General features: G+C 43.4%; 2 protein-coding genes across 2 annotated transcripts; one reads left to right on the top strand and one right to left on the bottom strand.

Moving 5' to 3' along the window:
- Window positions 1–60,590: 60,590 nt before the first annotated feature.
- On the bottom strand, window positions 60,591–129,996 carry vrk1 (VRK serine/threonine kinase 1). Its single transcript, XM_060933703.1, has 13 exons — window positions 129,909–129,996; window positions 112,910–113,075; window positions 111,428–111,483; window positions 107,762–107,831; window positions 107,130–107,217; window positions 106,944–107,052; window positions 100,219–100,311; window positions 93,378–93,510; window positions 93,075–93,195; window positions 88,468–88,526; window positions 69,935–70,107; window positions 65,785–65,869; window positions 60,591–60,869 (listed from the first exon to the last, which is right to left on the bottom strand). Exons 2-13 carry the CDS (start codon window positions 113,067–113,069, stop codon window positions 60,757–60,759), a joined length of 1,260 nt encoding a protein of 419 aa, XP_060789686.1. The 5' UTR covers window positions 113,070–113,075; window positions 129,909–129,996; the 3' UTR covers window positions 60,591–60,756.
- Window positions 126,650–129,071, top strand: LOC132893638 (zinc finger BED domain-containing protein 4-like). The gene is made up of 2 exons (XM_060932785.1): window positions 126,650–127,968; window positions 128,170–129,071. The coding sequence occupies exons 1-2, from the start codon at window positions 126,650–126,652 to the stop codon at window positions 128,681–128,683; spliced, it is 1,833 nt and encodes a 610-aa protein (XP_060788768.1). The 3' UTR covers window positions 128,684–129,071.
- Window positions 129,997–144,179: the final 14,183 nt, after the last annotated feature.

Here is a 144,179-nt window from a genome sequence, read left to right as displayed (position 1 = left end):
TTTCGTGATACAATCTGGCCACAGAGATAAACCATGGACTAGCCCGAGCTCCATACGTGAGAAATGAAGAGCCAGTTGTGATGGAGCTTCTTTTTCCTCACAGCTTTTCATGTTTCGCTGCTGTATATGACAATCACGCTTTCGTCAACTACAGTATACGAGTTCAACCAGCATCAAGAGAGGAAAAAACACTAGTGATATAATAATGGTTTATATTATATGGTCACGAGTGTTTTACTGGAAAATACGGCACTCTTTTTTTTTTTATACTTGATACATCCAGGACATGGAGAACCAAAACCATGACAAATCTCAAGGTCAAGGCTCTTTATTGTCATTTGCATGTTTCATATGTAAACGGAATTTGTGTCTCAGGGCCAGCAATGTATATAAATAGAAGAATTAAAATTAAAAATAAATAGAAAAATAGAATAGGAAAAAAATAGTGAAACCATGATTAAAAAGTGTTCAGGTGAACAGTAAAAACTTCAATATGTGCAAAAATGCAAAATGAGGGGAGTAGGGGGGCAGCATCAGAGCTTAGGCTTAGTGTTCATTAGTCTCACAGTTTCTGGGAAGAAGCTGCGCTGGAGCCTTGATGTTTTGGCCCTGATCCTGCAGAGTCGTTTTCCTGAGGGGAGGAGGCTGAATAGTCTGTGTGCTGGGTGAGTGGAGTTACCCATGATGCGGAACACTCTTTTCCTGCACCGGCTGTTGTAGATGTCTTCTATGGACGGCAGGCTGCAACAGGTGAGCTTCTGTGCTGTGCACACCACCCTCTGCAGAGCCTTCCTGTCCACAGCCGAGCAGTTTCCATACCAGGAGGTGATGGAGGAGGTCAGTGTGCTCTCCACCACACACCTGTAGAAGGCTCCCAGGACCGCAGGGCTCAGTCTGGCCTGCCTTAGCCTCCTCAAAAATTAGAGGCGTTGGTGGGCCTTCTTGACCACGCTGGCTGTGTTCGTGGTTCACTTCAAGTTGCTAGAGATGTAGACCCCCAGGTACTTAATACTCTGGACCATCTCTACAGCTTCTCCTCCGATGTAGAGGGGGGAGGGGGCATGGTCACCTCTCCTGAAGTCCACAACCATCTCCTTTGTTTTCTCCACACTGATGCAGAGATTGTTGTCCCTGCACCAGTCCACCAGGTCCTCCACCTCCTGTCTGTATGCTGACTCGTCGCCGTGGGATATCTGTCCCACCACCGCCGTGTCTTCCGCGAACTTCACAATACAACTGCCTGGATGTTTAGTGGAGCAGTCATATGTGAGTAGAGTGTAGAGCAGGGGGCTAAGGACGCAACTAAGGGGAGCTAAGGGGAGCCGGTGTTGAGGATGATGGTAGAAGAAGAGACACCATGGATTTTCACTGTCTGTGGCCTGTGTGTCAGGAAATTCAGTACCCAGTTGCAGAGGGATGGTGGTAATCCAAGCAGCAGCAGTTTGGTGACTAAAGTCTGCGGGTCGATCGTGTTGAACGCCGAGCTAAAGTTCAGGAAGAGCAGCCTCATGTAGGTGTCTCTGCTCTCCAGGTGGGTGAGAGCAGAGTGGATGACGGATGAGATGGCATCCTCTACAGACCTGTTCCTTCTGTACACGTACTGGTCTGGGTCCACATTTATGTCCACCTTCTCCTTAATGTGGTCTATGACCAGGTGTTCAAAGCATTTCATGACTATCGGGGTGAGAGCCACCAGTCGATAATTGTTCATGCTCCTCCCTGCTGCACACTTGGGCACTGGAACGATGGAAGATGTCTTCAGACACACTGGCACCACAGCCTGGGAGAGGGAGGTGTTAAAGATGTCTGCCCACACCTCAGTGAGCTCATGTGTGCAGGCCTTCAGGACCCTCCCCGGGATGTTTTCTGGTCCTGCTGCCTTGCAGGGGTTGACGCACTGCAGAGTCCTCATCACGTCGTCTGCTGACACGCTGAATGATGGTAGCTCACCCTCTGGGATAGTGAGCCTGGTGTAGGTAGGGGGCTCGGCGGGTTCAAAATGGGCATAGAAGGTGTTGAGGGCATCTGGCAGGGATGGGTCCCAAGGACACTCAGCATTCTTCCTGTTGCAGCCTGTGATTGCCTTTATGCCCTGCCACATGCTCCAAGGGTCGTTGGATGCAAAGTGGCCCTGGATTTTGTCAGCATGTGCTCTTTTTGCCCATGTCACACCCACTTGAAGGTCCCTCCTCACCGCTCTCAGTGCAAGTGCATCTCCAGACCTGAAAGCTGTGTCACGTGCTCTCAGGAGATGCTGAACCTCACCATTCATCCACGGCTTCTGGTTGGGACATATGGCGATGTTCTTGGAGGTGGTGACATCATTGATGCATTTCTGGATGAAGCAGCAGACGGCCGAGATGTACTCCTCCAGATCTACACCTTCACCAGTGGTAGAAGCTTCCCTGAAGACCTGCCAGTCCATCCGCTCAAAGCAGCCCTGCAGTGCAGGGATTGCTGTGCTGGGCCACACAGTGATGGTCTTCCATGTTGGCTGGTTGTTTTTCAGCACAGGTTGATGGGCAGGGACCAGCAGGATGGAGATGTGATCAAAGAAGCCCAGGTGGGGCTGTAGCACCACAGCATACACACCCCGCTTGCTGGTGTAGACCTGGTCCAGAGTATTGCCTCCCCTTGTTGCAATGTCTATGTTCTTGTACAACCGGGGCAGGCAGTCTGTCAGGCAGGCATGATTAAAATCCCCAGCAATCACAAAAAATGCTTCTGGGTGTTGATCCGGCAGCTCGCTGATGTGCGCGTGCAGCTCCACCAGCGCCGTGCGCGCTCAGAGGAATGTAAACAATCACCAGCAGCACTACCGTAAACTCCCGAGGCAGGTAATGCGGGCGGCACTTTAGCAACATAAACTCCACAGATTCAGAGCAATGCTGGCTTACCAGGATGCAGTTTGTGCACCAGTTCTTGTTGATATAAGCACAGAGTCCTCCACCATGGCTTTTCCCCGACAGCTGATCGCAGTCGGCACGGAAGAAAAGTAGTCCGTCCAGGCGGTATACGGAGTCCAGCATGTTGTCAGTCAGCCAGGTCTTGGTGAGCAGGAAAGCACAGCAATTCTTCATCCCCTTGTGGAAGTTCAGTCTCAGCCTAAACAGGTCGATTTTGTTGTCCAGAGAGTGGACGTTAGACAGGAACAGAGTTGGAAGAGCGGGTCTGTTGTTAGCCCTTAGCCTAGCTAGCAAGACGACTCTCTTCCCCCTCTTCTGCCTCCGGGTGCACCGTTGTCTCCTTGCACACTGCTGCTTTGTTTTCCTTCGTCCATTCTCCTCTAGCAGCCCAAAACGTCCTAATGCTGCCTTGACGTCTGGTTTCAGTCCCACATTCAGGTTCCCCACAATAAATAGATCTTGTGCACTGTATTTCAGCCTCAGTTTGTTGCACGAGTTAATAGAAAAGATAGGAAGGGGTCGTATGCTAACCAGGAGCCGAGAAGCCGCTGCACCACTGCGCGCCGCCATCTTACCAGTCACTAGCTGTAAAATCTCTATGTCTATGTGTCACTTGCAAGGAAATCAATGAACTGTTTTGGGTACTTTTTGTTTGTGAATGTGTCTATATAATAAAAAGAAAATCACATGTTGGCTTGAAGATATGAAGTTTATCTTCTCGTGATGAAAACCTTGCATTTTTCATACGAACTATATCATGGATCTGAGTGACATATTTAAATAATATTGGCTAGCATTGAGTGGTATATCAGATATATTCCATTCAGCTAGCATGATATTGAATGAGTTGAAGATGAGTTAGCTGAATGGAATATATCTGATAGACCATGAAAAAGAGCCAGCCATTATTATTATTATACATACATACACATGCTCTTCATATCAGCCTTCTCGAAGCCCAGTGCTAGCTTACCCGCGAGTCGGTGCCGTCAGCGCAGCAGTGAAGTCACTTTCCAGCCGGTGTAGCATTCATCAGTAATGTTAGTGAATGGTAATAAAGCAGTCAAGCCAGTGCTATTGAGAATAAGTAGCACAGGCTAACAACCGAGAAACTAAGATTTCTGTCTCCAGACTCTTCTTCCACGCAGCTCGCTACAGTATTTTTCACTCAGACTTAAAGGAGATACGCAGAACCTTTATTTTTAAATACATTTCTGAGTGGATAGTATCTCCATCCTTGACTCTTGTATGCTCCATAAATGATTATTTTTTAAAATATACTGTATTTTTGAGAGTTAAACTCGACTGCAAAGTTGGCATTCGAGCTGCCAGCCAGCCATGAGCACGTGACGTCACAGCGGTAACCGGTTTTAAGGCCGAGGCCTTTGACAGCTATAGACCAAAGTCATATAAATAAAAATTTATGGTGAAAGTAAGAAATACCATTACCGACTTGCTCAACTAAGGCTGATTTGACTTCATTGATTGTGGGTTGACTCTTATTAAAACAGGACGGGTGTTATAACTGATGCAACATACATGTACATGCATGCATTTTCACTGATAAAATGTAAAAGGCTAATTAAATAATCAGATGAACTGAGACAATCACATTCTGAAGCAAACTAAATAATCTTATACTGGTAAGTTAAACACACAATACAAGTTACATGTATTAATCTAAATACAGGTAAACAATGTCTGTCTTTTTTGTTGTTTTATATCCAAATGAGAGTCGGAGCTTATCCGTCTGTGTTCTCGCTTCTTGAAGGCCGAGTTTGGGCTGATTGTTTTGAAACAATCTGACTTTCAGTTGTTCATTCAGTTTTCCGTTCATTCGCTTCTTCCGTGTAAGGGTGAGATGGCAACAATATCCAGTGGAGAAAATAAGATGGCTGCTACACTCATTCTCTCCATACTGTGTACTCCGCCATTACTGCTCGGCTCAGGCAATTACTAAAACCCGGGACAGAACGGGATGTCACTGGTCTTAGCAACAACCGCAGGGAGGTCACTTCCCGAGCGATATGTCCTGTCCCGTTCCATCCCAGGTTTTACCAACAACCCTCGGGTCACACTCCAGAAGGACTGGTGCAACTGAACTCACTTTAAAAAATGTAATAAAATAAATACTTTCCTTTTCTTGTTTTCTTTTTCTTTAATTGTTGGTACTGCACCCTCTTTCAATATGGGCTTATAGCCAACACTCCTCAACAGATCAAAGGTTTCATATGAATCTTCAGTAAAATATGCAGAGCAGAGGAGAGACCACTTCGTAGGCACTCAATGTGCCTGTGAACTTCTCGCAAAATGCGTCCAAATCTTTGCAGTTTGAACATTCTTGGGCCATGAATGCAACATAAATCCACCTTCTGTCATGTTGCTGCACCCGCCAGCAACACATCTACATGGCATGGCAATAAATTAGCTCAAAACGGAGGATCGGAGTTGTAGTCAGCTCTGTGTTTTAGTATAGCGGAAATGGCGATGAGACCAATAGACTTCCTGCTGTGACATTACGGACATCAAGGTCATTCACTCAGACCGTTACCTATATAAATCACTTTAATCGTAAAAATTACTATATTAGATTTATTGTTAATGCTTAAAACTATTCCTGTGCCATTCTTGAGGTCTCAAGGCATTTATAAACGAAAGTGAGGCCATGGCTCTGCGTATATGCTTTAAGTATTAATTTCCCTATATAATTTACTTAGTTACTTTTAAAATCAACATCAACAACTACACACAACAGAGTGACCTGGCACCCTGCCGCTGATCCCTTACAAAATCCTTTGCCCTGTTGCTTTTTTGGTGTCTCTGGCGAAGTTTTGGCTGAGCTCAAGTCCCATCTCTAATAGTAACAGTTCACCACTGCTTGTAAACATGTGTAAAGAATATCTAATGAAGTTTTGGTCACCTTTCAGGTGTTCAACACATCTTTCTCTTTCCTGGAGAACAAAGAAAAGTTTCTGTGCCTGCACAGCAGAAAACTCTCTCATTGAATATTTGCATCAGCTCCGATGTGTGACATCATGTTGTCTTGACAACCATGCAATATCGTCAACCATATTCAACGCTCATTCTCCATTGGGTAGAGTGACATAATAAACAAAGGATAAGCAATACGCGAACAATATTGCATGCTATCAAAACAAAGGAATGAAGCCCGCTAGAAGGGAATAGAACACATTTTTATTCCATTGAAAAAGTCTCCTGTATGTATAATAATTCCTGATATTTCACTCCGATGACGTCACTCCCAGTGTTTTCCCACTGACTAGATGTGTGTTGCCAAAATGGCGAACCGGTTCAAAATTAAAATTCTTTTTATTAACTTGCATATTTTGTTTGTGGACGTGTCCATGTAATATCAAGAAAATTACAACGTGGCACAAAAATATGAACTTTATCTTCTTGTGTTGAAAATATTTTCACTCATTCACTTCACTCACTCATGAATATGTTCATCATTTGAAAATAAACTGACACAACCCATGTAACGTCCTATTATATATATATATATATGCTTCAGGACAAGTGTGTATACATGTACACTTTTGTTTTGTTTAGTCTCATTGTAAAATATGGTTCGCTTTTTACCTTAACCTTCAACCTCATTAACAAGTTTTGGAAATGGTTATTAATAATTAAAGTTAAAGAAAGGATTCTGAGGAAAAGTTGATCAAAATTTGTCCATGTCCCAGCTTTTCCTACACATCTGAATAAATTACAAATGCATTTACATTCATATATTTTAAAAAAAAATGAATGAACATGCTGTAGCCTTTGACAAACCACAGATCAAGGTCGAACTTCCAGCTTCCGATGTCCCAAGTTCTCAGCGTCTCCGAACCCGGATCTCCAAATCCTATCCATGGATTAAAACTAAACTGTCGTTGATGTGCTTCAGCTGGAAATGGGCCACGACAGAGAGCTGTTAAGCATTTCTGTTTGATCTACAGTAATGATTATACGCCATATGGAAAATCAGTGGGGTTTTTCTGAATCCTGTCAAGAAACGACTTAAAATAAAACACACTCCCAATAAAACCCACTCAAACACACAATTGGTGGATTTGATGGGTGTGGAGTGCTGAAGCAATAACGCAGCTTTAACAATTGGAAAGCTTAAAAAGGAAAGTTTTCCCAACCCTCATATTATGCTTAAATTTTTTCATGTTCAGTGGCTTTTTTAAGCTAATTTTGTAAATAATAATGCTTGCAGTTTGCTCATTTTTGTACATTTTTGTCAGTTAAATCTAAGTATTTCTTTAATTTTCTTTATGTTCCTAAAGAACAAATGCATTCATTTCCAAAATATAATTTAGATCATAACCTTTGAACTTTGTCATCGCCAACTTCCCAAAAGCAGCTTTTCTCTGCCTGTAACGTGCAAACATTTTATACCACAGTGCTCTTGAAATCTCAATTCTGATTGGTTAGAAGGCGTTGATTAATTTCTGAATGCAAATCACAAGTTTCTTATCTATAATCATTTCTATAGTAACAACTAATCCACATAATTTAATCACAGAGTTTAAAAAAATGTGCTGTTATTTAACAAAGAAAAACGATTATACAATGAAGCTTTCTGAACAGAGAAGTTTATGACATTATTACACTGATGGAAGGAGTCTTCAGTTTCAGCACTTTGTAACAAGTCATAAGTTTTCCTCCATGGAAAAGTCTTCAGGACAGATTTTACGTATTACAGTTTCTCAGTAACATGACAAGCTGTGGATTTTTTTTTCCCTATGAACTTGAAGAGAGAGAAAATAACTGCTGTTGAAGGAATGACTGTTTACATCTGCTATAATGTAAGTGAGAACAGGAACTCATTTCTTTCACAAACATTAAATGTAAATATACATAGATAAAACATATATGTTCTTTAATAAACAAAAATGATAACTGTTGTCTAATCTCTGTCGTAGAAAAGGTATAAAGCACTTCAGGATGTGCTGTTGGAGCAAAATAATCAAATTAAACATTGGAACAGTAATCAGGGATGATAATTGTAGCTTGCCAGCATTATTTTAACCTAAAAAGACAAAGACGGAGTTTGACTCAAAGTTTTTACAAAGACAATACATTAATGCTAGCATAGTTACACAGATCAACACAGGAGCAATAATCTCTCCCACAGCTTACACTCATATACATTATAAGTAAGAACTAACACAACAGAGTGTTATTCCACTTTTAACACAGCAAATTAACATTGTGGAACATCGTCAAGACAAGCTAGTTCCTGATATCACCAGTGTTATGATACCGATTAACAGTCATAGCCTCACCAGCATAGACACACACACATAAAAAATATATATATATATATATATATATATATATGGGCGGCACGGTGGTGTAGTGGTTAGCGCTGTCGCCTCACAGCAAGAAGGTCCGGGTTCGAGCCCCGTGGCCGGCGAGGGCCTTTCTGTGCGGAGCTTGCATGTTCTCCCCGTGTCCGCGTGGGTTTCCTCCGGGTGCTCCGGTTTCCCCCACAGTCCAAAGACATGCAGGTTAAGTTAACTGGTGACTCTAAATTGACCGTAGGTGTGAATGGTTGTCTGTGTCTATGTGTCAGCCCTGTGATGACCTGGCGACTTGTCCAGGGTGTACCCCGCTTTTCGCCCGTAGTCAGCTGGGATAGGCTCCAGTTTGCCAGCGACCCTGTAGAAGGATAAAGTGGCTAGAGATAATGAGATGAATGATATATATATATACACACACACATACGTGAGTGTGAATGGTTGTCTGTGTCTATGTGTCAGCCCTATGATGACCTGGTGACTTGTCCAGGGTGTACCCCGCCTTTCGCCCGTAGTCAGCTGGGATAGGCTCCAGCTTGCCTGCGACCCTGTAGAGGTAATGAGATGAGATGACACACACACACACACACACATATATACATACATACATACACACACACACACACACACACACACACAGTGGTGCTTGAAAGTTTGTGAACCCTTTAGAATTTTCTATATTTCTGCATAAATATGACCAAAAACATCAGATTTTCACACAAGTCCTAAAAGTAGATAAAGAGAACCCAGTTAAACAAATGAGACAAAAATATTATACTTGGTCATTTATTTATTGAGGAAAATGATCCAATATTACATATCTGTGAGTGGCAAAAGTATGTGAACCTCCAGGATTAGCAGTTAATTTGAAGGTGAAATTAGAGTCAGGTGTTTTCAATCAATATATATACAATGTGTGTGTGTATATATATATATATATATATATATATATATATATATATATATATATATATATATATATATATGATATTACATGGTTGGGTGAAGATATGAAGTTTATCTTTGAGTGGTACGCACATTCATGAGTGAGCGACGTGAACAACTGAATATATTTTCAGCAAGTAAAGAAAAACTTCATATCTTCACACCACAGTGTAATGTTCTTTATATTATATGGACACATCCACACACAAAAAAATACATAAGTTCATCAAAAGAATTTTAATTTTCAACCGGTTCACCATTTTGACAACATGCATCTAGTCAGCGGGAAAACACTGGGAGTGATGTCATCAGATTGAAATATCAGGAATTATGTCACTCAGATCCATGATGTATTTTGTATGAAAAATACAAGTTTTTAAACACGAGAAGATAAACTTCATACCTCCAAGTCAATGTGTGATTTTCTTTTTATTATATAGACACATTCACAAACAAAAAGTACCCAAATTCATCAAAACAATTCATCGATTTCCTCACGAGTGAAGAAATTGAAAAATATGTCACTCAATGTCCCGGATGTAGTTCGTATGAAAAATATGAGTGGTGTATTTCCCAGTTAAACAAATAAAATGTAATATATGGCTTTGTTGAATCCTCAAATCAGATTGGTCAATTACGCTATTCTACGTTCTATTATTTCTATTTCTGTATAACAAAAAAACGGAAATACATTGCTATGGACCTCATCATTAGAGGTCAAATGATCAATTTCTTTACTAAATAGCTACATAATTAGTGGAATAATGTGCAGTGAACCTTTAATTATCACAAAATAAACCCTTTCAGGATGATTCAAGATCCTTTCGTTTCATGTTGAGGTCCTGCAGTGTGATACTGACGAGCTCGCTGAACATTATCCCTGACATATATCACGTACAGTGGTTTGCAAAGTGAAAGCACTAAGTGATCAACAATTTAACACTGAAATTGCAAAAAATATCCAAAACAAAGTACACAAGTTTTGACCAATTCGCTTTGTTAAATCTGCACTCTGAAAAGATTGCACAGAGCAAACAACTTGTCGGAACTTGTACATTAGCACATAGCCCTTTGTGAGAGCAGACAGGATTCCATCACTTGTCCTTGTCCACTGATCTCTCATTCTCTTTGAGAGTCTTTTCTCCCCCACCAGTCCAGCTATCTGCCTCACTGCCCAGTGTGTCCTCACACCTACGCTCCCCACACACCACCACCTCGATCTACCCCCTCCCTCACTTTTTGCACGGGAGAAAAACAGCACGGGCGAGGCTTTTAATTCAAATTTCATCTGCAGCTCGGCGGCCCGTAAGCTCACTCAGCAGTCACTGGAGTCTAAAGTGGCTCTGGGGAGTGCTCTCACAGTTCTATATGCAAATAGAGCTGCACCTGGCCAGTGGAGCAGGCCTGCTGAGAGCTTACTTATGCAAATCTGATTGAGTGAGAGCATATTGCCACGGCACACACAGGCCTTGCAGACCACGAGTTATATTTCACCCATGCCACAGCCACCATGTTCTGAGAGAGCAATAAAAAAGGGAAGGAAAAGATGGGAAAAAAGGCGAAAGAATGCGCCATTTCCAGAATAGTAGACAGCCGTTGTGATGAACTTCCTCGTTTTGCTCTCTAGTATTCCCGCTCGAATTCCACCACACACCCTGCTTGGTTTTACGGCGTCATGAGGCAGATGGAGAATAAATGACACAGGACCTCTGTAATTTCTTACGCACACTTTGCAAATGGGTTGAAATCTCTGTATGCTCAACATACCACTCTGTGTCTGAGTGTGGCATCAACCCTGTGATTAAGTGGTGAAGGTTTGCTGCAGTTTACTCTCCCAACTCATACAAGAAGCTGATGTAGAAAATCAGAGGACCAGAATCAAACAAATGGCATGAGGCTTAACAGTAATCTAACAAAACCTGTTTATATACAGATATAATATGACTGACAAAAGGGAATAAAGCTATTACATGTATGTATTTCCAAAACAGGAAGCAGGATTTGCATAGTGTGTCATTAAGTCACTAAAAATAATAATAATAATAATAATAATAATAATTAATTAATTATTCAATTTACATGCCACAAAGCTTACAGCTGATTTTCTCAAAACTTCATTTTCTATTAAGATTATGATATCTTAAAAATTTTCACCAATTTGTCTGGATTGGCTTCAACAATTTTAACAAATGACCCCTTATTTGAAAGATAATTAGCTGTAGACGTTGAATAGCCAATGGAACAACTGTTCCCTTTTTTATCATTTGGACTTATTTTGCAGTGACATGCCATATCTTGAATATAGTCAAATATATCTTGCATTTACTATTATAAGATTACAACCCCAAATCAGAAAAAGTCAGGATGGTATGTTGAAATTGAAATTAAAACTGAAAACAATGATTTCTAAATAATCTTTGACCTTTATCCATCCATTTTCTGCTGCTTATCCAGGTCCAGGTCATGGGGGTAGCAGCCTCAGCAGAGCAGCCCAGACTTCCCTCTCCCCGGCCACCTCCACCATCTCTTCCAGGGGAATACCGAGGCATTCCCAGACCAGCCGAGAGATGTAATCTCTCCAGCGTGTCCTGGGTCTGCCCTGGGGTCTCCTCCCAGTGGGGCATGCCCAGAGAATCCACCCTGGGAGGCGTCCAGGGGGCATCCTAACAAGGTGCTCAAACCACCTCAACTGACTCCTTTCGATGTGGAGGAGCAGCGGTTCTACTCTGAGTCTCTCCCGAATTACCAAGATTCTCACTCTGCCTCTAAGGGAGAGCCCAGCCACCCTGCAAAGAAAACTCATTTTGACCACTTGTATCCGCAATCTCATTCTTTCGGTCACTACCCTCAGCTCGTGACCATAGGTGAGGGTAGAAACATAGATGGACCAGTAAATTGAGAGCTTTGTCTTTTGGCTCAGCTCTCTCTTCACCACAACAGACCGGTTTAGTGTCCGCATCACTGCTGATGCTGCCCTGATCTGTCTGTCCAACTCCTGTTGTCCCCTACCCTCACTCGTGAACAAGACCCCAAGAACTTAAACTACTCCACTTGAGGTAACAACTCCTTCCGACCTGAAGTAGGCACCCCACCCATTTCCAGCTGAGTGTCATTGCCACAGAGTTGAAGGTGCTGATCCTCATCCCAGCTGCTTCACACTCTGCTGCAAACCATCCCAATGCATGCTGTAGGTCACAGATTAGTGAAGCCAACAGGACCACATCTGCAAAAAGCAGAAATGCGATCCTGATGCCACCAAACTGGACACCCTCCGCCCCTTGTCTGCACCTAGAAATTCTGTCCATAAAAGTTATGAACAGAACCGGTGACAAAGGGCAGCCCTGGTGGAGTCCCACATGCACCGGGAACAAGTCTGACTTACTGCCGGCAATGCAAACCAAACTCCTGCTCTGGTCATACAGGGTCCGAATGGCCTGCAGCAGTGGGCCCCGAACCTCATACTCCCAAAGCACCCCCCAAAGGGCACCCCAAGGGACACAGTCATAAGCCTTCTCCAGGTCCACAAAACACATGTAGACTGGTTGGGCAAACTTCCATGAACCCTCCAGTACCCTTGCAAGGGTAAAGAGTTGGTCCAGTGTTCCAGTGACTAGAATGAAAACCACATTGTTCCTCCTGAATCCGGGGCTCAACTATTGACCAGACTCTCCTCTCCAGCACCCCAGCATACAGTAGGCTTTCCCAGGGAGGCTGAGAAGTGTGATCCCCCTATGGTTGGAACACAATCTCTGGTCCAGACCACCACCCCAGTCTGCCAATCCAGAGGCACTGTTCTCAATTTCCATGCAATGTTGAAGAGGCATGTCAGCCAAGACAGCCCAACAACATTCTGTGCCTTCAGGACCTCAGGACGAATCTCATCCACCCCCAGAGCCCAGCCACCAAGGAGCTTTTTAACCACATCAGCAACCTCAGCTCCTGTGATGGGCAAGTCCTCCCAAGCACCCTCAGACTCTGCATCCTCCTTGGATGACATGAAGGTGAGCTTGAGGAGATCCTCGAAGTATTCCTTCCACCACCAGACGATGTCCCCAATTGAGGTCAACAGCACTCCATCCCCACTGTAAACAGTCAGGACAGCTGCTTCCCCTTCCTGAGCTGTCAGACAGTTTGCCAGAATCTCTTCGAGGCTGACCAAAAGTCACTTTCCATGGCCTCACTGAACTCCTCCCACACCTGAGTTTTTGCTTCAGCAACTGCCAGAGCCGCATTCCACTTGGCCTGTCAGTATCTGTCAGCTGATCCCTGATGGACAAAACTAGTTTTGGGACATGGAATGTCACCTCTCTGGTGGGGAAGGAGCCTGAGCTTGTGCGTGAGGTTGAGAGGTACCAACTAGATATAGTTGGGCTCACCTTAATGCATAGCTTGGGTTCTGGAACCAATTTCCTGGAGAGGGGCTGGACTCTTTTCCATGCTGGAGTTGCCAAGGGTGAGCAGCACCAGGCAGGGGTGGGGCTATTGGTGGCCCCCCAGTTTGGCTCGCTAACATCGGAGTTCTCCCCAGAAAACAAGAGGGTCATTTCCCTGCACCTTTGGGTCAGGGAATGGTCTCTGACTATCATTTGCGCTTATGCACCAAATGGTAGTTCAGATTACCCAGCCTTCTTGGAGTCCTTGAGTGGCGTACTACACAGTGCACCATGAGGGGACTCAAATGTTTTACTGGGGGACTTCAACACTCATGTGGGCAATGACCGTGAAACCTGGAGGGGTGTGATTGGGAGGAATGGCCTGCCCGATCTGAATCCAAGTGGTGTTCCATTGTTGGACTTCTGTGCCATGCACAGTTTGGCCATAACAAACACCATGTTTGAGCATAAGAGTGTCCATAAGTGCACATGGCACTAGGACACCCTAGGCCATAGATTGATGATTGACTTTGTAGTCGTTTCACCTGATCTGCGACTGTATATCTTGGACACTCAGGTGAAGAGAGGAGAAGAACTGTCAACTGATCACTACCTGATGGCAAGCTGGATCAGATGGTGGGGGAGGAGGCCGGACAGATCTGGTAGGCCCAAATGTGTAGTGAGGGTATGCTGGGAATGTCTGGCAGAGGCTCCAGTCCATCGGATCTTCAACTGTTACCTCCAGCAGAGCTTCAACTGCATACCCAGGGAGGATGGGGACATTGAGTCCGAGTGGACCATGTTCCATACCTCCATTACTGAGGAGGCCGTGTGGAGCTCCGGCTGCAAGGTTGTTGGTGCCTGAAGTGGCGGTAATCCCCGAACCTGGTGGTGGACACCTGCGGTGAGGGGAGCCATCAAGCTGAAGAAGGAGTCCTATTGGGCTTGGTTAGCCTGTGGGTCTTTGACCTGTATTGCACTCAAAACAATACAACAGCACATTGTGTGATATTTTATCTCATTAATTTTATTTATTTATTTATTTTATTTTTTATTTTTTTAAATAAAACACATTTTAATTTTGATTATTGAACACATTTCAAAAAAAGTTGGGACAGTAAAGCACTTCCCACTTTATAATGTTGCCATTCCTTCTCACAGCACTTTAAAGATGTTTAGAGACTGAAGACACCAAGTGATGAAGTGTTTCAGGTGTTATTTTGTCCCATTCTTCCTGAAAACAGGTCTGAAGGTGTGCAAAAGTACGGCGTCATCGTCATATTTTTCATTTCAAACTTCACCACACATTCACTATTGGGGACAGAGGGGACAGGCACCCTTTTCTTCCACAGCCATGCCTTTGTAATGTGAGCAGAATGTGGTTTTGCATTGTTTTGTTAGATTAGATTAGATTAGATTAGATTAGATTAGATTAGATTAGATTAGATTAGATTAGATTAGATTCACTTTATTCATCCCACATCGGGGAAATTCACATGTTACAGTAGCAAGAAAATGTCAAACAGATAAATAAAACTGAAATAAAAATTAGACAAACGAAGGATTAAATACAGAGGGCTATTTGCATTATCTACCGTGAAAAAGTATAGAAAAATTGCCTTATTGAGAGGCTTGGAAAAATTGCACATTACAGGTAATTCTGTATATATATACACAAATATATACATAAATTAGATAGATAGATAGATAGATAGATAGATAGATAGATAGATAGATAGATAGATAGATAGATAGATAGATAGATAGATAGATAGATATACGTATGCATAAAAATAGTTTAAGGCCTATATTATTGCACATAATAATTGCATCGATGAGAGATGGCAGAGGTAGTAGTGGTGAAGTAGTGCAAATATAATGACAAACAGGTTATTGGTGCTACGTTACAAGTTGTGGGTGTTATACAGTCTTACAGCAGTAGGTATGAATGACCTGCGGTATCTTTCCTTCTTACACTGTGAGTGTAGCAGTCTACTACTAAAAGAGCTGCTTAAAGCCCCCACAGCCTCATGTAGGGGGTGAGAGGGGTTATCCATGATTGAGGTCAGCTTGGCTAACATCCTCCTCTCACCCACCACCTCAATGGAGTCCAGAGGACAGTCCAAGACTGAGCCAGCTCTTCTGACCAGTTTATTAAGTTTCTTCCTATCCCTCTCTGAACTTCCACAGCCCCAGCAGACCACAGCGTAGAAAATCGCTGATGCTACCGCAGTCATAAAAAGTCCTAAGCAGTGTCCTGCACACACCAAAAGACCTCAGTCTTCTCAAGAGGTGGAGATGACTTTGGCCCTTCTTGTACAGGACATCTGTGTTGTTAGTCCAGTCCAGTTTGTTGTTAAGGTGAACACCCAGGTAGTTGTACTCCTCCATGATCTCAATGTCCAAACCCTGGATGCTCACTGGTGCAATTTGAGGAACCGTCCTTCTGAAATCGATCACCACCTCCTTTGTCTTGCTGGCATTGATGCGCAGGTGGTTCAGTTTGCACCAGGCAACAAAGTTGGTGATGACCTCTCTGTACTCCAGATCATCCCCCTCTGACACACTTCCAACAATGGCTGTACCATCTGAGAACTTCTGGAGGTGGCAGCTGTCCGTGTTGTAGCTGAAGTCAGATGTGTAAAGTGTAAAGAGGAAGGGAGAGAGCACTGTACCCTGTGGAGCCCCTGTGCTGCAGACTACCACATCAGACACACAGTCGCGGAGCCTCACATACTGCGGTCTGTTAATGAGGTAGCCGATAATCCATGTAGCCAGGTGGCAGTCGACACCAGCTCCCTCCAGCTTCCCCCTAAGCAGTGATGGCTGGATTGTGTTGAAAGCACTGGAGAAGTCAATGAACATGATTCTCACAGTGCTCCCAGTGCCCTCCAGATGCAAAAGTGACCGGTGTAGCAGGTAAATGACAGCGTCATCCACACCAATGCCCAGTCGATATGTGAACTGCAGGGGGTCCATCTCGCTGTTCACCAGGTGTCGGAGGTGGGAGAGAACAATCCTCTCCATGATCTTCATTAGGTGAGATGTTAAAGCTACTGGCCAAAAGTGGTTGAGCTCCCTGGGGTGCACAGTCTTGGGAACTGGAACCACACATGATGTTTTCCACAGAAGTGGAACTTTCTCCAGACTGAGGCTCAGGTTGAAAATGTACAGAAGAATCCCACAGAGCTGATCTGCACAGTCCTTAAGCAGTCTGGAGTTGATACCATCAGGGCCAGCAGCTTTCCTTGTCTTGATCCTCCTCAGCTCCTTCAACACCTGATCAGCTGTTGTGGAGAGGCGAGGGGTGTAGCCGAGGTGTGAGTCCTGTAGAGTGAGGTCGGGGTGGAGTGTGTGGATTGGTCTGGCAGGGATCGGAAGGGGGTGATGTGGTGTGAGGAGGGAGCTGTTGGTGTCAGAGGTACCGGTATTATGAGGGGAGGGGGGATGGTGGAGTGATATCACAGACTGGTCAGGACTATGGTGAGTGGGGGAGGGTGGGGTGGCACAGTCAAATCTGTTGAAAAAGAGATTCAACTCATTTGCCCAGTCTTGGCCCCCAGATACAGGGCCCCTCCCACTGTCCTTTGTGTGGCCAGAGATGGTTTTCAGGCCTCTCCATACCTCTCCGTTGTTGCTCCCCTTGAGGTGCTCCTCCAGCTTCCTCCTGTAGCTGTCCTTGCCTCTCCTTATCCCCCTCTTCAGCTCCCTCTGCACTCTCCTCATCTCCTCCTTGTTGCAAGATTTAAAAACCCTCTTCTCGTTTAATAGGGCTTTTAGTTCAGAGGTCACCCAGGGTTTATTGTTGGGAAAACATCGTACCTTCCTGACTGGCACAGTGTTTTCAACACAGAAATTAATGTAATCCGTGATGCAGGTTGTCAGGCTATCAATGTCATCCCCGTGAGGTTCACACAACATATCCCAGTCTGTGGTGTCAAAGCAGTCCCTCAGTGCCATACTGGTCTCCTCAGACCAGCTCCTTACATACCTCTTGGTGGGTGGTTGTTTATTCACCATAGGTATGTATGTAGGGGACAAGTGAACCAGATTGTGGTCAGAATGACCCAGCGGGGAGAGGGGTGATGAACTATATGCATCCTTGGTGTTCACATGCATTAAATCCAAAGTCCTCTTGTCTCTGGTGTGGCATTTCACATACTGAGTGAAGGTTGGGAGAGTGGAGGACAGGGAAGCATGGTTGAAGTCACTGGAGATTAGTAGCAGGGACTGGGGGTGTGATGTCTGAAGCTTTGACACTGTAGTGTGTAAGAGCTCACAGGCTGCAGCAGCATCGGCTGCTGGGGGGATGTACACAGTTATCGCAGTAACGTGCGAGAATTCCTTCGGGAGGTAATATGGCTGAATGCTAACCGCTAGCAGTTCAATGTTTTTACTGCAATACTGCTCCTTTACCCTGATGTGCCCCGGGTTACATCATTTGTCATTCACAAACATCGCTATACCCCCTCCTTTCCTCTTGCCACTCTCCTTGGCTTTCCTGTCCACTCTCACAAGTTGAAATCCGTCCAGAGTGACATTTGAGTCTGGTGAGAGTTCATTCAGCCAAGTCTCTGTGAAGCACATAAGGCTACACTCCCGGTACTCCCTCTGTAGCCTGGTTAGTGCCGTTAGCTCATCCATCTTATTAGGGAGAGATCTTATGTTTCCCATGACGACAGATGGTATACATGGTTTATACCGTCTTTTCTTCTCCCAGCACTTCATTCCAGCTCTGCGTCCCCTTCTCCTTCTCCTTACTTCCGTGGGGATCACCGGTCTTTCCAAGGGGAATACCTTGGTGTTGCGCAGTGCTAACAGCTGCTCCCGAGTGTAAATAATGGAGCCGTGGCTGAAAGGGTCTGTTGATGCCAATTTAACTAGCCCCAGAAAGAAAAAGAGAAAAATACAAATGCACAGTCTCACGAGTAGTACATCCCGAGGTGCACACTTCCGACTGAGACTAGTGCAGAAATAAACACGAAAAAAGTACAAAAACATACCAAAACACATAAACACACTCAGAGCTACTGCAACTAGCTGCCACTCTTGTGGCGCCATCTTAATTGCCAGGGATATTGTTGAAATATCCCTGGAAAAGATGTCATCTTGAAGGCAACATATTTTGCTCCAAAATCTCAATTTACTTTTCTGCATTAATGCTCCATCACAGAAGTGTAAGTTACCTTTGCTAAGGGCACCAGCACAACCCCATACCATGACAGACCCTGGCTTTTGGACTTGTTCTTAGTAAAAGTCTGAATAGTCCTTTTTGTCTTTGGTCCAGAGCACACGCCATTTGTTTTTTTACAAAAAAGACCTGGAATACTGATTCGCCTGACCAGGGGCGATTCTAGCATCTGATCTTTGGGGGTGCTTAGCCCCCAGAGCTGACAGAGGCACCTGGCTTGAATGACAGTGTTTCCACGTTTATTCCGCATTTAGACTAGACTTAACTAGACAAGAAGACTAGACTAGACAAGACTAGACTTATGCAATGTTTTAACAGAAGCTGACCCAATAAACTATGATATCTACACATTTACAACCACAAAGTATCTCGATATGGATAATAAATGTCGTTTTTATCATTCTGTTCATAGACCAGGGAACATCAATATTGCATTATGCATATTATTGTGTTGTGTTTAACAATTGTAACTCCAGTCTGTACCTTCACATCTCGCTATGCCAGTAATACTCAGGTGCTACTTCGAGTTCCTCATCGGCGTGGAATCCAGTTTAAAAAAAACACCATGTCATAGCAAGCACTCGCGCGGACAGGCAACCCAATCAGAGGGGACGCAAGGAGGAGAGGTATTTTACTGGTCATAGAACTATCACGTAACAGGTGAATTCAAGAACACACACACGCCCGCGCACACATTCATTGCGCAGTGCGCAAGGGCACTTATTTCTGAAAATTACGTCCAAAAGCAGTGTTTTTGAGGGTGCTGAGCTAGGGGGTGCTTGAGCACCCCCAAAAATAGGCTACACACGCCCCTGCGCCTGACCACAATACATGTTTCCACTGTGTGATGGTCCATCCCAGACACCTCTGAGCCCAGACAAGTCAACGGTGCTTCTGGATACAGTTTATATCAGGCTTCCTTTTTGCACAGTAAAGTTTTAACTGGTATTTGTGGATGTAACTCTGTATTGTAGTGCTGGACAAAGGTTTGCCAAAGTAATCCTGAGCCCATGTGGTTATATCAGCTATAGATGAATGACTGTTCTTGATGCAGTGCCACCTGAGGGATTGGAGATCACGGGTGTTCAGATTAGGCTTGTGCCTTTGCCGTTTACACACCAAAATTACTCCAGATTCCTTCAATTGTTTAATGGTATTATGCACCAAAGAGGGTGAAATATCCAAATCCCTTCATATCTTTCTTTGAGGAACATTGTTTTTAAACATTTCAATAATTTTCTCAGGCATTTATTGACAAACCGGAGATCCTTGGCTTATCTTTGCTCCTCAAAGATTAGGCCTTTCTTGGATACTGATTTTGTTCCAAATCATGATTACAGTCCCCTGTTGATATCACCTGTTTCAAATCACATCATTATTTCATTGTTTTATCTCATTACAAGCCCTAAATTTCCCTCATCCCAACTTTTTTAGGCCTGAAATGCAGAAATGGATGTATATTAACAAATGAATTTATGTTGACCAGACAAAACATGAACTACCTTGGGTTCATTCTATCTGCAATGAAATACATAAAGTATATTTATAAATCACTGCTTTCTTTTTTTAATTTGCATTTTCCATATTGTCACAACTTTGTCTGATTTGGGGTTTTACAATAAGCCAAATTTACAATTATTAAACATATTTCAAGGCATTTTTACTGATTTTAAGCTTTACATTTTGTTTCATTTATTTCTTTCATTTGATTGACAGCTAATTCAGTTTCTCGAATTGAAAGCTTAAAATGATCTGCCAACAAACAATTAACAAGACTAGTTTATGCTTGAAATTAATACAAAAATCATCTAGAAATAAGTTTAATAATATTATTTTCACTTGCTAAGCTGTCTTTTTTTGCAGTGCTTCAAAAGAGAACTTGTAAACATAACTATAAACTGATAAAAAGTAAGATGTATCATTCTTTAATGAATAAAAATTGTAATTTTTTGGCAAGTTGACATCATATAAGAGAAATAGAATGCTTTGCAATTTGCCATTATGGAAAATAATTATCAGGAGAGTAAGGAGTCTTCAGTGTCAGTGGTGCTTCACAGTCAGAAGAAAAGCTGTAAGTTTTCCACCAGAGGAAAAGTGGTACCTGGTCTTCTCCTGGTGTAGCCCAGCCAAGATTCTGCATTTTGAGATGCTTTTCTCCTCACCACGGTTGAAAAGAGTGCCTATTTGACTTACTGTAGCCTTCCAGTCAGCACTGAGATCTCATTTGGATCATATAATGACGTGAATATTAACTGAAGCTCTTGACCTGTATAAATGTATGCATTATGCTGTTGACAAATGACTGATTGACTGATAATTGAATGAATGTTCGGGTGTATAGGTTTTCCTAATAAAGTAGGTGGTGTGTGTATTTATTCATTTCTTTCTTTCTTTCTTTCTTTCTTTCTTTCTTTTTTTTTTCTATTTTTCTATCCACCATCCCAGTCCTGCTGTATACAATAATATAAGCACAGGTGAAGAGAGAGTGTTTATTCTCTAACATCATTAAGCATGTCATTATATACTCCTACACATTATACCTTATTCTCCCTTCAACGCATCAATATGTATATTTTCCAAAGGCAGCCGTAAATCAGGGCACAGTGCCTTAGTGAATGTCTGCATGCTAATCCAGTGTTGTCACACGGTTGCACCGACTCGCTCGTGCTCGAGTTAATTCAAGTAGCTCATGTCATTATGTAAGGCATCAGAGTGTAATTGCACTAAAACGTAGTGGTGTGAAGCTGTCCGCTAAATCAACACACACGCTAACATGTCATTCTGCTCTTTAGAACCGTACGTCATGTCGGATCAGACATGGAAGTCGGACGAAATTATTCAATTTGTGAGAGCGTAATTATTTGAGAAGCGACTCAAGGCCTGGTGCTCTTATTATGACTGATATGATGAATTGAATTATTGTAGAACTGGACCTGGGAGAGTCTAGAGTTCTCGAGAAGTGAGTGTGGAAGGGATGATTGCAGGCCATCTACTGGTCTGTGGGTCTCATCGTTACAGGAATGTCCTTATAATTCTAATAGACAGACAGATTCCTAAATGTCCCCTTCAGAGATTAGTAAAATACATCTGTCTGTCTATCTAATAAAAAAATAAAAGGTAAATACATCAGCAAAGAAACAATCAGGAGAAAATAAATCGGTGAAAAAAACAGGTAAACAAAAATATGAATGAAAGATTGAATGAATGCCCAAATTTACCCTCAGGGTAATCCAGCCATCTATCCATCCATCAACCAATCATTCAGCCAAATATCCATTCACCCAATCAACTATCCTCCATCCAACTGCCCATTCATGGAACCATTCATTTGTCTAATGAACTATCCATCCATCCATGCAACCAACCAATCGTTCAGACAAACATCCATTCACCCAATCAACTATCCACCATCCAACTGCCTATTCATGTAACCATTAAACTGTCTAATGAACTATCCATCCATCCATCCATCCAAGCAACCAACCAATCCATCAACCAATCATTCAGCCAAACATTGTCACCCAAACAACTATCCACCATCCAACTGCTCATTCATGTAACCATACATTTGTCTAATGAACTATCCATCCATTCATCCCATCAACCTGTCCATCCATCCATCCATCCATCCAAGCAACCAACCAATCATTCAGCCAAACATCCATTCACCCAATCAACTATCCATCATCCAACTACCTATTCATGTAACCATACATTTGTCTAATGAACTATCCATCCATTCATCCTTTCAACCTGTCCTTCCATCCATCCATTCATCCAATTCTCTTTGTATCTCTTCTTCTCTTTCTTTCTGTTCTTCAATCTTTGTCTGTGCATCTCTCTCAAAAACAAACAAAAAACAAACAAGAAAACAAGTACACGGAAAAAAACAAATTCCCAAATTTCCTCTTGAGGGATCAATAAAGCACATCTGTGTCTGTAAAATAAATAAATAAAAATAAAAACAATAAAAAAGCAAACACTCTAGAAAATAATGAAATAAAGAAACAAACAAACATCGATAAATAAACAAACAAAAATAAACAAAAAGCAAAAGAACCTTGGTGAAAAAACAAGCCCACAAATGTGGGCAGCATGGTGATGTAGTGGTTAGCACTGTCGTCTCACAGCAAGAAGGTTCTGGGTTCGAGAACCGATGGGGGCCTTTCTGTGTGGAGTTTGCATGTTCTCCTTGTGTCTGTGTGGGTTTCCGGTTTCTCCCACAATCCAAAGACATGCAGGTTAGGCTAATAGCACTTTCCCCTCCCTTTGTATCATGGCTGAAGTGCCCCTGAGCAAGGCACCTAACCCTCAACTGCTCCCCGGGTGCTGTAGCATAGCTGCCCACTGCTCTGGATATATGTGTGTGCTCATCGCTGACTAGTGTGTGTGTGTGTGTGTGTGTGTGTGTGTTCACTGCTTGAGATGGGTTAAATGCAGAGGACAAATTTCACTGTGCTTGAGTGTGCATGTGACAAATAAAGGCTTCTTCTTCTTCCAATTAAATACTCTCATCATTTATCTCTGCGCTTCTAATAACCCAGCTAAATAGGGAAAGCACTTATTTTCATAAGGCGTGTCAGAAATTGATGATCTCTCCATGAGCAGAAGCTCAAAGTTTACCAGCACTAAGCTGAACCCAAGCTTTACCTCACACCGTTAAGGACTCTCGAACCCAGATGACTCTAAGAATTGAATGCTTTCATTCACACTTGTTTAGCTTTTAAAGTGCTCATGCAAAATATAACGCAAGACCAAGAGGTGGCAATGGGAGGAGGTAGGGGAGGTGGAAGGGGCGGGGCTGAGCTCAGTTATGGAGAATATCTAAGCCATTCGTTTTAATAAGGCCACTCATGTCACCCACAACAGCCAGTAGTTTGGAGGATGGTGTTCACGCTCGGTCGTGCCCCTGACAGCCCTGCCTGAGCTTTAATCTCACTTCAGACAGATTAGCAGATTTGTCTCTCACCACTGAGTGATGACATAACAGCCAGACGCAGGCAACTAATGATGAGGTCATGACACCACTGATCAGGGACAAGGAGTAAGAGAAAGGGTCACACCAGTGGATACTAAGGTCATTCGTAACCCCACCTCACTCCACCCACCGTACGTCCCGCCATCTCGACAGCTGAGTAGCAAAAAGAGCTGCGTGGCTCTCTGACTGACACTTTTCCTAATTGTATCCACTCATTCATGACAATTTGATTAAAATATTACGCCAAAGTCTCGCCCCCTGTTTGTTCCATGCCTCTGAATCTAATCCTGATTTTTTTTCCAAGAGCGATTACTTTCACAGGCATGACTGAGGATGATATTAACTTCTACTTAATCTTTATTAATGCTCCAATTTTAACATATGTATAGCCTTCGTCTCGCTCCCTTTGTTTTAATTCCAGGTTTCGTCACTGATATGTTAGCTGAGATTTCAGATTTGGGTTAAAACACTACTATCACTATTATTACTACTACCACAATTATGTCTACTCGTACTGCTATCAGTAATAGCAATAATATTAAAAAGAAGATATTTTGTGGGGTTAAATTTTTCATTGGTCCTCCGGTGTAAGTATACCTGGATTGTTATCGTATACTCTTTGGAGAAAAAAAGGGGGGGGGGGTTTACATTTTTAATAAGAAAACAATGTTATTCTTTTTATCCATTTCTAGTTACTTTTATACATTGGATATAAAAGGTCTGCATTCCCTGTTAAAATATTTGAGAAGTAAAAAAAAAACTTAAAAAAAATAAATAAAATTAATCACGTCAGAACTTTTCCCATTTTTTTTTATTTAAGCAAATAAACATGAAAAATGATCAGAAAAATGTAGGGGGGAAAAAGAACAATTTTTAAAAAATACTATAACTGAGTTGCATAAGTGTGCACACCCCCAAATTACTACTGCCCCTTTTCCACCAAAGCAGTTCCAGGGCTGGTTCGGGGCCAGTGCTTAATTTGGAACCGGGTTTTCTGTTTCCACTGACAAAGAACTGGCTCTGGGGCCAGAAAAACTGGTTCCAGGCTAGCACCAACTCTCTGCTTGGCCAGAGGAAAGAACCGCTTATGTCAGCGGGGGGGGCGGAGTTGTTAAGACCAACAACAATAACAAGACCGCGAAAGATTGCCATTTTTAAGCAACGAGAAGCAGCAGCTTTACAAATGCGAAGTCATCCATTATTATTCTTGTTGTTGTTGCTTCTGCTTCTTCCGTATTGTTTTTGCTTTGATATTCGCGCCAAGGTTTATGTAAACGTAGCGCCGTAACTGACGTATACAGAGACGTAATGACGTGGCTCCGCTTAGCACTGCGAGCTATGGAAAAGCAAACTGGTTCTCAGCTGGCTCGCAAGTTGAACGAGTTGTGAACCAGCCCTGGAACTGATTTGGTGGAAAAGGGGCATACTAGGTTGAACCACCTTTTGATTTTATTCCACCACTCAATCTTTTTGAGTAAGAGTCCATCAACATGGCACATCTTGACTTAGCAATATTTTCCCACTCTTTCTTTCAAAAACATTCTTGAGCCATCAAACTGTAAGGGCATCTCCTGAGCACAGCCACAGATTTTTACTTGGATTCAGGTTTGAGCTCTGGCTAGGCCATTCAAAAGCTTCGATCTTTCGGTTAAGCCATTCCTCTGTCATTTTGGGTCACTGCCGTGCTGAAAGGTGAAATTCCTTTTCATCTTCTGCTCACTAGCAGACGCCTGAATGTTTTGCACTAAAATCAACTGGCACTTGTAGCTATTTATGATTCCCTTCACCTTGATGAAAGTCCCAGTCTTGGCTGAAGAAAAACAGCCGGAAAGCATGATGCTGCCACCACCATGCTTCACTGTGGGAATGGTGTTCTTTTAGTGATGTGCAAACCTATCTCTGGGAAGTATGGGATTATTATATCTTTTGGAAATGTTCTTATCAGACCAGAATACAGTTTCCCACATGGTTTAAAGTGATTTAGTTGCACTTGTTTTTTTTTTTTTTGTGAGAAAGGGCTTCCATCTAGCTCCTTTAATGTTCCTGTAGGCATTTTGGGAAGATCATTTCTTGTCTTTTTGTATATTTGAGGGATTTCCTGTTCTTTAGTAATGTCACTGTGGTGCTCCATTTTCTCCAGGAGTTGATGGTGCCCTTCACGGTGTTCCATGGTACAGCTCACATTTTTGAAATTCTTTTACACTACTCCCCTGATTGATATCTTTCAACAAGTGAGATACATTGCTGATGTCTATTTGCGGTCAATCAGAATAATTTCACTGATGACAGCTGTATGAGAATTGCTTTTAAATATGACATGGATGTGACTGGTTTGTTCTGAAAATGGCCCCATCCCCAATTATAAAAGGGTGTGTGCATTTATGCAACCACGTTATTAACTTTATTTCTTTTTTCTGTTTGTTTTTCACTTATATGGTGTAGTTTCACATCGAGGATGGAAAAAGTTGACATGATTTATCTTAGTTTCATTTTTTACTTCACAAAAATTTTAACACAGGTGTGTCGACTTTTTATATCCACTGTATAAATGTAACTATAAATGGATAAAAAGAACATTGTTGTTTTCTTATTAGGGCCCGAGCGCAGGAGGTGCACGACCTCTGGTGTCCACCAGAGGGCACTGCACCAAGGTGCAAGGCTCCATCATTTTCCTAAGGGTTCTTTATTATTATTATTTTTTCTTCATGACATGGCCATTTTTCGGCATGGTGGTGTAGTGGTTAGCGCTGTCGCCTCACAGCAAGAAGGTCCGGGGTCAAGCCCCGTGGCCGGCGTGGGCCTTTCTGTGTGGAGTTTCATGTTCTCCCCATGTCTGCGTGGGTTTCCTCCAGGTGCTCCGGTTTCCCCCACAGTCCAAAGACATGCAGGTTAGGTTAACTGGTGACTCTAAATTGACCGTAGGTGTGAATGTGAGTGTGAATGGTTGTCTGTGTCTATGTGTCAGCCCTGTGATGACCTGGCAACTTGTCCAGGGTGTACCCCGCCTTTCACCTGTGGTCAGCTGGGATAGGCTCCAGCTTGCCTGCGACCCTGTAGAACAGGATAAAGCGGCTAGAGATAATGAGATGAGATGGCCTTTTTTGAGGTGGTACCCATGGGCAAAAACTCATGAAATTTGGTACACACATCAGTCCTGGCCACCGCTACTCAGAGATAGAGGCTTGGTCCTGGGTGTGTCTGGGGGACTCCATAGCGCCCCCACATGTCATTGAGACTTTTGCCCCATATATAATTTCACCTATCCGTGTCAAATTTGGTAGGTGTGTGGGGTGCCCCAAGATGAACAAAATTGTAATGTACATTGTATTAGCCATACTCAACAGGAAGTAAGTCATATTTGATTTTGTGCATTTTGATGTTCTCCTCCTAGGCAGTTTGTTGGATTCATGCCAGATTTGGTATACCACAGGTGCTCAGGCCCTTCATCACTGCTTGTGGCTATATTTAGCAATTGAAATCTCATGTCATCTCATTATCTCTAGCTGCTTTATCCTGTTTTACAGGGTCGCAGGCAAGCTGGAGCCTATCCCAGCTGACTATGGGCGAAAGGCGGGGTACACCCTGGACAAGTCGTCAGGTCATCACAGGGCTGACACATAGACACAGACAACCATTCACACTCTCATTCACACCCACGGTCAATTTAGAGCCACCAGTTAACCTAACCTGCATGTCTTTGGACTGTGGGGGAAACCGGAGCACCCAGAGGAAACCCACGCGGACACGGGGAGAACATGCAAACTCCACACAGAAAGGCCCTCACCAGCCATGGGGCTCGAACCCGGACCTTCTTGCTGTGAGGCGACAGCGCTAACCACTACACCACCGTGCCGCCCCCGCAATTGAAATCAATGGCTATAATTGCTGTAGTATATGAGGAGGAAACTAAGAACCTTTAACTAACAAACCCTTGGTTTTTTGTTTCAAAGAGTGTATGATCACAATCCAGGTTAACAGAGGCATGTAGACTTTATATCCACTGTAGTTGTGGAAAGTCTATGAAACAAGTCAGTTCCTGTTATCACTTACTGTACTTTCTACCACCTATAAACAGTCGTGCCCTCACCAGCAAGTTTACTGACTACTTTCACGTTACCCATAATGCTTTGCGCCTTGGGGGGGGTAACCAAAATATAAACAAACTAAAACAACATGGCGTCACACATTGACAGTAATCTTTCAAATTTAAATATCCCAAAAACCTTCAAAGACGTGTCAAAACTAACTAAACCAAAGCTTAAAGAAATCTGCAAAGCCTTTTCGATGGGCTTCGAGAAATCAATCAGTTAAAAAAAGCACTCGTAAATATCATATTGAACACTTTGAACGTCACTGCTTCGGGTGACAGTGAGTCAGCAGTCTTCTTTGTCTGTCAACATGGGTGTTCCAACAATTACTACCTGCAGAAGTTAAAAGGTTGGCAGAAGAGCTGAGAAAGATCAACACTGATCATAGAAGGATCCACAGTGAAATCGTTTTTGTCGGGTGCTGGTTACGACGAGAAAGCTGTAAAAAAATACAAAACACTTCGTGCATGGGAACACAAGCAAGGACTTCATTCAGTCAAGTAAATACTGTAAACACAGCAGAACTGTCACATTTATTTTTTAAGTTGATTTTGAGGGGCAGCACGGCGGTGTAGTGGTTAGCGCTGTCGCCTCACAGCAAGAAGGTCCGGGTTTGAGCCCCGTGGCCGGCGAGGGCCTTTCTGTGTGGAGTTTGCATGTTGTCCGCGTGGGTTTCCTCCGGGTGCTCCGGTTTCCCCCACAGTCCAAAGACATGCAGGTTAGGTTAACTGGTGACTCTAAATTGACCGTAGGTGTGAATGTGAGTGTGAATGGTTGTCTGTGTCCATGTGTCAGCCCTGTGATGACCTGGCGACTTGTCCAGGGTGTACCCCGCCTTTCGCCCGTAGTCAGCTGGGATAGGCTCCAGCTTGCCTGCGACCCTGTAGTAGGATAAAGCGGCTACAGATAATGAGATGAGATGGGTTGATTTTGATTTCCTTCACTCTGATTTTCCTCGAGCTCATATGTTACCGGATTACGACAATCTTTGGGATGTTAGAGGAAGCTGTTAGGACTACAGGGTCAAATAATACATTCAATCTACCTACATAAACACTAAAAGGGGACGGACATGTAAGCTTACTGACACTGCATCGTCTGCACTTTATTTTGGGAGTTGATCCTTCAATAGTCGTCCTTTTCAGTTCTTTGACTTATCCTTCCTTGTTTTGGGGTTTTTGCACTTTTTATGACTAAGCACAAAGACAGAGGGGTTGTAGGCTTCATGACTTGGATCATCAGACTTGGCTCCGCCACTGAAGTGTGTAGAACACAGTCGTGTGTTGTCTGTCGGTGTAAAATTTTGACGCCAAATTCTGTCTAACCCACGCTTTCAACGCTTTAGGTATTCTATAAAACTTTAAATCAGGAAAAGTCGTTTTTCCCCATGTGAACTCGAAGAAATGACTGAGGTTATCTGACAGTAAAAAATATAGCGCCTGGTTACCCCCCAAGGCGCAAGGCATTATGGGTATGTGAAAGTACAGTAGTCAATATTTCCTCTCTCGACGTTACGCAGCTCATCATTCAGTCAAGAAATCAGAAAGCACGAACTCCTCCATCAGAAAACTGATGTTACATCAGCAAACATTTTCTTATTAAATAACATCTTCAAAATTGATTTATTTTATTCGCCTTAAATTATACAGAGCATCCGCCGTGTACGGGTGTCCCTGTGAATGAGCCGTTACCATAGAAACAATAACATACTAAACATCGCATGAACCTGCGATTTGGCTCGAAGCTGGAATAGAGAATTAATCAATAATCAATCAATACTTTTATCTGACCAGTCAAAATCAAGAACTTGACAGCTGTTTACATACTCATGAGGTGATGTAACAGTAATGAAACGTTCCTCTAGTTTTATGACAAACCAAAGATATCATCCGTCCTTGTTTCAGGTCATCGATTCAATTAGTCCACACACCTCGAGAAGGAGGAAAAATTAACCTTGTCATGAAAAGGGGCGGGAAAAACGGTGTAAGATGATATCAGTGAGCGTGGTAGGGTGAAGCATGAGGGTGAGGTGGAGGTCTAAGAGGCAGAGGATTTGAAAAAAATACATGTAATCATTCACCTGATTTGAATTGGAGCTAGTTTTTTTTTTTTTTTGAACTTCTGCCAATTCATTTTGTACATTAAAAATTGGTCAGGGTTGATAAGATTCCATTTTCACGGTTGGCAATGCGGAACTGGCGAAAGAATACAATTACAGACCCCAGAGTAAACTCTCCGAATGTCAACTTGATGTAAATGATGGAGAGCAGGAACACAAAGGAACAGGCTTCAACATCTTCCCTTTGCATGCTCTGACCTTCCATCTCTCTATCTCTCCTTCTCTCGCTTTCTCTCTCCTTCAGGGAGGTGTTCACCTCCGAAGTCCTTTTCTAACAAGTCTCTTATGTAAAACAAAACTTCGGTTAAGTCTGAGGCGGAAATATGATTGAAATGTTTTCCTCTTTTTTTAATTATTAAATATATTTTACAACTAACATTTAATCAACGATGTTACTGAGAGTTCCTGTTATGATTATATTGAAGATGATTATTTTCCAATAAAGACACAGCCTGGAGTGTTCTTAACTACTTATTAACCTTGCTTGCTTGGTCTTTACGGGAAAATATCAGACCAAGGTCTTGACAGTACAGACCGGGCCGTAGGCTCTAGGTCATTAAACTAGATGGTCATTATAATGAGGCGTGACGCTGTTTTCAGTCACATAATATTTTTAACGTAGTTGAGTCACGCATGCAGAAGAAACAGCTAGCGGTTTCAAAACTGAATTTCTGTTAGCGGTTTCCGAATGCTCATTTCTTGAATAACTCTGTGACTCTTATTTGTCTTTCAGCTGTTTTTGATTGTTTTGATTTCCAATTAATCTTTTTTGTTGTTTTGTTTTTAGCAACATCGAAAGCCAGCGCCTTGGAAAGAAAGTCCATAATCACTTCCAGGCATTATGGAAAAATACTGCCTGCCAAGGAACCAATCAGAGCACACGATTTTACCACCAGTAGCTCATGCACTATAATAAATTCCTCTTACACCACAGCAGTTTGCCAACAATTCCATCTCATTATCATGATCTCATTATCTGTAGCCGCTTTATCCTTCTACAGGGTCGCAGGCAAGCTGGAGCCTATCCCAGCTGACTACGGGCGAAAGGCGGGGTACACCCTGGACAAGTCGCCAGGTCATCACAGGGCTGACACATAGACACAGACAACCATTCACACTCACACCTACGGTCAATTTAGAGTCACCAGTTAACCTAACCTGCATGTCTTTGGACTGTGGGGGAAACCGGAGCACCCGGAGGAAACCCATGCGGACACGGGGAGAACATGCAAACTCCACACAGAAAGGCCCTCGCCGGCCCCGGGGCTCGAACCCAGGACCTTCTTGCTGTGAGGCGACAGCGCTAACCACTACACCACCATGCCGCCCCCAACAATTCCATATTTTTTTTAAAATAATACCTCATTCTTTTTATCTGTTTGTAGTTACATTTAACGTAAATGGAGCATCCATTTAAAAATAAAAAAAAATTGTGTTCCCCCATTATCACTTCCATTTTAACTGCTCGAATCGGTCATTTTCCATTTCTGTTTCCGGTTGAGAGTACACCGTGTGCGCTTTGGCTGCCACTTGTCTCCAGAGCTTTTCATTTTTTTCCCCTTTTTTGTGTTCGTATATTTTGATGTTTGTTTTTTGTTTGGGTGTTTTGTCCACCAGTTGTGGTGTAGCTCCGGACCCAGTTTTGGGTGTTGGTTCCCTTCAGGCCTTGGTGCACCATGGGTAATGCCTGTGCTCCTCGTTATGGGCTGTCGTGAGCTCGTTGCTCTTTTTAACATCGGGGTTGTCCAGTGCTCTGTGCGGCGGTGCTTTTGTGCTTGGTGCAGTGTTCTGAGCGATGTTGCCCTGCCGCGGCATGGTGGCTGTGCAGGCGGTGTGAGATTTATCTTCGTTCACCTGGTGGGACTGTGGTAGCTATGTCATTGGAATTACATCCTGAGCCTCTTTTGGTGGACTCTCTTTTTTCCCCTAATTGTAAAGTGAGCTTGGATGTGCGAAAGGCACTATATATGGTAAATTGAACTGATTTATTATTATTACCCTCAGCAGCCTCTCGTGTTTGCTCTCTAAGTTAATAAGGGAAAAAAAGGGTAAACAAAACGCAGCTTGTCATGTTACGTCATCTCATCTCATCGCTCGTTTTTCAGAATATTCAGCATAGCAGGAGTTGAAATCGATTCAGCTGAATCGTTATACTTGCTAAATTGCGAAGCAGTTGGATAGAGACTGGGTGGGGTGGGGGGGGTTGGCTCAAGTTCATATGCATAACATTCTCATCATGTTTAGCATTAAAGAATGAAAAAGGCACGCAACCATATGTAAATAAATCAAATGTCAGGGCCTTTGACATGCAAAGGGACCTGGGAGCAGATTTCAGTGATTGGCGTCATGTCGCGATCGCAGCCAGCTGTGGGTTTCCTAATCAGGATGCCGTGATGGAGCCACATGATCAGGCAATATCTCCTCTCTATGCGCTTTGGTTTGGTTAGAGGAGCCTGTTTTCCTTCTTTGCACCAAAGAATATGCATGAAAACAATGGAAGAGTGGAATAGTGAGGGTGTAAGGTCAGAAGTGTCACAGCAAGGCTGGGCGATACAGCATTCTGATCCGTTTTCCTGTCATGAGGTTAATCTGATGAGGTTTGTTTTTAACATCGTAACACATTCGAGTGCGCCTTTTCAATGAAGGTTTTCTGGAGCTACAGAAAGCGTTTGCCATCGGATGTTTCCATTTTCACTTATTTGTATTGCAATTAGCTATTTACCCTTTAAGAGCTAACTAATTAACCAGCTCAGGCAGCACAACGCGAGAGAAGCAGATTTGCCCAATTTGCATTTAGGCAAGCTATGTGGACACAAACAGTACATTAGGCTGAAAACAGGGCTGAGCATCCCCCTGCGGACAGACTATCAAAGGCGCGTGGAAACAAGATTACAGCGAGTAGATTCTGTATCTGAGTGCAGCGCACACACACACAAACAAACGTAGAGGGAGATACACAGGCAGAAAATGGGAAAGATGCACAGGGCAGAGAGAGATGAGGAGCAGAGTGTAAACACCAGCCTCACTCTGAGGACCCATTTTCCTTTTACAGCGGTATCATCGCATCGCGTTGATTCAGACGCCTCGCTCATCTGTTGCCCTGCAGCCAAAACGGAAAACACCGCAACAGAAGATAAATCTTGTTGCTTGACAGGGGGTTTGACAGAGTGGAAAGTGTTCAGAGATTTCCGCTCGTGCAGAGCACAGCCACAGAGGCTAATGGTCAAACTGAGCAATTTGGAGCTGCAGGAATTCTTGGGATTTTTTTTTTTTTTGAGCAATTCAGACAAAAAAAAAAAATCAAACAAACATCTGTTATGTACAGCACAAGGTGGTGTGCTGCTTTTCTATGAAAATAATCAACGATGCAAAGCAGAGCACATCCCGATTTAGTTTTTTTTCACAGCAATTTTCCAACATCTTACTTTTTATCCATTTCTAGTTACATTTCATGTTGTCATAGCAGCTGTAAACAGTCAAACCCTCACCGCCAAGCCTGGAGACTCCTTCCATAAATGTTAAAAGATGTCTCCTGTCTATTTAGTGAGCATTCCTTTCTGTTAAGTTTACATTATACATTAAATATCAGCATCTCTCATTTTTCTCAGGTTTACTAGAGTTGATGAGGGTGATGTGATTTAGGAATTGGAGTAATTCAGGTTCCAGACATGCAGGTTAGGTTAACTGGTGACTCTAAATTGACTGTAGGTGTGAATGCGAGTGTGTATGGTTGTTTGTGTCTATGCCCAGTCCTGCAATGATCTGGAGACTTGTCCAGGGTGTACCCCGCCTCTTGCCCATAGTCAGCTGGGATAGGCCCAGCTTGCCCGCAACCCTGAACAGGATAAAGCGGTTACAGATAATGGATGGATGGAGTAATTCAGGTTCTATTTTAAACCTAAAAGAAAAAAACCTCTGGAAGACGGAATGCTTGAAATCTTTCCTTTGAAACCCACTGGCTATGTTTTCAATCAAACTACTAATTTTGTCACGTATCATAAATCACATGGTCTGTAAACCCTCTCAGAAATGAAGGTACTTGTTGCACCCTTTAGTGTACCTTTACTGTGTATGTTTTACCCAAGAAGGTACATGTGGTGTACACCTTTAAACCAATCCACTGTCTACAACTTTCCCGAACTCTGATCTTTCCCATGATTCAATACTGAGTCATAGTGGAAGCCGGGATCTTGCCTTCGCTCCACTGTGTTGACATTTGTAGCGAACACTAACTGCTAGGTAGGCAAGATGACTAAAAGGTGGTTACATGGATCCAATTTTCTGATGTGCTCCGGGGATAACATGATCAAAGTGCCCCCTCTGTCTACCCGCATGGAATGGATAGATGACATGGAGTTATGGCCCAACATCAGCTACTCTGGCATTGTCAATTATTTTATTCTTAGTGAGTGCATTGATGACGAGGGGCTAAGGAACTACAAAAGCACAGAGGTGTACAATTATCTGGCTTGCTTGACTCATCCGATGCCTTGAGGCAATGGTGAAACAATGAAGTTGGAGCATCAAAAATTATCATCAGTCATTGCAGTTTTCAGTTCTTCACAATCAAGATTTGTTTCCATTGCTATGATTTTCTTCAACGTCACATAAGGACGACCAATTCGCCTTCGTGTATCTGGTTCCCAGAGAAGAAGTTTGCCAGCAGGTTCATTGCTATGGATGACGTGTCCAGCTAATGCCAATCGTCGCTTTTGTATGATGGTGAACCATATAACACTTTGTTCAAAATATGATCTCTCCAAGAGATGCCATAAATGAAACACAGCATCTGTGTGTACATACCGTCTAACTTCTTTCTACGAGTAGCATTCAGTATCCAGGACTCAGAACCATATAAGAGTATAGTTTCAACACATGCTTGAAATACTTTGGTCTTTGTGTTGTTTTTGATGGGAGCTTTCCAGATTTTTTGTAGCGAGTGGAGTGTCCTCCATGCCTGGCCAATTCAGACATCCATGTCATGTTGAGTGTTGGTGTAGCCACCTAGATACTTAAAGTCATCAGTGCATTTGATTGTGGAGCCATCTGAAGAAAGCAACAGATCATGTGAAGAAGGATTCAGGTGCATATATTTCATCTTTGGGGCATTGAGGTACAGACCGATATCTTGACAAGCATTCTCCACCCTGATAAGTAGGTCCTGTGCTGCTTTGATGGAGTCTCAAGAAGCGCTATGTCACCTACATAGCCAAGGTCAGACAGAACTTCCGCAGGACGGCGACAACTATGATGGCGGCGAAAAGCAAGTCCATCTAGATTGCTGATTGAAGATCTTAAGGCACAGTCAAAACACATGATAAACAAAAATGGTGCAAGGTGGATCACCTTGTAGGATGCCTGTATCTAGACTGAAGGGGTCCGTCGTTCCATCTGGTGTGATGACTTTAGCAGATGTGTCTTGATACATAATTTTGATGGCACTCACAACTTCAGGTGGTATTCCGTATGCCTCCAGTATTAGAAACATCTTGTCCCAGTTAATTGAGTCAAAAGCTTTTCAGAAATCAATGAAAATGATGACTGACTCTATCAAATTTCTTCAGTTCTTCAACAATGTGATGGAGAGCCAGAATATGCACAGTAGTAGAGCGACCTTCAAGGAATACGTTCTGATTTAGCTTTAACAGGTCGAATTCTGTTCAGAAGACAGCGGTTGTAGACTTTTGATGCGATCTGTGATAAGGAAATGCCTCTGTAATTGTCAGGTAATCATAGGTCTCCTTTTTGGGGGGATTGGGACAAGTGCTGATATTCACCATTCATCAGGTTGGTTGCCGTAATATGTTTCATTGCAAAACTTATCAAGATATTTCTTCACTTTTGGCAACTTCCAAAATTCTGGAGGAAGTCCATCTAAATCCAGGGCTTTTCCATCTTTTATCATTTTCACTACTAAGTCAACTTCTGCTTGAAAAAGTGGGCCAGTTGGAATTTCGGTAAAAACATCAAATATTTTCTCAGCGGGGTTTTCTTCAACTGATAATCTGTGCTGGTCACCATTAAGTAAGTTTTTTAAGTGATTTTAAAGGTTATCTACACAGTAATAAAATTGGCAAAATTATGTGTAAAACAGAGGGCGAGTGTGTTTGCTTAAAGGCTGAGGTTGAGTCTAGCCAGAGTAAAAAAAAAAAGAAAAAGAAATCTTGCAGTCATGCAGCAGCTATCATCCGGAAGGTAGGCTGCGTCAGAGTAGAGCGACTGTATTATTGCATTGGTTTACTAATAATGTAGTGTTTATATATTGTAAGTTACTTTGGATGAAAGAACAACAACAACAACTTTATTCATCACATGTACACTTGTGAAATTACTCTCTGCATTTAACCCATTTGAAGCAGTGAACACACACAAGCACATGCCCATACCCAGGGCGGTGGGCAGCTATGCTACAGCGCCTGGGAAGCAGTTGGGGGTTAGATGCCTTGCTCAAGGGCACCTCAGCCTAAGGCTGCCCCATGTTAACCTAACCGCATGTCTTTGGACGGTGGGGGAAACTGGAGCACCCAGAGGAAACCCACACAGACATGGGGAGAACATGCAGACTCTACACAGAAAGAGTTGCCAGCCGCTGAACTCGAACCCAGAAGCTTCTTGCTGTGAGGCAACAGTGCTCACCACTACACCATTGTGTTGCAAAAGCATCTGACAAATACTATATAGGCTTGGCGGCATGGTGGTGTAGTGGTTAGCGCTGTTGCCTCACAGCAAGAAGGTCTGGGTTCGAGCCCCGTGGCCGGCGAGGGCCTTTCTGTGTGGAATTTGCATGTTCTCCCCGTGTCCGCGTGGGTTTCCTCCGGGTGCTCCGGTTTCCCCCACAGTCCAAAGACATGCAGGTTAGGTTAACTGGTGACTCTAAATTGACCATAGGTGTGAATGTGAGTGTGAATGGTTGTCTGTGTCTATGTGTCAGCCCTGTGATGACTTGGCAACTTGTCCAGGGTGTACCCCGCCTTTCACCCATAGTCAGCTGGGATAGGCTCCAGCTTGCCTGCGACCCTGTAGAAGGATAAAGTGGCTAGAGATGACATGAGATGTATAGGCTCAAGAATCAAAAGCTGTCAAACTTTGGAAACAAGAAAACATACCATACTTAAATAATTCCTTGTCTATGTATTTGTCCAAGCTTCTTCAACTTCTTAACTACCCTGATCATTCCAGATGTTGGATGGTATTTGTAGGCTATTTGTTTACACTAGTGACCACAAGCTGGCCTAGTGGTTAGCGTGTCTGCCTCTCGATTGGGAGATCGTGAGTTCTACTCACGGTTGGGTCATACCAAAGACCATCATAAAAATGGTACCTACTGCCATCTGGCAAGGCATGCTGCAATACAGATGTGAGTGGGGAGTTAAACTCTTGCGGTTACCAGAGGACTAGCCCTCCACTGTAACCCTAGCTATGTGAGAGGCCGAGGGCTACAGAAACAGAGATTGGCGCCGCCCTATGCGCCACATGGTGTGGGAAGGATTTGATTTTGTTTACACTAGTACTTCAGCACTGGTCACTCTTGGATTCCCTTGGCTACCAAGGCTACATGCACTTATTGTTAGTCACTTTGGATAAAACAATCAGCTCAATAACTAATGTAGTGTCATGCTTGAATAATGTAAAATATCTCAACAACAATTACATGGAATTAATGTTGTTGATTCAGGTCCAAAATGCAGTGGTTAGTGGAAAGACAGGAATCACATGTACAGATGAGCAGCGTATGCTGCTGGACAACACATCTTGCGAGTCAGTTTGTGCTCAAAACAGATTTCATTCATCAAATCTTTAAGCTTTCACAAGTTGTTTGTGTATCCAATGATGACACGTTGAACCAGAAAAAGACAATTTAAAAAGACGCTATCCCCTGATTTAAACATGGTTGTCGTAGCTAGCTCTGCTCAGATATGTTCAGCTCCCTCAGCCTCAGCTACTTGGATAAACCGGAAATCAAAGACTGGTATCCAGGAGATGCAATTGTCATGGTGACCCCCATTGTCTCTCGCAGGAAAATCATAGATATTTACACCATACAGCCAAAATAGTGATTGTTGAACATTCCATTCCAGATTTATTCTCCTTTTTGTTATAATAAGCTCCACTCTTCTGCGAAGTCTTTCCACTAGATCTGTGCTCATTGAGATACAAGAGCATAAATGAGATCGGGCTCTGATTTCAGGTGAGGAGGTCTGGGGTGCCATTGGTGTTCCAGTTTATTCCAAAGGTGTTCGATGGGGTTGAGATCACGGATCTGTACAAGACACTTAAGTTCTTCCAGTTCAAACTTGGCTAACCATGTGTTCATGGAATGTGCTTTGTGCACAGTGGCATTGTCATGATGAAACAGGTTTGGGATTAGGTCTTTCTTCCAGTTAAAGGAAATTGTAATCCTCCAGCATGCAAAGACATTCTAGACAATTGTACGCTTCCAACTTTGTGGCAACAGCTTGGAGAACCACCACATATGGCTGTCAAGAGTTCTTTTTTTTTTTTTGGCCACATCATGGGTCTTAAATTTCTAAAAGGTACGCATGTTTATACAATGGAGCATCAATAGCCAATCAGATTACTGCTCTGTAGGCGGAGCATCTGAGACTAAAGCTAAAGTCTTCACACTAATGTTGTACTAGTTAGAGGACAGCAGTGGCGATGTTTTCATCCACTGAGCACATGTAGCTACACAGCCACAATCACGTTCATGCTGGACATGTCTTCCTCCTCATGGCATCAGGGAGGCATCATGGAAATGCGAGCTGACACCATTTGCAGAGTGGAAATGAGGTTGGGACTGGAGAGAGGCCTATCTATCTCTCACTCCGAATGGAGGCAGAGCCCCCGATGCCCGCATGGCACTGCCCTCCCTAATGACCACATGGCCGCTTCAGAGAGCTAAAGAAACGCTTCCCGGCAGCCATCTGATGCAGAGAAGAGAGGAAATGGATCGGATGGGGGTTACTTCATTATGCAGCAAATTAGAAAAATTCATAATTTATCATTACAGCCAACCGAAATGCCACCCAACTGAGCCTCACCCTGTGAAAAACATCACGCGGAAAGGGGGAGAAAAAATAAAAAAAAGAAGCAGTACTGTCAGAGGCCTGCTGCAGCCAACGGGCAAAATTAATATGCAAATGTATGCAAGAAATTAAAAAGCAGAATTACACAGGCAAATGAGGTAGCTACACTTGAATTGTTAGGATTATGAATAATTACTGCGAATTTCCTGCTCCTAATATAACTTGTTTTTTGATAAACAAAGACTTAATTATCGAGATGCGCTGGAGAATTTCCGCGGCACTCATTAATCTTGCAGAAAAAACAAGTCCCCGGTGGCCGGCGGTAATGAAGAGAGCGTGCCCTGAATCGGCAGAAAGATCAGAGGCAGCGGTGGAGGGAGGGAGGGAGCGTACCAGGGTGGAGGGAGCGAGGCGGCAGTGCCACTGTCCCTCACGCACACCCAAGAGTGTCATAACTTCTTCCGTTAACAATCAAAGAGACTTATTTATGCTGGCAACGGAGCCATAAGTCCAATTTTTACGAGGCCTGGAGCGCTCTGAGGGATGACGCACTGATGCGCTCTGGAAATGCCACTCTCGTCATCTCTGCCCCAGCTCTGATAGTGAGCGCTAATGGAGCTGAAGATGCCTGGCAGAGGCAAGTGCAAGGTTTGGCGCACCACAGTGACAGCCTTAAGGGGAGCGAGAAGCTCGGCACCTCAGGGAGCTCTACCATAGGTCCTGTGAAGCAGCCGCAGTCCAGTGATGCTGTGTGTGTGCGCGCGCGTGTGTGAGAGAGAGTGAGAGAGACCGAGAGAGAGACTCCCGATGGAGCAGCGAGCAGATAAACAAGGACACATGCTACAGATGGCTTTAATGGGGCCTGCAGGTACCGTTAGTTCTACAGGGAAATCAGTAATCGTCCAACCTTTCCACCAGGCAGCCAGAGACAGACAGGACATCCACACCGAGCAGAGCCTGGAGATGATAAACAATACTGAGAGAGAGATAGAGAGAGACACTAAAGAGACAGAGAACAAGGGTATGTGTGTGTGTGTGTGTGTGTGTGTGTGTGTGTGTGTGTGTGTGTGTGTGTGTGAGAGAGAGAGAAATAAACTAAAGAGACAGAGAACAAGGGTGTGTGTGTGAGAGAGAGAGAAATAAACTAAAGAGACAGAGAACAAGGGTGAGAAAGATAGAGAGAAACTAAAGAGACCGAGAACGTGTGTGTGTGTGTGTGAGTGAGAGAGAGAGAGAGAGAGAGAGAGAGAGAGAGAGAGAGAGAGAGAGAACAAGCATGGGGGGGGGGGGAATACAAAAGATACACAGACAGCCAGACAAAGAAAATGACAGAGAGAGAGAGATTTTGGCTCTGAAGATGTCATTTGATCAACCATAATATTTGCAAAAGTCAAAGGGGAAGGGGGGGGAAAAAAGCCCTGAAAAGGTACCAAACCCTGAACTAGGCCAAAAGTGACCAAGAATTAAGTCACTTTTGTAACACACACACACACACCTCTTTATATTTCTATACACTCTGAGCAGCTTGTCTACACTTCAGAGCAAAATCAATATCATCAACCATCGTACGTCTTCAGACGCTTTTAATAAACTGGACTAGCAGCAAGATTTCCTGATGAGGTAAAGCAGGGCCTACAGCTGCTCTCTCTCTCTCTCTCTCTCTCCTCAACCTCCAGCAGCATAAAGAGCAGAAAATCATCCCATCACTCCAGCCAGAGTGAGACAGAAGGGAAGAGTAGCGATGTGGCTCCGATGCTAACAGTGCGCTGTACTGCTTCCCTTGTTTGCAGTTTTCCAGAGAATGGGACAGTGTACGGGTCGATGCCCATGGGTCTACTGTGACCTGAACATTCTGCCTGCAGCACAAGTCGAACTCGAGCGGTCCAGTTCACTCATTCAACATCAAACAGCACTGAAACCTCTGGAAACTGCACCCCATTAACAGAGCTTTAAACAAGGCTAACAAACAGCTGTCTGTCTGTTGTTCCTCATCTTTCTCCCTCTGTACGTCTCTTGATCTGTCTGTATTTCTCTAGCTCCCTCCCTCTCTGTGTACATCTGTATTTCTCCCTCTCTCTATTCATCCATCACCACATCTCACGTCCACTAGCATACAGACAGAAGGCTAGAGAGAGCGCACGAGAGAGAAACATAAATAAAGGAGTACAGATATAGAGATAGACAGATGGAGAAAAAGATACAAAGTGAGAGCAAGAGAAATAGAGTTAGAGGCTGACCGATCGATAATAGAGATGACATACAGACAGAGAGGAGTACAGATAGACAGACCAAGAGAAATAAAGTGAGAAAATTAGAGACAGATGAACAGAGAGGCACAGAAAGAGAGATGGACAGAAAGAGAGAGACATATCCAGAGATAGTGCTAGAGAAATACAAACAGATCGACAGACACATACAGAGAGACAGACAGAGAAATAGACGGATCAATATAGAGCTAGAGAAATACAAACAGATTGACAGACATACCGTACAGAGAAAGAGACAGAGATCAACAGACAAAGAGAAAAAGAGATAGCTTGACAGACACAGAGAAAAAGAGAGACAGATAGACCAACAGACACAGAGAGAGAAAAAGAGTCTCAGATCGACAGACACAAAGAAAAAGAGAGCTACAGATCAACAGACATACAGAGAGAGAGAGACAGAAAGAAAAAGAAATAGCTTGACAGACACAGAGAAAAAGAGACTGAGACATATCAGCAGAATGAGACAAATCAACAGAGACCAAGAGACAGATCGACACACATACAGAGAAAAAGAGACAGAGACTGACAGATGTACAGAGAGAAAAGAGAGAGAGACAGATTGACAGAGAGAGACAGCTCAGAGACAGAGAGGAAGACAGATCGACACACATACAGAGAAAAAGAGACAGATTGACAGATGTACAGAGAAAGAGAGAGTGACAGACAGACCAACAGACACATACACAGAGAAAAAGAGAGATCAACAGACATGCAGAGAGAGAGAGACAGACAGCTCAACAGACACATACAAAGATTGACAGACAGACTGATAGACAGAGAGAGAGAGAAATGCAAACAGATCGACAGACACAGACAGATTAACAGACAGTGTGAGAGAGACAGAGACAGACAGATTGACAGACAGATGAAGAAATATAGACAGTTCAACAGACACATTGGATAGACAGACAGATACAGACAAATTGACACAGAGTGATAGAAAAACACAAACAGATTGACAAAGAGACATAGATTGACAAAGAGAGATAGACACAGACAGAAATACAGACAGATGAACGGACACAGGCAGAGAGATAAAGATGTAGATGTCATTTAAAATGTACAGTGCAGTTTTCCTGCAGGGTCCTGACTGCATCTACATTACTACACAGTAATGTCCATGGTGCGCGTACACACACACACACACAGGCCCTGATGCACACTGCAGCGAGGCCGAGCAGGTCCCTGTTGTTTTGTGCAGCCCAGTGTACCACACCAGTTTAGTGCCTGCAAAGTGGCTGCAAAGTGGCCACAGGAGGTCGAGGAGCCAACGCCATTAATACGCTACTCAGGCCCAATTAAAGGCAGGTGACCCAAAGGAACCAGGTCCTCTCCTTCCATCTGCCCTCTATGGGGCTTCATTAAAGAGAAAGATGCAGGAGACACATCTCCAAGGATGTCATGGACACAGCGGCAACCCCCTTATAGCAAACATACACTTGCACAAACACAACAATTACGCCACATCCAGAACACAAACAGCGACAGAGGGCCAGACCGGAGAAAAGATGAGCACACACACACAATTAAGCCAACTGAGAGGAGAAAGAAAAAAAAAAATCACGATGTGCTGAATGAAGATGCTGCGACCTGGTCATGCTCAGACACCCCCCCCCCACACACACACACACACGTGTGATTACATCAGCACTGATGAACAAAACACCAGCAGGTGTGTTAATGAACTCATTAGGGGTGTGCAAAAAATCAAAATCTACCTTTATTTAAAAAAAAAAAAATCTGCAATAGGCTCCGTTTGTGTCATCTAGTGTTTCTTTTGCTCTGGAGCTACAATGCTAATGTTGCAAACATTCACTTCAAAAGAGAGTCTGGAGAGAGCTGTTGGAATGCGAGTGAGAAAAGAAATAGCATTAAACGTAACTCAACTCATCTCATCATCTCTAACCGCTTTATCCTGTTCTACAGGGTCGCAGGCAAGCTGGAGCCTATCCCAGCTGACTACGGGTGAAAGGCGGGGTACACCCTGGACAAGTCGCCAGATCATCACAGGACTGACACAGACACAGACAACCATTCACACTCACATTCACACCTACGGTCAATTTAGAGTCACCAGTTAACCTAACCTGCATGTCTTTGGACTGTGGGGGAAACCGGAGCACCTGGAGGAAACCCACGCGGACACAGGGAGAACATGCAAACTCCGCACAGAAAGGCCCTCGCCGGCCACGGGGCTCGAACCCGGACCTTCTTGCTGTGAGATGACAGCGCTAACCACTACACCACCGTGCCGCCCCTAAACGCAACTATAAATGGATAAAACAAAATACGATGTGTCATTTTGTAATAAAGTGAAAATGGTAATCGTCGTCACATTGCTGTAGGAATAAAACACTTTGAGAGGTTCTGCTGTTGGAAAATAAACAACCACTTGGTTGATTTTTTTCCGAAAACAGCACGCTGCTAAGTGTGTTAGTCCTTACTTCTTGGAAGAACTTCTCACCGCGTTTCCTTCAGCAGCCATTGGACTGGCAGTTTATGGACATTCATGTGTTCGAACTAAAACTTGGTGTCTTGTGTAACTGGGTTTTAATTAGAGCTCGATTCTAAGAGCTTAGAAAGTTTTTGATGGATATATATAGCAGAGAGATATCAACCAGACATGTATAATTTCTTTAATGGTTGTTGATGATACTAGCCTGTGACTGGTTCCTATTTTTTTTCCTCTCTCTATGCAGAAAGCAGATTTGGTTGGGTCTGAGCCAGGGCTCGGGCTGCCTGGAGAGACGCACGCGGCTATTACAGCGGATGTGATTGCGCTGCCAGTCAAGCCGCACTCCCGCATGTGTGAAAAGGTGATTAACAGACGTGGGAGATCACACATATACGTGTCATCAAGCAGAGCTGTTGATGTTAGCCTGGGGACCAAAAGGAGTGGTTTTGGAGCACATACGTCGAAATGCATGCAGGTGTGTTTGCATGTTCGCAGCAGGACGAACAAAAAAGGAAGATGAAGCAAGAACAGGTTGTAGGGGTGAAACTGGGAGGGGAAAAAAAGAAGCAGCCATTGATGTGAAGCCTTGAATAAAATAAAAGGAGGAGTGTGTGAGTGGACAGTCAGGTGTGGTGAAACACGGACACATCATTAGTTTCATGTGGATAAACACCCTGTTAGCCACAGCTAATAACCCAATTAATGACATATTTATAGCACCATTAAAGCTTCTCAGCCGCTCACTTTCTCTCCTTCACACTGACTAACAACAACGTGAATGCCATCTTTCAGTTCCGAACAGCTCCACTAAAAATGGTGTGCTTAACTTGGTTAGCTGTTTGACTCAACAGTTTAGGTAGCTGTTCATATATATTTCATCTTGTCATGATGGAAAGAAACCTGGAAATCCTTGGAACAAAGTGCCGACACTGGAGACTCCTTCCTTAAATGTTGGATTAGTGCATCTCAAACAATTAGAATATCATGAAAAAGTTCTTCTTTTTCATAATTAATTCAAAAAGGTACACTTTCATATAGTCTATATTTCTTGAATGCAAAGTCAAGACTTTTTTGTTGTTTTAATTTTGATGATTATATCCTATAGCTCATGAAGATCAGAAATCCAGTATATCAAATTATTGGAATATTTCCTAAAATCAATCTACAATAGAGAAATGTCCAACTTCTGAAAAGTACGTTCATTTATATACTCAATACTTGGTTGGGCTCCTTTACCATGAATTACTGTGTCAATGCGGCATGACATGGACGTGATCAGCCTGTGGCATTGCTGAGGTGTTATTGAATCCCAGGTTGCTTTGATAGTGGCCTTCAGCTCGTCTGTATTTTTGGGTCGGGTGTTTCTCATCTTCCTCTTGACAATACTGCATAGATTCTCTCTGGGGTTCAGGTCAGGCGAGTTGACTGGCCAATCAAGCACAGTAATATGGTCAGCAAACCATTTGGGAGTAGTGCTGACACTGTGGGTAGGTGCTAAGTCCTGCTGGAAAAGGAAGTCAGAGTCTCCATAAAGCTTGTCATCAGATGGAAGCATGAAGTGCTCTAAAATCTCCTGGTAGATGGCTGCATTGACTTTGGACTTGATAAAACACAGTGGACCAATACCAGCAGATGACATGGCACCCCAAATCATCACAGACTATGGAAATTTCACACTGGACTTCAAACACCTTGGATTCTGTGCCTCTCCACTCTTCCTCCAGACTCTAGGACCTTGATTTCCAAATGAAATGAAAAATTTTCTTTCATCTGAAAAGAGGACTTTGGATCACTGAGCAACAGCCCAGTTCTTTCTCTCCTTAGCCCAGGTAAGACACTTCTGATGTCGACTCTGGATCAGGAGTGGCTTGATATTAGGAATGTGACAGCTGTAGCCCTTTTCCTGAAGACATCTGTGTGTGGTGGCTCTTGATGCTCTGACACCAGCCTCAGTCCCCTCTCTGTGAAGCTCTCCCAAGTTCTTGAATTGACTTTTCTTGACAATCCTCTCAAGGCTGCGGTCATCACTGTTGCTTGTGCACCTTTTCCAGCCAACCTTTTCAGCAATGACCTTCTGTGGCTTACCCTTCTTGTGGAGGGTGTCAATGATAGTCTTCTGGACAACTGTCAAGTCAACAGTCTTGCCCATGATTGTGGCTGCGTGTACTGAACTAGACTGAGAGACACACAGTATTTATACTGTTTCATTCAAACTCAAAATGAAATATTGTAATATTTTGAGGGTTGTTGTTTTTTTTTTGCACTGTAGGCCATAATTATCAAAATTAAAATTGAAAAATGCTCAAAACCTTTTAGTTTGTGTGTAATGAGTCTAGGATATATTGCATTTTTACTTTCTTAAATAAATGATGGAAAAATATTGAACTTTTTCTTGATATTCTAATGGCTTGAGATTCACTCGTGTATATACTGTAAATGTCTTTGTTAAACAACTTTTTCAATCTCTATTGTTGCTTGTAGTGTACATCAAGCAGCCACCACGTGAACGAGTTGTTACTATAGAAAGGATACCGCATTAGAATGACGCCTTATTGTGATTCGTCTTGGAGAAGGAACGAGAAATGTAACTTTCTGAACATTCAGATTTCAGAATCCAGTAAACAGAGCTGCCATGTAAGACATATTTGCATATTTTTCGTATATGAGACAGATTTATGTGCGAACTCCATGCTTGTCCTTCACACTGTTGGCTTTTGGGGGGGGAGGCGGGTCGAAAGCCATGAGTGCCAGGAGCCACATTTCCATCCGCAGAGGGTAAATATAACATGCTTTTAACTGTACAACATCCAGCCGCCACAGCTCTGTATGCATGTCATATGAGTTGAAATGCATATTGATTTGACTAATTAATTCCAAATATTTCACAAGAGTGAAGGAAGGAGGGGAAAAAAAAACAAAACAAAACACACACACAGTGTGTAATTAACTTCTCTGTGCTTTAACTGTCCCTATGCTGCAGCACTCTGACACTGGGCCTTTGTGTGTGTGTGTGTGTGTGTGTGTTTTGCTGTCCTCCCTCCCTGAGGAAACCGACGCTCTAGCCGCTTTAATGAAGTCCCACAGAAGGGAAACGAAACCTGCCTTGTTTTTTCGAGCTCATCTTTTGGGCCAAGAGCATAATTGGGGACTGAGTATCCAATTAATGCTGAACAACCGAGGGGGCTCGTGTGGAGAGCATAAGGTGACTCGACTAATATTGTTTGTAGGCACTTTGTAATGGTAGGAAGGAAGGATGAGGCGGAGCTTTGGGACATGGTCGCACTTTGAAGATGGTCTACTAAATGGAACCATCGTTTAGCCCAGTGGCCGGAGGGACACGCAATACCGAGGGACGCTGATTACTTCCTCGTTCTCTAGTGCCATCCGACTGCGTGTGAAAAAGACATTAGGGTCCTTATGAGCGAGGAGGAGGGCACTTTCGGCTGGATGTCCTTCGCCTCGACCAGCAACTAGGTCACAAACAAACGTGGGGAGGAAAAGCGGTGGCGTCTACCGAGAACGAAATCACATTAATGCCACAGGGACAGGGGAGTCCCTCAATCCCTTCTTCATTAAAACTAAATAAAAAAAGCCAGGTCATTTATCTCCTTCCCTCTAAAGCCATAAACACAAACAGTTTCACTCGGCTATTTTTCTTTCACTCAGTGCCACGGCATAGATCATTGACAATAAAAGTCTCGTCCTGATGATTTGCTGGGTTAAATTGGAATGTAAAGGAAGAGGAGTGTAATTGGAAGAAATATGATGTAAATAATGACACTGGGGTTACTCTCTTGGAAGAAAGACACAAAGGCAAAGACAAAGCCGTGGGAAATTATAAGGAGGCCTCAATGCTCAGCTTGAAGGTTTTCCTTTGGTAACGGCTACCTTTGCGCGCAAAAAAAAACCTCATTAAAGGAACAATAGAATGGCGTGGTGGAGGGGGTGGAGGGGTGACGAGGCTTTACAGCTGGGTCCTCCGAAAAGCAAGCAGGCGGTACATCATTGTGTCTGTTATTAATTGGATTACAATTAGCCAGATTTAACCCTTATTAATGACGTCCCTGTTAGGATGATGCTGCGTTCTCAGGCGTCCATCCATAGAGCCACAGTGCACTCTGTGGAAAGAGCAGGAACCAACAGGAAGATGGGGGTAAAATTATAATCATCTCTCATGCACAAGTGTACGATGAACTGTGAGCGGTTTCAAAGTGTGCTTATTAACGTCGCAATGTATCCAACAACCATGGGGGGAAGAAAAAAGATCCGCAAAAAATGCTACGGTGAAATTAAAGTGTAAAAAAAAAAAATTGTGGACGTGAATAAATTAAAAATAGATATGCAGCAGGCCAGGCTGGAAGCGTAATTGTTTTCAATTATAAAGTGCTTACTAACACGTTTAAAATGGTGCTAGCCTACAAGCCTAGAGGGGATGGAGCTCCTAATTTGGGTAATTCAGGCTCTGACAGAATCCGAACACTTACAGCAAGGGTTTTAAAGTGTATTTAAAGCTCTCCGAATGTGAACGTTACCAAGGGGACTGTAACCAGGCCTGGGTCACGGTGAGGGAGAGGGAGAGGGGAATATTATTACCATGGCTTCAGCACCACAGGAGGCCTCCACACCAGGCTCATCATCAAACTCTCTCTCTCTTTTTTTCTCCCACCCAAATAGCCCATTCACTTTCGATCGAACAAAGCACTGCCTCCTGCTCGAGTCATTTTTCCTTTTCCTTCTCACCCTGTCCAATGAGACTGAGGACACATGACACTTTAATAGTTTGGTTCATCTATCTTCCATTGTGCTTTTGCACCTTTGATACTGAAGTTATTCCGTGTCATGCTGCACATCCTAAAAGCAGAAGAACTTTGACTTTGACCTGCAGCCCATTCCCAGTGCGTATAAATGAGTTACAGCTCCAACCTCGACGACATGGCATCTGTATAAGTGCTGCTTCGGCCACTATTTTGGTGCCCCGTGAAGATCCTGATCCAGATAAGGGGCCGCCTGTTTGAATGACACCTCTGTTACTTGCACAGAGGGAAACGATGGCGCGACCCTTCGGATTTCAACTTCAACTTGACCTCCAAGCCTGGATCGGATATCAAAACACTGTGCCATCTGGCCTTGGTCAGGACCCAGTGTGGGCGCCGGAGCACGAGGTTAATATCATACAGTTAGAGAGCGGGATAGAGACCACAATTATCTTCAATTCCAGGACAGAAAATCCTATTATTCGATCCTGGCTCGGACAGATGGGGAGGCAGCGACGTCCTCTCCCATTCCTGAGCAAGTCAATCTGCTGGCTGGAGCCACAGCGCTGATGGGGAAGGTACACAATGGTGGGAGAGGGCAGGAGGGCAGCAAGGTTTGCTCTCGTTTTTTGTATCATGGTGCGGTGCTTGGTGAAATCTGAGCTGGGACCGGCAGCTCCGTCTCCTCCCCACAGCACAGACACCACAATAAAACCTGCAGGGAGCGCTTGAAACCCTTCAACAGCAACCGCTGGGAGGTGAAGCGACAGATGAACACATCCCATGAGAACCACTTCTCTGAGGGGATACACAGACCTTATGCGATACGTGTTGGGAATAGGCAGGAATCAGACTAAATATGGGGCACACTCTACTAAAATGGTCCAGAAATACATTACAAAAAGGCGGTCGGTTTCCTTTTACCAAAGGCAATGCTAATGCATGTTTCCCAACCAGCTGAGGTCTGTGTACCATCAGGCCCCAGAGAGCTGTTTTACAGAGCAAGACCAAGCCTGTGTTTATTAAAGGAAAGTGCATCCGATTTATCAAAATATGTCCTCATGGTTTAAAAGAAATTTGGACATTTTTTTTTATCAGGGCAGACAATAAACACAGAATAGTACATGCACTATTAAGTTTGCTAAATAATCAGGTAAAACAAATGGACTTCAGTGTTAAAACAGATGCATCAATCTTAGTGACCCTGAACATGCCACACTCAAACAACCGCTTTCACCTGTGGTGAGAATTTAATAGCTGAAAACACCACACAAAAGGTTGTGTGAGAGAAAGCATGAATGCCCCGTAAGCACCACAGCTAGAGTGACCACAATGGTGGTGTTCCAGACCACAAAGCCATACCGTCATACCACGATAGTGTGAGAAATTGCCCAAGGCATGTTATAGGGCCTCATGGTATCATGGACTACTCCATTGAAGTTTTCACAAAAAGCAGCATTAGAGAAGACACTTTAAGCAAAAACCAAGAGATAGAAAAAGTCCATTGTCTTTTTTTTTTTTAATTATTATTGGTGTTTGATTGCCCTGGTTACGTGAACACGACACCTATTAGCAGGAGTAGATAACTACCTAATGGAACTTTCTGCGTCCATACACAGAGGCAGACATGAACCATGTTATCAGAACAGCATTCAGTGTTATGTTAAAAGCCCTTCATCAAGAACGTAATTGATTCCTGGTTATTAAAATGAATTTATTAACTAAATTGGTTATTAAATGTCCGTGAAGCTGCTTTAATGGCACTCCCAGCATGAAGTCCATTAGACAGCGAGACCTAATTTAAGACTTGCGCACGAGCCGATTTAGAAGCAGCACAATTTTGATATCAGAAAGGCAGTGATCAAGGAGTAACGGTCTGGAACGCAAGTTTGCACACTCTCCTCAGGCCTCCTTCAAAGTTCATTAAAAAAAAAAAATCTCGGCATGTGCAAGTGTCATGATAATTAAGATGGCTGCCTCCTCTGATGCTTCCTCGATGGCCCCAGCAGTTATCAAGGCCTCGTCTGGAAGTCATCATTTATCCAAGAAACAGAAACACAGAGGGTGTCGAGAGAAGCGAATGGAGGGGGCTGCTGGTATGCCAAGACAAAGATGAGATATTGGGACGTTAGTCATGGACAGCGAGAAGCAAGAAAGTCCCACTTATGCTGTCAAAAACGTCTTTTGATGCTCACTAAATCCTTGAATTGAATTCAAGCTGCGTGTGTGTGTCAGCCCCCAGTTTCAGTTAAGGAATATTCTCGATCAGAGGCATTAAATGCAAAGACAAAGATGAGCTATTTGGACCTTGACAGCATAAGTGAGATGTTCTTACTTCGTCCAAACACGTCTTCTGATGCTCACCAAACCCTGGAATTGAATTCAAGCTTTGAAAGTTGGCCCCCAGTTTGAGTTTATACTGGGTGGGAGTAGTCTGGATCAGAGGCATTAACAGGAAGTATGCAAAGACAAATCTGAGACATTTGGATGATACACTGTTAAACTGTCTACGTGTCTCACTTTTGTAGTCAAGTGGTTTCTGACACCCAACAAACCTCATCCTGCCAACAAGGGAACTGAATTCAAGTCCTTCGAATCAGCCCATGGGTTTCAGTTTGGACTTGGGGTAAAAGACAGAAAAAAAGAAAAGAAAGCACAACTTTATTCATCACACACTTGTGAAATTTCCTCTCTGCATTTAACCCATCTGAAGCAGTGAACACACACGTGAGCAATGAGCGCGCACACATACCCAGAGCAGTGGGCAGCCACGCTAACAGCGCCCAGGGAGCAGTTGGGAGTTAGGTGCCTCGCTCAAGGGCACCTCAGCCCAAGGCCGTCCCATATTAACCTAACCGCATGTTTTTGAACTGTGGGGGAAACCGGAGCACCCGGATGAAACCCACGCAGACACAGAAAGGCCCTCGCCGGCTGCTGGGTTTGAACCCAGAACCTTCTTGCTGTGAGGCGACAGCGCTAACCACTACACCACCGTGCCACCCAAGTACAGAGGGTAGTCTGGAGCAGAGGCATTAAAAGACAAAGGTGTTGGAAGAAGCAAATGGAGGGGGGCCTGCTGGTACACAAAGACAAACATGAGCTCTGTAGATGCTGAATGTAGACAATTCACCTTCAAAAAAAAAAAAGTGTTCTGATGCCCACTAAACATCCTAATGTAGCCACAACAGGTGAACTGAATTAAAGCCTCGAGTTGGTCTCCAGTTCCAGTTCTCACTGGGAGCAGTCTGGATCAGAGGCATTAAAAGACAAGACTTTGTCTTTCCCTTAAATTACACACACAAAAAAACAGTGTAGTATAAACTCGCAAGGCACCCCATGGAAGCAAAGAAAAAGAATCGCCTACCTGCTTATTTCGAAGTTTCTCCATCGTTTCACCCAAAACAGAAATTAAACGTGTATCTACATTTTATCATGTCTGGTATCGCCTTTGAAAATTGCAGGTAGTGGTAGTGTTTAACATTCTCTTGTCAAGCATCCCCCTGCTGAGACAATAAATGCCTGTCCAGTTTTGCTCGCAGCGGCAGCGGCAGATTAGAAACAGCAGGAGGAACGGTGTAGTGTGAATACAATACCGATAAGAACGCGCCTCTTAGCCCGACTGCTACGCCTCGCTTCTGCGAATGTGAGAACCTGCTGTTTTCTAATATTTACACACAACTAGAATCGCAAATGTACCATAACTGCATTGAAAGAGCACTTTCTGTCAGCCGCCTAAAATCAGCCTCTATAGTTTTTTCATGGGTATTTTCGAGATGGAGGGCACAGGGGGTGCGACGACAAATAGGAATGCAATGGCAATGAAATTTATTTTCATCTAAATGAGAACGAGATACAAAAAAGACCAAATTCATGAAGCCAGCGAGATGAAAATGAGATACGAGATGGCATTTCTTCTTCCAAACACAGCAGATTAACATAATAGATTTTTCAAGTATAACACAATTTAAGTTGATATTTTAAAAAGATTTTTTTTTCCGCCCACTTGCTCTCGACATAAACCTCTGATCGGATCTGGACGGCCCTCTGGTTCCATATCTGAACAATTCAATGTCAAAAACACCATTTATCAAGTGCATATGAATGGGGACAGTGCAGTCCCATGACCCTGTGAATGGTATAGCATTACCCGTGTAAAGCCTGCCTTTCTTTATGAGGTATCAGAGCACAGTGCCTTCAGGGCTGTTGATTGATGGACATCACCCTGCCATGCTGATCACACCAGCTTTCACAATCCTTTGAAACTAATCAAGGTTTTTGCACAGGGGACCTGACCCTTACAGCAGACTAAAGGCGCTCTATCGGGAGCTTATTCAGCAGCGCATACTGGATTCTGTGTCCCGTAGAAAAATCACTCAACTATCATAGCTGCGTTTCCTCAGTCAAGTTTATGAAGACACATGAGAAACCAGTCCATGACTTAATCACTTTGGGCTACTTGGGTGGTCCACGAGGAGACTTAACAAGCTCTAGTCTAGGAAGAAATGGTGACCATGTTAAAGGCTTTGTCACTAGTCCTATCTGGAAGATGGGAAGAAAAAAAAAAGCATGAAAAGATCAGAAAAGTCAGCTTACATTTGCATATTTAAAATGGACTTGTACATTGGTATACTTGGACATGCAATGTTCTCTCATGATGGATTCCAGCAAGTTGCTGTTTACTTATGATTTAATATTCATCTATATTATCTACTTTTCATCAAAAGCCTACAATTAATACATATATAGTGCAGTTTTTATGACTGCAATGTCCTAATATTTGCTTTGTGTAAATGCGAGAGTTTGCTGTAGGTATTGGTTGAAATGCAAATCATATACCAGAAGTTAAAAAAATAAAAATTACAGTCGGATTTGCTAAAAATTAGCATTATACACCAGTTTTTCATCATCAATCTTCCCAAATACAGTTGAGGAATGAACCATGATGACGCTTTGTTTAATTCTTACAGAACTGAATTTCCCACAAACCCAAGCTGGCGATATGGACGAGAACAAAAAGAATTCACACAACGCTTTAGCAATTAAAATTTCCATTGACCAGAGGAGCATGTGTGCAAGTTTTCACCTTGTGTTGAAGAAAGACACAATGTTGTAGTAAACTCCCAAACAGCCAAGTTAAATATTAAGCAACGTCAATACAATTTGCAAAATCAAGCCATCAGCCAATCCATAAATTACTCTGAAACATTTTAATCAACAACTGAAATATAAACTGAATTCAGAAATGCGCTCAGTAGGTAGAATTCACTCCAGATTTTCATTGCAAATCAAATTTCACAAATGTCAGGTGCACTTTGACAGAGGAATTTGCATCATTAACCAATATCACAAACGCTTTGGCAGCAGGAACGTCCCAGGAACATTTCAAGAATGTCTCCAGCTTGCTGTAAATTTTTATTAACCGTAGCTTGGCCTATTGCTTCCCCTTGACCTGCACTTATCCAGTTCTGACATCAATCATTTCTTCCTCATTCAAAAGATCCTTCAACTCATAATCTATCCACTTCCATTTAATTCTGCTCATGTAAACCTCACTATCAACACCGACATACTATAAGTTCACTACGTCGCCCAGAGGACGATGGGTTCCCATTTTAACTCTCGGTTGCGGAGTTTGTCCTGTTTCTGTCTTTTACTTTGCTCATTAAGGGCAGGAAGATGGTTTCGTCTGAAGCTGCTTTGCAACAATGTCTAATATAAAGCAAAGGGCTAGATAAGTAAGTATTCAATTAAAGGAAAAGTTACAAAAAAAATTGGGTTTTCCCCATTGTGATTGTGAAGTACTTTGATGTTTACTCACCCAAAATCTTGCCTGTAAAATCACACACACTTCCTGATGTGATTTAGGACACAGTGACCTATAAACAGAAGACTGTAAAGTCGTGTGGGCGGCCATCTTGGAGAACTGGAGTTGCACTCTTTTCCCAAGCCTTCCACTTTCAAGGGTAATTCATGTCCCAGAAAATAACATGGACACTAATCCCACTTGATCTAAGATTTGTAGATGCAGATTGGGGTTGTTGATAAAACCCATGATATAGAACAGAATGTGACATATTATTGCTCGGGCTGTGACCACCTCGCAATATGGGATGGGACAGGATGGGGTATAATTTGTTAATTAATAAATAATTTGTTGAAAAATTCTTGTGTTGACTTGTCATTTCTTCCTCTCATGTCATACTCATGTAATCTATGAGTCATCCTGCCATTGTAATACCGGGACATGAAGACCAAAGAAGAAATAAATATTAAACACATACACACTAATTTGTTTGTTATTTCTTCTCATCTCATTATCTGTAGCCGCTTTATCCTGTTCTACAGGGTTGCAGGCAAGCTGGAGCCTATCCCAGCTGACTACGGGTGAAAGGCGGGGTACACCCTGGACAAGTCGCCAGGTCATCACAGGGCTGACACATAGACACAGACAACCATTCACACTCACATTCACACCTACGGTCAATTTAGAGTCACCAGTTAACCTAACCTGCATGTCTTTGGACTGTGGGGGAAACCGGAGCACCCGGAGGAAACCCACGCGGACACGGGGAGAACATGCAAACTCCACACAGAAAGGCCCTCACTGGCCACGGGGCTCGAACCCAGGACCTTCTTGCTGTGAGGCGACAGCGCTAACCACTACACCACCGTGCCGCCTTGTTATTTCTTTCTTTTGATTATTCTTAACTAACTAGAGTATGTTATCTAAACTATACTAGGACACGTGACAGGACAGCTAAGGTAAGATCCCCCGGGACGGGACAAGAGTTCAACATCTGCGAGTGATATGTCCGTGACAGGACGGGGAGGTCACTGACCATGAGCGATAATGTGTCATGGTCACTGGCCAAGTTTAATGTTTCAGCAATAAAATATAGACGTTTAAAAGGATGCAGCAGAGAAGTGATGCTTCATGAGGTTTTAGATGAGTTACTGATTTACATGTTAGGGTCATGTGGCCTACAAATGCTCAAGCACAATGCGCTACAGTGGTGTTTGAAAATTTGCGAACCCTTTAGAATTTTCTATATTTCTGCATAAATATGACCTAAAACATCATCAGATTTTCACACAAGTCCTAAAAGTAGATAAAGAGAACCCAGTTAAACAAATGAGACAAAAGTATTATACCTGGTCATTTATTTATTGAGGAAAATGATCCAATATTACATATCTGTTAGTGGCAAAAGTATGTGAATCTTTGCTTTCAGTATCTGGTGTGACCCCCTTGTGCAGCAATAACTGCAGCTAAATGTTTGCGGTAACTGTTGATCAGTGCTGCACACCGGCTTGGAGGAATTTTAGCCCATTCCTCCGTACAGAACAGCTTCAACTCTGGGATGTTGGTGGGTTTCCTCACATGAACTGCTCGCTTCAGGTCCTTCCACAACATTTTGATTGGATTAAGGTCAGGACTTTGACTTGGCCATTCCAAAATATTAACTTTATTCTTCTTTAACCATTCTTTGGTAGAACGACTTGTGTGCTTAGGGTCGTTGTCTTGCTGCATGACCCACCTTCTCTTGAGATTCAGTTCATGGACAGATGTCCTGACATTTTCCTTTAGAATTCATTGTTCCATCAATGATGGCAAGCCGTCCTGGCCCAGATGCAGCAAAACAGGCCCAAACCATGATGCTACCACCACCATGTTTCACAGATGGGATAAGGTTCTTATGCTGAAATGCAGTGTTTTCCTTTCTCCAAACATTTCATCTCATTATCTCTAGCCGCTTTATCCTTCTACAGGGCCGCAGGCAAGCTGGAGCCTATCCCAGCTGACTATGGGCGAAAGGCGGGGTACACCCTGGACAAGTCGCCAGGTCATCACAGGGCTGACACATAGACACAGACCACCATTCACACTCACAATCACACCTATGGTCAATTTAGAGTCACCAGTTAACCTAACCTGCATGTCTTTGGACTGTGGGGGAAACCGGAGCACCCAGAGGAAACCCACGCGGACACGGGGAGAACATGCAAACTCCGCACAGAAAGGCCCTCGCCGGCCCCGGGGTTCGAACCCAGGACCTTCTTGCTGTGAGGCGACAGCGCTAACCACTACACCACCGTGCCGCCCTTCTCCAAACATAACGCTTCTCATTTCAACCACAAAGTTCTATTTTGGTCTCATCCATCCACAAAACATTTTTCCAATAGCCTTCTGGCTTGTCTATGTGATCTTTAGCAAACTGCAGACGAGCAGCAATGTTCTTTTTGGAGAGCAGTGGCTTTCTCCTTGCAACCCTGCAATGCACACCACTGTTGTTCAGTGTTCTCATGAACATTAGCCAATGGGAGAGAGGCCTTCAGTTGCTTACAAGCTACCCTGGGGTCCTTTGTGACCTCGCTGACTATTACATGCCTTGCTCTTGGAGTGATCTTTGTTGGTCAACCACTCCTGGGGGGGGGGGGGGTAAACAATGGTCTTGAATTTTCTCCATTTGTACACACTGACTGTGGATTGGTGAAGTCCAAACTCTTTAGAGATGGGTTTGTATCCTTTTCCACTGATGAGCATCAACAACAATTTTTCTGAGGTCCTCAGAAATCTCCTTTGCTCGTACCATGATACACTTCCACAAACGTGTTGTGAAGATCAGACTTTGATAGATCCCTGTTCTTTAAATAAAACAGGGTGCCCACTCACACCTGATTGTCATCCCATTGATTGAAAACGCCTGACTCTAATTTCACCTTCAAATTAACTGCTAATCCCAGAGGTTCACGTACTTTTGCCACTCACATATGTAATATTGGATCATTTTCCTCAATAAATAAATGACCAAGTATAATATTTGTCTCATTTGTTTAACTGGGTTCTCTTTATCTACTTTTAGGGCTTGTGTGAAAATCTGATGTTTTAGGTCATATTTATGCAGAAATATAGAAAATTCTAAAGGCTTCACAAACTTTCAAGCACCACTGTACAGGTACACATGGAATTGTGTATGTGATTTACATGTGCATGAGGCAAAAAAATAAATCTCTGCGATTTACCCAGAAATCACTTATCCTGTCCAAATAGTCTAGTTCATCTCAAAACACGCATAAGATTTTTGATCGCATATTAGCTCCACGAGCCTTGTAGCCCCAATGCAGATCTAAAGAAGCAACGACATCTTGGTTGAGTAAAGCAAAAAAAAAAAAAAAGTGAGGAAAAATCAGTGCTCTGGTGAACAATTCCTTTAAAAAGTACAGTACAGTACAGTACTGCGTCTTGTTCATCCAACTTCCAAAACAATTCTTCATAAGCACTGAAGAACTTTCAATAAGGTCATTCCATCACCTCAGGCTCGACAATAAGAGAGAAGTTACATACAGTGCAAATTGGACCCGATGACAACATTATTGGATTGGAGATGAGCGAACCAGACATCCACATTACCAAAAATATGAAGGGGGTCCCAGGCGCAGTTTAAACCGCTGCTGAGCGAGATTCATGGTTCCGCATGGAGCCCCTGCACCAAACCGGCACTGTTGTAGAGAAACACTGAGCAAAACACTGGATATAAATGCAGGTCAATCAATGGCCACGCTCAGGCCCATCAAAGCTGCGGGTCTGCTCCGTGTGTGGCCGATGGAGGGAACAGGTGGTAAAGATGTGTTTAAATGCCCTGCCCCCCCAAGTGCCCTGAGTGTGCCATCATTATGTGCTACTGCCCCCTACTGCGAGGCAATGGCTGTGCGCCCCCAAGGTCACTGGAAAAGAAGGGGGAAGAAAGCACACAGGGGTGCACTTTACTCTGCACGGCTGGAGCGATCGATAGCGCCCAGCAGCTCGGCTCTGAAAACAAACAGGAGAAAACGGTACTCTCTCTCTCTCTCCCCCCGTCACTGTTCAAAGGCCCAACTTGATGGCTAAGCAGATTTAACAAGACAGGGCTGTGGACTTCCTAGGATTATAAACCACAAGGTCTTGTACAGTTGTCTCTATATCTGGCAACTTTGGTCCTTTGCTAATTTCCCTCAATTTGTTATCAAACACTTGAAATACTCTGTTTTCCCACCTCAAAGCAATTGTTTTGGTCCAAGATCAAGAGTCCCACGTTCATAGAGAACCATAGCTCCAATTAACTCAGGGTTAATGGGTGAATTTTGGGCTTCTGACTTTTGCCTGTATTTAAAAACAAGGGTGTAGTCATGCCTAAAAATAAAAATAAATTTAAAAAAAGCACAACCTCACCAATATGACCTGCTCATCTTATAAGTTTATATTTAAAAAAAAAAAAAGAGCAGGTCATATTGGGGGCGGCACGGTGGTGTAGTGGTTAGCGCTGTCGCCTCACAGCAAGAAGGTCCGGGTTCGAGCCCTGTGGCCGGCGAAGGCCTTTCTGTGCAGAGTTTGCATGTTCTCCCCGTGTCCGCGTGGGTTTCCTCCGGGTGCTCCGGTTTCCCCCACAGTCCAAAGACATGCAGGTTAGGTTAACTGGTGACTCTAAATTGAGCGTAGGTGTGAATGTGAGTGTGAATGGTTGTCTGTGTCTATGTGTCAGCCCTGTGATGACCTGGCGACTTGTCCAGGGTGTACCCCGCCTTTCGCCCATAGTCAGCTGGGATAGGCTCCAGCTTGCCTGCGACCCTGTAGAACAGGATAAAGCGGCTACAGATGATATGAGATGAGATGAGGTCATATTGGTCAGGTTATACTTTTTTTTTTAACTTAAATACATCATATCAGACCCAAAACCACAAAAACAGAAAATCTGACTTTGAAATTTTTCAGATTTGTTTTGTCCAAGTGTCTTGTGCAGATTTCTCAGTCAACACAAGCATGAAATCATTTCAAGATATTTTTTTTTTTATTACTGTATTGTTTCTACATGATCAACACCAAAGAAAAAACAAACCAAAGTTTCATTGTATTGCTTCGAATAATATTTGTCTCACTGTAGAAAAAATTTATTTATGTTTAAACGTGACAATCATGTGGGGTGATGGATTATGAAGGTATTATGAAAATTAAATACAATGTGAGGGAATGTACAAAAACATTAAAAAAAAAAAAAATTATAAAGATTTGTATGCATTTTATTTATCCGTCAACAGCTCGGTGATCTCCATGTTTGTCCCAAAGTTCATACACACACCTGCAAAATCAGTTTGTAAGGACAGTTCCAGACCCGCACTGTCCACAGGGTTCCACAAGCCGTTTTGCGTTTTTTCTGGTCTGCTTAAATTTGAGAGTCGATTCCTTATTTGAATCTATCCATCCCACTAACCGATTCTTTAAACATTTTAAAACATAAAACCTTCGAGCAAAATTCTTTTCTATGAGGTCGGGTCACAAAAACCTGTTTGAGGTGAAAAAGGAACGCAGATTTCCCCCAGGAGTCTAAAGAATCAAAGGAATCAGTTTTATTCTGATTCAGATTCAACTTAATTATAAATCGTCCTTTGGACAAAGAGGAAGCAACATTTGAAATGCGGCACAATTCCTCGATCCCGGTTCACGGCAAAGTCAGCCAATCCAAATATATCTCCACTCTCTCGTTATCTGCATTCTATTCATTACTATTCAGGAAGAAAAAAAAAAACCTTTATACAAACTGTCATTTCAATCCAGACTGACAAACTCTGCACACACGTCTTTTACCTTTATACACACACCACCATCTCATCTCTCTCACTTATTCTTTGTCCTCTCAATGTCAGAAAGATGGCGCTTAGCCTTAAAAACCCTCTCTGCCTGCGATCAAACCCAATAACAAAGTTACAAGGCGTGATCCCAAGTAATGCACCCACAAGTAACTTTTAATGATCGCTCCGTGAGGAGGACTCGAGCTCCGGAGTGACAAACAGCGAGACCCAAGTGTTCGCCTTTTGTCTTCTCCTGATCAAATGGCGGAAGAGAGGAGAGGTATGGCTCACATGCATGCAGCCTCTTTCCCTGAAGAGCATCTCAGCGCCGGGATCAAAGAGCAGAGAGGAGAGAGAGCGCGTGCGAGAGAGAACGCCGCACCTCGTCTTTCATTCTACCACGAGAGAAGAGTGGGATGCGACGTGGAAAGAGTCGACATTCGGTGAGCTCCTTCAGGGATTTCCTTATCGAGGGCAAAGCAATCCCCTCTGGACCTCATCGGCACGGGCCTGATTATTCAAACCATTACAAAGGGGATGAAAATAACTCTACTCAAAGCAAGCATAGGTTTTGTTTTTTTTTTTGGTTATTTATTATATTATTTTACTGAGAATGTACTCAACATCCTGTGGAAAAAAAAAAAAAGTTAAAGAAAAGAACACGTACAGCTAAGAAACAATCCAGACTAGTCTTAAAAACAGGAAGAGAAGTTGTAACAGTTTAAAAGAGCAGAGCTATGCCGTGGTCTTGGGCCTGCCACGGGTTCTCGGAGCTCTCGTCCCTGTGGAGGTGGAGCGCTTCTTCGGACTGGATTTCTTCACGCTGGTCTTCTTCACGCCGTTCTCTTCTGCAGGACCAGAAAACAGGAACTTCACATCAAGCGAAGACTGAGATATAGACAAAACCTGATTCCTTTCACCGTTCTATGGTGTGGAAAATCGTCTTAATGCATTTTTTTAATCAAATACAGTAACAGTCAAAAGTTTGTAGACCCCTACTTTACTCATAGGTTTTTCTGCATTTTCTACATTGTGGAACAACACTGAAGACATCAAAACTATGAAATAACACATGGAACAGATATGGAATTGTGGTAAACAAAAAAAATTCATATTTTCGCTTCTTCAAAGTATTCCCCGTTTACCTTGACGCCTTTGCACACTATCGGCATTATCTTAACCAGCTTCATAAGGAAGTCACCTGGAATGCTTTTCAGTTAACAGGTGCCTCGTCGAAAGTTAATTAGTGGACGAGTTTCTTGCCTTCTGAATGCGTTTGAGATCAAACAGTAAATAGGAAACAAAAATACTCAACAAACAGCCCTATTCCACAACTATAGTAATCCATATTGTCAAGAACCAAACAACTAAGTAAAGAGAAACGACATCCATCATGACTTTAAGACATGAAGTGACTTGATTAATAAAAATAAAGAAAAAACACTGAATTCGAAAGGGTGTCCAAACTTTTGAGTGATACTGTATGTACATACATTTGAATTTTTTTTTTTTAAGAAAAAAAAACCCAAGCAAACATTAGGTTTTCTAAAAACTTCTAATGAAGATGACTTTGTCACCTGCACACTCAAGCAGAGTGAAATTCCCCCTCTGCATTTAACCCATCTGAAGCAGGGAACACACACACACACACACACACACACACACACAGCAGTGGGCAGCTATGCTACAGCGACCAGGGAGCAGTTGAGGGTTAGATGCCTTGCTCAAGGGCACTTCAGCCATGATACAGAGGGACAGAGTGCGCTGCTCATTCACTCAACTCCTCTCACATTTTTCCTGCCAGTTTTGGGAATCGAACCGGTGACCCTTTGGGCCCAAAACTGCTTCTCTATAGCCTCGGTCACAACCGGCCGTACGTGCTCCTATGGCTGGTCTACGTGCAAAAAAACGCAAGAAACGCACGGACGGCGCGCGTGTGACGTGCTGATTTTTGAGCCGTAGACCGGCCGCAGAGGTTCGTCATGTCAAACAAACTCTACGGGCGTTTACGTTTTTTTCAGGTTGCAAGACAAACTTACGGCCAATGTGCGTCTTTTTCCACGAACAAAAAAAACGCAGCGATTTGGGAAACGGCAAAAATCGCACGGCCAAAAAAAATCATACGTCCGGTTGTGACCTAGGCTTAACCTTTGGGCCCCTTTTTTTTTTTTTTAAATGCAAAAAGCTAAAGATAAACCTCCTTTTCTGGGTTATAATCAGGCCCAAATACAGAAACTTCAAATCCAGAAGTTTTCATTTCATGGATTTTGAGATAAATATCTATAAACAAAAACATTTAAAACTGGTTTAAAATTCAAAAATCACTTCAAACACCCAGACCTGGATTGTATCCTGGTTTTAAAAACACAACAAAACAAAATAAAAAAATAGCCTCAATGAGGCTGTAGAAGCCCATAAAATCGTAAATGACAGGTGGCACCACCATCTTGACAACTTTTCTGCACATCCACCCGGGGAACATCGTATGCGAGTTTGATTGAAATCCGATCAATCTTGTAGGAGGAGTAGCGATTTTTGTAACTTGTGGACGGACGACGCGTGATCGCCTAAGCTTATCCGGCCAGATGAGCTAAAAACCCCTAACCACATACATTTACACCTGAACACCCAAATCAGTTCGATCCACTCAACCTCCAGCAGCCACATTCACCTCTATGTAACGAATACAGCCGCCTCACGCAATCTGAAGCGCTCTTATAAATCAGTCTCAAATGTCTAAAATGTATTAAACTCATGATCTTGATTCATTTCTCAGTGCAATTATATTCGAGACCTGCATGAATTCAGCAGCGTTTGCACTCGTCACATAAAACAGTGTGTGACTCTTCCTCCTTATTCAGCGTGACCTCGTGTATCTGAAGCTACAGAAGAGAAAGGGGAGAAAGTACATCAGGAAAGTGACTCATGGAATGAGAAATAAATTCATCCTCAACTCATGTTTAATAATCGAAGCTAAAGTCTTAACTTCCTAATGATTAAACAAAAGATGAATGAGGTGAGTGAGTCACACGGCTGCACGAGGCGCCTCGTTCAAAACTCACTATAGTGCGCTTTTATCAAAACCCATTTGTACCCCTAAGTGATGAAAGTAGAGAAACAACAGCAAGGCTAATTACTGAAGCTGCTGTTAGTATTGGTGGTTTTGGGGAACGTTTGAATACTCCAGGAAGTGAACAGATTTCAATCCAGATCACCAGAGATGTGTTTTAAATCTAAACACCAGGATACTGTTTTTTGGGGTTTTTTTTGGGGGGGTGGACTGAAATATCATTTAGAGAAAGAAAAAAAAAAAAAACCCAAGAGTGCTCTGAGAGCACAATATCCCCAGCTGGCAACTCTGCCATAACTCTGGTAAAACGCTAGCCTGGCAAGCCAGACTAAATGTGAATATTTAGTCTGGTCTCGATCCGTAGACATTTCCGAAGGGTGTGGGAGGAACAACCCGCTGTCTTTCAAACTGTCTCTGTGCGTATAGGCCAACGCTCTGACCAATCAGCGCAACAGTGACTGTGACGTAGTCAGAGCGACAGAAAGCAGTGGGGGAGACCTTGAAATAAATAATTTTTCAAAATGCGTATTAATTAATAAACAGGTTCTAGATATTAAGAAGTTTGGAGATAATGACCACAAGTTTGTAGTCTGTACCACATACTTAACATACACTTTTTTTTCCCCCCCAAGTGTTTTTCAAGGGTTTGCTTAAACTGTTTGAGAGTTTTTATTTAGTGGTGTTTGGTGAAATAATTTCCCTTAAATTTAAAATAACGGGAAAATAAGAAACAATCAAAAAGTAATGTTTCAAAGCTGTTTATTAATTCTTCATACTGCACAAACTAGCCCCATCCTTTTGGCTACGAGCGGAGCAGCTCGTAGATCAGACTTTTGCCATAGCCGGTTGGCAAAACAGCGAAAACGTCCTTGAAAAGGAATGAGCGGAGAGCCTCTTCCTGCTCATGTTTCAACGAAAACTCCAAGTCTAATTCTTCTAAAACTGAGTCCAAAGCGGAGTCAAACGCGCGCTGTTCACTAGCCGTAGCCATCTTTCCTGCTGTGCTTTCTCCAGCGTCACGCAGCCTTGTCGTCACTCCTGCAAAAGCCCGCCCAAAGAATCCAAACAAAAACCTTGCGTTGTGATTGGCGGGCACGGTTTGATGCCCCGAGTGTTTTGTTGATATGGTCCGAGGCTAGACCCATTCGTAGGCAAAAATATTTTTGGCCGCTAGGCGGGTGGGTCTAGTTTACTAGGCTAGTAAAACGCGACTGAATTGAACGAAATTGCAATATGCGCATTACTGACGTATAAACAAAGAATCCTGGCAAGTTTTGTGAAATTTATCCAAAAATTGTGAGAGGAGTTGATTTCAGAAGGTGAGCACCCTTCCTGAGATGGACAGACAGACATCGCCACGACATAATCCCCATTCGGGCCTTTCGGCCATCGGGGGATAAAAACGATGAGGGAAGTTGATTTCAGAAAGCAAGCACACCTTGATGAAATTGCCAAAGTACAAGTTTGTTAATAATCAAGGGCAGAACTCTGGGAAAATTTACCCAGATTAAATGAAATTTCAGTATGCGTATAACTGTCATATACCAAAGCCTTCCGCCAAATTTGGTGAAATTCCTCCACAAATTGTGAGAGAAGTTGATGTCAGAAGGAAAACACACTCATGAAATTGTCAAAGTATAATTTTGTTAATCAAGGGCTGTAACTCTGGTAAAATGTGACCGAATTGAACAAAATTACAATATGCGCATTACCGACATATAACAAAGAATCCTGCCAAGTTTCGTGAAATCCGTCCAAAAACTGTGAGAGGAGTTGATTTCAGAAGGTGAGCGCCCTTCCCAGGACGGACGGACGGACATCGCCAAGACATAATCCCCCTTCGAACCTTTCGGCCAGCGGGGGATTTAAAAAAAAAAAACCCGAGACTTGTGTTCCTTAAGAGCTGCTGCTGCAGTAATCAAAGACTTGTTCCTCATGCCGTCTCATGCCCCTTTTCCACCAAAGCAGTTCCAGGGCTGGTTCGGGGCCAGTGCTTAGTTTGGAACCGGGTTTTCTGTTTCCACTGACAAAGAACTGGCTCTGGGGCCAGAAAAACCGGTTCCAGGTTAGCACCAACTCTCTGCTGGGCCAGAGGAAAGAACCGCTTATGTCAGCGGGGGGGGGGGGGGGGGGGGGGGGGGCGGAGTTGTTAAGACCAACAACAATAAGACCGCGAAAGATCGCCATTTTTAAGCGACGAGAAGCAGCAGCTGTACAAACGCGAAGTCATCCATTATTATTATTGCTGCTGCTTCTTCCATGTTGTTTTTGCTTCAATATTCGAGCCAAGGTTTATGCAAGCGTAGCAATGTAACTGACGTATACAGCGACATAGACGTATACAACGACGTAACTGACGTATACAGCAACGTAATGACGTGTCTTCTCTTAGCACCGCGAGCTATGGAAAAGCAAACTGGTTCTCAGCTGGCTCGCAAGTTGAACGAGTTGTGAACCAGCACCGGCCCCGAACCAGCCCTGGAACTGATTTGGTGGAAAAGGGGCATCAGGAAGTTTTTCACTTTGTGGGATTACTTTAACGATTGTTAAAAAGCACTTAACTAAGAAAACCACTTCCAGAACCAGGACCCTGTGCTGATTCAGAGTGTCAGGGATCTAATCGAGAGAAGATCTAATCTGGCGTGGTCAGAAGGAGAACCCGGGTAAACTGACTACAGGAAGTGAGCACTTACCCTTCTTCTGAGGTAGACGTCTCTTCTTTGCAGGGGAGCCATCCATTTTGTCATTAGATGCCTCTTTTTCTGCTGCCTTCTTTCGCTGAGGATGGGAGGGGGGAAAAAAAAAAGGGGGGGGAGAGATGGAAAAGAAATGGTCAAATCACTTGCCTACAGCATCCTTAGGGGGAGCTTGAATCTAATATTAAAAAGGGACCTTTCCTCAGTGATACGCGAGGAAACTATTACGTGTGCCTTAAGCCTTAAGCGTGACGTCTGAGCAAATGTAATTACGACTCTGCTCCCTGGCTCGCCAGCAAGCTGAAAAAATCCAGCGAGGGGGGAAAAAAAAAAAAAAAATCATTGAAATATCAAACACAATAGGTCTATTTTAATACCGCTTCAAGTGATTCGGATTTTCAAGGTCATATCCGTGACTGGAGATTACAGGTCAGAGACGCAATTTCATTCCATGCTTTAAACCTCCAAACAATCGTTTATATTTTGAGTTCATTTATTACAACGCTTTCCTCCGTTTCGGATCCTGTTCCGTGCTAATTCGAGCATGGGCTGGAGAGAGGAGCGAATGGGAGGAAATCACACAAACTGAACCCAGGGTTAGCTAGAAGATGCACTTAACGACAGCAATCAAATTCCCCCTGTCCTCCACTCAGACTGCGTAATGAATGCTCGCCTGTCTCTCGGACTCGAACCATCATCCTTTCTCCCCCCCCTTTCCTTTCCATCCCATCCCCTCCTCACATTTCCCTTCCATTTTGCCAATTGCTGCCTCATGATTACCATTCAGACCCTGCTGAGCTGAACAGATTGGCTCGATAATTACATACAATAACTGCAGTGGGCAGGTAACCCTCAGCTGGCACAGGCCAGCTCCCTGGTGGCACCTTCCATATGCAAACGGCATTGTGGGAAGGCGAGGAGAGTCCGTTGCTTCCCGTGTCGCGAGTGCACGCGCCGATTGCCGGCCCGTGCTCACTCCGAGGTTACCGTGTCAGCAAATTTGTGATACATTAGCAGGGAATAAACACAGGCACTCAGGGCCTGACGGAAGGAGGGAGCGAAGGAGAAGGGGAGGGAACTGGTCTTTGTTCTCATGGTTTGTGTGCTGGACTCTTATCAATAGTTCAAAATATACAGGTATCCGATAACTCGCTCATTTACTCGCAATTAAAGCTGATCCTGTGTAATACTGTGTACGGTAACAAGTCTAATGACCGATTACGCTTGCCAGCGATCAGACGTACTTTGCGATCTAGGTTATTTAGGTTATTATATAGGTTAATTATTTAAACAATTAATGCTCTGAAAACATCGAGAGTAGGAACTCGAGCATCTTCCTACAAGACCTGAACAAATATTTTTATTCTATCCACATTCACTGGATATGAGCAATCGCGCGCTCTGATTGGCTGAGCTACTACTAAACTATCATCTCATATACTGTGAGTAGAGAAAAACAAAATTTGGAGCGTGTTGCTGAACCAACCAAGAATGAAATAAAAACTCTATTCGAAAACAAAAACAAAAAAAGGCAACAAAATACGGAATAAAAGTATTTGATGGTAAGAATGTTTTTTTTCTTCCCCCAAGAATTATTAGCAATTTTCACAAATTGCTACTGTCATTTCACTGGTTTGTTTACATTCTAAGCGGAAATGATCTGGTCGGACATTTTGTACAAAGTTATTATTTATTCAATTTGCAAAAAATAAAAATGCTCCGTTTCTCAAAATCCAGGGAATGTGGATAGAAAAACAAAACAAAACACAGTTATTCAACAGTGTGTGTGTGTGTGTGTGTGTGTGTGTGGGGGGGGGGGGGGGGGGGGGGGGGGGTTGATCCGAGACCACTGAGCAATACAAGCGAGCGTGGTCATTAAAAAATGCTGTGAATAGCACGCGCACACACACTGAACAGTGAAAAGAGCAGGCTGAGAAACTGTCTACATTTGAGAGCGAGAGAACGCGAGAACTTCACATCTGCGAGCACTGATTCCTCTCAAACAGTCGTCATTGAAATAAAACTCCATCACGTTGTTCCTCAGCCCACAACAAGGCATCACTCCAAACAGTAGGTGTATAACGATTCACCTAATTCTCAATTCAAATCGTGATACTGGGTTCACGATTTGATTTTCCAATAAATTTTTGAAAAGGAATTAAATTAAGAAAAAAAATTTAAAAAATAAAAGCAACATTTATTTCCCTATTCTTCGTCAAAGTAAATATTAATTTTGTTAAACGAAACAAAACCCTTTCGGTTCGTTTCATTTTCTTAATAACCAACAAATTATTTACCCATAAGTAAAAGGTTGGCGTAAAATATAATCGCCTATTAAGTCAAATATTCCTTCAAAATGAAAAAAGAGTTAATGACAAATAGGCCTTTTCGCAATGAACATTTGTACTTCCTCCGTTTGCTGCGCTTTTGTTTAGTTTTCAGCAGTCTGTAAATACAGAGCTCGGACTTCCTGTTAAATCTATTTGCTCAAATCACACCACAGCGCTCTCACATTTTAGATCCGGCTTGTGTGTGCTTTCAAGGCATTACAGCTGTGTTACTGCTGGCTATGGTGAAGTTAAATGTATTCCCGGTACTGTACGTTATTACGCTCCCTGCTGCCTAACCAACACAGTTACAGCTCAGAAAAACTAAGATTATGATTAAGAGCAGACACGCAGCTTGTGAACAGGCAAGGCAGGCAACTGCTTGGGGCCCCCCCAAGAGTCAGGGCCCAAGGGCTTATTTAATTGTTTTTTATTGTTTTTATTGTTCTTTACCATTGTATTTTCACATTTGGAATTTAAAAAACTTTGGTTTCATACATTTTTCGTTGGCGTCAGATTATTTATAACATATTGGTGATGAACACTGGTCAGAAAGGCCCCCTGGAAATTTTTGCTTGGGGCCACAACAGACTCTAGAATCGCCTCTAAGAGTGTGATAATTCATTTTTTTATTTCATCGATTCGACTCATTATAAATTTGCATTGCGATTTATCGTCGCATGATGCATCGTTACATACCTACCACTCAGCATCAGACTCAAACCTGGTTAATGCTTCTGAAGGCGTTTTCACACACACCTTAAGCTGTTCACCGAGTCACTCCGAGATAAATTGATTCATTTGGTTCATCTGCTATTTGGTTCGTCTTGATTTCACACTGCACGTTATTACATGAAGCAAAAAGCAGAAAACGTAGGCTGAAGGGAGTGTAGAACTGAAATTGTTCTTTATTTACTGGTCAGAACTACGACAGGAAATGCAATCAATCACAAAACTAAGCGTGTGCAGAAATCGCAAAACAAAAATAAATAAATAAATAAAATCACTCAAGAACGAAACTAATGCCTCGGTCACAACCGGCCGTACGTGCTCCTACGGCCGGTCTACGTGCAAAAAACGCAAGAAACGCACGGAGGGCGCGCGTGTGACGTGCTGATTTTCTAGCCGCAGACCAGCCGCAGAGGTTCTTTGTCATGTCAAACAAACTCTACGGGCGCTTACGTTTTTTTCAGGTTGCAAGACAAACTTACGGCCAACGTGCGTCTTTCTCCACGAACAAAAAAAACCGCAGTGATTTGGGAAACGCCAAAAATCGCACGGCCAAAAAATCGTACGTCCGGTTGTGACCTAGGCTTAAACGAATAACTAGTTTGAAACATTTTGTGTAAAGCATCCAAGGTTGCTGGGCTTTTCCTCATAGTTACTCAGTTCAAAAATCTAAAACGGGAACTTTCTGCAGCACGACTCTCTGCTCTGTGCTTTGGTCTCGTCCTGTTTGATTCACTTCCTGAAGCTGAAATGATTCAGAGTCGATTCATTTTCTCACTCGACTTCACTCAGAAGTGGACCGATACCACCTCACTCGGGAGGAACCGCTGCGTTCTCACCGCACTGAAGCCGAGAACACACACCAGGGTTCTGTTCAAACGGACGGCTGCAGTAAACGATCGATAAATGTGGTGCGGTGTTTGCAGTTCTTAAAAGATAACTGAACCTCATGACATGCCAGCTGAATCTATTTTTTCCACTGCCGTGTCCTTTCCCACCTTGTTTTTCAGCATTTCAGAAAGCTGTTACAAAGCCGTCATGACATTTACGCCAGAGAGAGACACTCGTGACTGATGCTGAAGAGGTCTCACCTTGGCTGAGGATGGCCCCGCGCCAGACAAGGACACTGAGAAGTCCAGCTTGTCGTCATCAGTGGCGCCGATGCTCTTTAATCCCTGCTGCAAAATGCTGCGCAGCTTCGTGTAGTCAGGTTTGTCCGTGTAGCCCAGCGTCTTCACCTCCTCCATGAACTTTATTACTTCCTCTGAGAGACACAGATGTGCGGGTTAGGATTCATTAGAAAGTTCCCGGACAGCAGATTTGATTCAGACAGAACGAGATCAACTGTGAGCTACTGCTCACTTACGTTTCCCCCGCTCTCGCTTATATCAGAATGCAAGCGACCAAAGGAATAGGACACTTATTATGAATGTTGACTTCAACAAATAATTAACTCTGGAAAAAAGTAAGTAAAGAGCAGTGTTCTTCCCAGGGATTTCACACAGCATCCTGGTAAACTGTCATTTTGCTTCTTGAAATAGTGTCAAAATCCACCCTATATGTTTTGTAAATACATTCAGTCGGTAAAAAAGTCGTCGATGTGCGACAGACCTGAAAACGGTCTACACCAGGGGTGGGCAATTATTTTTTCCATGGGGCCACATGAGAAACAGAAAATTTAGTGGAGGGCCGGACCATAAGGCTGAACTAAATTCTGCATAATATTAATTGTATTTCTTTATATAAAGCAATAAATATCATTGTTTTTACAAGCTGCTAAGACTGGTAAGAGTCTGGAAAAAACGAGGTTGCCTTACAAAAAATATCATTTATTCAATCAAATTTCCCAAAACAATGGTTAACAAAATGTGAACGTTTGTATCTTTTTTTTTTTCAGTCACATTCACCCCAAAACACAATAAAGACATCACAATATTGTCTTTCTACTCCAAATATCAAGCAAGATAGATCATATTATAATAATGATGCCCACATTTGTAGTTTAATCACCTCATTTGGTGTTTTTCAGTTTTTCGGATCTGCTCTCCGCAAACTAAACACACGGCTTCATCTCTGACTTCAGTAAATAAATACTTAGCGGTCCATGTTTTGTTGAAAGCCCTGCATTCGGCATCTACCTTTCTTCTTTTTGTGGACATTTTGGGGGCTAAAGTCTTCTTGTGACCTGCTCGCAACAACGTCAATTCGGTGTAGGTATCAGATCTACAGATCGGCTCGGGCTCCGTCGCCTGCTGGTGACGTCACACTATGTGATTGGCTGGACCATTTGAAGGATGACGTACAAGTTTGTGGTTGGTCTGGACAAATTACAGAAGTAGTTATCGCGGGATTAGGTTTCGTGGGATTTCATGTCATGTTCAAATCTATGGTCATGTTCATGTCGCGCACATTGCGTTTTTGTTGAACACAACTTCAAAATAAAAGCAATGCACATTCAGAAAAGAAAAAAAAAAAAAAAGAAGAAACCGGTTGTACGAATCGCGATTCAGTCCATGCATGAGGTAAAATTAGAAAATACGTTTATTTTGTAATTTCTAATTAACCTTACGCGGGCCGGTCAGAATGAACCAAAGGTCCGGATGCGGCCCGTGGGCCGGAAAATGCCCAGGTGTGGGCTACACGGTATAGAACCCCAAGCTGAAGCTCGGTACCAAATATCAAGCAGTTGTGATTTGTAGTTGCTGAGAAAAGTGTTAGGAAAATTTTCTAAATCCACGCGATATGTTTCGTAAATACATTCAGTCGGTAAACAGGAAGTTGATGTGTGACAGACCTGAAATCGTTATACACGGTATAGAACCCCAAGCTGAAGTTTGGTACCAAGAGGCTATGATTTGTGGTTGCTGAGAAAAAGGGTGTTTCGGACGGATGGAGATACAGCGATACGGACGGACAGAGGTAAAGCCGTAACCTCCCCTTCGGAGCGGGGGTATAAAAAGTTTACAATATGTAAAACTGGCAAATTTATACAGGCTTATATTAACGAACCATTGTTTCTATAGCAACAACTGACTGACTAATGGATTTGTACAGCAGATGCTCCACACAAACAGATGAATAAATGTATGTATCTAATCTTTGAGGGAAGGAGACTTCAGGGTCAGAGCTTTGCAACACTCGCAGGTAAAGCCGTAACCAAGTTTGCCGACACGTGAAATCTCCATGATGAATCTGCGTGCATTTTTTTTTAAAATTTAACTGCTATAATATGATGGTTTTGATGGGAACCCTCAAAAATTGTCTGAGATTAAAGTTGTACATTTACAAGGCGGGGGAAAAAGGAAGAAAAAAATTTAAAAAAAACCAAAAAAACCTTTTAATATTCTATCCACATTCACTGGATATGAGCAACCGCACACTCTGATTGGCTACTCTACTACCAGGATATCAGCTCATATACCATGAGTAGAGAAAAACAAAATGGCAGAGCGCGTTACTGAACCAACCGAGGACGAAATAAAAACTACTCAAAATCAAAACCACAACAAAATATGGAATAAAAGTATTTGATGGTAAGAACGCAGTTTTTTTTTTTAAATTTATTTTTCAAGAAATTACAGGGCGTTTCAAAAAATTTGATATCATCTGAGATGTAAATATTAGGGCTGTAACGATACACCCAACTCACGATTCGATTCGTATCGCGATTTTTGACCCACGATTCGATACACCCACGATTTTTTTTTAAATGTTTTTTTAAAGTAGTAAATTTGACTTAACATTTACTTACTTACATTAACTATTTAATAACAAATAATTCAGACCACTGCAGAGAATGAGTAATATGTATGCAAAAATGAACAAATGTATATCCAAAGACTGTTTTATTTCTCAAAATAATACTGTTGAGCCGGAAGCTCTGGTTTTTTCGGTTCTGAAAAAAAGTCATTTTTCTAAATCGTGTAAATCCGTTAAGATTTTTTTTTTGGGGGGGGTGGCTCTTTCACTGTCTCACTCTCATAGGGCCAATGATTTTCTGTGATCGCGGAAAACAGATGGAAATTACGGAATTTTTATGGTGAAACATTGCTCGCGTGTCAAAACGTAACTACCGCAGAAGGCTTCCGCCCAAGCAGACATGCCTTCAGTGTTGCCAGATATTGCTAACGTTTTCCACCCCAAAATATGCTCAAAACCAGCCAAAAAGCACCTAAACCTGCCCAATCTGGCAACACTGCATGCCTTTCCGGTCAAGTGATTGTGATTGGCTTGTGGCACACCTAGCCAACCAATGAGCTGCTTGTTTACAGATTCGCTCCCTGCGTCGCAACCAGAATGGCGACCGCTTAAAAGAAATGAATGCTCTGCCAGTGGCGAGTGTGGACGTTGCGTGACTCGCAGAAGATTGCCGCAGGTCGGCGAAAAAACGACTTACTAATAGATATAAAAAATAAAAGTAATTTAAGTAAGTTTAAAATGTAATTTAAATAAAAAGTAAAGTATTCATAAATTGAAGTTTGGAAGCGCCTCTGTTTTTGGGCTGAGGAGAAGTTTGAAAGGGTGTACCGCGATTCTGCCTTCTTGTATCACGACACGGATCGTGGCTCTGCGTATCGCGATTTCGATACGCATATTGTTACAGCCCTAGTAAATATCCCAGAAACTACACGGTCAAGGCAAATGAAACTGAACAGGCTTAATGTTGAGCAATATAAGATTTATTCCTCAAAATCTGAATGAGAAATTCAAAAAAGGTATGTGGATTCCATAAACGATTTCACAAATTTTCAATATTGGTGAACCCGCTCGACCGTCTCTTCCGATGCTGGTGGTCGTCCAGATCCTTTTTCCCTGCACGCACAGCCGTCCTCTTAGAACTTTTTGTGCCGTGTCCAAATCTGCATTGCAGTTGGTGCATTTTTAGAGAATTCGCTCATAAATGCACGCTGCACGGTCTTGCTCGAACGTACTCTAACACACAAAACGCTTTCTCTTTTCCAGTGAATGGCATTTCTATACCTAAAAAAAAAAATAAGATAAAATTTTGACCTGTTTCCACACATGCTGTTAAAATTTGAGGTCAACTGAACGAAAATTGCCAATGTTATTAGATTGTGAAATGATATCAAATTTTTTGAAAACAACCTGTATTATAGCAGCATTGTTCACAAATTGAACTGAAATGTAAAAGGAAGAACTAAATAAACGTCTAAAGCTATTCTACACCTCAGCACGACGGCACTTTCTACAAAAAAACAACATTAAAGTCAATTCGTGCAGGTTTTTAACTCGTCCGCTGAAATGGAAATGATTTTGTCTAGCCTGGCAAGCCAGACTAAATGTGAATATTTAGTCTGGTCTCGCTCGTAGACATTTCCGACGGGTGTGGGAGGAACAACCCGCTGTCTTTCAAACTGTCTCTGTGCGTATAGGCCAACGCTCTGACCAATCAGCGCAACAGTGATTGTGACGTAGTCAGAGCGACAGAACGCAGTGGGGGAGCCAGCTGGTAGATCAGACTTTCGCCATAGCCGGTCAGCAAAACAGCGAAAGCGTCCTTCTTGAAAAGGAATGAGCGGAGAGCCTCTTCCTGCTCATGTTTCAACGAAAACTCCAAGTCTAATTCTTCTAAAACTGATTCCAAAGCGGAGTCAAACGCGCGCTGTTCACTAGCCGTAGCCATCTTTCCTGCTGCGCTTTCTCCAGCGTCGCGCAGCTTTGTCGTCACTCCTGCAAAAGCCCGTCCAAAGAATCCAAACAAAAACCTTGCGTTGTGATTGGCGGGCACGATTTGATGCCTGGGGTGTGTTGTTGATATGGTCCGAGACTAGACCCACTCGTAGGCAAAAATATTTTTGGCCGCTAGGCGGGTGGGTCTAGTTTACTAGGCTAGATTTTGTCAGATGTTTTGTATAGAGGTTTTTCACCTGACGTCAGAGGGTCACGTGACGCCCCGGTGTCCACCATTTTGAAGGTCAGGCTAGCTAATGTCAACAACATAGCTAGTATGTTACTGTAGCAATGCTTACGTTCAGTCATTTGGATGACTGTTAAAACCTTTCAGTCTCAAGTTTTTCCTTTACTGTATTTACTAGTTTACTGAGCTAGCGCGCTCGGGCAGGCCGGGAACTAGCACGCTCGGGCAGGCCGGGAACTAGCGCGCTCGGGCAGGCCACAGCAAATTTATAACGGGCCATGTCTCAACAGACTAAGAAGTTATTTCAATGACATTTAATAACATTTTGTTTATCCTGAGGACCGAAAGTAAATGAAAATGTGAACGAACCTTAGCTGTAATAAGATGGCGACCACCGGCTCCAGGGACGACCCGCTGATGTAGGCCGCTGACACAAAATATTTGTAGGTATCCAAACTCTTATACGCTTTCAGATCAATACCTGTGTATGGCGATGGGTTTTTAACGACATAGGTATACAGATCATGTGGGATACAGATATACAGGTATACAGATCTAGCGGGAGTCGCCATTGTTGTGACCGCCAAAATGGCGCCATCTACTTGTCGACATGGCAACGGTCACGTGGGTCGAAAACCTCTATAAAAGTTCTTATTTAACAAATTTGCAAAAAATAAAAAATGTTCCGTTTCTCAAAACGGAAAGCTCAAAACTCCATCTCGTCGTACACGGCTTAGAGCCATCAGCTCATGTACGCCTCAATTTCGTGGAATAACTTAAATATATAAAGCACTCTGGAGCAACTCCTGTTGCTTTTTAAACGTGCTCCAGAAATCAAGTTGGCTTGACTTACTGCACTCCATCGGTGATTATTTTCCTCCCCCAGCATGCCTCCGAATCCCTCACGCCACACACACTTGACTCTCCTATGTGTTGGTATGCATCAGTGAACCAAACAATCCAGACTGTAAGACTGACAGAAAGTCGAACTTCTGCCCGCCTCTGTGTAAAGAACTATTTCCATTTCACAAACTCATAAAAGAGGACGGTGTGTGTTTAACACCGCACTGGGAATTGAGCATGCTTCCTGCACTGGCATCTCCTCGCAGCAGGCGCTGGCACTCTGACCTTCAGGCTAAGTTTAGTGGAAAAAGAGGGCGACAAAACATCACAGGCTGTTTCTTATTCTTCGCTGCTCGCAAACGGTTGTTTATCGTCGGCTGCTCAAATTGTCACACCAAACAGAATTAGCCATGATGGCCTCGCTAAACGCGCCGCCTCCCGTCACCTCGGCGTTGGGACGAGACGTGCACAAGCAAGACAACAGCCCGAGGAGGGATCTCTCCTTCTGCTGTGTGCCTGTCACCGAGCTTCAGAAGTGCCATCGCATCATACGGCGAGCAAACGGTTCCTCTGACACGTTTGATTTAAGGGAAAAAAAAAAAAAAAAAGTGAGGGAGTCCTAAAGTTGTGCAAAAGTAAGTTAACAGCAAGTTACAGAGTGACTACATGGAATGAAATAAGCAGAGATACAATCCGAAAAAAGTGATGCAGACGTCTTTAGGTTTCAGGTCATTTCTGCAAAACAACGACTCGGGACACGCCTTCAAAATCTGCATGTGCAATTTAAATATTTGAATATTAAATGAGTCTGTGATTTTATTCCGTTAAGACCAGTAGCTAAACACAAAGGGTGAAAATTGTGCAGCCGCCTTCATGTCTTAGTTTTAGAAGTTTATGATTACTCTTGGCATAATATTGTTTTATTTTATCTGATATTAAGCTTGATCTGGATTTCTGAATTTTGTTATCCTCTTCCAGGAATTTTTTTTTTAAAAATCCAGTTTTGGGATGAATCTCAAACGGCTTCTTATCAGCTACGCATGCTCTCTTCATGGAACAACACTAATGGCATATAATAAATGTCCGTCACACATAAGATTTTTCATTCTGCATCGATGGTCACTCTGTTACTCCCTCCCCCCGGTCAGAAATCTTGGAATCTACATGGACCCTGCACTTTCCTTCAAGTCACACATTAACCATGTCACCAAAACATCTTTTTTCCATCTACGTAACATAGCACGTCTACAACCCATTCTCTCCTCCTCGGCTGCAGAAACACTAATCCACGCCTTCATCACCTCCAGACTTGACTACTATAACAGCATCCTGTATGGCCTCCCCTCCTCTGTTCTCCAAAAGCTGCAATATGTTCAAAACTCTGCTGCCCGATTGCTCACTCGATCCCCCTCCAGAGAACACATCACCCCCATCCTCTGTCAACTTCACTGGCTTCCCATTAAAGAGCTGATGACACGAACATGACTCTATGCAATTTCTTAAATAAACTATACAACATGGCAAACATGTTAGATTTCTGTTATAATTACGTGAAAAGAAGCTGTTGTTACGCAAATATCCAACTTTTAATTGCACAGCGCAAGAAAACTGGGTCCGTGGCTCGCGGCCATGCTGTGACGTCAGCGGGAGAACACGCTGCGGTTCACTGGCTGGTCTACTCTGGTTCTACTCAATGGAAATGGCGCATGAAAACGCCGGTGAACTCTGTAGTGCTAGCTCTTCCTCTTCTGGGAGTCTAGAATTGTGTTGATCTCTTCCGAATAGAATCTATGATAGCCTACCCTCTTTACCCTTTGCCTCTCGTTGCTAGGCGGCAGTTACATGAAAGCCGCAAGCTTTCACAAGCAAATACATGACTGATATCACGCCGACTTTATGATTGCATTTATGATTATCATGTAGAATCTATAGCTCTACGTACCTTTATCTTATGTCGTTTCACAACACATGTTCTGACAGGAGGACTGTCTTTGGATCCGGCATAGCTACTAGTAGACCCCCTCCGGAATACTGGCAGTGTTGCCAGATTGGGAGGAATCCCGCCCAGTTGGGCGGTTTCAAGTGCATTTTGGTGGGTTTTGAACATATTTTGGGCTGGAAAACTTCAGCAGTATCTGGCAACAGATCTGGCAACAGATACTGCTGACGTTTTCCAGCCCAAAATATGTTCAAAACCCACCAAAATGCACTTGAAACCGCCCAACTGGGCGGGAAACCTCCCAATCTGGCAACACTGTGTAGGCACTGCTGATGGTAGTAACACACGTTTGTGCTGAACTGAACACCCAAGAGATTCTTTTAAGCTGGGAAGGGTGTCAAAACAATCCAAATCGAAGTGTTCAGAGCACAGGACGGATGTTGGTGAGGGCTCCCACTTGTCACGAGTGTGCCTGACTTGCTTCACCCACTTCGCATGCAGCTCGGGATCTCTGGGAAACTTGAATAAACTTACCCCATCCTTGTAGGTTTTGGAGCAAAAGCCGGCAACACAACGCGAAGGCATAATAACTATATATATATAATAATGTATAATAATGTCTAATAAAAATACTAATAATGATAAACTGAACACCTGTCGGATCAACAACAAACTGGTAAGTGAGGAGGAAGGTTCTTTCGCTGACGTCATATAGCTCCTCCTCCTCATTCGTCTCCTGGGTGCTGCAGCCCCGTCAAATTTGCCCAAATAGCCGCGTTTATCATCATAACTTGTAAAATAGGCGCCTTCGTGAATTAATATATGGATCATCAGGAATTACTTATGTTATAAAACATCGCCAAAGATGTCAAAAACGTGTCATCAGCACTTTAAACAACGTATACATTTCAAGATTCTCCTCATCACTTACAAAGCTCTTAATAACCTCGCTCCCCCATACCTGACTGATCTCCTCCAACGCTACTCTCCTACTCGCCGACTACGCTCTGCTGACGCAAACCTTCTTACCCCCATCACCAGGACCAAATATCGTACAATGGGAGACAGAGCCTTTACCATTGCTGCCCCAACTCTCTGGAACTCTCTCCCACAAGCCATCTGAAACTCTGATACACTGCTGTCCTTCAAAAACCAACTCAAAACTCATCTCTTCAATGCTACTTACAATACTTTTACACATCATCTTCCATTATCATCCACCCTTTTTCCCTCTGTTTTCCCTGTGTGCGCGCGCGTGTTGTGTGTGTAATTTTTTTTGTAAAGCGTCTCTGAGTGTTAAGAAAAGCGCTATATAAAACCAATGTATTATTATTATTATAATAATCAGAACTGCTGTTACAGAAAATCCAACACTTTCTGACCAATCAGAATCGAGAATTCGACAGCTCTGTGGTGTCAAGTGTAATACGACGACTAGTTTGCTGTGAGCGAGAGCCACACACACACACGATCCTCTGCCTTCCTCACGCACAGTGGTCACACGCTCTCGAAAGTTGGAGTGAGAATATGTAGGGAATTAGCGCAGGGTCAGTCCATTAGCACTTATTACTGCTAAATCAACGGCTGTGCACTCACGCTCCACACTGCTGTTTACGCCACACAAACAGGAAGCCATTCGGACCAATTAATACTTCGCCGACACACAAAAGCGCATCCTCTTCTGCACACATCACAGGTGCTTTTTAAGAGCTCGGGAGTTCGGTCGGGATTTGCGACTTGCCTTTGATTAATCTGAGCTATAAAAATATTTTATTCATGGTTTCCTGAGACGAGTCATCCTGTAACATGGGGTACATTCCATGTGCACTGATTTACATTTCCAATTATAATCCATTTTCTTCAAAAATATCACTTTAAGCCTCGGTCACAACCGGCCGTACGTGCTCCTACGGCCGGTCTACGTGCAAAAAATGCAAGAAACGCACGGAGGGCGCGCGTGTGACGTGCTGATTTTCGAGCCGTAGACCGGCAGCAGAGGTTCTTTGTCATGTCAAACAAACTCTACGGGCGCTTACGTTTTCTTCAGGTTGCAAGACAAACTTACGGCCAACGTGCGTCTTTCTCCACGAACAAAAAACACAGCGATTTGGGAAACGCCAAAAATCGCACGGCCAAAAAAATCGTACATCCGGTTGTGACCTAGGCTTTACCTCTTAATAGAAAGCATGTTATAATAATATCACGTGTGTTGTGCGCATCCTGTGCTTCGTTTAGCTGGAAACTTGTCATGATATTCCTAAATTGACAGTTCATGCTCGATCCGTTTGTCAGTTGGAGTCAAAATGACGAATAAAACCCAGGAGTATAAATACGGAGGTGATTATAGAAAATCGTGCGCTCTGGTTGGTTGAGAAATTCGGACTATTTCTCGATAATCACCTCGAGCGACTCGGCAAAATGGCGGCCAATCGCTTTGTCAGCCTAAGTGAGGAAGAATTACAAATTACGAAAGAAAATGCTGTTCCTAAAAGCACTGAAGTTGTTACGACGTTTGGTCGAAAACTATTCGAAGGTAAGGCGGAGTTGCGATTGTTTAGAAATGGATAAAATAAAAATAAAAAAAGTATTTTATGCGAGTCAGCGTAGATGAGTGACAAGTTTGCACCACGCCTTTATTACATTCGCATGCCGCTTTTGAAGTTTGAAATAAAATTGTTTTGGAAACGATTCGACTTTGTCTCACGTATTATTCATTGATATTGACTTCACCTTCTGCAAATAATTGTTAGTCAACTTTTTTTTATCATTTCTAAATTCGAAATATTAAAAGATAACTCATTTTACATCGAGCTCCTCATTTAAATATCAGTTTATTAATGTCAGCAAAGCTTCCGTCAATTATTTTACTCCCCCTGCGACTTTGTTTTGAGGAGGAGTCAGATGTGAGAATGCGTGATTCACTTTGCAGAATAAGTAGTGAAATATGCGACTGCCCTACTGACAGTTCAGGTCTGCATCACGGAGCAGTTTCCTGTGTTGCTTAGGTTGCCAGCACTAACTTTTCAGGGTTCCTACAGGTTTCTTCAAGTGAAATTCAAGGCTTTTTAAGACCATTTATACACAAATTCAAGACCTAATTTCACTACTACACTAGACTACACTAGCAACGGGCTGGCTGGCATTAGCCATGCTAGGTAGTTGGCTAACGTTGACTGCTGCTTCGGCTGGCCGAAAAACACTGGCGATGGAAGGCGTTCGCTGTTCCTCTTTCATACATGCTATGTGTTTTGATGATTTCGCGTGCGATTCTAGCACCTTCACGCCGAGTTTAAACGCCCTTTTACACACACAGCAAAACGCCTCGAATACATTGCCATCGACAGGTTTTACCCACTCACGAAATGAAATATGATGCCTCCATGCCTCGTTAAACTTACATTTGCCCATTTTTCCATAGATAGGCCTATATGTAGGCTATAGACTTTTCGTTTATACTTTTAGACTTAATTCTCCAGACTTTCCTTTTATCGCGCGCCAAACAAGTTCAGGGATGTGTGTTCGAAGAATTTTGCCCTTGGGGTGTGCGTGCGATAGCATGGTTCCGCCCACAGCTCCAGTTCTGCCACTTATTTACTTACTTAGGCCGCCGGTACATTATTTACCAAAATAATGGCGGTTAAGATATTAAAAAATAATGAGAAATTCTATACGGAGAAGTTACATACTGTGCACAGATTTTAAGATATTAAAATTCAAGGCTTTTTAAGGTATTATTTCCAAATTCTTAAATTTAATGCTTTTAAGGCTTTTTAAGACCCCGCGGGAACCCTAACTTTTGTCATCCAATCACCATTAAAGTTTTACTCGTCCTTGCACACATTTTAGTCGTCTCGGACTAAATAAAGCTCTGGGCAAGTGGAATTGTTTTTCGGGCATGTTTTGGGTGCTGCTTGCCCACTGGGCAAGTATGACTGGGAGTTTTTTTTTCTTTTTCCAAGGACTGTGTATTTATGGAAGTGTATTTAAAAAAAAAAAGAAAAAAAAAAAAACACACACACACACACACGTACGTGTGTATTATATATAAAACCCAATACTTCAAAAAAAAATTTGTGAAACATCATTGTACATGTAGCAGCAGAATAGACTCAAAAGTTTAAAGAAAAACTGTATTTTACTGAATTGCAGGATTTTAATCAAACGATTAATGACAGATCTTCTGTCCGTGGACTTCTGACTGTTGCACGTTTTAAACTGGCATCTATGGGTGGCAGATCTTTCAGTGTTGCTGCTCCTAAACTGGAACTCGTTACCACAATCGCTTCGTGACTGTTCTACTCTCTCTTCCTTCTGGAGTTCGACTTGGCTGTGAAAGAGGTTCAGTGTAAAAATTTCCAAAAACCCAAAACTTTGAAAAGTATGGAGTACTTCAAATTATAGCAGCAGTGGGGCTCTGCACGAGCTTGCCAGAAAAGGTGAAGTCACCACGTGTTATCTCGTCATGTTTCTTAAAGTCCATGTCAAGCAAATTTAGAGGTTTGTTTCTAAATCTGAGGAAACAGTTGCTGAAAATGTGAAAAAAAATAAAAATAAAAAATTACGACTGAACTATGTAGTACTGAACCGTCATTTTTGTGTTCGGGATTTTTTGGGCAAGTCAGAAATCATGGCTCGATGACGCACTGGAATCAGACTTTGCGTAATCCCTTTTCATGTTTATTTTGATTGGATAAGTCTCAACATTGTATTCAAGCTCATGTCCACCTGCCATTATGGATCACTTCTGTTTTCTTTAAGGATGGCAAGTTAACATTTATTTCCTTGGAACCACCAAAATATAAAATATTATTTCTGTTTTTTTTTGTAATCTAATGTTTTTGTTAATCTAAACATGTGCTGCCATTTTTCAGGGTCAGTCGCAATACAGTCGTGTGCTATTTTTGTGCCGTGTTGCTAAATGCTAGTTGAAAATGGATCTATTCATGGATTGATGGACTTTGACAGAAAAGAAAAAAAGAAAATATTGCTTTTATGGGTTTTGTGTGTTATTGGACAAGTTTTCGAGGCGTTCATCTGAAGTTCAAGGCGGCTCCAGCTGTAACGTGGATCTAAAAATGGAATTAGTCAGATTGATTGAAACGCTAACTCCGTTGAGGAAAGGTTAGACAGAATTCAGCTGGTTTATGTAAGTCGGAGACAGACAGGCACAGAGCCATGTGGTGAGTTTCCTACCTGTCGTAATGGGGGGGGGCACAAACAGGGAGGGAGGGGAAAGGAGGGGGGCAAAGAGAGCAAGATTGAGTGGGGGGGAGGGAGGGAGGGGGAGGAGGAGAAGAGAGGGAGGGGGGGAAGAGATAGAGGAAGGAGGGAGGGAGGGGGGAAGATATAAAGGAAGGGGGAGGGAGGGAGAGAGATGGAGGGAGAGAGATGAGAGATGCAGGGAGGGAGGGAGATGAAGAGAGATGAAGGAAGGGAGGGAGGGATAAACAGATGGAGGGAAGGAGAGGGAGGGAGGGAGGGAGGGAGGGAGGGGAAGAGATAGAGCAGGGAGGGAGGGAATGGGAAGAGATAGAGGAGGAAGGGGGAGGGAGGGGCAAGAGACGGAGGAGGGAGGGAGGGAGATGGAGGGAGACAGAGGGAGAGAGATGGAGGGAGAGAGGGGGAGAGAGATGGAGGGAGAGAGATGGAGGGAGAGAGGGGGAGAGAGATGGAGGGAGAGAGATGGAGGGATGGAGAGATGCAGGGAGGGATGGAGAGATACAGGGAGGGATGGAGAGATGAAGGGGGAGGGAGGGGGGGAGGGAGGGAGAGAGATGGAGGGAGAAAGAGATGAGAGAGAGATGGAGGGAGGGAGGGAGATTGAGGGGGAGAGAGAGGGAGAGATGGCGAGATGGAGGGGGAGAGAAACAGAGAGATTGAGGGAGGGGGAGGGAGGGAGGGGGAGATGAAGAGAGATGGAGAGAGATGGAGGAGGGGGGGAGGGAGACGGAGGGGGGAGGGAGAGAGACGGAGGAGGGAGGGAGAGATGGAGGGAGAGAGGGAGAGAGATGGAGGAGGGAGGGAGAGAGATGGAGGAGGGAGAGAGATGGAGGAGGGAGGGAGAGAGATGGAGGGAGGGAGAGAGATGGAGGGAGGGAGAGAGATGGAGGGAGGGAGAGATGCAGGGAGGGATGGAGAGATGCAGGGAGGGATGGAGAGATGCAGGGAGGGGGAGGGAGGGAGATGGAGAGAGATGAAGGAAGGAAGGGAGGGAGGGGAGGGAGAAACAGATGGAGGGAGAGAGATGGAGGGAGAAACAGATGGAGGGAGAGAGATGGAGGGAGAAAGAGATGAGAGAGAGATGGAGGGAGGGAAAAAGATTGAGGGAGGGAGGGAGATTGAGGGGGAGAGGGAGGGAGAGAGAGATGGCGAGATGAAGAGAGAGATGGCGAGATGAAGAGAGAGATGGAGAGAGATGAAAGATGCAGGGACAGAGAGGGAGATGAAGGAAGGAAGGGAGGGAGGGGAGATGGTAAGATGGAGGGGGAGACAGATGGAGAGAGAGAGATGGAGGGAGAGATGGCAAGAGGGAGGGAGGGAGGGAGGGAGGGAGGGAGGGGGAGGAGAGATGGAGGGGGGGAGCAATGGAGGGAGGGGGGGAGGGAGGGATGGAGGCGAGAGAGATGAAGGGAGGGAGACATGAGGGAGGGAGGGGGGGAGGGAGGGATGGAGGCGAGAGAGATGAAGGGAGGGAGAGATGAGGGAGGGAGGGGGAGACAGATGGAGAGAGAGATGGAGGGAGGGAGGGAGGGAGGGGGAGACAGATGGAGAGAGAGATGGAGGGAGGGAGGGAGATGAAGGGAGGGAGGGGAGAGAGATGAAGGGAGGGAGGGGGGAGAGATGGAGGGAGGGAGAGATGAAGGGAGGGAGGGAGGGAGGGGAGGGAGGGAGATGAAGGGAGGGAGGGGAGGGAGATGAAGGGAGGGAGGGGAGGGAGATGAAGGGAGGGAGGGGAGAGAGATGGAGGGAGGGAGGGAGGGAGGGAGGGAGGGGAGAGAGATGAAGGGAGGGAGGGGAGGGAGGGAGGGAGAGATGAGGGAGGGAGGGGAGAGAGATGAAGGGAGGGAGGGGAGGGAGGGAGGGAGAGATGAGGGAGGGAGGGGAGAGAGATGAAGGGAGGGAGGGGAGGGAGGGAGGGAGAGATGAGGGAGGGAGGGGAGAGAGATGAAGGGAGGGAGAGGAGGGAGGGGAGAGAGATGAAGGGAGGGAGAGATGAAGGGAGGGAGGGGAGGGAGGGAGGGGAGAGAGGGAGAGATGAAGGGAGGGAGGGAGGGGAGAGAGGGAGATGAAGGGAGGGAGGGGAGGGAGGGAGGGGAGAGAGATGAAGGGAGGGGGGGAGAGATGGAGGGGAGGGAGGGAGGGAGGGAGGGGGGAAGAGATGGAGGGAGGGAGGGAGGGGGGGAGAGATGGAGGGAGGGAGGGAGGGAGGGAGGGAGGGAGAGATGGAGGGAGGGAGGGAGGGAGGGAGGGAGGGGGGGAGAGATGGAGGGAGGGAGGGGGGAGAGATGAAGGGAGGGAGGCGAGAGAGATGAAGGGAGGGAGGCGAGAGAGATGAAGGGAGGGAGGGAGGGAGGGAGGGAGGGAGGGAGGGAGGGGAGAGAGATGAAGGGAGGGAGAGATGAAGGGAGGGAGAGGAGGGAGGGGAGAGAGATGAAGGGAGGGAGAGGAGGGAGGGGAGAGAGATGAAGGGAGGGAGAGGAGGGAGGGGAGAGAGATGAAGGGAAGGAGAGGAGGGAGGGGAGAGAGATGAAGGGAGGGAGGGGAGAGAGATGAAGGGAGGGAGGGGAGAGAGGGAGAGAGAGATGAAGGGAGGGAGGGGAGAGAGGGAGAGAGAGATGAAGGGAGGGAGGGGAGAGAGATGAAGGGAGGGAGGGGAGAGAGATGAAGGGAGGGAGGGGAGAGAGGGAGGGAGGGGAGAGAGGGAGGGAGAGATGAAGGGAGGGAGGGAGGGGAGAGAGATAGATGAAGGGAGGGAGGGAGGGGAGGGAGGGGAGAGAGATGAAGGGAGGGAGGGAGGGGAGGGAGGGAGGGGAGAGAGATGAAGGCAGGGAGGGAGAGATGAAGGCAGGGAGGGAGAGATGAGGGGAGGGAGGGAGAGATGAGGGGAGAGAGGGAGGGGAGAGAGGGAGGGGAGAGAGGGAGGGGAGAGGGGGAGGGGAGAGAGGGAGATGAAGGGAGGGAGGGGAGAGAGATGAAGGGAGGGGAGGGGGGAGGGGAGAGAGGGAAGGGAGGGGAGAGAGATGAAGGGAGGGAGGGGAGAGAGATGAGGGGAGGGAGGGAGGGAGGGAGGGAAGGGAGGGGAGGGGGGAGGGAGGGAAGGGAGGGGAGAGAGATGAAGGGAGGGAGGGAGGGGAGGGGGGAGGGAGGGAAGGGAGGGGAGAGAGATGAAGGGAGGGAGGGAGGGAGGGGAGGGGGGAGGGAGGGAAGGGAGGGGAGGGGGGAGGGAGGGAAGGGAGGGGAGAGAGATGAAGGGAGGGAGGGAGGGGAGGAGGGAGGGAGGGAAGGGAGGGGAGAGAGATGAAGGGAGGGAGGGAGGGGAGGGGGGAGGGAGGGAGGGGAGGGGGGAGGGAGGGAAGGGAGAGAGATGAAGGGAGGGAGGGGAGGGGGGAGGGAGGGAAGGGAGAGAGATGAAGGGAGGGAGGGAGGGGAGAGAGATGAAGGGAGGGAGGGAGGGGAGGGGGGAGGGAGGGAGGGGAGAGAGATGAAGGGAGGGGAGGGAGGGGAGAGAGATGAAGGGAGGGGAGGGAGGGGAGGGAGGGAGGGGAGAGAGATGAAGGGAGGGAGGGGAGAGAGATGAAGGGAGGGAGGGGAGAGAGATGAAGGGAGGGAGGGAGATAAAGGGAGGGAGGGAGGGAGGGGAGAGAGATGAAGGGAGGGAGAAACAGATGGAGGGAGAGAGAGGGAGATATGAAGGGAGGGAGGGAGCGAGGGAGAGAGGGAGGGAGGGAGGGGGAGAGAGGGGAGATGGAGGGAGGGAGGGGGAGAGAGGGGAGATGGAGGGAGGGAGGGGGAGAGAGGGGAGATGGAGGGAGGGAGGGGGAGATGGAGGGAGGGAGGGGGAGATGGAGGGAGGGAGGGGGAGATGGAGGGAGGGAGGGGGAGAGAGGGGAGATGGAGGGAGGGAGGGAGGGGGAGAGAGGGGAGATGGAGGGAGGGAGGGGGAAGGAGATGGAGGGAGGGAGGGGGAAGGAGATGGAGGGAGGGAGGGGGAAGGAGATGGAGGGAGGGAGGGGGAAAGAGATGGAGGAAGGGGAGGGAGGGGGAAAGAGATGGAGGAAGGGGGAGGGAGGGGGAAGAGATGGAGGAAGGGGGAGGGAGGGGGAAGAGATGGAGGAAGGGGGAGGGAGGGGGAAGAGATGGAGGAAGGGGGAGGGAGGGGGAGGAAGGGGGAGGGAGGGGGAAGAGATGGAGGAAGGGGGAGGGAGGGGGAAGAGATGGAGGAAGAGATGGAGGAAGGGGGAGGGAGGGGGAAGAGATGGAGGGGGAGGAAGAGATGGAGAGAGAGATGGCGAGATGGAGGGAGAGATAGAGAGATGGATGGATGGAGGGAGAGATAGAGAGATGAATGGATGGAGGGAGGGAGAGAGAGAGGTGAGCTTCACTTGCTTTTTGCGATAGTACTGGTCTCATGTTATCTTGCCTTTCAGAGGTACTCCATGGGTAAAGTAATCAGTTTCATGAGTTCCCATTCCAGGTGCTGGTGGTGTGTGCATGCTGAGAGGGCTGCAGCTCCCCGTGCCTGGCCGTGGTTTCGGCGCCTTTAGCCGACATGTCCCCACGACCTCAGAGCGGAGAGGACCGCTTATTTTATTCAGCATTTTGAAACCTAAATTTTATCTACTTGGCGATTTTTCTTAAATCATTCAAATCTGGCTCAGTGGTTCATGACATCTTTGTGGAGTGTGAAACTCAGAACACACACAGAATTAGCGCTTTACACAGACTTTAAATTCGCATTACGCCAGAGAGCTGCTCAACACTCAGTAACGCCAGAAAGTCATCAGCCTGCTGTCTGAGAAGTTCCACTGAGGAAGTGTTGGAGAAAATGTTTCTGCTGGAATCTGGGCTTATTCTACACTGACTGACGGTGCCAGTGTGTGTTCATGCGCCTTGGGCTTGCTGGGACGGCTACCTTCTGTAATTATTTTACGCCTGCCATTATTTTTAAGCATATTTCTGTGTGTCAGGAATGTCGTAAAGACTGCAGGTAACATCTGAATAACTGTGGTCAACAGAATTAAAAGTGTAAGTAAAGGAACGTGGGGAAAACACCGTCATAATTACATGTTTGTTTTTCCTCCTCTCTCTCCCACCAAAAATAAAATGACCTTATCTGAACTGGTCAATTTGATTTTTTGGGAGGAAAATGGTCAATAAATTAACTGATAGAAAAATAGTCATTAGTGGCAGCCCTAATATTTTGACGTTTATGCAAACAAACAATGCATAGTGCTGCTATGTGTTTTCGATATAAAAACTTGGTGAAATGATTTCAGTTTGTGCATCAGTACTTTTTGAAAACATTTCAGCATAGTCTAATGATGTCGTGTTTATGTTGGTCACTATAATCGTGATATTAAATTTTCATACCGTTTCATCTTTAGGTTTGACGCAGTTGGTTAATGTATTTCACGGTGATATGATGCAGGATGGAGACAGTCTTGGAGCGAAGGAGGATGGTGTTTGAGGGTGTCAGGATGCAGTAGTGTTGGAGTGTGAGGACAGTTTCAGCATACAGGGAAAGGGACACCGTTTGGAGTGTGTGTGGGGACGGCGTTTGAGAGCACAAGGATGGGGACAGTGTCTGCATGGCTGGGGAATGAGGACAGAATCAAACCCTTCCTGGGAATTTGAGATTCCTTTTCATTCGTCTGTATTAATGCTATCTAACTTTTGCGTCATATTTTGGGGTCGGACTGGGGAAATTTGTGCAACGCTGGTGTGTTAGCGAGTGTTTCTCTCACCTGGTTCATGTCCTGTCGTGAAACAGCTCTTCATGAATTCTCGGACGTTGTTGCGACATCTGGAAGAGAAAAAACAAGCACCACTGAAACGTAAACATTTCCTGCTATTCAAGTTTTTTTTTTTATATATTCGGTAGCATTAATTATTCTTGAAATAGCATTAAATATGCAAATGGAAAAATGTTTAATAAATTGCTTTTTGTTAATACTAAGAAGTGACTAAAAATGGCTGGGGAACACCTGTACTCATTAAAAATGCAAGAAATGTATGAATATGCATGAACATGCAAATCAGACACAACCCTATGTTGTTCTGCCATGCCAAATGCATCACAAAAAATGTGGACCTTAATTTCTGGATCTCAAAGAAGAAACATCTGTCGACCAACATCACGCGACTGCTCAGTGACCGTCCTCGTTAGCTGGCTGAGTGCTAGGAAAGCTAGCTCGCATTTATGACAACTGGATCTCAGGACATCTGAATTAGCATTGTCATATTCTCAGTGATTTATTTCGCAGTAGAGGCAACATATAATAGTTCCATGACAACAATGATCTAACCATGACGAACAGCGAGCCAAGTGAGATAAAAGATTTTCTGCCTATTATGAGTTATTTCAAGAAAGTGCATTATTATGTTAGGTTCAACCCAGTTAGAAGGTCAATCGGTCAACTTATTTCTCGGGACCCCCGCCCTCGTACCACCTGCAGAATTCTGGGATGGAACACCGCAAAAAAACAGAGAACCAGAGATCGGTTTAACTATTGTTTATTCACAGTATTCTCGCCAAAGGTGAAAGATTACAAACAACTTTTATAACAAATCATAATCTCTCCAAACGGCTATTGTGTCTGTCAAATGTGTGTGTGTTTGTATGTGACCTCAGAGAGGGGTGTGTGTGCGCGCGTGTGTGTGTGTGTCTATGGGAGGGTGTGAGTGAGTGACATCATTTGGATATCTGTGTCTACGTATGTGCTAGGTCAGCAAATCACATCTTAATTCCATATGTATGTGTGTGTGTGAATGAAACCTTCAATCATAAGCAAAATAATATTTCAGCAATTTCATTTACGCACGTCAAAGCGCGCGAGATGTTTTTACGACAATGTTTTAAACAAAGACTATGTTTGGTCTAACAAAGAAGTGTTCTTCTCCACTGGACGAAGGTCAGGCTACACAGGAACAGTTTAAAATCACTGCCATAGCATATGCAATAGTCCAAAATAATAAAGGATCTTAAAAAGCTCTAAAATATAAAGTCTTAACTCTTTGTTCAGCAATAAGGCTACCATTACATCCAACATTCAAGTGTGTGTGGGTCGATCTGACATCAAAACAGACCTTGGCGTCGTTCAGACACATCTCTGATCAAAAATGCACATTTCATAAACAAAATGTTCCCAAACAATGTCCAGCCGAGACAGGAGGTCATTTTTAACTGAACCTTAAGTTTAACTGAACCTTAGGTTAATCCTTAATTTTGTCACCATTTTAATAAATTACTGCCTTCTTGGTCAAGAATAATACTTATATAAACCTAACAGAGATGAAAGTGGAGCAAAGAAAAAAAATCCTGAACTTTTGAAAGTCAAACTAATGGCGTATTCACACCTACGTTGTTTGGTCTGGACCAAACGAACCAAATTTCCCTTGGTCCGGACCTTTTGGGTTGGTCTGAATACAAACCACCGAACTCTGGTCCAGACCAAACAAGCGGACCGAGACCGAGCTGCAAGGTCGGACTCGGTCCGGACCAAAGGAACCCTGGTGCGGATCTTTTGGAGGTGTGAAAGCAGACCGGACCTAATCCGACAGCTTTGCTTTTTTGTACCTCGGGAGCTTCCGTCGTTTGTCGAGCATTATGGGAAACAGAGTCTTGACACTCCACCGCAAAGTGCAAACACTGTTTCGGTTGTCAAGGGAACCTCACAACAGTCGTTCAGTCATTCAGACCAGTGGTAGGCTAGACTACAGAGTACAAAAAATGAGTAGGGGGCAAACGTGGGCCGAGGAAGAAACGCGTACCCTTGTGGATATATGGGCAGATGTCCACATATCTGAGCTTTTGGAGAGAACACACAAAAATGCCGAAGTGTTTGCTGTATTCAGTGAGAAAATGAAGGAGAAGGGGTTCACGCGCTCCCCAGAACAATGTCGGCTAAAAGTGAAGAAACTCCGTCAGACCTACATTAAAATCAGGGACATTCTTTCAAAAAGTGGCGGTACTAGTGACGCAAAAAAGAAATTCATCTGTTGCGTGAAGAGCCAGAACTGTCACAACATGATGTGCGCTCATCAGCGCTATCCTCCGTAGCCGCCTTGCCCTTTGTCGTCGTCGATAAATTACTTGTACAACAGCATAGTAATCACACAATTGTGAAAACAGTAAAAACTGGAAAAAACATATAGCTTTGATGACATTAAAAAGAATAACAGCAGGGAAAGCCTCCATGACTACTTTTGAACTTAACGCTTTGTGCGCGTGTCGTCTCTGACCAATAGCTGAACGACCTCAGGGCACGTGGCTTTGTTGACAGATTTTGGTCCGCTTACTAAAATGTACAGTGTGAAAGTGAACCGCACCAAAATGAAAAAAAAAAAAAAAAAAAAAAAACATTTGGTTCGGACCAAAGCAAGTGAACTATCGAACTATCCTGGTCTGAATACACCCTAAGATTGGGGGCTACGTCCCCCGAAAAAATAACATAACACGCAAAACCCTGCATTCTAGTGCATTTTAGTACTTATTTTCACTAAAACAAGTTAGAACTTTTAAGCCTTTTTCTTTCATGTACATTAATGATTAACAGGTCAAAAATATAAAATTTAATTCCCCTAGTTAATGAGTAATTTTCAGGAGTGCGTTTAGAAAACGCGGTGATTTTCCTGCTACACAGTTCATTACTTTGAAAAAAAATCAGACAGTTGAAGGTAAACTCTGCAAAATCCCAAAACAGTGCTGTTAAAAAGTAAAGGTCTGTTAGAGTTTCTAAAGCTTTCAGGTTTCAACGTTGGGGACACTGAGCCTTGTTTATCAATCTTTTAGTAGAGTTGTGCGTTTGCAGACGCTAAAGTGAACTAAAAATTTCCAATTCATATTTATGTGAGTTGAAGCCAATTGTTTACATTAGTTCGTATTGTCTGTAAATTTAAACACCGATGAATACCAAATTTCTCATGTAAATCAGGGGCGTAACTAGGATTTTTCAGGTGTGTGTGTGTCACACACTGACTGGCAGCCTGAGTGCATTATGTAACAAAAAATAATTACCATTGCTAGTTTTAGGCAGCTTAGAAACCGGCTCTTCCATTATTGCTGTTTCTTCCACTTGCTCTTGATGTTGCGTTCTAGAAACGGCACTAAAACTTAGCTTCGAAGCCACAAAATGCAACTTTGATGGAAAAAAATATATAATAAATTGCTTATCTCTCTTCACGTCGAAAGGAGGAGGAAAGTTTTGCTTGTTTTGACATGGTGAATTATTAATGAGGAAATATTCGTAATTCGCAACTAAAAAGACTGCAGCTACACCGGCAGCTTGAACACGCTTTCTAGTGCGATCATGTTGCGCTTGCGCAGAACGGTGTCAGTCCTGCGCGCCTTAGCTCATGCGCCTAACGAACTCCGGCATGTGCACTGTTAACAAAGAACACCTGTCTTTAATCAATGAACTATGTTTGGGCTATTTAAGGACTGCGCCCATGCAAGGACGACACGAAGTATTACACCGCATCTAGGAACGCGAAAAATCAATTTCTCCATTCGGGAAACCGGAGATTTTCAAGAGTCTTGTCAAATATCCGGATAAATCCAGAAGACTTTCATCTATAATTATTAAAAATCAATAAATCGTTCAATGAGATGACATCCCAAACCTGTGAGTCACTCTGGCCGGGTCTGAGAACCATTAGGACCAAGTAAGGACTGTAAACCCAGGCTTTCGTCTAAACGGGGGAATGGGGCGCTGCGCCCTCTTACTCTCGGCGTGCGCCCCCTTACCGACTCCGTGAAAACATCCCAGCAACACTACGTGACAATGTGTCTGATCATCAAATACGTTATAATTGCTCCAAAAATATTCCAATCATAGTAGATACACCGCCAGACGGTGCAAAAACAATCCGAATTGGCGTTTTCCAGACTGAGGCGCCATGTTGTTTAGTTGTTTACTTGTCGCAGCTGCTCTCGCGAGATTTGACATGGGTTGCATACAAGGTCAGCTGACTTGTAGAGCGAGATTTCTTGAGACTGAATGACCTTTCACCCACCGGCGCGGGAGCTTTCGACAGAAGTAGTTCGCGAGTTGTTTTTGTTGACACTTGGGCATTTAAAGATGTCATCCCGCGGCACGAAGCGGAAGAAAGCCAAAGACTGTCCGGGGCAGAAGATGATTACTTCTTTCTTTTTCAATGTTAACAGACAATTTGTTACAATTTCCCTCTCAGATAGCCTCAGAATGTCCCATTGAAGCATTTTTCAAAGGCTTTGCACGGCGGCGGCGGGCGGGGGGGGGGGGACCGGCACCATCCCCCCCCCGCTTCGCTCCCTCGCCATGGTGAGCGCCCTCATACTAAAATTTTCTAGAAAAAGCCCTGGTAAACCTACCGTATTTTTGAGTCTCTGACGTAAACCGGGTCCTGGAGTTTATCCTCCCACGGCAGGCGGCTGCACAGCCACTGGGTCATGCAGTAGCCCAGGATTTCAAGGTCACCTCTTCTGGAGGGAGCTGCATTTAAAACAAAAAGGGGGGCCATGACCTAACCAAAACTGACCATGACAAAACTAGTTGATTCGGTTTCCTAGTAACAGAACAGCTTCGTAAAAGCTTCCCCTTGCTCTGTGGGCTCGTTAATGTGTGTATAATTTCTGCACCATGACTAATTAAAGACTTTATAAGGATATACACACAAACTCCATGATGTGCATCAATGCTGGTGAACTCAATGGTCCCATCATGGCATCTCTTCGGGTCCTCTCTGTATTCCTTCGACACACCTTCCGGCGAGTATCTGTAGGCCAGTCCGTAATCCACCAAGTAAACCTGCCAGAAGAGTTAAATACATGCACAGAATATCAGAATGATAAATTAATAATGGGGGGGGACCCAACTGAAAAATCAGCAGTGCTGAGCCACTAATCTCAAGAGGCCACTTTCTAAATCCTAGTTTTAAAATGGCGGTTTAATAATACACCGCTGATACATTATTAATCTCAAAATTAAATGTTTGGTCGTGCCTCCTCCTTCCCTCTTCCTTTATTTGCTTCAGCCTCATCTCAGCAGTCATTTAATTTCGACTGTTTACACGCTAAGCATGAAAAGCTGAAATTATGACTCATTAGGGGATGGCATAAAAAGAGAAAGTGTAGCACACATTCTCTCTTTTTTTTTTAATAAGAATAATGCTTCAGAAATTTAACGGTTTGTGTCGACAGAAAACGCTGGGATAGAAAAATACATCTTGTACATAATTACATACACCCTACCCTGGCCTCTGAACCTTTCTTCCTTTGTAGCGTTAAAACTTCGATGTTAAATGGACGTAATTGGAATATTGTCACGAATCAACACAAAATAGCCCGTTGTGTTTGGGGGGAGGACAAAGCATGCAAACAAACATGCACAGGGGAAAGTAATAATTTAGCAAAAAGTCTCCCAAAATTTTCATGGTTAATTTAGTTTTCAGACAGCTTTTAAGAACACCTTTGACAAAAGAAGAGCGTATTGAAATCACTCTCATGGCTACAGCACAAAATTCATTTAAAAGAATGCATTTGAAGTGAAGTTACATGCGTAACACCAAATGTATTAACACGAGTTCATCATGAGTGGAAAAGAGAACTGTGTTTATACAAAGAAATGGCAAGCATGTCGAGGATGTTTTGTAAAACATTTTGCTGAAAAAAAATTGAGTATAAATACATACAGTGGTGCTTGAAAGTTTGTGAACCCTTTAGAATTTTCTATATTTCTGCATAAATATGACCTAAAACATCATCAGATTTTCACACAAGTCCTAAAAGTAGATAAAGAGAACCCAGTTAAACAAAGGAGATAAAAATATTATACTTGGTCATTTATTTATTGAGGAAAATGATCCAATATTACATATCTGTGAGTGGCAAAAGTATGTGAACCTTTGCTTTCAGTATCTGGTGTGACCCCCTTGTGCAGCAATAACTGCAGCTAAACGTTTCCGGTAACTGTTGATCAGTCCTGCACACCGGCTTGGAGGAATTTTAGCCCGTTCCTCCGTACAGAACAGCTTCAACTCTGGGATGTTGGTGGGTTTCCTCACATGAACTGCTCGCTTCAGGTCCTTCCACAACATTGCGATTGGATTAAGGTCAGGACTTTGACTTGGCCATTCCAAAACATTAACTTTATTCTTCTTTAACCATTCTTTGGTAGAACGACTTGTGTGCTCAGGGTTGTTGTCGTGCTGCATGACCCACCTTCTCTTGAGATTCAGTTCATGGACAGATGTCCTGACATTTTCCTTTAGAATTCGCTGGTATAATTCAGAATTCATTGTTCCATCAATGATGGCAAGCTGTCCTGGCCCAGATGCAGCAAAACAGGCCCAAACCATGATACTACCACCACCATGTTTCACAGATGGGATAAGGTTCTTATGTTGGAATGCAGTGTTTTCCTTTCTCCAAACATAATGCTTCTCATTTAAACCAAAAATTCTATTTTGGTCTCATCCGTCCACAAAACATTTTTCCAATAGCCTTCTTGCTTGCCACATGAGCTTTAGCAAACTGCAGGCGAGCAACAATGTTCTTTTTGGAGAGCAGTGGCTTTCCTCTTGCAATCCTGCCATGCACACCATTGTTGTTCAGTGTTCTCCTGATGGTGGACTCATGAACATTAACATTAGCCAATGTGAGAGAGGCCTTCAGTTGCTTAGAAGTTACCCTGGGGTCCTTTGTGAACTCACCGACTATTACACGCCTTGCTCTTGGAGTGATCTTTGTTGGTCGACCACTCCTGGGGAGGGTAACAATGGTCTTGAATTTCCTCCATTTGTACACAATCTGTCTGACTGTGAATTGGTGGAGTCCAAACTCTTTAGAGATGGTTTTGTAACCTTTGCCAGCCTGATGAGCATCAACAACGCTTTTTCTGAGGTCAGAAATCTCCTTTGTTCGTGCCATGATACACTTCCACAAACATGTGTTGTGAAGATCAGACTTTGATAGATCCCTGTTCTTTAAATAAAACAGGGTGCCCGCTCACACCTGATTGTCATCCCATTGATTGAAAACACCTGACTAATTTCACCCTCAAATTAACTGCTAATCCTAGAGGTTCACATACTTTTGTCACTCACAGATATGTAATATTGGATCATTTTCCTCAATAAATAAATGACCAAGTATAATATTTTTGTCTCATTTGTTTAACTGGGTTCTCTTTATCTACTTTTAGGACTTGTGTGAAAATCTGATGATGTTTTAGGACATATTTATGCAGAAATGTAGAAAATTCTAAAGGTTCAAGCATCACTGTACTGTATAACTTTCAAGCATCACTGTAGGTGATTATAGAAAACCACACATGCTGATTGGTCGAGAGATCTGGACCATTTCTCGATGGAGAACCTCGAGCGCCTTGGCAAAACGGCGGCCGATCACTTCATCACCGTAAGCGAGGAAGAATTACAAATTATGAAAGAAAATGCTGTTCCTAAAAGCACTGAAGATGCTACCAAGTTTGGTCTAAAACTATTCAAAGGTAAGGTTGAATTGTGGTTGATTTTATCGATTTCAAAATAAAGTATTTTATGTGATTCGGTGTAGATAAGTGACAAGTCTGCGCCGCACCGTTATTACATTTGCATGCTGCTTTTAAAGTTTGAAATAAATTATTTTTTAAATATGATTTTTTTTTTAAATAAAATCACCTGTGTTTTTATATTAAAACAGTTATCCGCCTCAGGCTCAGTGAATATCTGTGAATAATAACCTTGACTTCTGACTTCATCAGAGGACGGGAAGGAGCAGTAGCCTAGCCTGACAAAAAGCAATACTGGACAATGTGCAATATAAAGTGCAATACCTCTCCTGCTGGACTTTTATATATATATATATATATATATATATATATATATATATATATATATATATATATATATATATATATTATATAGATAGATATTTGTACTCTACCATTCAAAAGTTTGGGGTCACCCAGACAATTTTGTGTTTTCTATGAAAAGTCACACTTTTATTTAACACCATAAGTTGTAAAATGAATAGAAAATATAGTCAAGACATTTTTCTGGCCATTTTGAGCATTTAATCGACCCCACAAATGTGATGCTCCAGAAACTCAATCTGCTCAAAGGAAGGTCAGTTTTATAGCTTCTCTAAAGAGCTCAACTGTTTTCAGCTGTGCTAACATGATTGTACAAGGGTTTTCTAATCATCCATTAGCCTTCTGAGGCAATGAGCAAACACATTGTACCATTAGAACACTGGAGTGAGAGTTGCTGGAAATGGGCCTCTATACACCTATGGAGATATTGCACCGAAAACCAGACATTTGCAGCTAGAATAGTCATTTACCACATTAGCAATGTATAGAGTGTATTTCTGATTAGTTTAAAGTGATCTTCATTGAAAAGAACAGTGCTTTTCTTTCAAAAATAAGGGCATTTCAAAGTGACCCCAAACTTTTGAACGGTAGTGTATATGTTAATACTTAATTTATCTAGAAGTTTTCTCTATTTTCTATTCTCTGTTTAACCTGTAATGCTGCTGCTGGAATTTTACTTTCCCTGAGGGAACCCTCCCAAAGTGATCAATAAAGCTCTATCTATCTATCTATCTATCTATCTATCTATCTATCTATCTATCTATCTATCTATCTATCTATCTATCTATCACCAATAGTCACTTCGCCGTCAGCGAATAATTGTTAAATAATAAGACACACTGTAAATCATGAATCAACACAAATGAACCCATAATGTTTCATCCTTTTATGCTCCAGGCTGCATAATTAATACTTCCACCACTGTGCAGAAGCATTGAAGCATGGTGGTGGTGGCAGCATCATGCAACCTGGAACATGAATGGATTTAACTGGGTTTACATGTCACGAATCTACACGAAGTGCGGGGGAAATTCATACATACAACTCATGATCACACTAAAGCTGTCTGAAAGGTCTTTATACTGAATTTTCAGTGTTGACTAGGGGGGGAAAAAAAAAACCCGCACCAGATCTCCGCTCACCTCTAAAATTTGTGCGAGACAATTTCTATTTAACCCTTTGGGGTCAAGAGCTTTGCCGGTGAAGCTCCACGGGTTTTGAATGAGTAGGTCATGTATTTAGATAAATATCTTCGTGAGTTTATCATCACACAAGCATGATAAACATATTGACAAACTTTATACTTGACACTTTCCTATGTGCCCACTGCCAAATAATACAGTTTTTAAATGACCTAAATTAGATGAAACATAAAACTTGTCACCTTACTCAGTCACACCGGAGTCGGAGCTCCCACTTAGATATTCATAAAAGACTGTTCACATGGTAATGGCATGATAATCGCTTTCACTCTTTTGCAGTGGGAACACCCTTTGTACACACAATAAAATCTGTCAGACATAGTTTAGGTTATTTGGAGGTAAAACTTGTTGGGAGATGGCACATAGATTTTTTTTTTTTGCACTGCGGATGATTCAAGAATTTCTAGGCGCAGCCAGGGGCCGGAAGGAATCCTGTTTGGGAACCACAGGATTTCATCTCTGCTTTTTGCGTATGATATTGTCCTGTTGGCTTCTTCAAACCAGGACCTCCAGCATGCACTGGGGCGGTTTGCAGTCGAGTGTGAAGCGGCTGGGATGAGAATCAGCACCTCCAAGTCCGAGGCCATGGTTCTCGACCGGAAAAGGGTGGCTTGCCCTCTCCAGGTTGGTGGAGAAGTCCTGCCTCAAGTGGAAGAGTTTAAGTATCTCGGGATCTTGTTCACGAGTGAGGGAAGGATGGAGCGTGAGATCGACAGGCGGATCGGTGCAGCCTCCGCAGTGATGCGGTCGCTTTACCGGTCCGTCGTGGTGAAGAAGGAGCTGAGCCAAAAGGCGAAGCTCTCAATTTACCGGTCGATCTATGTTCCGACTCTCACCTATGGTCATGAGCTTTGGGTAATGACCGAAAGAACAAGATCGCAGATACAAGCGGCCGAAATGAGTTTCCTTCGCAGGGTGGCTGGGCGCTCCCTCAGAGATAGGGTGAGAAGCACAGTCACTCGGGAGGAGCTCGGAGTAGAGCCGCTGCTCCTCCACATCGAGAGGAACCAGCTGAGGTGGCTCGGGCATCTTTATCGGATGCCTCCTGGACTCCTCCCTGGGGAGGTGTTCCAGGCATGTCCCCCCGGGAGGAGGCCCCGGGGAAGACCCAGGACACGCTGGAGGGACTATGTCTCTCGGCTGGCCTGGGAACACCACCTTCCCAAGGAGCTGACCGAGGTGTCTGGGGAGAGGGAAGTTTGGGCTTCCATGCTTAGACTGCTGCCTCCGCGACCCGGTCCCGGATAAAGTGGAAGAAGACGAGACGGGATGATTCAAGACAGCAATTCAATTCATGATTCAGGACAGCGATTCAATTCAATCTTGAGAACTGCGACACTGATGATGAGCGGTGCCTTTTTTTATTTATTTCTTTATTTATTTTACTCCGACTCGATCCAGCCGAAGATCAGCTCGAGTAAGTGTAAATATTTCTCCTATTTATTATGAGCAGATCGGTTGATATGCGTGCGCTGTAGTGCGCGCACAGGAAAAATTACTGAGCTATTTTTCCAGAGAGTTAAAAGTATTTCTCAAAAATAGTTAATTTTGCTCCATTTTGAGTTTAGAGTGTAAAATTTGGAGTTGGAGCAAAATTAGAGTAATTGTGTAACAGAGGAACAGAGTTGGTTGTGGCTCTGAACTGAGTAAAATAGTACAAGGAGTTAATTTCAAGACACACTGAATAGAGTCAAATACCAAAATAAAGTCAAATACCAGATAAATGAAGGTGTTGTAAAAAGCAGTTTTAGAACTGTGTTGGAATGTGTGGAAAATACATGACCTTACCCACTGGGACTTGACCTGATGGGATTAAGAGTTGGCAATGGGAGGGGTTTTCACTCTTCTCATTGAATGGAGTGGAAATTTTTACCCTTCTCATTGAATACCCCTCCCACTGTCAACCCTTTATCCCAGAACAATAGGACATACATTTTTGATGGACAATTAATTGTCCAAATCAATGGAGCAGATTTAAGTTTTTGTGCTTGATCCATTCCTAAGACTGAACAGAATCACCTCAAGTGACCAAAACTGTTCGTCACAATGAGTAAGGTCATGTTTTTTCCACACGTTCCAACACAATTCTAAAACTACTTTTTACAACATCTTCATTTATCTGTTATTTTTTGTATTCAGCACAAGTTCAGCTACAATAATATCCATGGTAGTATGTATGTCATGATTGTACTTAAAATTTTTTTTTTTAAATCATACATCTTTGAAAATACTGCTTAGATTTGTTGAAAGTGAAAATCAGAGCATGCCAAAATCATTGGAGTGCCAGAAAATACCCTCAGACGGTTAAGCTGGAAAGAAATGAGGACAAAACATCACATGCCAGAAGAAATCCTTCGTTCCAGTGGCTAAAGCTAATATGTCTACTAAACAGTTAGACTTACTATACAGAAGTGTGACAACACAAGCAGAAAGCAGAACCGACCTGATTGGGGTTTTTATGGGAGAGTAGGAGGTTGGAGGCTTTAATATCAGCGTGGACATATTCGTGGTCGTGGATGTACTCGAGGATGTCAAGCTGGAGAGAAGACAGCAGAAGAGATGAAAGTGAAGAGAGGTTACTCGTGATAAGTGGTTTGAAATCAAATACATTTATACTACATATTTAAATGAAAATAGTTTAAGTATTTTTTAAAATAGAAATTATTTTATTGACAGTAATAAATTAATTCAACATTTATTTTTGTAGATCTCTGTGACTAGCTACTAACTGGCTCTGGTAAGCAGACTTATTTTTAGATACCATTATATTTTTATATGCAAAAAAAATTAAGAAAATATATATATTTTTTTGCGGTCCAGTTTCCATCAAATCCTGCGCTCTGATTGGCTGGCGAGCGGGTCTGTATCCTATGGTACAGACCCCAGTTACGGACCTCTGGCGACTCGCTCATTCACAACAACAAATAGTAGCAATTTGTCAACATTTATCTTTTTTACAGATTTATTTATAAGATTTTTATCAAAAATCTTATAAATTTTTGCCAGCATTTCTCAGCATAATAGCATTAACTTTACATGATGGATAGTGATAACGACAGTGTTCATAGCGAAAGCGAGTTTTACTACCCTTAGGAAGAAGAAATAAAACATTTCAGGAGAAAGCTAAAAACCTGTAATTGTTGCCAACGCCGAGCAAAAACATGGCTGAATCCTGAATGACTCCTATTTGTATAAATAGGGCACTACATAGGCGGCAAAATGTAGTTTTTTTTTTTCCTGCCATGGAAGTGCACTTGTGTACCGAGGAGGAAGTAATTTGCATTACAGCAGTGAATGAGGATTCAAAATGGCAGCTCGCCTCGGCTCAGTTTTCCCTTTCGGGCGATCTCGTTTTCTGTTAGAATTTGGTAAAGAAAAAAATAAATAAATACATGGGTGCAAGTATAAAATTTTCAAAAACCTGAAAAAAGTCTGACAAAGTCAGATGTGCATGGCGCAGCCATGCCGGGGGGGGGGGTTTACAAAGGGGGGTGAGCCCCCCTTAGGGCTCGAAAAAAATTTTTTAATTACAAGTTAAAATGGTTGTCTCTCATGCAATTTCATGCAAACATTTATAATATTAATAGTTATATGATTTGCATATTCATATCAAATGTTTAATACATTTGATCAATTCATCTGAAATAATATTTCAAGTACAAGGCTTGATATTTCAAAACATCTAGCAACTACTAATTTAAATGTTGAAACAACCATTTTTAATATGCTTTTGCTGTGATACCTTTTTGACAATATATACACAGCTTGAGTTAAAATAAGGGGCCACATGTCTTGATGTCCTCAGAAACTCCTGGATTTTAGCAAATAAGATTCAGCTTTTTCCATATACAAAAATATATATATTTTATAATCTTTTTAGAAAAGATGATAAAAAGCTAACAGACTTATTTCAAGACCTACCTTACTTTTATTTAATAACTGAAAGGTAATCAAATGTAAAAAAAAAAAAAAAAACGTTTATAAAAGCAGATACTTGTGATGAATAATTTCAATTCTAGAAGAAAGCACATTGCATTTGCACATCACACAATATCAGATGACAATTTAAATCACCAATAAATGTTTTGAATTCACTTATTACTACATGGCACAAAAATCAGAAAAGTGATTGGTCTCATCGGCGTGACTCAAGTCCCTTCTTCCCGCTGGAGCCGTATTTGATAGTCTTTGAACAGTAGTCACAATACGCAACTCCCGGGACGTCCGGTTTTCTCAGCCATATTCCCCATTTGTCACCGTTTTTGTCACGCTCGCTTAACCATTCCCATCTCCATTTATTTCTAGATGTCTTTTCTAATTCTTTTGTACTGGAGCCTTCCGATAAAAACTTCATTTTGACATATTTTGATCAGCAACCAGAAGCAAAGCACGTGGATCTGTCGCAAGGGAGGGAAGCGAAATAAGGCTTATTATAAAAGCTGAAGTTTCATTGGACGGCAGTTAACAGTGAGCCAATCAAAAGCACCGTTCTAACTTGCACCAAAAGAAACGGCGACTCATGGGAATAGCTGTGTTGATTTGGTCGAACAACGTGCTACGTGCGTGAAACAGATCACACATGTATAACACCGTGAAACAATGGGCTAGTCAGGACCGCTCGTCAGTGAACGGCGTATAAATTGAATGAGGTTTGTGGCGAAGACGAGATGAAAAGATTTGTCTTGTGCAGAGACTGTAATACGCTGAGAGTGAGACAGTGAGAGGGCCACCCCCCCCGAAAATCTCAACGGATTTACACGATTTGGAAAAATGACTTTCAGAACCGAAAAAACAGGAGCTTCCGGCACATGCCGGAAAACTTGCACCCATGTAAATATATTATTTACCAGCTTAAGGTCGGTCCGTATGGTGAAATACCGTGACCGAGGTCTTGAAAATACTGACCGAGGCCCTCTGGGACCTCCCAGCTGGTCTGTATTGATACATACTGTATGTAGGAATTACCAATTACAACTAATCAATTGCAATACCAATCTTTCCGTCAGTTTTGTTAACATTTTATATGCATTAACCCACTTTACAACATTCCACCGTATTTCCATAATGAAATATGCTCTTATCTGAATTGAGACGAGCTGCTCCGTACCTGTCCGAGCTTTGCGCGACCTCCCAGTCAGTCAGACGCGCTGTCACTCCTGTTGTGTTGTGTCAGTTACACAAATTGAAACGTAGCGATTTTCTATGCTATGGAAAGTCCGCACTATAATGACAGGCGTACTAACACCTTCTGCGCGCTTCGGCAGCGCATTCATATCTGAGCTCCGTATCAATGCGCTGTCGAAGCGCGCAGAAGGTGTTAGTACGCCTGTCATTATAGTGCGGACTTTCCATAGCATAGAAAATCGCTACGTTTCAATTTGTGTAACTGAACTTGTTTCATATCACTGGTCATATAAACCTATGTAAACAGGAAAAACGCGGAAGAGTTTGGTCACATCTAACTACAGTCCCAAAAAAATACCATTGGCCATGCTGAGCCTAGCTACATTGCTAACAGGAGTGACAGAGTGTCTGACTGACTGGGAGGTCGCGCAAAGCTCGGACAGGTACGGAGCAGCTCGTCTCAATTCAGATAAGAGCATATTTCACTAGACCGGACAATTCCCCGGGGGAAATTGTGAGAGGATGCAGTGCGCGAAGCAATTCGGTCACGCATGTTTGCTGGCCGTGAATGTGTGACCTGCAATGATGTTTCAATGCAATGATTATGTGTGTGCTTGAGACAGCAGCCGTCATGAAAAAGAGCTATTCAAGAGTATAAACAAAGTGACTACAGGCGGAAATTAGCATGTACTGCTATAACCTGGGACAGACATCTGTCCTTACCACAAGTATAATGTTTAATTTGTGCACTGTCCCTTTTAAAAATAAAATAAACTCTAAACTCTAAGAAGAGTGTTTGTAGTTTGTATGTACGAACAGAAGTGTTCCTAATAAAATGGGCGGCTAAGGTGAAGTGTCATGCCGACCGAGGCTGTTTTTTTTTTTTCACAAAAAAAAATAAATTCTTTCTAAATTCTAAATTCTTTCACAGTGAGCGCTAGAAGGGTCTCCTGAATAGACTGATGTAATTTTTTGTCTGTAGTGTTAAAAATGAGGACACTAGAGCGAGTTAAAAATGAGTGACTTTTCTCTCACGTTTATAATGGGTGTCAATGAGGCCTGTCAGCTGCCCTGTCCTCAGTTTGACGCTTGTCATTCAAAAACTGTAAATCCTATCGTTTAGGTAGACACATTGTGTGAATCAGGACAAGTTTTACTACTACTTTTGAGAAAATCATGTCTGTAGACTGAAATTTGTGGCTGAAAACACAGTTTAAGCGAGAAAGTTTGAGCTTTTTTTTCAAGCTGTCTCCACTCTAAGGTAACGAGCTTCACTGGTGTGTAACGCAATAGACACCCATTCAAAAGCCAGATTTTCTCCCGGAACCCACATGGCGTTTGAGCCGGGACTGATCCGAAAGTGTAGAACCTAGCAGAAAAGTTGAATGCCAGATCCACAGAGGAGAAGTTTTCCTACGTTTTAGAGTTTGAATCATGTCTCTAGGTGAAAGCATGCCAGAGCAGCGGATGTTTGAAAAACGTTGAAAAAGTGCTTTTTTTTCCAATTAATTCCATAGAAATGAATGGGGTTTTTTTGGACGATTTTTTCGCGACTACGTCACGAAAAAATCGTATTCTGTAGAGAAAAGTAATAGCATAGCGAGTCCGATTGAGCCGCACGTTTTGATATTGTTTGTCTGTGTGCGATGTATGGTTATTGAGTTATTCGAAATCAAAATTTGCGTAGGAGGAGGAAGAAGAAGAAGAATACGGAAGAAGAAGAAGAAGAAGAAACACGTAGAAGAACAATAGTTGCATAGTTGCAGTGCTTTGCACTGCAACCTATGGGCTCCCCTAGGGGAGCCCATAGGTTGCTGTGCTGCAGCACTGCATCCTAATTATGGAAGTACGGTGGAGTGTTCCTTTAAAGCAAGGATGGAAAGGTAAAATTGTGTGCCCGCACTCTAAATGCCAACTTACGCTGACTGCTCTAACCTAGCTCCCGCCCCGTTCAGTTTCATTTCTGCTCTCTGCCTCTCGCTTTTTACGCAGCTCTGATTTCTCTTAGCTGCACTCTTTACACCATCATTCCTTTCATGCCATTACCTCCTGCAAATTGCTGTTTAGTGTTTGGTATTTGCTGTTGTAACTAAAGCCACATTGCCATCACATCACTGGCATAATTTGATTAAAACAAAATGAATATGAATGTCCCATTGTTAATCAAGTTGTACATGCCCGCACATAATCATATGCGTCTAAAGACTTGTAGGCACGAAGTTTTTCGTGGGTGTACACTGAAGTCTTGTCATTAAGGTACGAGTATATATCTGGACATTGTATACCAGGGAACTTACTAACATCGTCCGTCCACTCTTTAATTAAATGCGGATCCGGTAGGCGATGTCCACTTGTTAGAGTTAACTTATTTATGTAGCATTCTCGATCTTGTAATGACAATTGTTTGGCATAATCTGACAGCTCATAATGCCGGTCTATGGGCAGCGCCATTGATTCTGGGTCCAGGCTGCACGCGCATCCTGGCAACGGTCGGTTTGTTTACAAACATGCGAAGGGGTCTATTACATGAGAATGTGTTCCACTACATTTCGATGAAAAACAAGGGAATGCTCTCTCAGACAGAAGGACGATATCCTCTGTCTCACCTGTCAATCACAGCAACACGAGCCAATGGTATGCGTCTGTGAACTCATGTATGCAGAAGAGGGCAGATAGCACTTTCTTCCGAGTGTGTTACACTCAGGGCTTTGAACCAGAATTTTTTTCCTATTGGTTCGTTCCGAACAGAAACGGAATTTTAACGTTTCCGGTTTTGGGTTCCACCATTAAATAGACGTTCCCGAACCGGTTAGAACAAAAAAATTTCGTTCCCGGAACGGTTAATTACGTTCCCTGTCAGCTGTTTAACAAATGGCTATAAAATTATGTCTCTGTCTCATCCAGCTTAAGCCAAATGTAGGCTAATTCTATTACAGCCTTCATTAAATAAGACAAGAAATAATTCAAAACAATTATTATTTCAAATGTTGGCGATTTGGATTCTCAGTATGTCTTCCCATCTACACAAACAGAAAAAGTGCCAAAAATGAAAGAGAATTCGTTTAGTGTGTTACCAAAGGCTAGTCAGGCCCTATAGAGGGCTACCGCATGACGTCACCGCGCCGCGAGATTTTGTTAGGCGCCATATTGGAAGACCAAGTACACATCTATGCAAGTACATACATTCATAAAACAAACTACACCTGAAATGTAGCCAGGGCCGGTTCTGCCCTAATCTGGACCCGGGTGCAACATCGCGCAACCCCCCCCAAAAAAGTCTAAATCAGGACAACCATCACATAACTATAAACATTTTATATCAACTATTTTAACTAAATGGGCTATAATAAATCAGCCTGCAGGCAGCCACGGCGGGCTGCCTCAGAAAAGTAACCATTTGTCCTACCTTAAAACTCGTTTTGCATTTTCTGCCTCCTTTTTTGTATTTTCGACCCTCCGTTTATTTTCTTTCCTTTTCTGAAAACCCGATTTGTGTCCAGACATTTTGTTCTGCTACCAACGAACTCACTCGTCAGGTCTCGGCTCTCGAGCCCGCGGGAAGGGCAACAATTGATACATTTTTACAAACAGCCAATAGGGAGGTTACAACGTTCAGGCTCTTCTTTACTCAGACACTCAGTAATGGAGACGTGATAGCAGTCCACCTTCCCGCTCTCTCCATTCAGTCAGCGAACGTCACACAGGAAGTGAACCCCAGCGGGTCATAGAAACTTGCGCAGGAGAAGAATGGCTTTTTTATTTGTAGGCTACGGAAACTTTGAGGAACGAAATAAAAACCGGTATTAACCGGTTACCATTATTTTTAATAAGCGTTTCTGTTCCGGAACATAAAAAATAATAAAGTTTCTGGTTTCGTTTCTGTTCCATGTGAAATAGAAAAAGTTCCCGGTTTTCGTTTTCGTTCCTTGAACCGGTTCAAAGCCCTGGTTACACTGCATGAAGCAATCTTCACCCTCCCTGGATGGTAGAGGTTATATGATCAAAATGGAGGAATTCTTTCACGTTTCTTTCAACATAACTCACGAGTCGAAGGCCAAGCTGGAGAACCAACTTCCGTGGAAATTTCTTGCCGCCTTCCTCGAACTTCTTCTGTAGATCCGTTCCGAATCGGTCCATGACCATGAACCTGTACCTGAAATATCACATCACCACACAGTGAATTATGAGGAGACAGAATGGGCCTTCATACAACAACTGCACTTATCTCACCTCTTTCCTCCTTTCTCATGAAGTCCTGAGCCCCAATATTTTGGCACCCCTAAGTATTTCAGTTTCCGGGACTTTATCCAAGCGCCGACTGAAACGAAATCAGGAACGGTCTTTCTTAAATATATGTATATGAAGAAAGAAAATTTAAAAAAATAAATAAATAAAATCACAACAGCAGCTTCTCATGAGATCAGCATTCTGGGAGTTAAAGTCCTCCGACATGCAAAATCATATGATGAAGCACAAACAAACTTCCTGCGACTCAAAATAATATAAAGGGAGAATCCCAGAGGGGCGGCAGAGTGGCAGCCGTAAGCTAATCTGCTGGCGGAACAAATATTTACCAACGTCACAAAATCCTCATGAATTAATCATGAGCATTGCTTAATAATATAACAGTTAATTGTCAAGGGAAGGTGACATTTGGGTTATTATTAAATAAACTGTACTGCTGTGACCTCGAGGCGACCAGAAGGAGTACCAAAGGCATCTAGTCAGTTTTTGTGCTTCTCCAAAAATAAGACCAGCATAGTGAGCCTGGAACTAACTTTAATTAAAGGACTAGCTCTTTATCCTTGATCAGAGTAAATAATAAAGCCTGAGAGGGTGTGTGAGGAGTCAGGAGAGCGTACTGAGCTCAGGTTTGGCAGCTCGCATGTAAAACTTCAGCTCGGAGAAGAGAGGGCCGTTATCACTCGGCTCCTACAGGGAAGGGAAAAAAAAAAAGACAACAGATTTAACAGCAAATCACACTTAGAGAAGTAAGTAACAGCTGAGTAAATCGCAATTCTCGATCCTGATGACAAAACTGATTATTGAATGCTACAGATCAACTTCTCGGGGTAGTGGGTAGTTCCTCGGTAAAGCCTCGGTCGCAACCGGCCGTACGTGCTCCTACGGCCGGTCTACGTGCAAAAAACGCACAGAGAGTGCGCGTGTGACGTGCTGATTTTCGAGCCGTAGACTGGCCGCAGAGGTTCTTTGTCATGTCAAACAAACTCTACGGGCGCTTACGTTTTTTCAGGTTGCAAGACAAACTTACGGCCTCGTGTATCTTCCGTACGGCCGACGTGCGTCTTTCGTACGATTTGCTGGTGTCAGGTTTGGGCAAAATGTCAATTTTTTTCGTACGTCGCACTTGCGGACTCCGTATGTGTGTCGTGCGCCCCACATATGTAATTAGTGCGGCCAACGCACGTTCAGATATTTCGTACGTCATCCATGCGTGTCGAGTAAGTCGGCCGTGCATTGGGCACGAAAACTCGGGTATATAAAGCTGCAGGGGTGCCTATGGCCATTTGTACACGTAGGCTTTGAGAGAAAATCCAATTTCATTTCATTGCATTGCTTCAATATGCCGAAGGCAAAAGGGAAGAGGAGGATAGAAAAGGTGTCGGAGATGGAGGGGAGAGAGAGGGTGACAGAGAGGGAGGAGAGAGAGAGAGAGGACAAGGAGCAGTGAGGAGGAGGATGAAGACCACGACAGTGGCCAGCAGGCCAGGAGTTTGTCATACTCTTTCGGCGTAGCAGACGAGGAGAGGTTGGTAGATTTTTTCCATGCCAACCCTTGTTTCTACGACAAGACTTTGGACCTGTACAGCAACGCCATCCACAAACGGAAATTGACACAGGGCACTGCTACTGAACTACACACAACTGATGAGTATTGACCTGCTAAATACTAATTATGGTGCTGTTTTGGCATTTTCTTAGTAAAAATCCAACGTCGTTGGTACATACAACGTACAGATTGTGCGCAGTTCTTGCAACCTTCATACGAAGCCTGCATGGAATGCACGGTCAGTACGATTAGTGCACGTTTGAAGGACGTTGGTCTTACAACTACGTGCGTTGGCTGTACGAATGAAGTGACAGCCGTACGTCCGAGCAGCCTCAGATTCCGTGCGTGGTACGCACGTTCGACTTCCAGGTTGTATGTTGGGTGCGCGGTGATCTTACTCCTTCACGGTCACCACAACTACATTCTCCACGAACAAAAAAACAAAAAAAACGCAGTGATTTGGGAAACGCCAAAAATCGTACATCCAGTTGTGACTGAGGCTTAACAGAATCACATTCACAGCAAAATGTGCTAACTTTTTTTTTTTTTTTAGTTGCAGTACTCAAGATAATGGTATTAAATAAAAATTTCACACTGTATGGGGCATCTTTCAACCGTAATAAAGCATAGAAAAACTGTCCATGTTTAACTCTGAACGCAAAATCTTTTATGAGGAAAGATACAGTGGTGCTTGAAAGTTTGTGAACCCTTTAGAATTTTCTATATTTCTGCATAAATATGACCTAAAACATCATCAGATTTTCACACAAGTCCTAAAAGTAGATAAAGAGAACCCAATTAAACAAATGAGACAAAAATATTATACTTGGTCATTTATTTATTGAGGAAAATTATCCAATATTACATATCTGTGAGTGGCAAAAGTAAGTGAACCTCAAAGATTAGCAGTTAATTTGAAGGTGAAATTAGAGTCAGGTGTTTTCAATCAATGGGATGACAATCAGGTGTGAGTGGGCACCCTGTTTTATTTAAAGAACAGGAATCTATCAAAGTCTGATCTTCACAACACATGTTTGTGGAAGTGTATCATGGCACGAACAAAGGAGATCCATGAGGACCTCAGAAAAAGCCTTGTTGATGCTCATCAGGCTGGAAAAGGTTACAAACCCATCTCTAAAGAGTTTGGACTCCACCAATCCACAGTCAGACAGATTGTGTACAAATGGAGGAAATTCAAGACCATTGTTACCCTCCCCAGGAGTGGTCAACCAACAAAGATCACTCCAAGAGCAAGGCGTGTTAATAGTCGGCGAGATCACAAAGGACCCCAGGGTAACTTCTAAGTAACTGAAGGCCTCTCTCACATTGGCTACTGTTAATGTTCATGAGTCCACCATCAGGAGAACACTGAACAATAATGGTGTGCATGGCAGGGTTGCAAGGAGAAAGCCACTGCTCTCCAAAAAGAACATTGCTGCTCGTCTGCAGTTTGCTAAAAATCATGTGGACAAGCCAGAAGGCTGTTGGAAAAATGTTTTGTGGACAGATGAGACCAAATTAGAACATTTTGGTTTAAATGAGAAGCATTATGTTTGGAGAAAGGAAAACACTGCATTCCAGCATAAGAACCTTATCCCATCTGTGAAACATGCTGGTGGTAGTGTCATGGTTTGGGCCTATTTTGCTGCATCTGGGCCAGGACAGCTTGCCATCATTGATGGAACAATGAATTCTGAATTATACCAGCGAATTCTAAACGAAAATGTCAGGATATCTGTCCATGAACTGAATCTCAAGAGAAGGTGGGTCATGCAGCAAGACAACGACCCTAAGGACATAAATCATTCTGCCAAAGAATGGTTAAAGAAGAATAAAGTTCATGTTTTGGAATGGCCAAGTCAAAGTCCTGACCTTAATCCAATCGAAATGTTGTGGAAGGACCTGAAGCGAGCAGTTCATGTGAGGAAACCCACCAACATCCCAGAGTTGAAGCTGTTCTGTACGGAGGAATGGGCTAAAATTCCTCCAAGCCGGAGTGCAGGACAGATCAACAGTTACCGCAAATGTTTAGTTGCAGTTATTGCTGCACAAGGTGGTCACACCAGATACTGAAAGCAAAGGGTCACATACTTTTGCCACTCACAGATATGTAATATTGGATAATTTCTCAATAAATAAATGACCAAGTATAATATTTTTGTCTCATTTGTTTAACTGGATTCTTTTTATCTACTTTTAGAACTTGTGTGAAACTGATGAAGTTTTAGGTCATATTTATGCAGAAATATAGAAAATTCTAAAGGGTTCACAAACTTTCAAGCACCACTGTAAGTCAGTAACGGAATTACTTCAGAAAAAACTGAACTTTCATTTCTTAAAATTCAAACCAAGATTTCTCTGAAGCCACGTTGGTAGAATTGGGGTGATTATTTTTAAATATGGCTTTCAGTACATTGGATTCCATACTTTAGTAATAATCACGGAGCTGACAAGTTAAGGCAATCTTAATGATTTCATAATTTGCCCTCTCTGCTGAAGAATTTCCCCAATATTAACTTCAAAACACCACCCTGTTGTTGATTATTTTCCTATGACAGCATGCCCTGTTAACACCTGGTGCAAGTATAACAAGGGCCAAAGCATCTGCTTGTGCTCATCAGGATCTGGATCAGGCTACGAGTCGTTCTAAATTTGCAGGAGGAAGCGTACTGGAGTGCATTAAGCTAGAACATGCTCCTAGACACCGTGTGACACCAATAAATAAAAAAACTCTTACCACTTTGATGACGTAAGGTGCATCGACTCCAACAGCCTTTGACGTATTGTCGCTTGCTGAACGTGGAGAAGATTAACATAAGGGTTGTTTTACAATCAGGGTACGCAAGCTAAAAATCACATTTAACACTTATCTTCAATATCCAAAGGCTTGACTAAATAAACTTAGTTGTTTATTGTAGCCCTGTGATAGCTCTATTTACCATGCAAAAAAAAATTGGTGATAACGTTATTTTTGGTGAATGTATGGCAATATGGGTCATATTTAGCAAAATTACTCGTGTCATTTAGAAAAAGTGCTTTTTTGGCCACAGGTAGCTCCAAAAGGGATGCACTTAAATCATTCTTTATACCATAAAACACATATTTGATTCCATATCATTGGAAACATAGTTAAGTTTTAATGCTGAATGCCAGTAAGTTTTCAGACTATTTTGATCAAATTAGTAATTGTGTCAAAAAAAGTCCTCTCCGAGACAGCTAATTTTTCAATAGAAAATAACATATCTAAAATGATTATTTTCATTCTAAAATGTGGTCAAGATATTGGGACATAAATATTAGAGACAACTAACACAAAGCTTACAGCCTTATATTTAAAAGCACTATGGAAGTAGTGGATTCTGAACTGTCAAAAAAAAAAAAAGTCCTCTCCGAGAATCACTTCATTTGTTTCTCCCAGCCCTGCTTAAAGCTACACTGATACCCCTTTTCCACCAAATCAGTTCCAGGGCTGGTTCGAAGCCAGTGCTGGTTCATAACTCGTTCAACTTGCGAGCCAGCTGAGAACCAGCTTGCTTTTCCATCGCTCACGGTGCTAAGGGAAGACACGTCATTACGTCGCTGTATACGTCAGTTACGTCGCTACGTTTGCATAAACCTTGGCGCAAATATCGAAGCAAAAACAACGCGGAAGAAGCAGCAGCAACAACAACAACAACAATAATAATAATAATAAATGACTTCGCGTTTGTACAGCTGCTACTTCTCGTCGCTTAAAAATGGCCATCTTTCGCGGTCTTGTTATTGTTGTTGGTCTCAACAACTCCGCCCCCCCCCCCCGCTGACGTAAGCGGTTCTTTCCTCTGGCCCAGCAGAGAGTTGGTGCTAGCCTGGAACCGGTTTTTCTGGCCCCAGAGCCAGTTCTTTGTCAGTGGAAACAGAAAACCCGGTTCCAAACTAAGCACTGGCCCCGAACCAGCCCTGGAACTGCTTTAGTGGAAAAGGGACATTAATCTTCTTTATCTTATAGCAGATTACACAAAACTACCATACACATATGTCAAAAAATTACCTGAAATCTGTTCTTTAACTTGTCCTTCACTTAAAAACTGGTACAAGAACCAGTTTGAATCAATTTGAATTTTGGACCCCTGTGACACAAACTTTGTACCCTGATTGTAAAACAACCCATAATTATCCTGCTGAAATGATCAGATGTGTTTATGTCTCCAAACAGCATTGAAGGTTGACAGACTCTTACCCAGATACAGCAGGCCAAAGCCTCCCTGACCAATAGGTGTCCCGAGTTTCCAGCTTTTCTTCGCTGTGTCGGTCAGAATCTCTCCGGGGGGGAACTCCTCGGCCAGCTTTCTCTTCGCCGGCCCTTTCGCTTTCCTAGCTGCCTTGGCTTTGGGTGGCATCTGAACCTGTTCATTTACAATAAATATTAAATAAACGTGTTGCTTTGAATGGCAATAGTGCATGGTACGGCTATTAATACAAGTCCAGGAGTACCCATACCCTGCTCAAGAACCCGTGCCCATATAACAGCTCATTCACAGGGATTTGTGTAACTGATGCTTTACATTATTTAAAACTAATAATAAACGGAAAAAAGTGCCTTTAAAACATAATTATTGTTATTATGGTGCTTTCAGCAAACAGACATTTTTCTAACAATTATGGAAGAAGTCTCCTTCAAACTGAAACTTTGTTTTTGTAAATACACACTCACTCTGAATTTGATGCTTGTAACAGATTCCAAAAAAAGTTAAGACAGGGGCATGTTTGCTGCTGTGTTATATCACCTTTTCTTTTAACAACACTCAGTAATCATTTGGAAACTGAGGACACCAACTGTTGAAGTTTTGAACGTCAAATTTTCCCATACACTTCAGATGTTCAACAGTCCAGAGTCTCCATTGCCGTATATTGCACTTCATAATGTGCCACACATTTTCAATGGGAGGCAGGCAGGCCAGTTTAGCACCTATACTCTTGCTACGAAGCCACACTGTTGGAATTAGCAAAGATGTACCTGAAAAAAAGAGAGTGTTCATTTGGATCGCAGTAGATGTTGCTCCAAAACCTGTACGCACCTTTCAGGATTAGTGGTACTTTCACAGATGTGTAAGTTACCCCTGCCATGGGCACTAACACACTGTCATACCATCACAGATACTGGTTTTTGACCTTCATCCTGGTAACACTGTGGATGGTCCTTTTCCTCTTTAGCCAGGAGGACACGACATTCACAAGTGTGGACTCATCAGACCACAGCACGCTTGCGCTTTGTGGCAGTCCATCTCAGAGGAGCTCGGGCTTAGAGAATTCAGCGCCGTTTCTGGACGTTGTTGATATTTGGCTTTTTTAGATGCAGCGAAAAACCAACAACAGTATTTCCGACACCATGTAGTAAAATCCCTTTCACATGACGTCACCGCGCCGTGAGATTTTGTTAGGCGCCATATTGGAAGACCAAGTACATGCACTCACAATATAAAACAAAGTACGAGCGAGAGTAAAGTGACAGGATGGATGATAATTCTGGTTATGTGAGTACATTACCAGTTGCAGAAAGGGCACGGTATGTGGAGAAACTGGCTGTGATTGATGGGTTTGACCAATATGATAAGACACGCGGCAAGGGAGAATGGAAACATAAGGAGGACCGGACACCAATTCTGCCATCTGTTTGCTACCCAGACATTGTAAACTATTTGTTGTTTACACCCAGTGCCTACACTCAGTGTTCGAACTATGCCGATATTTTCGGGGGGTCCCTTTTTTTCCCTTGGGGGAGGGGGGGGGGGGGGGGGGGCGCGCGCTTGCGCTTGTCTCGGAGCACGGATCTCCAAACACATGAGAAGCCTATCTTACGCACATATCACGCGGACTCCACACCTCCACACACGCATCACGTCTGAAGTCATAACTCATCAGGGGAAATCGTGTCCGCACTGGCATGTTCAAAAAACAACCTCGCATCAACAATGATACCACACGCAAGAAAAAAAAAAAAACAGTCAGGCTACTCAACAACCAACCTGGCAGCAGCGAGCAAGCCCCAAACCATCCTAAATTATTATTATTATTAAATTGTAGAAGTCTGGGAGGCTTGCTCCTCATACAGTTATCAACTTGGAGCCACTTTAGCATGTTTTAAATCTGAATTTCTTGCGTTTGCTTACCTCAAAGTGTCCGCAGATCATGCACAGACTTATCCATTATATCCACAGTTTTTTGCCAAGTCTCACACAGGTTTCTTTCAAGTCTACTGTTGGGCCAATAAATCATAAATAAAACAGCTCAGATTTGTTTAAGTCGTTTGCCACTCCACTTTATTCTCGCAAGTTCACATACCGCTGCCGTTATTTCCCCCTAATCACGAGTTTGTTGGTCTTCCAAAATGGCGCAGGGTCTGTTTACTTCCGGTTTCGGGTGACGTCAGTGAAAGGGGTCTATACCATCATGCCGGTTTTTAATGCAGTGCTGTCTGAGGGATCAAAGGCCACAGGCGTACAATGTTGGTTTTCGACCTTGCCCCTTACGTGCAGAGATATTATGGCTCGTCAGTGGTGAAATCCCTAAATTCCTTGCAACTGTATGTTGAGAAACACTGTTCAACTGCTGCACTAGTTGCCTAGGCAGTTTTTCCACAAAGTGGTGAAGCTTACCCTGTCCTTACCTGCAAATGACTGAGATTTTCCAATTACCAGTTAACGCGTTTCCCTGTATAATGTTCCAAACAGGTGATTTCTGAGCTTTCCACAACATTCCCGGTTTTTTTGTTGCTCCTGTCCCAACTTCTTTGGAACGTGTTGCAGGCCTCAAATTCAGAATGAGTGTATATTTAAAAAAGAAAAAAATGCTCAAACTGAGAAATGTTAAATATCTTGTCTTTGCGCTATATTTATTTGAATATGGGTTGAAAAGGATTTGCAAATCATTGTGTTCTGTATTTATTTCTGCTTTCCAGAGCATCTCAACTTTTATTTTTGGGAAACAGGGTTATACATGTAACACACATTGATATGCAAATTAGCAAATGATGTTTGAACCTTTTCTTTTCTTGAGCCCACCCATGCTTGCAAAGCTCCGCCCCCAGGATCTACATCAGCCTGAAGAGTGTAGTCGATGCTTTTTTTTTAAAAATCATCTCCTTCAGCATAAGGCACACTGAACTACCCTTTACAAAAGGATAGGAGATAATGCCATCCCACAATTCCTTGTGGCAGCAACATTTAAAAGATCCAAGTTAAGAACATCCACCATCACAATTACGTAGCCTTGTTTACATGCAGCCAGATTCTCTTTGCACAGCAATCATCTTTTCCTAAATCCTTATGAAGTTTTTGATCAAGGTCAAGAAAACTGGTAAGGAAAGGACATTTTTGAGTATTCAACCATAACCTCTGCATTTCCCAACGTCAGTGATGCTTCCTTGGTAAGACGGATCCCTAATACCCCTTTTCCACCAAATCAGTTCCAGGGCTGGTTCGGGGCTGGTGCTGGTTCACAACTCGTTCAACTCGCGAGCCAGCTGAGAACCAGTTTGCTTTTCCATAGCTCGCGGTGCTAAGGGAAGCCACGTCATTACGTCGCTGTATACGTCAGTTACGTCGCTACGTTTGCATAAACCTTGGTGCGAATATCGAAGCAAAAACAACACGGAAGAAGCAACAGCAGCAGCAACAACAATAATAATAATAATAATGGATGATTTCGCGTTTGTACAGCTGCTGCTTCTCATCGCTTAAAAATGGCAATCTTTCGCGGTCTTGTTATTGTTGTTGGTCTTAACAACTCCGCCCACCCCGCTGACGTAAGCGGTTCTTTCCTCTGGCCCAGCAGAGAGTTGGTGCTAACCTGGAACCGGTTTTTCTGGCCCCAGAGCCAGTTCTTTGTCAGTGGAAACAGAAAACCCGGTTCCAAACTAAGCACTGGCCCCAAACCAGCCCTGGAACTGCTTTGGTGGAAAAGGGGCATCAGAGGCTAAGCAAGACTCCTTCCTTCCATTCAGAGAACACAGCACGGAATGAAACAATCTAGAAAGTGTAGAGGTGCACGTCATTGAAAAGGTCCCGCCTTGTACATGTGTATCGGATTGTGGGTGCTTTAAAGGGGAACTGAAGGCAAATTTATCATCGTCAAAATTCTATTTCTCATTTTATAAAATGTATGAACACATTTCTGACAGCTATTTTGTCACTGCTTTAGCAAGTTATGAGTGTTTGAAATACGCTATGTAACATCAGTCCATATGTCAAAGCAACGGCCGTAAACGAGATTCGCTGAGACCTGTACGAGACTTCGTAGGACAGAAGTAAAATGTACAGCGGAAGTCAAAGTGACCGACATCTGTCAACATTGTCAAAAGACGCGTGTGCCCTCCTTTGAATGCTGACGTAATCGAGTCGGAAGTTTTCCCTGTGTCCGAAATCGCTCCCTACTCACTATATGGGGCACTACATAGTGGGGACACCATTTTGTAGTGCTGTCCGAAACCTTAGTGAGGATTATGTGGGAAATGTGCTCAGTATTTATCACAAAAATACATGCATGCATTTATTATTTTGAACACCCACCAACCGCCTGGTCTGGCACGTTTTAATTGTACGACAGTAATGACGTAAACACCAGCGCGACGGACTCGTCCTTATCCTGTCGTCTTTCCAACTCTTCTCTTCGCCACGTTGGTTTGAAGTCGTATGGAATAATCTCCATCACTGACGAAGCTGGCAAATCTCAAAATTAATCTAAATTGGAATGATGGTGATCTGGCCGCTGTGTAAACAGTTTTCAAAATGGCGGCGCTGACACTTCACATTTGAAGTCTCGCACAAGTCTTGTGAAGATCGCGCGGATAAGCGACGCCTGCCGTGGACCATACGAACTACATTCAACGTGGCTAAAAACCAAAAAGGCCAATAAGTGTAATATAATATGCCAACACAAGTCACGATATAAGGTTAATAAAACCGAAAATGTAATTGAATAACGCGTTAATTAAGAAATAAAGTAAGTTTAAAAATGACTTCAGTTCCCCTTTAAGAACAACAAGGATACACATATGGATCCTTGAAAATCCTCTGAACAAATAACTGGGTCCTTGGTAGAATTCAAAGGATCCTCAACATCAGGACAGTCCTTCGGTGGGATTCAATGACACGCAGACATTAAAGATAATAGGCAAAGGTTTTCAATTTATGCACATTTGAAACTTTATATGTTAAAAACCCTCTGTGATTTTCTTCTGGTCCAAAGAAGTATTGTTAATAAGTAAGAATTAAAATAAGTTAGCACTGATCGCGGCAAATTTCTGCTCGGCGATTTTCGTGACCACTCGGCGCATGATGTCATTCAAGACAAACAAATCGCTTGAGTTGAGTCCACTTCCGTTTACTTGGATTGCCGTTCGGCTTGAGTGCAGATGTGTGTTCAGGAATTCATCTCATTATCTCTAGCCGCTTTATCCTTCTACAGGGTCGCAGGCAAGCTGGAGCCTATCCCAGCTGACTACGGGCGAAAGGCGGGGTACACCCTGGACAAGTCGCCAGGTCATCACAGGGCTGACACATAGACACAGACAACCATTCACACTCACATTCACACCTACGGTCAATTTAGAGTCACCAGTTAACCTAACCTGCATGTCTTTGGACTGTGGGGGAAACCGGAGCACCCGGAGGAAACCCACGTGGACACGGGGAGAACATGCAAACTCCGCACAGAAAGGCCCTCGCCGGCCACGGGGCTCGAACCCGGACCTTCTTGCTGTGAGGCGACAGCGCTAACCACTACACCACCGTGCCACCCTGTTCAGGAATTTCCCAAGAAAAAACATGCCTTATTGTTGTGCAGTGAACTGTAACAACGGGACTGGTTCAGGAAGAAGTTTTTACCTTACGGAGAGAGTGGACTGTGCGTGTGAAGCCAGAGGGTTGGCTTTTCCCGAAAGAGGAGAAGAGGCGGAGAGAGTGGATCGTGCGTGTGAAGCCAGAGGGTTGGCTTTTTCCGAAAGAGGAGAAGAGGCGGAGAGAGTGGATCGTGCGTGTGAAGCCAGAGGGTTGGCTTTTTCCGAAAGAAGAGAAGAGGCGGAGAGAGTGGATTGTGCGTGTGAAGCCAGAGGGTTGGCTTTTTCCGAAAGAGAAGAGGCGGAGAGAGTGGATTGTGCATGTGAAGCCAGAGGGTTGGCAGCCGGGTAAAAACACCACTCTGTGCTCCGATCACTTCAATGACGATTCATTTTTGAAGAATCCCCATCTGTTGGAGAGTTTAGGCATCAGTGTCAGACAGAGAAGACTCAAACCTGACGCTGTTCTGAAAAAATTCGAACACAAAATCAAGCAGTCAAAGAAGAAACGGACCTGCAACGCTCAAGCAAAAAGGAGAACATTGGAGGTAAGCATTTTTACCTTTTTCATTTAAATGCTCGGTAGTTGAAAAAAAAATCATTGACAGACGAGATGAGATGTCAGGCCTGACATATTGACACCGGGAAATGCCGCGGATGGCAGGCTAATGTGGCCTACTGGCACACTGTCAAGTAATCGTTACCTACATCCACTAGGGAGGGCGGTTTAATTATTCTTCAAAAGGGTTCTTATTTCGTATTATGACGAAAGTATGAATTTATCATAACTACCAGGATAAATCGTTTGGGCGCTAGTCTTAATGAGGTCCGGGGTCACCGCGATCAGAGTCGGCCGAGTCGCTGTCTGATTCCGAGGCCGCACGGTCAAACCAGTGAGCCACGTTCACCGGCCATAGGTTCATACGTATATGGTTTCACCTCTCGATATTCAATTTGGAGAGTTCCTACTTCAAAATCACTATCAGACATTTTACACAACCCCTCACGACCAAAGTCTGTACAAGTGTGCTCGGTTCACAAGTAAACACAGAACTGCTCCCAGTCTGTTTGCCTCGAATGACGTCACGACGACTGTCCCCTGGCGGTGAAAGTGCGCGTAAGTGAGATGTAAACAAACCTTCAGAAATTGCACAAGCCAGTATAGACTCAGATTGTCATTCAGCATACAAGTGTACACCAAACGAAATTTCGCTGCAAATTGGCTCAGCACAGAAATAAATATGAAGAGTATTAAATTTAATTATGCAGCCGCAGGAATATTATAAAGTGCAATAGTATGAAGTGACCTGTGGAATTTGGAATGTTCGAGTTATAAATACTTTAACCGTTTTATTCAATTTTAGGGTGCAAATTAGACACCAGGAAGACCGAATTGCTTTTTGGGTCGTTCTTCTAGAAAATAAAGTTGATATTCTACATTCCACCTCCGACCCTTGCCGGTGACCTTTAAGAATCCTTCCTGACACTGGGAAACACCAATCATCTATAAAATGACTAATGGGAGGCTTATCCAAAAAACAAATCAGCAATCCAGACCAGAGGTTTTCCAAATGGGTTTTCTTTGAAACACAGATTTTTGTCTTGACGTCATGGCTTCAAATAAATAAACAAACCCTTAATTTCATCAATTATTTGTACAAATAGGAACTTAAAAGAATCGACTACTACACCTTTAAAAGGTGCGATTTTCTTCTGAAAAGAGTTGACAACATTCTGCGCGGGTAGACTATAGTGCTAATGTATATTAGGGTGCCACTCAAAAATGAAGTTTCTAATTTTCACTGTCCCACCCCCTAAATGTGTTCATAATGTGAAAAGAAAAAATGTGACAAAGTGTGGATGTATTATAATAATATTTACTGGTAGCGCAACAGTTCCAAAGTTATACAATGTGTAATTTTCCAAAAAAAATTCTGATATGAGTGATTCCACGCTTATGGGTACTGAAATGGGGACATGAACTTATTTTTAAAAATTCACCTAAAACCATTTCTTTTTTTACCATCAGGTCACAAAACATGTAATCTTTAATGAATGATATGTTAAAAGATAACTTTAATTTTCTGAGATGTAATAAAAACATATTTATATGCCAAAGTCAAGCCTATGAGTTCCAAAATGATGTCTGTTACATTACTTCTGTTACGATTGTCCATCTCGCGTCTGTTACAAATTAATTACAACCTAGCTCTATACCATGTTAATCTTATTGAAAGAATGTGTATGTTTATTCTACTACACGTTTATTAATTATATTTGCTAAAACATCTCCTTCCTATGTTTCAAAAAGTAATTCTACATTGTTAAAATTGAGAATATATATGTCCACAACACTTCTGTTATTTATATGCCAAAGTCAGAACGTAACAGAAGTGTTGTGGACATATATATTCTCAATTTTAACAATGTAGAATTACTTTTTGAAACATAGGAAGGTGATGTTTTAGCAAATATAATGAATAAACATGTGTAGTAGAATAAACATACACATTCTTTCAATAAGATTAACATGGTATATAGCTAGATTGTAATTAATTTGTAACAGACGCGAGATGGACAATCGTAACAGAAGTAATGTAACAGACATCATTTTGGAACTCATAGGCTTGACTTTGGCATATAAATGTTTTTATTACATCTCAGAAAATTAAAGTTATCTTTTAACATATCATTCATTAAAGATTACATGTTTTGTGACCTGATGGTAAAAAAAGAAATGGTTTTAGGTGAATTTTTAAAAATAAGTTCATGTCCCCATTTCAGTACCCATAAGCATGGAATCACTCATTTAATGTTAAATTTAACATAAAAAACAGAATACTGCAGAAATCATGAAAATCAAACAGTTACTAGCAGTTACTTCAAAAGTCAACAAATTATTTTTGAACACAAACAGATTAACACAAACAGTGACCAAAATGTCACAATGTAAATTAGTTGTCCGCAATATAGGCCCTGTCCACATGGCAACGGATTCAGGTGAATCCGATAAATTTTTTTATCGTTTCGGCCTGGTGTCCACACGACACCGGCATTTTGGGTGCCCAAAACGATATTTTTTGAGAACGGTTTCCAGAGTGGAAAAATCTGGCAACGGCGCCATTGCGAAGTCGTCTGGATGAGTAGAACGGATTTGTTTACAATGACGTCACACCCACATGACTAGAACAAGTCATCACACCAGGTAGAAGAAGGGGTTTATGTGCATGCGTCCTACTTCTTCTATTGTTCTGGTGTCTCCGATGGGACCATCTTACAGCGCACGTAGAGGTGTGGCATGTGTATTGCATCGTTTTCAGCAAGCGTTGCCATATGTACCTGATACAGTGGTGCTTGAAAGTTTGTGAACCCTTTAGAATTTTCTATATTTCTGCATAAATATGACCTAAAACATCATCAGATTTTCACACAAGTCCTAAAAGTAGATAAAGAGAACCCAATTAAACAAATGAGACAAAATTATTATACTTGGTCATTTATTTATTGAGGAAAATGATCCAATATTACATATCTGTGAGTGGCAAAATTATGTGAACCTTTGCTTTCAGTATCTGGTGTGACCCCCTTGTGCAGCAATAACTGCAACTAAACGTTTCCGGTAACTGTTGATCAGTCCTGCACACCGGCTTGGAGGAATTTTAGCCCATTCCTCCATACAGAACAGCTTCAACTCTGGGATGTTGGTCGGTTTCCTCACATGAACTGCTCGCTTCAGGTCCTTCCACAACATTTCGATTGGATTAAGGTCAGGACTTTGACTTGGCCATTCCAAAACATTAACTTTATTCTTCTTTAACCATTCTTTGGTAGAACGACTTGTGTGCTTAGGGTTGTTGTCTTGCTGCATGACCCACCTTCTCTTGAGATTCAGTTCATGGACAGATGTCCTGACATTTTCCTTTAGAATTCGCTGGTATAATTCAGAATTCATTGCTCCATCAATGATGGCAAGCCGTCCTGGCCCAGATGCAGCAAAACAGGCCCAAACCATGATACTACCACCACCATGTTTCACAGATGGTATAAGGTTCTTATGCTGGAATGCAGTGTTTTCCTTTCTCCAAACATAATGCTTCTCATTTAAACCAAAATGTTCTATTTTGGTCTCATCCATCTACAAAACATTTTTCCAATAGCCTTCTGGCTTGTCCCCATGATCTTTAGCAAACTGCAGACGAGCAGCAATGTTTTTTTTGGAGAGCAGTGGCTTTCTCCTTGCAACCCTGCCATGCACACCATTGTTGTTCAGTGTTCTCCTGATGGTAGACTCATGAACATTAACATTAGCCAATGTGAGAGAGGCCTTCAGTTGCTTAGAAGTTACCCTGGGGTCCTTTGTGACCTCGCCAACTATTACACACCTTGCTCCTGGAGTGATCTTTGTTGGTCGACCACTCCTGGGGAGGGTAACAATGGTCTTGAATTTCCTCCATTTGTACACAATCTGTCTGACTGTGGATTGGTGGAGTCAGTCCAAATTCTTTAGAGATGGTTTGAAACCTTTTCCAGCCTGATGAGCATCAAAAATGCTTTTTTTGAGGGCCTCAGAAATCTCCTTTGTTCGTGCCATGATACACTTCCACAAACATGTGTTGTGAAGATCAGACTTTGATAGATCCCTGTTCTTTAAATAAAACAGGGTGCCCACTCACACCTGATTGTCATCCCATTGATTGAAAACACCTGACTCTAATTTCACCTTCAAATTTGCTGCTAATCCTAGAGGTTCACATACTTTTGCCACTCACAGATATGTAATATTGGATCATTTTCCTCAATAAATAAATGACCAAGTATAATATTTTTGTCTCATTTGTTTAACTGGGTTCTCTATCTTCTTTTAGGACTTGTGTGAAAATCTGATGATGTTTTAGGTCATATTTATGCAGAAATATAGAAAATTCACAAACTTTCAAGCACCACTGTATTTTACTGATCCGTTGCCCATGTGGACGCGATATTTTTTTTACCCGCTAAAAAAAAAAAAAATAATAATCTCATTGCCGTTGTCGTGTGGATGTAGCCTTAGTTGTCAACAGCAGCTGCAGTGAGTGCATTCAAGGTGGATCTGTTACTGTTTGGAAAGTCATGGCGGTGTTTCTCCACGACTTGCAACAAGAACTGTTTTTGTTCTTCTTGATTCGTCAGGACTCCATTGAACGCCTGAATCAAGGCCACCCCTCGCTCAGCTGCATCGTTGACAACTTTCAGACTTCTCACTTTCTGTTGGCCAACAATGTAATCATTGTCACTGCTCCATGTATCTGGACTGTTCATGAGGAATTTCTGTGGTCTGTTAAAGGCTGCTTGGTGTGTTGTGATACAAAGTCAAACAACTGCTTCTGAGGTACTGTGGGGTTGAAGGCAATGCGTCGAGGATATGTTGTTTTCTTGTCAAGGGCTTTCACCATGGCTGACTTCACCTCAGCTGACACTGCAGAGTCAAAGAATGCTAAACCGACCAGGATTTCACTTAAGTACCACAAGTGTTCAGAGAATGATTTTATTGCAGCTTTCACAACAACTTCATGTTGTTTCTTGTAGCAAGAATATTAACATCAACAGATAAGTGGATAGAGCACACGCTTACACTACGTTCAGACTGCAACCTGAAACGACCCATATCCGATTTGTTGTGAAATCCAATTTTTTTGTTAGGCCGTTCACATTACCAATTATATGAGACTTGTATGCGATCTCCAATATGAACAGAAAACGACCCAAAAGTGTCCCGCATGCGCAAATTGACACGTAATAAGCACATCTACGTAATACGTAAACAAAAAAAAAAGCACACTCTTCAAGTTCGCAAGTAAAGCATGGAGATGAGGCGAGACCTGGCGATGTGGTTTTTGTGGCGGCGGCGGAACTCACACAATAATCTGATTAATGTGGGCAGCAGACTAATGAGACCGAAGGTGTCAAATTACTGGAAATTTCCAGAACAATCTTATAATCTTGTAATACAGGATGACTTAACATCCAGGTCCCTACCAAATCCACCATTAGCTTGATCAATTCTATAAAAGTCTATTTAAATTCTGAAAACTGTACAAATGTTGTTTTCCACCAAAGAGGCGGGATTAGCCAACGCAGAATAGTGACGTTTGTCTCTTGTTGATGACGTGTAGGTCGCATGAATGCGACCTGTCCGGTCAGACTGCAGTCACATGTGAAAATAACGGATATGCATCGGAATTAGGACCACATATCCAAGCGGCCTGGGTCGCATGTGAAAAAATCGGATCTGTGTCGTTCAGATTGTCAATAACAAATCGGATACAGGTCGCATATGGGCAAAAAAATCGGATATGGGTCGTTTCAGGGTGCAGTCTGAACGTAGTCTAAGGGCCTCTGCATGCTCTTGCAACAAGGCTTTCGCAGATAGCTTTTGGCAGACAGTTGTAATTTATGGTTGAGCGGGGAGTAATAGGTGTGTGTGATGTTATTCACCGCCACAAAGCAAGGGGGCGCGAAGTCGCTAGGAGTAGTTGGTGGGTGTGGTTAGTGGAGTGTTTATCCTCCGGTTACTTATAATGACTAGAACTGGAGTCGTATAGATGTACGTACTTCCTCGATCAACCGCTCTTCGTGCTGCTCCATCTTGGCTCGTGTTTTTAAAAATGGCGGTCGTGAAAACAAACCAAACCGGGAAAGTAGGGAAGCGGAAGTGCGTGTACAGCGGATGTAGAGTGGACCAATCAGAGCCCTCTCGTCTGCGATGCTGTCTGCGAGGCTTCTGCGGTGGTCACAATTTTTGGGAGGTGCGCGCAGAGCGTCTACGAAGGTGGGGGGGCTACGCAGACGCTGTCTGCGACACCATCTGCGAGGACTGCGTCGTCAGCATAAATTGGCCTTAAGGGCCTCTGCATGCTCTTGTGACAAGGCTTTCGCAGACGGTTGTAATTTATCGTTGAGCGGGGAGTAATAGGCGTGCGCGATGTTATTCACCGCCACAACGCAAGGGGGTGCGAAGTCGCGAAATCGCTAGTAGTAATTGGTGGGTGTGGTTAGTGGAGTGTTTATCCTCCGGTTACTTATAATGACTAGAACTGGAGTCGTATAGATGTACGTACTTCCTCGATCAACCGCTCTTCGTGCTGCTCCATCTTCGCTCGTGTTTTTAAAAATGGCGGTCGTGAAAACAAACCAAACCGGGAAAGTAGGGAAGCGGAAGTGCGTTAGCCTGGCTAACGCGACTTCAAAGCTCTCCGAGCTATTCGTCTGGCAAAGATATTAAGCCCAACCGTTTCCCAGAGCCCGTGGTTGACCCGCCTCCCTGAAATGCCTCAGTTTGCTACTGGTCGAAGCCAGAAAAGGCTGTGACAAAGCTTAAACCAATCACATCACTCTTTCCTCTGACGTATGTGACGCGACGGGGCTAACTGGTAGATTAAACTCTTACCGAAGCCGGTCGGGATCAAGGCGAAAACGTCCTTCCTTTCAATAAATACCTCCAGGGCTGCTCTTTGCTCCGTTTTCAATGAGAACTTCCCGTTGAATGCTTTCAATACAGCATCTATGCGTAATAGATGCGGAAGCGTGAATGAAGCGCTTCCGGCATAGATTCTGTAAACAATCTATGGCTTCCGGTCGCAGTTCTACTACGTCAGTGCCTTGAACACGCCTCTACCCAGGGCCGTTGGAGATGCTCAAAGTTGATTGGTTCCCGATTTTTCGGGAGCTTGGAAGAGCTGTAGATAGCTTGCCTGGCCAGACTAAGCTCGCAACAGGCCCTCGTGTTGCGTCACGCTTAGGATGGGCAGGCCCAGGCTAGAAGTGCGTGTACAGCGGATGCAGAGTGGACCAATCAGAGCCCTCGTCTGCGGCGCTGTCTGCGAGGCTTCTGCGGTGGTCACAATTTTTGGGAGGTGTGCGCAGAGCGTCTGCGAAGGTGGGGGGGCTACGCAGACACTATCTGCGACGCTATCTGCGAGGACTGCGTTGTCTAGAGATGCACCGGTCAATCGGCCGCCGATCAAAAAGGCCGGTTTTCTATCCAATCGGCCCAATCGGTGACCGGCCGGTCACTGTCGTCATTTCCGGTTTTTGGCCGGTCACGCTGACACGCATGCGCAGCAGCTCAACGCGGACGGCTCAAAACTGAACCAAAACAAAACAAAGATGTCGTTGATCTGGACATATTTTACCGTGTGCCAGGACGAACCGAAACAGGCTGTGTGTAATGCTTGTAAGTCTAAAGTAAGCCGTGGAGGATCAACGCCTAAGACTTATGGAACAACCAACTTAAGACGCCACTTGGAAAAGAAACACCCATGCTTGTTTAGCAAGTATAAAGAAGACACGGCTGCTAGTGCTAAGACTAAGAGGGATGTACCTGAGTCACAGCAACAACACCCCACCGTCGCCCCTATGTTCGACACGAGTGTTGAGAAGTCTAATGCCACCACTCGAAAAATAATGGAGTACATGGCACTGGACGACCAGCCGTTCAGCGTAGTGCAGGATAAAGGCTTCGTCAACCTGATTAAACACCTGAGTCCACGGTACAAATTACCAAGTAGGCGATACTTTTCTGATACAGCGCTGCCAGAGTTGTTTGAGAAGGTTTCAAGCCATATACGCAAGCTACTCAACGCCACCAAATCTCCGATCAGTTTCACGACGGACATTTGGACTTCTAACGTGAGCTTAATGTCAATGTTGAGTCTGACCGCTCAATGGCTGGATGATGAATTTGAGCTACATCAAGTCCTGCTATACTGTGAAGAATGCCCTGGTTCCCACACTGCGGACAATTTACGAGCCAAATTTGAAAAAATGATGGCAGAGTGGAACATCGACAAGAAGAGGGTTCATGTCGTGTTGCGTGACAACGCTCGGAATATGACCAAGGCACTGGATGACTGCAACTTCGCCAGTCTCCCGTGCATGGCACATACACTCCAGCTAGCGGTGAATGAGGGACTGCAATCTCAACGCGCAATCACCGACGCCGTGGCAACAGGCAGGAGAATAGTCACGCACTTCAAACACTCACCGCTAGCCTACTCGAAACTCCACGTTATCCAGGAGGAGTTGGGTCAACCCAAGAAACGCTTGCAACAAGACGTTCCGACACGTTGGAACAGCACGTTTTACATGTTGCAGTCGCTGTTGGAACAAAAACGCGCCTTGAGCTTATACGCAACAGAACACGAGCTGCCGACAATATTCACCACACACCAGTGGGAGTTAATTGAGAATGTGTTGAGCATCCTTCAACCTTTTGAGGAACTCACAAAGACAATTAGCTCCTCGTCAGCCACCGCCTCGTCCGTCATCCCTGAAATCACTGCACTGAAGCGCCTTTTGGGGAGAGCAGCAGACACCGACCGTGGTGTGGGCACTGCCAAGGCCACGCTGTTGGAAGCGGTCCAGAGACGGTTTGCAGACATCGAGAAGAATCCACTGTACCTTGTGGCCACTGCTATGGATCCTAGGCAAGTAACAACTTACTACTAAGGATGTTTATTAGCCCAGTAGAAAATAATAGAAAGCCTTTATTTGTCAAAACATATTTTTTGTTGCCATTTTAATGCCTGCTTATGTACAGTAGCCTATGTACAGAGTGCACAATATTTATGTTTATGTCTGGCTGATGTGTCTGTGTAATATAAAAATCCTTTTGTCTGTTGATACAGATACAAAACTTGCTACTTCTCAGCAGAAACAAAAAATGAAGTGAAAAGGGTACTTCTGAACATGCTGGACAGAGTGGACACCAGTGCCATCAGACCCACACCTGATCAGCCTCCTGAGGAACCTGCCATCGCACCTCCAACCAAAAGGGCAAGCCTACTGCTTTCTGTGCATGATGAGATACTGATGGAGAATGCTAGCAATGAGGAGGAACACCTGCTAGGCCGCCCTGCATCTGTTCAGTTACAGCGTTACCTCTCAGAGCTGCCCATCAAGAGATCTGAGGATGAAACTGTAAATGATGTACTAAAATACTGGCGTGAAAACAAAACACACTACCCTGCACTTGCCCCGCTTGCCCAAGCATACCTCTCTGCTCCATGCACAAGCATTGATAGTGAGCGCTTGTTTAGCTTGGCTAGTAATGTCCTTGATGAGAAAAGAAACAGGCTTTCTGGGGAGAAGGCAGAAATGCTGCTGTTTGTGAAGAAGAACCTGCCATTGATGGTTGAGTGATTGCACTGGGGGTGGGACAGAGCACTTTGTTCACAACTTAAAGCTACCTGTTAATTTCAATGTTATTTTTTTATTTAGAGATGTCAAGAGAGGTCAAATGCAAATGTTAAAAATGTTATGAGAACCAGTTTCAATTGACAAGAGCATGTGGTGCACTTTATTTTTTTTATCCTAGGCCTATATTAAATCCTGCACTTATTATGTGAAAAGAAATAAAAGGCCTAAAATGTGATTTACTTAGAGAACCAGTTTTCAAGTGTGCATGGTGCACTTTATCTTTTGTTTGTCTTAATATTTTAGTTTTTTTCCTATATTGACCTGTAAACTGGACTGAATGTTATGGTCAGTGTTCTAAATAAATCTGCTCAGGGGGCACTGTTGAAACTCACTATATCTTATTTTTGATGTTTTATTCTCAAGCCAAGTAAACATGGTGTCTATTGTATGATTATAATGATTTCTTAGATAGAAAATCGGTATCGGTAAAACCGGTTTTGGCAGGTCAGACCCCCTCAAAAACCGGAAATCGGTATCGGCCAAGAATTTTGCAATCGGTGCATCTCTAGCGTTGTCAGCATAAATTGGCCTTTAGTGATTTATATAATGTGATCAACCGGTTGAACTAAATAAGGTTTTATCTCAATATATAATAAAAGAGTGTTAATACACGCATGCAACAGCTACTGAATAGTTACTCTATGAAAACATTTCAGCCCATTGAGCTACCAAAAAATATGCATATTGGCACCCCAATGTATATATTTATCATTTTTATAACTATTTTAAACTGCAGCACCATTGCTGTCATCAAAAAAAGCAGCAAAACGAAATCACGCGAAATCTCGCGATAGCAATTTGTAACCTATAGAAACGCAACGGTCGTTTCGTTTTCCTTCTTCATGCGCATTCAAGTTCCGGCACCTCAACTCAAACCAACATTTCTTTCATTGAAAGGATAAACAATTATATTAAATATATTCATTTAAAATAGATTTTAAATTATGTTAAAATATGCACAGATGCGGTAATTTATTGCGCCGGTCGCTTCGGGTTAGCTCACTAAGGCTACGCTGCTATGCTAACGTAGCTAACAACTTGAGTTTTAGTTCCTGGCCTTTAAAATAAGCCACGCCTCACCTCGTATTTTAAACAAACTTACAGAACAAAATGTGTATAAACATGGTGTTAAAAATTTATCCATAAACAACTCCAAACTCTCACAAACCTGCACACAGTAGCAACTCCCGAATGGAAATAAACGCAATAGCTCAGCAGCTCCAAACTTCCCGCACAACTCTCAGGGCGGAAGTAAGACGATGAACCTAATTGGTCAACACGGGAATACGCAACTTCCTGTTTGTCGCAATGCGGACCGGGATTAGTAGTTTTTATAAACTATCCTCCTCTTTAGTCATGTACATTGTTCAACATGAGTGTATTATGACTCATCTCATCTCATCATCTCTAGCCGCTTTATCCTGTTCTACAGGGTCGCAGGCAAGCTGGAGCTTATCCCAGCTGACTACGGGCGAAAGGCGGGGTACACCCTGGACAAGTCGCCAGGTCATCACAGGGCTGACACAGACACAGACAACCATTCACACTCACATTCACACCTACAGTCAATTTAGAGTCACCAGTTAACCTAACCTGCATGTCTTTGGACTGTGGGGGAAACCGGAGCACCCGGAGGAAACCCACGTGGACACGGGGAGAACATGCAAACTCCGCACAGAAAGGCCCTCGCCGGCCACGGGGCTCGAACCCGGACCTTCTTGCTGTGAGGCGACAGCGCTAACCACTACACCACCATGCCACCCCGTATTATGACTCATCTCATCTCATCATCTCTAGCCGCTTTATCCTGTTCTACAGGGTAGCAGGCAAGCTGGAGCCTATCCCAGCTGACTACAGGTGGGGTACACCCTGGACAAGTCGCCAGGTCATCACAGGGCTGACACATAGACACAGACAACCATTCACACTCACATTCACACCTACGGTCAATTTAGAGTCACCAGTTAACCTAACCTGCATGTCTTTGGACTGTGGGGGAAACCGGAGCACCCGGAGGAAACCCACGTGGACACGGGGAGAACATGCAAACTCCGCACAGAAAGGCCCTCGCCGGCCACGGGGCTCGAACCCGGACCTTCTTGCTGTGAGGCGACAGCGCTAACCACTACACCACCGTGCCGCCTGTATTATGACTCATTTTGTCATATTTAATTTGATATGGACAATTCTTACTATTTTATTTTTCAGACACTACAGACATGCATTGGACCTAAATATGGTTTCAAGTTGTCTTTTTTATGTTTGTGTACAACCCCAATTCCAAAAAAGTTGGGACGCTGTGTAAACTGTAAATAAAAATGGAACGTGAATATTTGCAAATCACTGAACGCTATATTTAATTAAAAATAGTACAAAGACAATATATCAAATGTTATCTCATCTCATTATCTCTAGCCGCTTTATCCTTCTACAGGGTCACAGGCAAGCTGGAGCCTATCCCAGCTGACTACAGGCGAAAGGCGGGGTACACCCTGGACAAGTCGCCAGGTCATCACAGGGCTGACACATAGACACAGACAACCATTCACACCTACGGTCAATTTAGAGTCACCAGTTAACCTAACCTGCATGTCTTTGGGGGAAACCGGAGCACCCGGAGGAAACCCACGCGGACACGGGGAGAACATGCAAACTCCGCACAGAAAGGCCCTCGCCGGCCCCGGGGCTCGAACCCAGGACCTTCTTGCTGTGAGGCGACAGCGCTAACCACTACACCACCGTGCCGCCCTATATCAAATGTTGAAACTGAGAAATTTTTTTTTTAAATATGTGCTCATTTTGAATTTGATGTCAGCAACATGTTTCATAAAAGTTGGGACAGGGGCAACAAAAGACTGAAAAAGTTGTGTCATGTTAAAAAAAACTAATTTGGTTAATTGGCAGCAGTTCAGTAACATGATTGGGTATAAAAAGAGCATCCCAGAGAGGCTGAGTCTCTCAGAACTAAAGATGGGGAGGGGTTCACTGCTCTGTGAAAGACTATGTGGGCAAACTGCAACAATTTAAGAATAACGTTCCTCAATGTAAAATTGCAAAGAATTTGGGGATCACATCATCTATGGTACATAATATCAATAAAAGATTCAGAAAATCTCGAGAAATCTCTGTATGCAAGAGACAAGGCTGAAAACTGACATTGGATGCCTGTGATCTTCAGACCCTCAGGTGATACTGCATTAAAAGCAGACACGTGTCTGTAGTGGAAATCACTGTATGGGCTCAGGAACACTTCAGAAAACCATCATCTGTGAAAACAGTTCATTACTGCATTGACAAATTCAAGTTAAAAACATTGGATAAACAATATTCAGAAACACCACCACCTTCTCACTGAAAAGTGTGCAAAATAAAACAGCTCACATGTTCTGAAGCCTGCTTCCCATTCATCTGTTTTCCAAAGTCTGAGAAGTTACAATATCATTCAGTATTAATGATGCCTTCACAGATGTACAAGCTACCCATGTCATGTGCACTTATCCATCCATCCATACATACAGTGGTGCTTGAAAGTTTGTGAACCCTTTAGAATTTTCTATATTTCTGCATAAATATGACCTAAAACATCATCAGATTTTCACACAAGTCCTAAAAGTAGATAAAGAGAACCCAGTTAAACAAATGAGACAAAAATATTATACTTGGTCATTTATTTATTGAGGAAAATTATCCAATATTACATATCTGTGAGTGGCAAAAGTATGTGAACCTTTGCTTTCAGTATCTGGTGTGACCCCCTTGTGCAGCAATAACTGCAGCTAAACATTTCCAGTAACTGTTGATCAGTCCTGCACACTGGCTTGGAGGAATTTTAGCCCATTCCTCCATACAGAACAGCTTCAACTCTGGGATGTTGGTGGGTTTCCTCACATGAACTGGTCGCTTCAGGTCCTTCCACAACATTTTGATTGGATTAAGGTCAGGACTTTGACTTGGACATTCCAAAACATTAGTTTTATTCTTCTTTAACCATTCTTTGGTAGAACAACTTGTGTGCTTAGGGTTGTTGTCTTGCTGCATGACCCACCTTCTCTTGAGATTCAGTTCATGGACAGATGTCCTGACATTTTCCTTTAGAATTCGCTGGTATAATTTAGATTCCATTGTTTCATCAATGACAGCAAGCCATCCTGGCCCAGATGCAGCAAAACAGGCCCAAACCATGATACTACCACCACCATGTTTCACAGATGGGATAAGGTTCTTATGCTGGAATGCAGTGTTTTCCTTTCTCCAAACATAACACTTCTCATTTACAACATAAAGTTCTATTTTGGCCTCATCCATCCACAAAACATTTTTCTAATACCCTTCTGGCTTGTCCACATGATCTTTAGCAAACTGCAGACGAGCAGCAATGTTCTTTTTGGAGAGCAGTGGCTTTCTCCTTGCAACCCTGCCATGCACACCATTATTGTTCAGTGTTCTCCTGATGGTGGACTCATGATCATTAACATTACCCAATGTGAGAGAGGCCTTCAGTTGCTTAGAAGTTACCCTGGGGTCCTTTGTGACCTCGCCAACTATTACACACCTTGCTCTTGGAGTGATCTTTGTTGGTCGACCACTCCTGGGGAGGGTAACAATGGTCTTGAATTTCTTCCATTTGTACACAATCTGTCTGACTGTGGATTGGTGGAGTCCAAACTCTTTAGAGATGGGTTTGTAACCTTTTCCAGCCTGATGAGCATCAACAACACTTTTTCTGAGGTCCTCAGAAATCTCTTTTCTTCATGCCATGATACACTTCCACAAACATGTGTTGTAAAGATCAGGCTTTGATAGATCCCTGTTCTTTAAATAAAACAGGGTGCCCACTCACACCTGATTGTCATCCCATTGATTGAAAGCACCTGAGTCTAATGCCGCTTTTCCACTACAAACGCGGCTGAGCCGTGCCGAGTCGAGCTGAGTCGAGCTGAGCGGGGCTGTTGGAGTTGCATTTCGACTACAACCGCGCTGAACCGTGCTGGCTGGAAGTGGGTGGACACATTGGGTGGAGTTAGCGAAAGTGGGTGGACGTCACGTGATGTCGTTAAGCAGCGCAAACAGTGACATCAGTGACAGTGGCGGAACAAGTCAGAGCCGGGCCGGGGGCGGGGCAAATGACCGGGCCCTTTATTAAAGCTTATCATAACATCATTTTAGGCTACAAAATGTCCGCAACTGCGGTGTTTACCAATTTCAACACTACCGGGTGCAACTATGTTATTTAGTACATCAAGTCCTTCAAACGAACATGTAACTCAGAAACAAAAAACATTAGGATACTGTACATGGCTCATAATAAAACAGCAATAGCCTATACTGCGCACATTATTTGAAGGGCATACGAATGAGCGCTCAGAGGTTGCAACGGTGACAGGAAGAGTCAGAAATAAAAGGAGGGCGGTGCAAACCTCACTGAATGCACTGTGTTTACCAATTTCAACACTACGGGGTGCAACTATGTTATTTTGTACATTAAGTCCTTCAAACGAACATGTAACTCAGAAACAAAAAAACATTAGGCGACATACTGTACATGGCTCATAATAAAACATCAATAGCCTATACTGCGCGCATTATTTGAAGGGCATACGACGAGCCTTGCGCTCCGCGAACTCGTCCACGATGCTCTGTATGTCACTGATTCAGTGAGCTTTTAAGCGGTAGTCTCACGACCCGGATAGTAAACAATAAACATGGAGGACATGGAGTCGTTAGTGTTGCTGGTCTTGGTGCTGTGGCTTGTTGTCACCGACAACGCCAACAGATACTGGCAAGAGCGTATAGATGAGGCGAGGCGCATAAGGCTTCAGAAATTCTCGTAATTCATAATTATTCTCCTTCCGGGTTTGCGGTGTTTACAGATCCCAGCGCGCTCGCGGGGCGTGTGTGGGCATGTGAGGACACGCCTCCTCACCAATCAGTGCACAGGGGAGTGTCTGCTCACGCCCCCAACCTCAGTCGGCACGGTTTGGCTCGCTTCAGCCCCACTCCAAAACGGTGCGAGTTTTAGGGGCTAAGCAGGGCTGAAATGAGCTGAGTCGTGCTGGTTTTTGGTAGTCGAAACGCGAGCCGTGTCGGGCTGAAGTGAGCTGAAGCGAGCTGAAGTGAGCTGAAAAAGGGTAGTGGAAAAGGGCCATAATTTCACCTTCAAATTAACTGGTAATCCTAGAGGTTCACTTACTTTTGCCACTCATAGATATGTAATATTGGATCATTTTCCTCAATAAATAAATGACCAAGTATGATATTTTTGTCTCATTTGTTTAACTGGGTTCTGTTTATCTACTTTTAGGACTTGTGTGAAAATCTGATCATGTTTTAGGTCATATTTATGCAGAAATATAGAAAATTCTAAAGGGTTCACAAACTTTCAAGCACCACTGTACATACATTATCTGTAGCCGCTTATCCTATACAGGGTCGCAGTCAAGCTGGAGCCTATCCCAGCTGACTACAGGCGAGAGGCGGGGTTTTATCCCAGGTGGTGGAGGGGGAGGTGCATCCGGTGTTGTACGTCAGCCGCAAGCTGTCCATGCGAGAGTCAAAGTACAGCACCATAGAAAAGGAATGTCTGGCCATCACTCTCCACTACTACCTGCTAGGATGCCCATTCAGTGGATCCACTGGAGCAGGGCATGGTCGGAACAGAGGGTGAATGGGCATCCTAGCAGGTAGTAGCAGAGAGTGAGGACCACCCACCTGATGGCCAGATATTCCTTTTCTATGTTGCTGTACTTCAACTCTTGCATGGAGAGCTTGTGGCTGATGTACAGCACCGGACGCACCTCCCCCTCCACCACCTGGGACAAAATGGCCGCCAGCCCTCTGTCCAATGAGTTGGTCTGTAAAACAAAAGGGAGAGAAAAGTCAGGAGAATGCAACAGTGAGCCCCCACACAAAACTGCTTTTACCTGAGCAAAAGCCCGTTTGTATGGTTCCATCCCCTGGACTGGATCTGGCACCCCCTTTTTAGTGAGGTGAGTCCACAGGCTGGTGACATCCGAAAGTTAAGCATGAACTGCCTATAATAGCCAGCCAGCCCCAGGAACTGCCTCACCCCCTTTTTGGTCTTATTTTACGGGCAGGCCGCAATCATTGCAGTCTTATCCATTTGGGGACACACCTGCCCATGAATAGAAGCCCAGATACTGTACTTCCACCCATCCAATTGCACACTTCTTCAGGTTTGCTATGAGCCCAGCGCACCTCAGCGACCTCAGAACCACCCTCAGATCTTGTAGGTGCCACTCCCAATTATTACTATAAATGATTATATCATCTAAGTACGCTGCCACATACGCATTGTGGGGACGGAGAATTCGGTCCATGAGACGCTGAAACATCGCCAGAGCACCAAACAACCTGAAAAGAAGGGTGACAAATTGGTGTAAGCCAAATGGAGTGGAAAAGGCCGTTTTCTCATGGGATAATGGAATCAAGGGGATCTGCCAATATCCCTTTGTCAAATTCAGTGTCGAGTAAAAGCGAGCCATGCCTAACTGATTAAGCAGTTCATCAATCTAGGGCATGGGATATGCATCAAATTTAGACAAGGCGTTGACTTTTCTATAGTCCACACAGAACCGGACCAACCCATCGATCTTGGGAACCAAGACCACTGGGCTGCTCCAGTTGTTGTGCAACTCCTCAATTACTCCCATCTTAAAGCAGATATGCAGAACCATGGCCTCACTTTTAGTTTATAAATGCCTTGAGACCTCAGGAATGGCACAGGAATAGTTTTAAGCATTAACAATAAATCTAATATATTAATTTTTATGATTAAAGTGATTCATATAGGTAGCGGTCTGAGTGAATGACCTTGACATCTGTGACATCACAGCAGGAGGTCTATCGGTCTCATCGCCATTTCCGCTATACTAAAACACAGAGCTGACTGCAATTCCAATCCTCCATTTTAAGCTAATTTATTGCCATGCCATGTAGATGTGTTTCTGGCCGGTGCAGCAACATGACAGAAGGTGGATTTATGTTGCATTCATGGCCCAAGAATGTTCAAACTGCAAAGATTTAGATGCGTTTTGTGAGAAGTTCACGGACACATTGGGCGCCTACAAAGTGGTCTCTCTTCTGCTCTGCACATTTTACTAAAGACTTGTAAGAGACCGCTGATCTGTTGAGGAGCGTTGGCTATAAGCCCATTTTGAAAGAGGGTACAGTACCAACAATTAAAAGAAAAGAAAACTACAAGAAAAGGAAAGTATTGATTGATTGATTGATTGATTGATTGATTGATTGATTGATTGATTGATTGATTGATTGATTGATTTTTTAAAAGAAAAGCAAGTTCAGTTGCACCAGTTCTCGCTGAGTGTGAGCCAAGGGTTGTTGGTAAAACCCGGGACAGAACGGGATGTGACATATTATCGCTCGGGCAGTGACCTCCCAGCGGTTGTTGCTAAAACTGGTGACATCCCATCCCGTCCCAGGCTTTAGTAATTGCCTGAGCCGAGCAGTAATGGTGGAGTACTCAGTATGGAGAAAATGGAGAATGAGTGCAACTACCGTTGCCAGAGCCACAAGAACCTTCTCTCTCCGTGGTTTCATGAGATTGAGGTGGTAAATTTGACGTGTTGCCCCATCTGGCTGTTTGACCTCATAGTTGACATCCCCAATTTGCCATGTGACCTTAAAGGGCCCTTGCCACTTGGCAAGCAATTTTGAACTTGAGGTGGGCAGTAAAATGAGGACTTTATCTCCCGGTGCAAATTCCCTTAGCCGTGCCCCTCTGTTGTACAGGTGAGATTGACATTCTTGGACCTGGAGCAAATTCTACTGGGTTATGTGACTCAGTGCATGGAGTTTTGCTCTCAGGTCAAGAACATGTTGAATTTCATTTTTACAGTGGTGCTTGAAAGTTTGTGAACCCTTTAGAATTTTCTATATTTCTGCATAAGTATGACCGAAAACATCAGCAGATTTTCATACAAGTCCTTAAAGTAGACAAAGAGAACCCAGTTAAACAAATGAGACAAAAATATTATACTTGGTCATTTATTTATTGAGGAAAATTATCCAATATTACATATCTGTGAGTGGCAAAAGTATGTGAACCTTTGCTTTCAGTATCTGGTGTGACCCTCTTGTGCAGCAATAACTGAAACTAAACGTTTCCGGCAACTGTTGATCAGTCCTGCACACTGGCTTGGAGGAATTTTAGCCCATTCTGCCATACAGAACAGCTTCAACTCTGGGATGTTGGTGGGTTTCCTCACATGAATTGCTCGCTTCAGGTCCTTCCACAACATTTCGATTGGATTAAGGTCAGGACTTTGACTTGGCCATTCCAAAACATTAACTTTATTCTTCTTTAACCATTCTTGGTAGGACGACTTGTGTGCTTAGGGTTGTTGTCTTGCTGCATGACCCACCTTCTCTTGAGATTCAGTTCATGGACACATGTCCTGACAGTTTCCTTTAGAATTCGCTGATATAATTCAGAATTCATTGTTCCATCAATGATGGCAAGCCATCCTGGCCCAGATGCAGCAAAACAGGCTCAAACCATGATACTACCACCACCATGTTTCCCAGATGGGATAAGGTTCTTATGCTGGAATGCAGTGTTTTCCTTTCTCCAAACATAACACTTGTCATTTAAACCAAAAAGTTCTATTTTGGTCTCATCTGTCCACAAAACATTTTTCCAGTAGCCTTCTGGCTTATCCACGTGATCTTTAGCAAACTGCAAATAAGCAGCAATGTTCTTTTTGGAGAGCAGTGGCTTTCTCCTTGCAAGCCTGCCATGCACACCATTGTTGTTCAGTGTTCTGATGGTGGACTCATGAACATGAACATTAGCCAATGTGAGAGAGGCCTTCAGTTACTTAGAAGTTACCCTGGAGTCCTTTGTGACCTCACCGACTATCACATGCCTTTCTCTTGGAGTGATCTTTGTTGGTCGACCACTCCTGGGGAGGGTAACAATGGTCTTGAATTTCCTCCATTTGTACACAATCTGTCTGACTGTAGATTGGTGGAGTCCAAACTCTTTAGAGATGGCTTTGTAACCTTTTCCAGCCTGATGAGCATCAACAACACTTTTTCTGAGGTCCTCAGAAATCTCCTTTGTTCGTGTCATGATACACTTCCACAAACATGTTGTGAAGATCAGACTTTGATAGATCCCTGTTCTTTAAATAAACCAGGGTGCCCACTTAGGCCCAATCCCAATTCTAATTTCTACCCCTACCCCTCCGCCTTCCCCTCCTCCTTACCCTTGGCCCTTCCCCTTGAAACTGAGCTACAAGGGATAGGGCTTGAAATTCAACCCTTACGTATTGGGATAGCCCTTCAACAATCGCATACGTCATCGCGTACCTCTGTCAGCGTTTACGTTAGCAAAACGCGACCAAATGCGTCATTGGCTGCGACCAGCCGCTACAGTCAGAGCCAGAACCAGAAATCTCTGCTGGCAGGGTGTGATTTGTTAACTAACACCACTGAATGGGATATCGCTTCGTGCACCACATCCGACAGAATGAGGTGTCAGAACACTCATGTAAACAATAAAAGCGAGAATAACAGAACAAAACGTACGCAGTAAAGCAACCGAAAACAATACTCACTCCCAAAGCTTTTTAGCAGCAGCTTGGATTTCAGAAATCGCTGCTCATTCTCAGCTCGAAAGCGAATCAAGCGGCGTGTTTCCTCTGGATAACAACTTAAAACACGTAAATAATGGAGAAAATACATTTATGACAATCTTTCGCCGCGGGAACCGCCATCTTTCTGAAATCCGCATGAAATCTCGCTGAAATCCGCATGGCATTGTGGGAAATCACTCAAACCCCTTCGTTCGGAGTCAGCTCCAGGAAAATCTCCGTTTGGAGGGGTACAGAAGCCCTCCCCCTTCCCCTACCCCTCCGTGTTAACTGGGATTGGGATACCCCTACCCCTTCACGTGAACGCGCAAAATGGAGGGGAAGGGCTAAGGGGTTGGTCCAAGGGGTGAAATGGGATTCGGCCTTACACCTGATTGTCATCCCACTGATTGAAAACACCTGACTCTAATTTCACCTTCAAATTAACTGCTAGTCCTAGAGGTTCACATACTTTTGCCACTCACAGATATTTAATATTGGATCATTTTTCCCAATAAATAAATGACCAAGTATAATATTTCTGTCTCATTTGTTTAACTGGGTTCTGTTTATCTACTTTTAGGACTTGTGTGAAAATCTGATGTTGTTTTAGGCCATATTTATGCAGAAATATAGAAAATTCTAAAGGGTTCACAAACTTTCAAGCACCACTCTACTTTGAGAAGGCCCCTCTTCCCAGTTTTCTTTAATTATGTCTAAGACACCATGGGGCTTGTGCCCATACAGCAATTCAAAAGGGGAAAACCCAGTGCAGGCTTGTGGGACCTCACGCACTGCAAACAACGGAGGGTCGAGCCACCTGTTCCAATTTTTAGCATCCCCGTGAATGAACTTATGAATCATGTTCTTAAGTGTTTGGTTAAATCGTTCGACCAGCCCATCCATTTGTGGATCATAAACACTAGTCTGAATCAATTTAATCCCCAATGATTTGTATAATTCGCACAGTGTGCATGACATAAACGTAGTGTCTTGATCAGTCAGGATTTCTTTCGGAATACCGACTTGGGAGATAATGCAGAAGAGCGCTTCCACAACACTGCATGCTGAGATATTGCAGAGAGGCACCGCTTCTGGGTATCACATTGCATAATCCACAATGACTAATACAAAGCGATACCCGTGTGCAGATCGATCTAATGGCCCAATGAGATCCATTCCAATTCTTTTGAAGGGGATCTCCATCAGTGGCAATGGGCGCAATGGCGCATTTGGTGTGGCCGATGGATTTACCTGATGGCGTTCCTGACATGCCACACACCACCTGCGGACATCGGTGCAACTCCCTAGCCAATAGAAGTGGGCCATGAGACAATTTCATGTTTTATCCTGCCCCAGATTCCCAGCCATAAGGTTATGATGAGCCGCATGGAATAAAAGTTCCCTGCAGCTCTCTGGGACCAACAACTGTGTTATCTTTTCTCTAGTTTATTATTATTATCCTTAATAATAGAAAAATAGAGGAAGGAAAGCGTAACATTAGCTTGGAGGATTTGGCCATCAATTACTTTCAGTTGGTCAAAGGCGTGTCTCAGAGTCTCATCACATGCCTGCTCCAATGGAAAGTCCCCTAAGGGTTTCCCCAGAGAGGGAGGAGGGCCCTCTCCACTCTCTGTGTCATCATGACGCAGAGCTGGCACGAGCAGGCCTGAGACGTTGTGGCGGGATCCCCCTGTGTCATGCTACTGCAGGACTCACCCACTACTATTTGTTTCATTAATGTTTTAAACCCAAGCCAATCGGTTCCCAGACTCAGTGGGTGAGTGAGACTTGGACCAACCGTGGTCTCTACACTATGTTTTTCTCCCCGGAAGTGGATAGTGACAGGCATCAGCTGATATTTGTGTATATCACCATGCACACACTTAACCTTCACCAAACGTGCATTTCCCAGTGCCCCACATTGAGTCAGGCTTTGATGTATAGAGGTCTGATTAAACCTGAATCCACCAAAGCCTGATGTGTACTCCATTGAATACTCACAGCTATCCTGTATGTGCCCACTCGATCAGGGGAAGCCATCGGGAATGCAAATCAGTGGCCCCACCTCCTTGCAGAAGCACTGATTCCCTGCCTTCCCTCCGCATCTACAGACCTGCCTGGGCTCGCTCTCAGTTCTGGTGGGCATGGATGAGTTCATCTGTGGAGAGAGAGAGAGGGGGTTAATGGTGGCCCAGACACAGAAGGAGAAGGGAGCATGGAAACATGAAGATAGGCACGAGTGTGGGGAGTGGATTTTGGGGGAGTTGGCCCCCATTTCTGTGGGGCTGGGATAGGGGAGGGGTGGGGAGAAGGGGAAGGAGAAAGCGAAAGTGGTTGAGAGAGAGAGGGAGTTGTAACAGAGCCTGCTCCCGGATATGTCGTCAGATGATCCTCAGCCAGTCGGACCGCCTCCTCCAGCGACATCATGTGGTGACACTAGACCCATGCTGACATCCCGCTTGGCAGCTGAGCAAAGAACTGTTTCAGTGTCATTCGCTCGATGATGGCTTCAGTGTTACACTTGCCGGCCAGGAGCCACTGTCAGCAGGCATCTTGGAGCTGATGAAGGCATTGGGGTCGTCCTGCGGCCCCATCTTCACCAGCTGGCCACAGGAACGATGGCTGGAGCACCCGCAGACTGAACCCAGCTCCAGATCACCTGCTGATCCTCTACATGGGCTTCAAGCAGAGCCCGGAAGCACTGGCCCAGGTCAACAGACAGCACAATGAGAGCATGCTTCTGGCTCTGGAGGTCATCGGCGAGCGTTTGGAGGAGTTCTTGGACTGGTTCAGATCCCATGGCAGCGTTTGTTCCCAGTCCCAGGTGTCAGCACCAGTGTAACAGTTCTCAGACTTTTGGAAACAGAGGAACGGGATGCAGGCTTCAGACCAGGTGAGTGCTTTTATTTGTGCACACTTTTCAGTGACCATACACAAAACAAACACACGTGACGGAGTGTCACAGCTCTCTATCTCGTTCCTGACTGTCTGAAAGATACACAAAGACACAGGTTAATAGACAGCCAGTAATTTGACACAGGTGCACCTCATCACATGTTACCTGCTGGTTCAATCTGCTTCCTCGCCGTTCACAGCCGACACTCAACCACACCCCCACTGCTGCAGATATATACACGTTTCAGAGCAATATGCTGCCACCCAGACAAAATCTTTTTCAGGGAAGGCCTTCTTTCTTTCAGCAAGACAATGCCAAACTGCTTTCTGGACATATTAAAACTGCATGGCTGTGTAGTAAAAGAGTCCGGGTGCTAAACTGGCTTGCCTGCAGTCCAGACCTGTCTCCCATTTAAAACATTTGGCGCATTATGAAGCACAAAATAAGACAAAGGAGACCCCAAACTGTCGAGCAACTGAAATTGTATATCAGGCAAGAATGGGACAACATTTCTCTTTCAAAACTACAACAGTTGGTCTCCTCCGTTCCCAAACATTTACACAGTGTTGTTAAAAGTAGAGGTGATGCAACACAGTGGTAAACATGCCCCTGAACCAACTTTTCTGAAATATGTTGCTGACATCAAATTCAAAATGAGCATATACATATTTTTCAAAAAACAATAAAATTTCTCAATTTCAACATTTGATATGTTTTCCCATGACTCTGCGCAGGATAAGCGGTTACAGATAATGGATGGATTGGTAAAGATGTTGTCTTTGTACTATTTTCAATGAAATATAGGGTTTCTATGATCTGCAAATTATCACATTCTGTTTTTATTTACAGTTTACACAGTGTCCCAACTTTCTTGGAATTGAGGTTGTATGTTTTCTTGATGTGTGTCTTAATATTTTCTCCATTTGTCAGTCAGAAAACATTGAAACTCATACATAGTGATATAAAGTAATGTATCTGTTTGTAAATGCTTTTTAAACACACTATAAAATAAACCCGAACACACTAAATGTCTTGTGGCTATACATTAAATTAGTAACATGAAAAAGACCAAACTGCATTTAAAAATCACGTGAAAATAAACGGCTCGTGATTAAAAATCACATGGTGAAATAAATGTATCGTTTATAAAAATAATGTGGAAATAAATGAATCATCTCTAAAATCACTTGGAAATAAATTAATCATTTATAAAAATTACATGTGGAAATAAATTAATTGTGTATAAAAAAAATCACATGCGGAAATAAATGAATAGCTTCTAAAAATAGCATGTGGAAATAAATTAATCATTTGTAACAATTGTGGAAATCAATGAACTGTCTAAAAATCACACATGGAAATAAATGAACAGTCTATAAAATCACATGTGAAGTTAAATAAATCATGTATTAAAAATCACATGTGGAAATAAATTAACCATGTATAAAAAAATCACATATGGGAATAAATGGCTTGTGTATAAAAAGACCACAGGGGGAAATAAATGAATAATAAAAAAAAAAATCACATGTGGAAATCAATGAATTGTGTATTTACAAATCACATGTTGAAATAAATGAATCATTTATTTAAAAAAAAACAATAACATGCAGAACTAAACCATCTAAAAATCACGTGGAAATAAATGAATAATTTTTCAACTAATATATGGAAATAAATGAATCATTAAAAACATACGGAAATAAACATTTATATTAAAAAACATACAGAAACAAATAGATTGTGTATAAAAATCACATGTGGAAATAAATTAATTGTCTGTAAAATCACATGTGGAAATAAATGAATCATTGATCATTATCCACAGTTTGATTCTCTTGGTTCCAGGTTTTATTTTGATTCACCGTTTTATTGTGTCTGTGTTTAACAAGTGTGTATACGACGGTACGATGCTGAACTCCACAGA

Source organism: Neoarius graeffei, chromosome 11 (assembly GCF_027579695.1).
Source record: "Neoarius graeffei isolate fNeoGra1 chromosome 11, fNeoGra1.pri, whole genome shotgun sequence".
Lineage (NCBI taxonomy): Eukaryota > Metazoa > Chordata > Actinopteri > Siluriformes > Ariidae > Neoarius > Neoarius graeffei.
The sequence above is the reverse complement of the archived record's forward strand: the minus strand, read 5'-3'. Positions and strand labels throughout refer to the sequence as shown.

Bases quoted from the DNA above. Each gene is read 5' to 3' on its own strand.
- vrk1 (XM_060933703.1), bottom strand. From the start codon at position 113,069: ATGCCACCCAAAGCCAAGGCAGCTAGGAAAGCGAAAGGGCCGGCGAAG. The intron at 107,832-111,427 runs GTAAGAGTTTTT...CCTTCCCTGTAG, and splicing joins CACCTTACGTCATCAAAGTG to GAGCCGAGTGATAACGGCCC. The intron at 70,108-88,467 runs GTGAGAGAAACA...TGTGTCTCTCAG, and splicing joins CACGACAGGACATGAACCAG to AGGAAGTAATAAAGTTCATG.
- LOC132893638 (XM_060932785.1), top strand. From the start codon at position 126,650: ATGTCGTTGATCTGGACATATTTTACCGTGTGCCAGGACGAACCGAAA. The intron at 127,969-128,169 runs GCAAGTAACAAC...CTGTTGATACAG, and splicing joins GCCACTGCTATGGATCCTAG to ATACAAAACTTGCTACTTCT.